Source organism: Gorilla gorilla, chromosome 13 (assembly GCF_029281585.2).
Source record: "Gorilla gorilla gorilla isolate KB3781 chromosome 13, NHGRI_mGorGor1-v2.1_pri, whole genome shotgun sequence".
In the NCBI taxonomy this organism is placed as follows: Eukaryota; Metazoa; Chordata; class Mammalia; order Primates; family Hominidae; genus Gorilla; species Gorilla gorilla.
The window spans coordinates 80,466,272-80,610,450 of NC_073237.2; the positions used below are offsets into that span (position 1 = coordinate 80,466,272).

Sequence of the window (144,179 nt, forward strand, 5' to 3'; positions counted from 1 at the left end):
CGTTGGTGATGCTGGTACTGGAGCTGGTGGTAGACAACACTGATGTGGGTTGATTCTATAACAATTTGGCTTCTTAAGCCACTTTCTTATCCTCCCACCAGTTACCTCTGTAAGTCACTGCCTAGCTAGTGTTTGCAAGGGATGAAGAAAGAAAGAATTCAGTTTAGTGTAGCACATGAACAGCTACATGGGGCAGTTTCAAATCATCTTCACTTTGATTCTCCTGACCTATGCTGAAGAACATCACAAAACACGTTGTTTCTACTATAAGGAAGTAGTTGCAGTTGTTGTTAATTACATTAAATGATAGATGCCCTCTTTATAAAAATTCAGAATAAATTTGTTTGTTTTTAACATCAGGAACAGTAGTATTTCTTTTGAGAAATTTAAAAAATAAGCATATGATCCCAAGAGCTGTGTTCTTAAAAGTTTTAAGCCACGTCAACCACTAGAAGGCTTGAATCTAAATTTGCGACTCATTAATAGCAAATATATATGGTTTTTATGGTATATATTTTTGTGTTATTTCTTACTCTATTATATGTTGCCATTTTCTTTTTTTGTCTCACTTGCATTAGTAGTGAGGATTAAGCTTGGCTGTGGGGAATGGAAAACACAAAATACCAGTAGCTTAAATAAGAGAGAAGCTTCTTTTTCTCTCTGAGTAGGTGGTCCAAGTTTAGAATGGCAGCTCCAGAATTATTAGGAATCCAGACCTCTTATGTGTTGCACTGCCATCCTCAACACCCAGCTTTCAACTCATGGTACAAGATGGGCTGCTGTGGCTCCAGCTATCATGTCCAACATCCAGCCAGCAGGAAGGAGAATGGGAGAGAAGAGGGACACAATTAAACCTTCTTTTAAGGGATGCTATCTAGAAGTTGCGCATGCGACTGACATTTACATCCCATTGACCAGAGCTTAGTCACCTGAGTACACCTAGCTATGAGAACAGCTGGGAAAGGTGGGCAACCATGTATTTTGGCTGAAAATGAGCAGTCTCAATACTGCAGAGGAAATGGAGATGGGCTACTAGGAGACAAGTAGCAGGCTGTGCTACATCACTTTGTAATTCAGATTATTTTATGGATCTTTGCAAATCACTTTAAGTTCTGTCCACACTGGGGAAAGTGTGGTTATAAGTAAATGAATGAATAAATAAGTTTAAATTCCTTACGAGGAGGATGGATCCTGTTACTCCTTCTGTTTAACGTGAGTCTGCAGAATCTCAGAACAGGCTCTCTGATGCAATGGAATTATTTAACAGTTTCTGTAGATCACAATTTGAGATGCCCAGATCACTTGCTCTCCAAAAAGACACTAGCGGTGAGCTTGAGCTACTTTCTTTATCTCTGAAAGTGCCAGTGAGCTTGAGCTACTTTCTTTAGCTCTGAAACTCTAATGAGCAATATACATCCACCTGAGCTGAATCTGCAGGTGAAGATAAACTTTCCTTGGTTTGAAGTACATTTTTGTCAATATAATATTTTAACACTGCCTCTCTCATCTAATCAGGCTGGCAGTTATGTAAGTCTTTGACTTAAAAAGGGGGAAAATGATTTCTTTTTTCTTTTTTTTTTTGAGATGGAGTTTCCCTCTTGTTGCCCAGGCTGGAGTGCAATGGCGCTATCTCGGCTCACTGCAATCTTTGCCTCCTGGGTTCAAGCGATTCTCCTGCCTCAGCCTCCCAAGTACCTGGGATTACAGGCATGCACCACCACACCCGGCTAATTTTGTATTTTTAGTAGAGATGGAGTTTCTCCACGTTGGTCAGGTTGGTCTCGAACTCCCGACCTCAGGTGATCCGCCTGCCCCAGCCTCCCAAAGTGCTGGGATTACAGGCTTGAGCCACCGTGCCCGGCCGATTTCTTCAATACACACATTTTGTTTGGCAGACAAACACCTCTCAAAGAATGGGACTCTTAAGGTGCCTTGGGGATGGAGGGACATGACAAAAGGGATATGGGGCAGTGAAAAGTTTGGGTGCTACTGGCTAGAGTTGTTTTGCTCTGAGATTTTAAAGTTAGATAGCTAGACTAGAGCAGTACTTGTCAAACATCAGTTTGCCTAGGGATGTAGTTAAAACTGCAGATGCCTGGGCTCCACACCCCAGATATTCTGATTTAACAGATGGCTTGGGAACAGCGTTTTGACAAATATTGAACTAGCGGATGCTGATTGCCCAAAGTTGAACAACATTTCAAAATGGAGTAAATTAAACCTTCCTTTGAAAAAGAATATGAACAAGGCATTAAAAAATACAGGGTTTGGTTTAGATACTTTATTTGTCTAGGATGCTGAAATGTCCGGCATTTCTGTTCTTCCCGCACAATCTCTTATGAAGCTGGGCCCACAGACCCACTGCACACAACTGAATGTGAACTTACAGGTTAATGATTTGATGAGGGGCTCTTAGCACTCTCTGGCAGCTCTGGTCACCTGATATGCCAGGCACCAATGGGCATGGAGAAAACATCCTTAGTTTTCTTCTCACCATGGCAACCAGTGCATCCTGATCCCTGTCTGTCAGTTTCCAGGCTAGCGACTCTACGTTCACCTGTGTCATAGCAACAGGAGAAAACTGCAGTTGACTTTTGCTTTCCAAATGTCTTGGAAACAGGGCTTTCAGTTCTAAACCCCAACTTCCACTCTACGATTTCCTGGTACGAAGCTGTTTGGACTCTGGGAGTTGGTGGCTTGAGAGACACAGGAAGGGAGGGGAGATTCTGGGACATTAGTATATTCATGGCAGGTGTGTGTAAATTGGAGCTGTGAGTTTGACCAGCAGGAAATAGAAAGTATGAATCTTAGGGGAAGGGAGTGAATCACATTCACAAAGACAGCTTGAAAAATTGGCCAGGAGGCAAATGACAAGTTCTCCACTCTATATGAAATATCAAGATTAAAGGAAAGTCAATTATCCTTTACCTTTGAGCGTTTTGGGGGTTATGGTGAAATTAGGACTAGAGGGAGTAAGCAATGGTAGCCTTTAATTTTTCCTAATATTTTACTATAACAAATTTCAAACATACGGCAAATTCGAAGGAGTTTTATAGTGTAAATTTAGATTCTATCATTAACATTTTACCTGATTTATCACTTATTGTTTATCGTTGTTGTATATTCCTCTATCCTTCTATCGATACACCTTAGTTTTGGAAGTAGTTTTGATTTTAATATTCTGATTATTCTTTCTTTCTTTCCTGTTTTAGTGTTTATTACCCTCCTTTTGTCTTCATCCACCCAAAACCACCATGTTTAAAGATTACAACAAAGAACATGATAATGATAACAAAAATTTGTTAAAGCTACATTTGCTGAACATATACTATATGACAAGCACAGTACTAGCTACTTTTCTTATATTATTATCTCAATATTTTTCAGAATAGGAGGAGATATAATTATCCCTCTTTTGATAATAAGGAAACAGAATCTCAGAGATGAGTGGCTAAACCAGGATTCAAACCCAGTCTTGTCTGGTAATTTGCTTTGGCAAACAAGTTTCAGGGGATTAATGGCCCTAGGAATTTCATTTCAAAGTAGGTTAGTGAAAAACTCACTAAAACCACCTCAAACCTATTATGGAGATCATTGATAAAATCATTTTCTGCCTTTAGTTTATGTAAAGGAGCCTTTAGTTCAGAGTGGAATGAAAAAGCTAATCTTTGAACCATGAATATCTGTGAACAATCTGGGTATCTGCATTTCTTTGTGTGAGAGTGAAGTAGGCAAAATTTCCCTTCTGTTTGTCTTCATTGCAGAAACTTATTGAACTCTTCTATGGGCCAAACATTACACATTCATTTAATTCTTTTTTTTTTTTTTTTTTGAGACGGAGTTTCACTTTTGTTGGCCAGGCTGGAGTGCAATGGTGCGATCTCAGCTCACCGCAACCTCTGCCTCCTGGGTTTGAGTGATTCTCCTGCCTCAGCCTCCCGAGTAGCTGGGATTACAGGCATGCGCCACCACGGCTGGCTAATTTTTGTATTTTTAGTAGAGACGGGGTTTCTCCATGTTGGTCAGGCTGGTCTCGAACTCCCGACCTCAGGTGATCTGTCCGCCTTGGCCTCCCAAAGTGCTGGGATTACAGGCATGAGCCACCATGCTTGGCCTCATTTAATTCTTAAGGCCAGTTCTCTCAGGTAGATATTATAATCTTCATTTTAAAGATCAAACAGTTAATGTTCACTGGAGCAAACAGACAGACCAATAGAACAGAGCAGAAAGTCCACATAATCCCAATACAGGGGACTTAATGATAAAAGGGATGACAGTCATCCCTTGGTATTCCTGGGGGATTGGTTCCAGGATCCCCTCAGATACCAAAACCCTAGGATGCCATAAAATGGCGTAGTATTTGCATATAATGTAGGCACATCCTCCGGTAAATCATCTCTAGATTACTTACAATACCTAATACAATGTAAATGCTATGTAAATAGTTGTTGTACTGTATCATTTAGGGAACAATGACAAGAAAAAAAGTCTGTACATGTTCAGTACAGACATAACCATTGCAGGCCTAGCTACATTTTCTATTCAAGGTTGGATCCAAGGATGCAGAACCTATGGTTACTGAGGCCAGCTGTACTAGTATTCAATAAGTGATATTGGGACAACCATCTAGAAAAAAATGTAAAAAAAAAAAAAAAAAAAAATCTGAAGCCATATCTCACACCATTTAGGAGGACAAATCCCAAATGGATCAAAGACAAATATGAAAAGTGAAACCACAAAAGTTCTACTAGAAAGGATGAGAAAATTTCTTTATGACTTTAGAGTGGGGATGGCTTTCCTATGACACAAAATCTAGAAGCCATAATAAAAGAGATTGATATATTTAAGTATGGAAATTTTTTTTGTTTGTTTGAGACAGAGTCTTGCTGTGTCTCTCAGGCTAGAGTGCAGTGGCGGGGTCATGTCTCACTGCAACCTCCACCTCTGGGGCTCAAGCCATCCTCCCACCTCAGCCTCCTGAGTAGCTGGCACTACAGGCGCTTGCCACCAAGCCTGGATTTTTTCTTTTTTTTTTTTTTTTTTTTTTTTGTGGAGATGGGGTTTCACCATGCTGGTCTCAAACTTCTGGACTCAAGCAATCCTCCTGCCTCTGCCTCCCAAAGTGCTAGGATTATAGGTGTGAGCCACTGCTTCTGGCCTAAACAGATAAATTTACTTTACATGTGGAAACTTCTACATGGCAAAAAAGAACTACAAAAAAATAAAAGTACAGATGGCAATATGGAGGAAATATTTGCAATTCATGCCACAGATAAAGTGTTATGCTTCCTAACAGATAAATAGCACCTATTAATGTCTGAGGAAAAGACAACCTTACCAATACAGAAATGAATAAGGGTAGGAATAGACTGTTCAAAGAAGAGGACATGCAAGTGGCTCTTAAACATGCAAAAAGATGTCCAACCTCATTAAACAAGAGAAATGTAAATTAAAACACTGAGGTACCATTTCCTTTGCATTTTATAAACTAAAAGTTTAGTTAAATACTGCACTGTGTATGGTTGGTGGAAATATCAATTAGTCAAATCTTCATGGAGGACAAGTTGTCAATTTATTTGACAAAATTACAAATGTACATGCACTAAGTTTCAGCAGTTCCATTTCTAGCAATTTCTCCTTTATAGGAGAAAATTTTGCCTACTTCACTCTTGTGCAATATACTCGTATAGTCACACCTGTGGGAAGCGACATAGGTAGAGGCTATTCACTGCAGCTTTTTTTTTTTTTTTTTCTTTTTGAGACGGAGGATTGCTCTGTTGCCCAGGCTGGAGTGCAGTGGCGCAATCTCAGCTCACTGCAAGCTCCGCCTCCCGGGTTCACTTCTCAGCCTCTCCTGTAGCTGGGCCTACAGGCGCCCGCCATCACGCCCGGCTAATTTTTTGTATTTTTTAGTAGAAACGGGGTTTCACCGTATTAGCCAGGATGGTCTCAATCTCCTGACCTCGTGATCCGCCCGCCTCGGCCTCCCAAAGTGCTGGGATTACAGGCGTGAGCCACCGCGCCTGGCCACTGCAGCTTTTTTTTGTTTTGTTTTTGTTTTTTGTAAAATATGGGACACTAAATATTTGTAAAATATGGGACACTAAATAAATAGAAGACTATGAAATAAATTATAGTAGAGGCATGTGATATATACAAAAGAATGAAGAAAGTTTTTATGTAGTGATTTGGAAAAAGCCCTAGGATACGTTATGCAAAAAAAAAAAAAAAAAGAGCAAGGAACAGAACCATGTATAGAGTATGCTGCTGTCTGTGAACCATGAGTACAGGGAGTTTACCCTCCTCCCCACAAAGGAGAATCTATGGTTGCCCCTGTGGGTAAGCTGATGGTGTAGGACACACAGTTCTGGATTCAGCTTTTGCTGGTGAAATTGCTGGCTATCCCCGATTGGGTAAACAAACCTAATTCCTCAGAGATCTACACAGTGCTCACCCCTCCCCAGCTGTCAGCGTTGTATCCAACTGTACTGGTACCATAATTTTTGATTCTCTGAGGGCTAGGACTTCTCTTTTCTTCCTGGACTCAGGGCAAGGATGGTCGGGCAAACTTGCTTTTGTCTTATTCATACCCAAAGCATCTGTGTTGTCAGTGTAAAAGGCTACTGAAGACATAAACCGTTTATAGTTCCAACACTGCAACTAGAAAATTCATCTTTAATCCAGTGAGGATAACCTGGTATATCATTTGCCAAAGGTTGTTATTAATACAAAGTGGATGCCAGTGGTTAGTGTATGAAATCACACATAAGCCCAGGCTTGCTGACTGGTTTCAACTACCATCTTTTTATTTAAGTGGACAGATATAACTGGATGTCTTTGTTGTGTACAATGTCAGTGACTTTCTTCCTTGCTAGCAGAATCTGAGCTTTTGATTACTGGAAGTAGTCTGACTTTGTATTGGAAATATGTTATCTATTCCATGATTGATCATTTGGTTTTGTCCAGAGGCCTGGCATAAGATAGGAAACATGCTGTTGGCAGACAAATCTCTATGTGTCTCTGCACTTTTTGTATGTCTCGCGAGAAAAAAAATCATCGCTAGTCATGAATTTGTGCAAATATTTGACTACAACATTTATTGCTCATTTGTTAATAGTCATAAAATATAGGAAATATCCATGATGGCCAACCATAGGGGATAAGTTAAATTATGGTTCCTCATATAATGGAATGCCCTTCAGTGATTTTAAAATGATGATGTAAAAGAATATTTAATGTGGGAAAATGTTCTTGACATATTAAAGGGGAGGGGGAAAAGCTTCCCCAAAATAAATCACAATAGTGTGATCTCATTTAAAAAGTGTTACACATACATACGCACACACACACAGACATTGAATGGCGATACATCATGGATTATTAGCACTTGATATATTTTTGTAATGGGACATGGGTAAAGTTCTTATTTTCTTCTTAAGATGATGAATTTTTCTACAACAAATATGATTACGTTTGCAATGAAGCATTTTGCAAAAGCTATTATAAAAAGAGGAAGAGGTAAAATGCCTTCCTGAGTGCCTCTCCTAATCTAGTTAGCGAGACAACACAGGATATTCTGGAGCCACCTCCAGATTCCAAATCTCTGCCTTTGTCCTCTCAGGCCCATACAGATCCCCAGCCAGTTGCTGGGGAGACTATCGGGATCTGTGCGTTTCCTTGCCATTCATTTCTGGTCGCTGTCTGTGCTATACACCTCAGCAGAGGCACAGGTAAAAACCTTTAACCTGATTAAAATTCCCCTCAAGCATATTCCTGGTATTACTGGTAAGAGGAAGGAGAACGCATTTCAGAAATTAATTTCATCCTCATGTCATCGGAAAGGCCAGAAAAGAACAACCCCCCCCCACCACCACCCATTTTAAATGCAATTTTGATTGGATTCTTTCTGAATACTTCAGTAGCTTTTGAGAAACAAAACAAAACAGCGTTCCTGAGCGCCCAGCTGCAGCCTCCTGCAAGCACATCATGTTCCGCACGTCTCGCTGGTTCGAGGACGCCTCGTCTGTTGCTATGGAAACAGAGTAGTCAAATCAGACTGCGACGGAGGACTCTACTGAGTCCCCGAGAACAAATTGTTTCCTTCTGTTTGGTTCCATTTGGTTTAAGTAGCGGGGGAGACCCTCGCTTTCTGGATAAACTATTTTCCCGGGCCGGACACTGATAAATGGATGGTTAAAGACAGCAAATAATCCTCAACTCGAGATGTCCTTGTCAGAACGGGCTGCGGCATTGAGTTTTGATGGGTGAATTCTAATGAGAATTAGGGTCTTTGTTTCGCACAAGTGCTTTCAAGAACCGGCCAGCCTTTCCCATAAATGGGATTACATTTATTGTAGCCACTGAATAACAAAATTTTCAGCCGAATTTTCAGCCAACGGACGCTTCTGTAACTCGCAAGCTGCTTGAGGCAAAATCGGTTTCAGAGCGAGCAGAGCTCAACGCTCACGTACGTCAGGCTTTCTTGCACTACTTTCAAACTTCCAAGTGTTTTTCATATTTCTTGTTTCTTATGTTTTCATTCATGTTCCTGTACTATGAACATATGAAGTCAAATGCGAATGTAACTCTTACTTTTATTGGGGACTAAGAAAAGCCAAGTGATTTTTCTCAAAATGCAGCAACGGGCTGTTATGTGGCACAGGGCCCGGCTAATCAAATCCTATTCAACCATCAGTGACCGCACGGTGCTCTGGTTGCCCTGTTATTCCCTTTTGAGACTCAGTCATCACCGGTCTCCCATTTTGTGGCCTGAAGCCAACAATTTTCTAAATCCCTGTGAAGAACAACAGATAAGTAAAGAGGCTCTGAAGATTAGGAGGGAGAGAAAGGGCCACAGGAAACAAACTACCGTGTGGGTAAATCACACCTGCACATCCCAATTCATATTTCCAGAGTGTAACATATTCTGAAACACCTAAAGAATGTGTGGAAAATAGAAGTTCTTCAAAAACAAATATTCTGTAAAAACTAAAAGCAACCTAAATGTCCTTCAAGAGTAGAATGGATATAAAAGTTGTGGTATACAGTGAACTACTACTCAGCGATAAAGACAGAATAACCTACTGGATAAAACATATACATTATGTTGGGTGAGGAAAACAAGGAACAAAAGGGCATGCATTGTATAATTCCATCTATATGAAATTCTCTCTAATCTATAGGGGAAAGAAAAGTAATCAGGCTTGCCTGGAGGGATAGGGGTGAGATTGGGGTACTAGAGAACTTTCTAAGAAAGTCAGTGAGCTACATTTGACTGGGGTGATTGTCATGTGAGTGTACACATTTGTCAAGATGCATCGAACTGTTTACATAGAATCTGTGCATTTACATACATAAATTATATCTCAATGAAGAAAAAGAAAGTGTTTTATAGCCTTTCTCTGTGGGGTATTCTTTTAAGTGCTTTACATGCGAACGTACTTAATCCTCACAAAAATATGAGGGAGAAGTATGTTTATTTGCATTTTACAGATGGGGAAACTGAGACAGAGTGGTTACATAAATTTCTAAGGTAATGGATCTAGTGACTGGTGGGGCCAAGATTTGAGCCCTGGCAGTCCAGCTCCAGAGCTGGGCTCTTGGCTGCTGGATCACATTTCCATACCTGCTAGAAGCAGCAACCAGCTTGTTCTCTGTTTCCTAGAAGAGCTTTTCCAAATATGATAGCAGAACAATTGCTCATATAGAGAGAATCAAGCTACACTTATTTATGCATTTATTTATGTTGGCTTTTGGGATACTTCTAATAATTCCATTTAGCGTCAACATAGTCAACACTACTAAACTGTAGGCTTGCATTGCACATGATCAAGAAGGCCAATCTCCTGAACTTTGTTTGCTAATCATTGTACAACACAGTTGATATTATAAGACAAGCAAAATTATTTACCTGATTTTGCTAAGAGGAAGGGGGAAATGTGAAAGTGATTCAGGCATTGGGCTAGAGAGAAGACTCATCCACTCTGATATTATAGCTTATTGTATTGTTTATCATATATAGAGAAAAATTCACAGGGACATCAAAATATTAACTGACTGACTATAGGAAATGAGATTAAGAGGAGAGGAAGATTTTCAATTTCTCAATTTGCAACGTTTAAGACAAGTATGCATTTTTAATGAGATTCTGTAAGTTAGCCAGTCAACTGTTCTTGCTTGTGTGAAGGTTAGCTATTTTGCAGTCCTCATTCATTCACTCTTTCATTGGTTAAACAAATATTTACTGAATGTCTACTGAATGCCAGGTACTAGGTACTGAAGATACATAAGAACTAGTATTCTAGAGGTTAGACATATGGACAAATAATCATGGAATGAGATAGGCACCCTGCAGTTGAAAGGATTTTGTTTAGACCAGGGAATACTGCCCCAACTCTGCTCTTGGCCATAGTGATCTGTGGGTTTGCCAGTTCTGCATGACCAGAAGGTGGAAGGAGAGATGAAGCATTTCTGAATGACCTAAGGTTTTCCTATCCTCTTATTTTATGAATATTATTGGAAGGATGGCCAGTACTTGGAAGAGGTAGGCTCTAATTCTTTGTGTTCATATGGCTTGTAAGACTTCGGTTTTTTCCTAATCCTGGTTTCTCATGGCAAAGTGGTTGGTTGTCAGTGGCCAGAGGACTAAATTTCAAGGTTGTCACTTGAGTACTTTTCTCTGTTCTGTGGCTATAGGCTATATCCCTAATACCAGCCACTGTCCTTCCATTTTGCAAAATGCATAATGGTTAAGAAGGGCTGACTTGATGTAGGTTCACTGTTTAATCTCCAAAGTTTCCTGGAATGAAAATGCAAAGTAGCCCACTAATAAACAGGTTGAAAGTACTCATTCTATAACCAAGGAGCAGTCACATTGCCTTTGTGATATAAAGGAAAATATCATTGTTATCACAAGGTTGTGTAGTTTTTAGAGCCAGAAAAAGAAAAGTCTATGGTTTTCTTCCTGCTTGAGCTTAAAACAAAATTAAGAAACAGGCTGTAAAGAGCAGCCTTTCTTAGGACCATATGGTTCATTAGCACAACATGGTGTACCTGTACCAGAGACAGTTATTGAGTCCTGCACTCCTACCTGTTTGTTTAAAATGTGAGTGATTGCCTCCCCTTGCCCCACTCCCGTACAGTCAGGGTAACTTAATCCTTCCTGGCACACTGTGTCCTTGTTGGCTTATAATACCTTCTTTATAAGCATACTTGATTTTTGGAATTGTTCTGTAACTGGAAATCAGTCTTATTGGACAAGTGCACGTCTTAAGCTCTTCACAGTGCCCTACCAGCCTAATTAAACTACAGAAATATGAAAGCAATCAAGTGGGAGCATTTGCAAAATGAATGCCTGTTAGTAATCTGCATAGTTACAGAGACTGTCACTTAGACCTAACTGCTGGGATATGTTGACTTTACCAATGGGGAGAAAAAAAAGTCAGACAATGCTCTGTATCCCATGACTCCAATCTATTTTTGGCTGAGACCCTAAGGCCTCTCCAGGGTCAGAGAATTTGTTTATAACCAGTTTCTGGATTGCGAAGAGAAATATCATTTCTGCCCCTCTCCCCTTTTTTTGCAAGCCAATAGAAAACAACACGGAGAATAAGCAGCAGTAAACTTCCATCTTCATTGAAATGAGGAAACACTCATATCTGGAACCATAATACTGTATACCAAAAGGGGCTTTCAGGCTAGGGAAAACTACCAGTGGGAAGACACAGAGGTGGCTAGGGGCTTTGGATTTCATGGGTGGACTGGACAGAGTATGGAGTTCTCCCAAGGAGATGTTGCAGCCCTGGCTTGAGGCAAGGTCGGGGAGCACAGACCAACAGCAACAATCTGTCAGCAGTGAGCGGGCTCAAACAGCTGAAAAACATAGGCATGCCATCTTTGCCCACTATATGTACGTGGGTGAAGGAGAAACTGGGGAAAACAAGCAGCCTCCAGCTTCTATGTCTGCTGAAGAGGAATAAAAACGTCACCATGCACCAAAAACCTCCATTAGGTTTTTCACTGGGAGAAGGGCCACTTACAACGTTCACAGGGTATTGGTGAGGTTTCTGGAGGTAACAAGCTCAAGAGGCTTAACCAGCTCATTTTCCTGGTCCTTGGCCTTTACTATCCTCTTATAATATAGCTCAGGAATAATACCCCCTTTCTCAGTTCAAGGATGCACAGCACTAATAAGGAATCAGCGTAGGACCTATGTGAACATGTTGCATTTATAAAGGAATGTCACACGTATACACAGAAAGGTCATATCAAAGCAGGTAAAAATTGAGACAACATATTTCTCCAAAAACCAGTCTGACATCTTATAATACCAGAAATATACACACACTTCAAACCTGGGAAATCATCCTATGAAACTGCTCTGACCAATATGGTAGCCATTAATACCTGAAATATGGAGTAACCAAGTAACAAATTTTTAAATTTAAAACTGATACTCATTTCAGTTATTGGAAAACTTTTAAGCACATTTAGACCGACATGGGCATGTAAATTTACTTTGCAAATTTAGATTTTATGAAATCTAAACATGGATTAAGTATTATCAGTAAAACTTTAGTGTCTCAACTGAGATATGCAAACCAGACAGACTTAGTTTCATAAGAATGAAAAATATATCTTACTGAAATAATATCTCCAATGTATTGAGTTAAATATATTAAAATTAATTTTACCTGTTTTTTAGTGTGGCTACTAGATCTTAAATTACATGTGACTTGCGTATGTCTATCAGACACCATTGCTATAGAAAAAAAAGCACCAGCATGCAAAGTAAATGTACATGCACTGTCCAGAGTAGGAAAAAGAGAACCCCCAAACCAAAACCTGTAAACAAAGTAAATGCATGTCCACAGAGGAATGGTATGATACATATACATAACATTCTGTGGGGTATGATGAACCAGGACACCAAACATTGAGAATGGGGGGAAAACATGCAAATATATTTTCCTAAAATAAAGTCTGAAGACTGCAAGGGCACATTGAGCTCCAAGGAAAATTGATACAAATAATGAGAAATATTTTAGTATATCATACTTCAGGGATAAACAGTCCTCTGGACATTAGGCCTCCTCCTTCACCACCACAAAAAAACAAAACACACAAAAAAACCCCAAATATTTTCACATAGATTTTTCTTTTAAATTACTCTTGTACACAAACAGAAGGAAAAATAGAAACAAAATAAATTACTTAAGGTATTTCAAAACCTTTTTCACATTCAGTGTCTGTTTCTTGACTTGGTAATTGATGTTTGTGTTTTCTCACAGCATGTGGTCTTCATGCTATTAAGAGCAGTGGTGATGGGCATTTCGTTAAAGAGCACTCCACCATTGTCTCTGGAATCTTTTTCTTAGACACTGACACCCATTCTTCAAGTTTGATACTGATGCCATCCTGGTCAATGAAATTATCAACGCAAGGTTTTCAGAGCTCAACCAGGACTTTTTTTCCTCAACTGCTTCTTACATGGCTTTTGATTGAAGAGTAGCTGCTTTGTCACCAGGAATACGTTACCAAATGTGCAGATGAATAGGCCTACCGCTATGGCTTACAACAGGATGGCTCCTTGAAGGGAGACATGGATATTATATACCCTTATGGTGTATCGTATTACTTCTGCAAAATATTCACTATCCCTCCCTATGACAGGATAATTTAACTGTGGTGACTGACATCGTGCCTGTCACAGGACTTGTTCTGGCTAATGGAATGTCATGGAAGTAAAGGGTATCATTTCCTAGCGGAAGATGAAAGAGCCATCATGTGGTTCCCACCTTTCTTTTCCCTCTTAAGACCAACATGCCCCCCTTAGAGGCTGCTCCTTTAGACTGGGTCCTGAAGCAATATGGATTACAACCAACATGGATCATTACAAACATATGAGTGAAAAATAAACCTTAAGGCACTGAGGTTTTTGGGTTGTTTGTTTCTGTAGCGTAATTTATGGTTAAATTGACTGATAGAACTCTTAAGCAGAATGGATTTAAACCCTGGTTTTGGTATGGTCCACGTGTTCTCCTCAAGGACTCTTGATTTCTGCAGGACTTCCTGAGGGTAGTCAGTGAGTTGGTGATTGATGACTAGTTTTCCCTTATGTGAGATTCAAGTTCAGGCTATTTCAGGTAAGCCAAGGTATATGCAGAGTGACCTCACCTGAGATGTGCTTAAACTGAGTCACCCTGGACTACTTAGTGGACACTAAGTGGGTGTGGGTGAGTCAGAGCCCAGTTGTTGGGAGCTGCCGTTTATAGCTGTATTCGGGTGAAATGCCTTGCAAACATTAAAGTCAGAAAATCCCATTGAGACTGGAATCAACAACACCTCACTTTGGGACATCATAGCGGTTCTTGGTGGGGAAGGGGCTGGTGGGGAGGGAGGGGAGGAGGAAAATGTTGTAGCTTTGAAGGTCCACTCTTGTTTTTCTTCATTCCTTGCAATTAAAGCTGATTCCATTATGGAAGCATCAATCTGTGGACAATAGCTGTTTTTCTTTTTCTTTCCAAAGCAGAAAATTCAGCATCTGTACTTCAGAGTTCCACTGGAGAAGTGGCTGACCTCAAAATGTATTAGGGATCCCATTGCAGTTAAAAGTTGATGGATTCAACAATGTGCAGCAGCCCTTCAAAGAATACAGACTGTGGTTTCCTCCTGGGATGACTTCACCAGGACCCTTGGCAACAGTGCTGGTGGAAAGTGGAAAGAAACAGTTACATGAGCCATAGATGGCAGAAACAGTAGGTGAGCAGACAATGACATTAAAAATAGTTCAGGGCAGGAAGCTGATTTTCTTGCTCACATTCTGGTTACGGTGGATTAAAGGACAGAGACACTGGGGAATTTGTTTTGGCTTCTAAATTCTGGGTGTCCTCAAGAACTTTCCCTATTTCCTCCATAACAAGCAAAGATAGGATAGAATCAATCCTTATAAAACACTTGCACATTAAGGATGGCACCTTGTGTGGGAACACTGATTTTGCAAATTAAAACTGTACAGGGTGGGGGTGGCTGGCATGGGTCACTGGTAGTTTCTTGTTCACCATAGACGATCATCGTGTTGTCTGGACAGCCTGGATCCCCTTGAAGGGGAGCCAGCAGAGGGTAGCAGTTAAGGGCATAGGCTTAGCAGGAAGATCAACCTGAATTTTGTATCTCACTTGTGCTTGTGCTAATTTTGCTGGAGTAGACATAGCTTCCCTAGGCCTTAATTAATTTTGTGGAATGAAAAAAAAAAAAAAAGATAGTGCCCAACTTATGCAGTGGTTGCAAGGTTTAAGTGAGCTAATTCATACAAAGTGCGTAACACACAGCTGGGTGCATATTAAATGCTTGAGTAGCACTAGCTAGTGTTATAGTTGCTAGCCTTATCTGAGAAAAGTCAGAGTGAAAGGTGGTTAGAATCACTGCATAAGTTCTTACTTTTAAATAGAGTCATAAAGTTATAAAATTAAGTCGATGAGTGAGCGGAGATTGCGCCACTGCACTCCAGCCTGGGTGACAGAGCAAGACTCCGTCTCAAAAAAAAAAAAAAAAAAAAAATTAAATGGATATTTAGGTGTGATTTGATTATTAATGGAGTATAAAGAAATTATAATCAAGAATACAATACCTGCTCAACAGACTTTGGCAACAAGCTATCACCTTGGTTGTGTTTCCAGGGAAAGTGGAGTTGAAGGCATTCTCTAAAACGTGATGGCAGTTGATGTCCACAGGAGTGCTGGAGAGTATGCCTAGAAGTGGAACAGAGTCCCATTTATTTATTATTTATTTTTTAGTTTTACTTATGTATTTATATATTTATTTATTTAGAGACAGAGTCTTGCTCTTTTGCCCAGGCTAGAGTGTAGTGGCATGATCTCGGCTCACTGCAACCTCCACCTCCCGGGTTCAAGCGATTCAAGTGCCTCAGACTCCCAAGTAGCTGGGATTACAGGCACGCACCCAGCTAATTTTTGTATTTTTAGTAGAGATGCGGTTTCACCACGTTGGTCAGGCTGGTCTCAAACTCCTGACAGCTGGTCTCAAACTCCTGACATCAGGTGACCCGCCCGCCTTGGCCTCCCAGTGTGCTGGGATTACAGGCGTAAGCCACTGCTCCCGGCCCCATTTATTTTATTAATTAAGGAAGTCACTGAACCCTCATTCTGTTCTTAGCTCCTCCACCACACTGCACACATTTAACTTTACAATATGCTTAAGAGCAGCTCTAACTCTCAGCTTTCTGTGGCAGCGTGTGCTGCACATGCAAGCTGGAGGCACTGCCTGTCCTGAAAGCTGCCATTCATCCTGTGGGCACTGGGACACAAAGGACAGGGTGCGGTACCTGCGATGCAGGCTGTCATGAAGCAGGCCAATGTCCCAGCAATCAGAGCTCTCACTGCCCCCGAGGCGATATCACGCTTTCTGGAAGGAGCCATGGATGCTGGGAAACATGGAAGGAGGGATGTGAGATCAATGTTGAAGTACTGATTAAAACTCTTAGCCTCTGAAAATTGTTCTGAGGCTGGGCTCAGGTCAGCTGACTTTTTTTTTTTTTTCTTTAACTTAGCTGGGAAATTCAAGATTCAAGAACTTAGTAATAAACTCCACATACAGAGAAATTCTCTGCTGTGGGAAGAAGGGAAGAGGCTTGTTTGCCAAAAGGCTCAAAGGCTCATTCTCCACAGAAGAAAAACCTCCTAAGTTTCATCCAAAGGGCTGTTTATTGAGGTCATGGCAAGGCAAAAGAGTGGCAGGAGGCATAGACTAAGGAGATGATGTGCAACTCAACTGTCACCATCTACTTCTATGCCCATGGCAGACACCACTAAGAAATCACAGCATTCGTCCACTGGACTTCCAATGGCTCTCAGAATCCTTCTCCAGGTGCCCATCATAAACCTATTGGCATTGGCATGTAAGGTGAAGCCTACAGGTCACCCCTGGGCTGGGAAAAGCATCTGTATGTTTGAGAAAATTTTTCCTGAGGTCAGCTTGGGTGTGCAAGGGAAAACTATATTGCAGACTAGAGATTAAAAAAATAGACCCCAGAGGACTCATGACTGTTGCAAAGGGCTTTGTTTTTTCTGACATAACAGTACAGAGCAAAATGGGGATCCAAGCATGTCTATGGCACATCTGTGTTGTTGAAGAATGTTCTTTTCACTTACTGAGTCCGCCGATCACGATTCCTAGGGACCCGATATTGGCAAAACCACAGAGAGCGTAAGTGGCAATTATCTCAGAACGAATCTGTAAGCAAGCATAAACACATATGTATACACAATCTGATCTGGCTTAACAAATCTGACATCCAACTGGGCTTCATTTTGACCATAAATTCAATATTGACAAATAAGTGCACAGTCCATGGTATCAAATACCCATTACTTCCTAGACCTCTTTTACCATCTCCACTTGAATTTTGTGGGAAGATGGAAGGGGGCTGTGTGGACTCAGTGACTCTCTACAAAGGGCTTACAATTGGTAGCCTTGGCTTCTACAAATGCTGCTTCCTGGTCAATAATACCTTCTAATATTCCATATGACCTGGCCATCTGCTACAGTGTGCCAGGGACAGGACTAGTTGCTGGAGATACAAAATTGGTCCCAGAAAATATTCACATTACATTTACTTGAAAAAGGACTTATTCAGACTATATAAAGAACTGTTATAACTCAATAAGATGACCAACAGCCAAGGAAAAATGGATAGAGATTTGGATACTTCACAAAAGCTATGTAAATAACCAAAAAGTACATGAAAAGATGTTCAACATCATTAATCACCAGGGAAATGCAAAATAAAGCCACAATGAGATACTACTATACCTCCACTAAAATTAAAAAATACAAAGTGTTGACAAGGATGTGAAGTGACTAGAACTTTTATACACTGCTGGTGGGAATGTAAAATGACACAGTCTGTTTTTGAAACAGTATGGAAGTTTCTTCTTAAGTTTACTTGCTCTGCCTGAATGACCCAGCAATTTTTCTAGGAGAAACAAAAACACATGCCACAAAAAGATTGTACATAAATATATATGGCAGCTTTATTAAATAGCCTCATGCTGGAAACAACTTGAATGTCATTCAGTAGGCAAATGGATAAACAATTGTGGATACCCATAAAATGAAATGCTGCTTTGCAATAAAAAGGAAATACATGCAAAAACATGAATGCTAAGTGAGCAAATGTATATGAAATTCTAGGGCTGGGTGCGGTGGCTCATGCCTGTAATCCCAGCACTTTGGGAGGCCGAGGCGGGTAGATCACTTGAGGTGAGGAGTTCAAGACCATCCTGGCCAACATGGTGAAACACTGCCTCTACGAAAAATACAAAAAACAAACAAACAAACAAACAAAACATTAGCCAGGCATGATGGTGTGTGCCTGTAATCCCAGCTACTCGGGAGGCTGAGGCAGGAGAATCACTTGAACCCGGGAGGCAGAGGTTGCAGTGAGCTGAGATCGCACCGTTGCCTTACAGCCTGGGCGACAGAGTGAGACTCCATTTCAAAAATAATAATAAAAATAAAAGAAATTCTAGAATATGCAAACATAATTTACAGTGAAAGACTGGCTATTGGTTGCCTGGGACTAGGTCTTTGGATGGGGATGGGAGTGGGGTTGTTGACTACAAATGGCCATGAGGAAAACTTTTTTTTTTTTTTAAAGGTGTGATGGAGATAGTCTATATGTTGATTATAGTTGTGGTTACACAGGTGACATCAAAACTGAGCCCTTAAGTTGGTATGTAAATGATAATTCAGTGAAAAGGATATAATTTAAAAATAATTATGTTAGTAAAAATGAGATTCTCAGCTATCACAGGAGCTTCCTTATAGTCTGGCCATGGTGTGTGTACCACAACTCTGACCACTCCGTGGGAAAGTTAGGATGCCCAGTTGGAAGTAGGAGAAGGAACATCCCTTTCACGGGGCAGTCAGAGGATGGAAGATGAATTCGTGAAAGCAAGGGTGTGGCCCTGTGACTCAAGAGATTCTGCTTAGGCCAGACAATTTTTCCTCAGTTTGAGGACTGACTATAGGAAGCTCAGAAGATTCCGTGTACTCTGTTGTTCACCAGAGGCATACCCAGTCTGACAAAGGTACCCACGTGACTGAAGCAATACTTTTCCAATATTCTCAAAACCCTATGATTTTGTTCAAAGAACAAACCGAGCAATGCTACACTCATTCAAGACTCAAGTGGCCATGGTAAGATTTTTGTTGATTCCAAGGCCCCTCTTCTCTCTCATGGTTTCTGAGAACTCTCCTTTGTTGATATTTTCCATCAGCGCGCATACAGCTGGCAGGAAAAAAAATATTTCAAGTAGGTATGCAGTCTACCCTTCCTGGAAAAGCTGTCCTTGTTCCCCACTTTTATTCTAGTGCTTTTCATTTAGTTCAGCTGGCTTCAAAACCAGGCATGCTTATTAAGAGATTGTGGGGAGAAAGATGACATAAAGAGCTTGAAACTCCTCTTTCCCCTTTCCAGGGATAACTGAGAAGGGGATACACAGATGTGGCCATGATGGGTTTTAGAAGAGAAAAAGGAGTCTGGGATAATTCCAGGTTGACTTTGCCCACAAATGTGCAAGATGATGTGATGAAAAGAGATGCACCGTACTAGGAAAATATTAATAACACACCTCACAGCTCTCCTTGTGTCTGCACAGGCAAAGATGCCATACGTACAGGATGGTCATTTTAACACTATCTCTGATAGTGAAAAAACAGATAACTGCTTATCAGCATGGGACTGGTTAAGATGAATTACGGTGTGCTATACAATAGAATACTATGTCACAGGCACTGATGTGGAAAGGTACCTGAGACACATTATTAAGTGCAAAGGACAAGGTTAAAAACAGTGAGTATACGTTCCAGGGAGAAGAGCTCCAGAGAAATAAGAAGGATGCCTTACTTTTTCCTTTATCTTTTCTTGGACCTTTTGAATTCTATACTATGGTATGTGTTACATGTAAACAAATGAATAAAAACAGGCAAAGTATTATCTTTAGGAAAGAGAAAGTGATGGAATAAAGGGCTCATCCTAGGGGCATGGGGGCTGCATAGTATTCTCCCTCTTATCTCAGATGGAGGTCGGCATGGGCATAATTCAGTGGATATCACTGGGGTTTTGCCTCACGGACCCACATGGTATGTTCTGTTCTGTGGCACCTTTTCCAGGAGACTGTTGGGACGCCCTTCTCCACTTCTAGGTTGTGAACAAAAATTGCTGGGACTCATCTGCATTTTGTTGATTGCAAATTAGAAATTTGGAGAAACAAAATGCGTTTCCCATCATGATTCAACAATAGCAGAGGCCACTGAGCTCCTGTTTCCAAATGTTCTCTCTGTGCCTGCCTTTGGTTGGACTCACCCCTAAACTCAATCAGCTCTACTGTTCTGTCTCTACCCTCGTAATAACCTTTCCACAAAATTGCTTCGTGCTGCCAGAACGCAGAGCCCGGTTTGCTCATTAACAAAACGATTCTCTCCTGGCAACTGGCAATTGGGGATAGAAAACATTTCACTTAATTTAGCCTATTGTTTACTTTTGGCAGGGAAACAAACTGGTTTTGGTGGCATCTAAACAATGAGGATAATTGGCCAAGCTTTACTGGGAGGTTAGTTGAAGAATGAACATGCGAGAACAGGGAAATCTACAGAGTCCCTGCTCATGTCAGATGTGTTGGGTCAAAATGCCCCAGCTGTAAAATGTAAATCAGTGCTCCCCAGGAGTGGGCTGTTACACTGATGTGCTATGTGGGAGTAAATCTGCAGGCTTGTTCTTTGGGAAGCTGGGAAGGATGGTAGTGTTGTTTGTGGGTGAGCAGACTCAGAACCTTAGGCAGGCTGCTTTTCCTCCCCTTTCATTTTTAAACCAAATACATGCCTGGAACATTAACTCCAAATGGATTGTTTCAATGAGTACTAGGGGTGCTCAGGAATGTTCATCATTTCCTTAAGAGTTTCCAGTGTGACAATTCTGTTCTCCAGGGAAGAAAGTTGCAAACTCAACTACAAACATGACCTCACCTGAGTTCCTCATCCCACCAAAGGCCAGGCAGATGTGAATGCCTCCTTGCAAGCTATTGACCTGAAGTCCTGACATAATTATGGGTGCTTGTCTCAAGGCTTTCAGATCACAGACTCTGAGCCTTTTCTCTCCCTCATCCGCGTGGAGAGCAGTGATGATGCTACACTAACTCTCGAGGATGTCCAGGCATGTTACTTTTGGACAGTTTCTCAGAGCTCACAGAATCCATTAAGTTCAAAGGGAGAGTGCTTTAAGATCACTAGACTGTTAGCCACTAGACTATGAGGGCAGGGGCCCCATGACTTGCTATGGCCTCAGTACTCAGCGCATTGCACATAAAAGGCATTCAACAAATTTTGGTTGATTGATTGCAGTCCCAGCTCATGTGACTCTGGGTCTGTGTCCACAGTCCTCAAAAGTAGATGATTACAATGGCAATGATTAGCTGTGTCTACACACACACGCACACTCTAATTCAACATAACTGAAAGTTAGGAAGTGCTATGTACATTATAAACTCCATGAGCAATGGATTTTAGGTTGTTTTGCTCTCTAATCTATCCCAGGTGCCTGGCATAGTGCTTGACACACAGAGGCATAAGTAATAGACGAATGCAGGTATGTGATGAAGAAATGTACTGAGAAATTAAAATATTTACTCACTGATATATATTGCTGCACACCGTTTACAAATTTGGGTCCACCTTCTTTCCTCAAGTGGATCCATTTTGAGAGGTGCTCATAAGCCACAAATTCATTGAAGAAGGTCTTATAACCTATGAGTCTGGCAACCATAAAGCTGTCCTGCCATTCCACTCCCATCATGAAGGAAAAGGGCATGAAGATGTAGGAGCAGATTAGCTACAGAAACCAAAAGTAGACACTTGGTTAGAATAGTGATTTGCTTTCAGTTTTGCCTCCTTGGTGACAACACTGTTCCTGACCCCTCTGTCTCCTTTAGGCACAGAAATTCCTTCTTCCCTTGCCCATCTTTACCCATCAGGAATCAGGGCTAGAAATCGGTCATTTGAAGGAAGCTGGATTCTTGGGGAAGGGGCCAGGAGAGCCTGACTGTCGTTGTGGGGAAGGAGGGGGATAGGAGACAGAGAAAAGGTGGGTGGGAAGTTGGGGGATGCATGAGAAGCTTCTACGGTGTGGAAGAGTCTACTGAGGTTGTTAGGGTGGGCTGTTTACAAATCTATTTTATTTTTAAACAAAGATAGGCAGAAACAAAACAGAGGGCAGGGGCGTGATGTGATTATACCTCAAAACTCAGCTGTGGGTAGTCAAACATGTTTCCAAACCAGGACAGGGCTGAATTCATAAAAGACAGCAGGGCCAGGAAGGCAATCAGATTCACAGCGATGTTGGCCACCAGGGAGATGGAGGAGGATGCTCCCTGTGTTGCAGCTTCTAGAAGATTCCCTGAATCACTTTATCAAGAAATAGCAATTCCAGAATTACCAAGGAGTTGTCAGGGGATGGACACCATTGGTGCAGAAGTAGCATAATCAGAGCTTAGATAAGAGACAAACTCTAAGGCCCCTGCCTTGCTCAAAATACTCACCTGAATCCCACGACATCATGAAGTGGGCATATGAGTATTTAACCATGTTTGTTCTTGTTTTTAAAGAGATAGGGTCTTGTTCTGTGTCTCAGGCTGGAGTAAAGTGGTGCGATCATAGCTCATTGGAGCCTCCAACTCCTGGGCTCAAGTGATCCTCCTTCCTCAGCCTCCTGAATAGCTGGGACTACAGGTGTGTGCCACCATGCTTGGCTAATTTTTTTTTTTTTTTTAAGAGACGAGGTCATGCTACATGGCGCAGGCTGGTCTTGAACTTCTGGGCTTAAGCGATCCTCTTGTCTTAGCCTCCAGAGTCTCTGGGTAACTTACATTACTTTTTAAATTTGGGGACATTTATAATAAAAAATTGGAAAATGATAAAAAATTACAAGTTTAAAAATGATTTTTATTACAAGTAGCTGCCAGAGAATAGTTATAAAATACAAATGGTATAAAAACTAATGATTCAAAACCAACAACAAACCAATGATCCAAGGAAGCCTGTAAATCCATCACCTCGTTTAAAAATGGAGTGCCACCATCACTTTGAATCCCCCTGTGTACTCTTCTTTGATCTCATCCTCCCCTCTAATCTCAGAGGTATCTGTCTTCCTGAAATTCACTCATCATCCCCTTTCTATACAGTTTTCCTACATGTCTGTATTCCCTAAAAAATACATTGTGTGTCCGGGTGCAGTGGCTCACACCCTATAATCCCAGCACTTTGGGAAGCCGAGGCAGGTAGATTGCTTGAGCCCAGGAGTTTGAGACCAGTCTGGACAACATGGTGAAATACTGTCGCTACAAAAAGTACAAAAATTAGCTGGGTGTGGTGGTGCGTGCCCGTAGTCCTAGCTACTCAAGGGGCTGAGGTGGGAGGATCACTTGAGCTCAGCCTGGGTGACAGAGTGAGACCCTGTCAAAACAAACAAACAAACAAAAAAAAACATTGTGCAAGTCTGCACACTGAGTAACTTTATAAGTGGAATTACGCTGTATTCTTCGGTAACTTGCTTTTTCGCTCACGGTTGACTTTATCTACATACAAGTATGGGTGAATTTCAGACACATGTTGGTTGCTGATGAATTCTGTTATTCAATGAAATACTCTTGAACATCCTAAATCCCTTAGTCTTTTCCACTCTGTTTTTCTTTCTTTTTCACAGAGCAAAAGAAAAGGAACCAGCTTTCTTATAGGAGGAACCTCCAGAAGTGGTCATCCTATGGCTTTCTGTCTAAACCAAGGCTCCATAAACACTCTGCTATATTTATAAAGAAATATCTTTACAACAAACAGCTATGGAAATGTATTGACATTAGGTATTTAGAGAGGTTTATGTCAAGTATTAAACAAGATTTTGGCCAGGTCCCAGCACTTTGGGAGGCTGAGGCAGGAGGATCCCTTGAGCCCAGGAGCTGGAGATCGGCCTGGGCAACGTAGTGAGACCCTGTTTCTAAAAAACTTAAAAATTAGCTGAAAGTGGTGGTGCATGCCTGTAGTATCAGCTACTTAAGAGGCTGAGGTGGGAGGATAACTTGAGCCTGGGATGTTGAGGCTGCAGTGAGCTGTGTTCATACCACTGCACTCCAGTTTGAGTGACAGAGCAACTTTAAAAAAGTCTTTTTTGAGCAAGACTCAAAAAAAGGAAATAAAATAAGACTTCTTTTTGTGAAGTCTAAATAGTCTTTGGACTGACTTTAATATTGTAATTCACTGTGCTTTCCAGTTATCAAATTTTTGCTGTACATTGAATCTGGAGTCCCCCGCCCCGGCTTGGGTAGTCATTAATTAGGTGAATGTGTCACACTTACCCACTTTCCATTTTCATGGCATTCTTGAGGGTTATTTTAGGTTTTTCTGTCTCAGGCCAAAAGAGTTTAGCAGCAGCCAATGACGCAGGTGCTGACATAACTGATGCTGTTAACAAGTGGGAGGATGGAACCTGCAATTTCAGAAGAAAGAAGGCAAACCTGGGATTAGCTTTTTTCTTATGTTCAGAGGAAGGGTCCAAGAGCTCCGCAAGGGAAGAAACAGGGCAGGGGTTGTTTCTATGCCAGAAGACAATGTTTCTTTGGAGGTCTGGAAGAGCCACTCTAGCTCATTGAGCCAAGTCGCGGGCATCACCTTGAGAGGCTGAGGGATAAGGGAGACATTTGTGCTAATTGACCACATCCCTGGGGAGAAGCATAAAACCAAAATCCGATCGTTTCAGAAAAGAATTAATCCTGTGTTGTGGAAACTTTCAAGGAAGAGTCCTCAACCTCTCTGTTGCCCTTTTGAATGTTCAGAGAGCCCCTAAAGCATGTATGTCATTACAACTTTTTTTTTTTTTTTGAGATGGAGTCTTGCTCCGTCACCCAGGGGTGCAGTGGTGCGATCTTGGCTCCCTGCAACCTCCGCCTCCCTGGTCAAGCGATTCTCCTGCTTCAGCTTCTTGAGTAGCTGGGATTACAGGAGCCCACCACCACACCTAGCTAATTTTTGTATCTTTTAGTAGAGATGGGGTTTCAACCATGTTAGCCAGGCTGGTCTTGAACTCCCAACCTCAGGTGATCTGCCTGCCTTGGTCCCTCAAAGTGCTGGGATTACAGGCATGTGCCACCACGCCCAGCCTCATTACATCATTTTAGATAGGGGATGGGGAGGGGATGGGGAGTGGAGAAGGGACTCATGATTCACGTGCAGATGTGTATATTCTCCTCTCTCCATCTTCCTTTTGCTCTCCTGAGGTCCTTGGTGCCTTTACACAATCTTCATTGATCTGGTGGCCCTTTAATCTGTACACGACTTCTGTTTTCTTTATTGCAGGTCCACTCGTTCCCCTTCCTACCTGCCCTCACATGGTTTCTGGATTCTCTTCCACATATTTTCAGAATTCCAGGATCAACACCTCCCTCCCTGTTCCTGTTCCCCCCAGAACATTTTTGAGGCAGCATTTCTACAGTGGGGATGGCATTCCCCAGATGATCCACTCAAGCTGCTCATTCCACAGGTGTCCTTTGCTCCTTTCTTCTTGCCTCTTCCTACTAATTGGCACTCCAAGGCCTGGATGAAGACCCACAATGAAGCCCACTTATTTTGTAAGAAATCCTAGTCTCCTGAGTCACACAGTGACTGGGCTGTGTTACTCAGTTTCAATATTGGGGACTGTGTCTATGTGTGGCTTGTAAGCTCTATGGGTTGGGGTGCACGCACCAGTTATAACATTCTCTAGCCTTATACTACAGACTGCCAACTCTCAAACTTGGTTGTACATTAGAATCTGAGGAGTTTTAAAAAATATTGATGGCTGGGTCTCATCCCAAGGAACTGTAGTTTAATTACTCTGAGATATGGACCTGGGCATTAGAGAATTTAAAAGCTCCCAGGTGATTCTAACGTGCAGAAAGGTTTGAGAATCACTGCTCTAGACCAGGGGTCAGAAAAGTTTTTCTGTAAAGGGCCAGAGAATAAATATTGTTGTCTTTGTGGATCACAATGACTCAACTCTGTAGCATGAAAGCTGCCATAGACAAATGAATAGAAGTAGTTGCTTTCCAATAATTCATTTCCAAAAACAGGAGCAATTGGGATTTGGCCCATGGGCCATAGTTTACTGACTCCCAGTCCAGATCACCTTGACTGATGTAATAATTTTTTTTTTTTAACAGATTTAAATTTTCAACCAAAGCAACTTTATCATATGATTGCATTTTTCTGTTTTTATTCTGCAGATAGAACTCACATTTAGGCAGCAGGTATATGAAGCCCCGAAACTCCTTGGGATCCCTATGTTCAAATGCCAAAGCAACTGTGACCAACTTTTGCCATATGGCAAAAAAAGACACTCTCTTGGCCTCCTTTTTCCACCAGCAATGGAAAAGAAAAGAAATAACAATAGTAAAGAAAGAAGAGGTTGGTGTTTTCATAATTCCAAAACATTCTTACCCCAAAAGAAATGTATGCACCTAGGACGCTTCCAGCAATGGTAGAGAACCCGGCGGTCATGATGGCGTGGAGTTCAGACTTGGTGATGTAAGGTAAATATGGTCGGACCAGCAGTGGAGACTCCGTCTGGAGACAAAGAAGGGTGACCAGATTCCTTTTTAAATCTGTGTGGGGGCGGGGAAGGCATGTCAATCTACTCATAATTTTATTCTTTAAAGCAGACAGTTTCTAAGAGTGAACCTCAGACCAGCTCCATCAGCGTCACCTGGAAACTCATTAGAAATGCAAATTATTTCGATTTACTAAATTAGAAACTCCAAGGGTGGGGGCCAGCAATCTGTATTTTCACAAGCTTTCCGGGTGATTCCAATGCATGCTCAAATTTGAGAACCCACACCATCGACGTCTGGGTTATTCGAACTCTAGATCAGTTTCCATATGTGGTCATGTATAAATTTTGTAAAATTCGTGAGGCTAGACATAGAAGGCCTCCACCCAGCCTAGGACTGGACTCTGTGATGACTTGGTGCACTTTTCTAAGGGCCAACTGACTCTATCCAGTGGCCTGACCTTCTGGATGGGTGATTTCTAAGCCACTGTGGCTTCCTGTCTTCCAACTTCACCTTGACAGACCCTAAACCTGTTTCCTGACCTCAGAGAAATAGACACAAGCATTAAAAACAAACAAACAAACAACCTCAGCAATAACAAGAACAGGTGCCCGCAGGCCCTTCTGTAATTGAGAATCAGAGACCCCTCTCTGATGGGTGGAAAGGAAGAAGCAGACAGAGTGTAGTTGTAAAGGCTTGAATCCCATTAAGGAGGACAGGCAGCCTGCGGCATGGGGCTCTCCATAGATAATAGCTGTACTTTTAGCATATTAAGTATCAAATTGAACATCACAGAAGCTTGTGTGCAGTTTTACAATTTTCTCCTTATTATCTCTAATTGTTCTGTAAGATTGAATGTGTGGAGCCTCGATTTACCGACTAAATAGGAACCCTGTGCGGGAGCCCTCTTACCCCGCAGGTAGGAGCAGTCAACTCAAGATGGTGCCCTAATTAGTCCTGAGAGATTTTATGACTGTAATTATAATAATTTCAACTCCTAGGGAAGGAAGCATGGGATGGGCCCCCACTCTAAAGACTATGCTCCAGGCTAGTAAGCATAGGTTTTTTTCTTTTTTGAGACAGAGTTTTGCTCTTGTTGCCCAGGCTGGAGTGCAATGGCATGATCTTGGCTCACTGCAACCTCCACCTCCTGGGTTCAAGCAATTCTCCTGCCTCAGCCTCCTGAGTAGCTGGGATTCCAGGCATACGCCACCATGCCCAGCTAATTTTGTGTTTTTAGTAGAGACGGGGTTTCTCCGTGTTGGTCAGGCTGGTCTCAAACTCCTGATCTCAGGTGATCTGCCTGCCTTGGCCTCCCAAAGTGCTGGGATTACAGGCGTGAGCCACTGCGCCCAGCCATAAGCATAGTCTTTAGAGTAGAGGCCCGTGCTTCTTGTTGGCTTACCAACAAGAAGTTTCAGCCTGCCCGGAGCAGTTGTAAGCCTGGGATTTGGGGCTATGTGTTTTTCTGAGTGACTTGATTTTTGCTTCAAATTCAGTTTCCTTGGGCAGTGGTGCTGGCAAGAATTCATACCTGGTTTTTGTGGCATGTGACTCCATTCTGCCTGAAGCTGCATATCTGGAGTGATGAGGGGCTTATTACAATTTATTACTGATCCACCCCTTAGCCATGCTGCTATTTTGAGGGACACTCCTTGGCATGATATTTATTTGCTTAAATGGGCTTCAGGCCAAAGAGCATTTCTCCATGTGATGGAACAGGGAGGTGAAAATTGAAGCCTAAAAGCTTATTTTTGATGAGAAGAGAAAAACCTAAAAGCATTTTTCTTCAGGCTCAGCAAAGACAGAATATTGGCCAGTTCAGACAAGTTGAGAATAAGCTCAAGTGTTTACACAGTTGAATGGTTGTTGGTGGAAAGGCTTTCTTGGTCTCCTGCATTGCCACAGGCATTATAGTTTAGAATGGGAGGCTGACTGTTCCACGTTTGTAGCTTGGAGATTTCGAGATAGTGAAATCCATTCAAGTGGAAGAGCTACCAGCCTCTGAAGAGTTGACCAGAAACCTCACAATCACTAAATTCAGATTTATTGAGAATCTATATGAGAAGCTCTATGTCTATGCTTTAATAAAATGACAACCTTCCATCCTCTTCATAAACATTCTCAAGAACCCAATTCTACATACCATACCCAGACTGTTAAAAGGAATTTCTTTCTGTGTCTCTCTGTCTCTCTGTCTCTCTCTCTCTCTCTGTCTCTCTGTCTCTCTGTCTCTCTCTGTCTCTCTGTCTCTCTCTCTTCTCCCTCTGGAATCTGGACATTGCCAATACTGGGGGTTTCTTATTTTGACACCATTTTCTCTACACTAAAAGAACATTGTGTTATTTTCTTATTTGGCTTTTTGGAAAGAGACGATCCATTTCAACAGATGTTTTGTTTTGTTGACATTACAACTTACTTGTCCAACAAATATATTGCCAGAAGCAACTACAGATTCAATAGGAGATGATCCCATAGTAACTAGCATGATCCATCCAACCTAAAAGGAAGAAAGGGACAAAGTCAGCAAAGAACTTTTTGTATACCCAAAACTTCAAAGTAGGGATTAAAATCCTTAAACTGGAGTAAAATATTGAGGGCTTCAACATTTGTCAGCAAGCTAATGATGGAGCTAAAGGTAAGTTTAACTTATTGAGCCCCTAGAGCAGGCCAAGCAAATCCTCTTATTGGAGTAGTAAGTCTGAGTCATTGCGTATACTTTGAACATTATACAAATCAATTTCTATAGGTCTATTGTATACAAGTAATAAATGACAATTGCTAACATGCTTATAGAAGGCTTTACTGCATTCCAGGCACTGTGTTAAGCCCTTGACAGTCCAGAAAATGCAATTAATTCTTACAATAACTCTTTGAGAGAGGTCCTATATAATTATACTCATTTTATTAAAGAGGAAACCAAAGCACAGAACAGTTTAGTTGTTTTGTCAAAGGTCACCCATATGTAGCAGGATGTATTTGAGGTTTGGTCTTTTTTACTTAATTGAAATGAACGTGGTTTTTGGTTCCACTTTTGTACTGGCCTTTCAACTAGAGATGGTGGATGAGGACTTCCTGTTGTATTCTCTCTCCTTGCTTTTTAGTTTAGACGAGAGCATAACAATTCTGAGTGTTTTGGGGTTTAAACAGGAAATTATGGGCCGTGGAGTTCTTGCTGTCATTCTGAACTCTGCTACTACCTGTATTCTGGTTCCCTCTCTCTCTTCTCTTTCTTTTTGTACATTTTGATTGATTTATTTATTGGGATCAAGGAGGGCTGTGGCTGTGCCCCAAGCACTGCCTGCACTGCTCTGTGCTCGTGTGTGGTGCATCCAAATTAGCTGACGGAGCTCCTTGTCCTCTGATCTAACGCATGAACATAGGACTCATTGAGGCTAGGGTAGCAGGAAGGACATGAACTCTTCAGCTGTGTGTGTGTATGTGTGTGTGTATGCATGCACGCTCATGCTTATGAAACTCCCTCAGGAGTGAAAAGCTGTTTCTCCTTTTTGCTTCAATTTCTCTAGCACCTCCAAAACCAGAAGTGTCTACTTTTGTAACCTCCTTAAGCAAGGTAGCATATAATTAAGGAGTAGCTTAAAAAAGAAAAAAAGATAAGCACAGGGTGGATAACCAAGATGAAGGAATAACATCATTTCCCCCAGCAGTATCTAACCTCAATTCCTCGGCCAAAGAAGTAACTGCTATAGTTTCATGAAGATATCCAGTGCTTTGCAAATCAAAACCCTATTAGAAGCTCCTGAGATGAAATTCCCTCCATGGACACATTTAGGATTGGGGGTTTTGAATCTAATCACTTAGGTGGTGATGGTGGATAATGGTAGGAAGAGAAAGGCACTTCGTAAATACCTGCATAAAAGGCCTTGAGGACTTCGTGCCTGAGATAATCAGCTCTACACCTATAACCCAGTCCCTCCCAGCCCCAGTACCTTTCTAATAATCCACTGCATCAGTCCCAGGTAGTACAGCATGGACATCACAGTGCTGAAGAAAACCACGATCGGCAGGACCTGTGGGGACAGAAACAAACATGGATTAATGATGGGTCCAGCTGCACCAGCAGGTTTTATATCAGGCCTCCTCTCTGTCTCCTTTTCTCCCTCTGAAACATCATAAAAATATGGGAAACTCCTCTTGAACTTTAATCAGGCAGCTTCCCTATCTACAGTCTTTTATTCTAATTTGTCACAGGACTTTGACTTTTTTCCCCTCTCTTCTATGGTGAGCTTTTTTTGCTCAAAGAAGGAATGAAGTTTGGGGGGATTTGTAATACCTAGATCAATACACTGAAGGCTGTCAGAAAATATTCTTGTCTTGATGCTAAAAAGACATGGGCTTCACCACTAGTTAGCAGAGTAACCTAAGTTGAGATAAATTGTGAGCAACCTCAGAGCCTTATTCTGAGTAGCTGTAGAGATCAGGTAAGGCATGGTAGGTGCTGACACATAGTGCCTCCTACTGGATGGCAGACACACCTGACAGCAATAACTTCAGCATGTCCTGAGAATGACCCTGTGGTCTAAGTGTGTGTGTTTGGAGTTCCAAACTAAGGAACCTGGGAGCGGCCAATCCAAAGATTCATTCCTTATCTATAAGGAACATCTGAACCCTTGGCCCATTCCGTGGAAAGCAGGCCATATGGGGGATCCAGGCCCTTTGTTTTGGGTTAAATGAAGGTTGGGAGGTGGAGGTTGCTGGGGGAGGTTACTAAGTGAGAATGCTGTATAAACTGCCTGCCTTTTACAAACAGTAGCGGTTCTCCTCTCTAGCCTGCTGCCACTGGACTGCCCTGCATGTGAGTCCCCTCAATAAACCCTATGTCTCATTTGCTGGCTCCAGGTCTTTTCTTTGGCCGCTCAAACATGGTGCCCCCCCTACTGAAGTCAATAGGGATCTGTCATGACCTTATGCAGTAAACATTCATTCTTCTAGCTTTTAAAATAATAGTGATTTTACCTATAGATTTTCAAATTACTAAAAAGTGACTGCATTTTGGAAGCTACTTTAGTTCTGTGTTAAAGGCCATTGTATTTTCCAGCCGGGCTCGGTGGCTCACACCTGTAATCCCAGCACTTTGGGATGCCAAGGCGGGCGGATCACCTGAGGTCAGGAGTTTGAGACCAGCCTGGCCAACATGGCGAAACCCTGTCTCTACTAAAAATACAAAAATTAGCCAGGCGTGGTGGCACACGCATGTAATCCCAACTACTGGGGAGACTGAGGCAGGAGGATTGCTTGAACCTGGGAGGCGGAAGTTGCAGAGCCGAGATTGTGCCATTGCACTCCAGCCTGGATGGCAGGGCAAGAGTCCATCTCACAAAAACAAACAAACAAACAAACAAAACAAACAAACAAAAAACCATTGCATTTTCCTAGATCCTATTTTCCTGATGCTCTTTGGGTGCCTTCAGTGTAGCCAATGTTTCCACAGAGAGCAGTTTCTACCCTGCATAGACCACAAAGAGCTGTGGGCTGGGTCCCTCCTCAGCCTCATCCTACTGTACCCCCTCCCTACTGTTCCCCGGCTAACTGGCCAGAGAAAGCTGCTACCAGAGGCACAGAATGACCGAGGACAATTTGTACAGGATCTAATTTAGAAAAAAATCCATTAATAATATATATTAAAAGACATTTTGTGCCAGTATTCAGAGCTCACTCACGATGAGCCTTTTATTGGCTTTAATGGGTAGGCAGTGCCTTCCTGAAAGCTTGAGGGAGTTAAAGAGGCTCATCTCTGGAATGTTAGCAGAGGATTCTGCATTGGCAGGAAAGAATAGGGGCCACTGCCCTGGAAGAGGGGAGGGGGAAGGCCTGAAAACACCTGTATAGTCTGGGTAGCAAGTTATTCCTTCTTTATGACTTTATTTTTTCCAATTCTGAATTCGTTTCATGATATGAGTATATTTCTATCTCACTCTATAAACATTTGGCCTTTCAGAGATGGCTGAGTTATCTCAGCCCTAAAACATCAAACCAGCTAAACTGCCAGGTAGAGGTTGCTGGGGGAGGGTGCTAAGTGAAATGCTGTATAAACTGCAGGCTTCTTACAAACAGCAGAGGTTCTCCTCTCCAGCCTGCCCCTAAACTGCTGGTTTAACGTTTTAGGCTGAATCTTTTTTCAGCCTAAAAGTTGGCCTAACTGAAGCTGGGGTAATTTGGAGGTAAATTTGGAGTCTCTAAGTGAGAAAACAATTTAGAAGTGTATGAATAACAACACACCACAAAAAAAGAAAGCTGAAGGAAAACCCGAATGCATGTTTCTGACTCATTGACAAGTGTTTGTAGGGACTTCCCAGAGGAGGATGGGCTTCCTGGGGCATGTGGGAGCCTCAAGAAGGAACTGACTGTGGCCAGCCATGGGGCCAAGCTGCCTTTCCCCTGTAAAATAATGTTCCTTCTTTAGTTAGGAGAAGGCCTATCCTCTAGTCCTGCCTAGGCAAAGGCTATGCTGAAGGAGAGATGAGAAACGTTTAGCACGGGGATGGCTCTAAAACAGAGGTTGATGTGGTTGACCGGCTGCCCCAAGGACTGGGACTGAGGGGCTTTCGAATACAGAGCTGTCACTGATCCTGGACCCATCAGCCATTCACTGCCACATGCCTACTTGTTGCTGGGAACATAATATTCTTTTCCCTGAAGGCCCAAGGTGCTATTACCCTTTTGATTTTTCCTAAGTATCTCAGATAAAGCTACAAGCCCCATTCCCTAGTATTTGAATAGTTCTGACTTCCTCTAGATGTTTCCCTTAACTCCATAGTAACAAGGTAAAATGCATGCAGTCCACTAACTTCAGATAACATTGTCAATGGAAAAGAGCAGTGATGTATTGCACACCTCTGACCAGCCCAGTAGGTATATACCTGGTTTTTGGTCAGTTAAGTTCTATCTGAACATCTACAAAGACAGAAGCCACTGAAATAGCAGCGACTACACAGAAAAAAGGTTTGACTTTACCTTAAATGCAAAGAAGTGGTCTTTGTATTTCTCACCAAAGACAAATGAAGCACCAGCATCTGTGTACTCCAGAAAAGTCTGAGTTAAAGAAAGAAAAAGAGATTTCATTCCAACCACATGACTGGAAATTAGACAGTGCACAGGAATGCTAGGCTCTCAGAGGATGGACCCAGCAAATGTGTTGGATAGACTTGGAAAGTTAATGTTCTCAGCTTTGCCCCCTCCAATGAATGGTGTAGAAGCATAGTTTTGAAATATTCCTGGATACAAATTTCCTGACATTTCTGACATTCAGTCTGACTCCAGAATGCTACAGAATGAGCCAACTGTGGCAATGTGTTGGGAGCCATACATGGCTTGTAGGTGGCATTAGTTAGCACTGGATGCAAAGGAAGCCTGTTTCTCTGTCTGTGGAAACATCTAAGAAGTATGATAGTTCCTGGGGAGGAGGATGTGGGCAATGGATTAGGGAACGATGACATAGGTACAGAACAGCAGTAGTGTTAACAAACCAGACAGACTAACATATTCAACATAAGCAAAACTATTTGTCTAACCCATGATGCAGAATTAAAATTTGAGACAACTCATGCAGACAGATAAACCCATTTCTGACACGTCTTGAGGATTACCTCCAATGTTAAAAGCACCATAAAAGCAAGGTGTTCTTTTGAACCAAACTTACCTGAACTTGTCTGCCCAACCAATCAAAAGCTATAAATCCAGGGTCAGTCCTTAGAATCAAGAGCCCAAGAAGAAACTGTAGCCCGATTCCCCATAAGACAGGTCTCCAGTAAACCTATACAGAAAGATCAAGTGATATATCTTAGTAGGAAAATTAATGCAGGCCGTGGCATGAATGTCTAACGGATCACTATTTCCTTGAACACACTATCAGATGTGGCCTGTCACCCACCTTCTTTGGGAGGCTACAGCTGTCATAAGCAGAGAACCCTTTGATAGAACCATAACTTAAAAAACTCAGGCCAGGCGCAGTGGCTCATGCCTGTAATCCTAGCACTTTGGGAGGCCAAAATGGGCAGATCACCTGAGCTCAGGAGTTTGAGACCAGCCTGGCCACCATGGCAAAACCCCATCTCTACTAAAAATACAAAAAGAAGCCAGGCGTGGTGGTGCATGCCTGTAATCCCAGCTACTCGGGAGGCTGAGGCAGGAGAGTCGCTTGAACATAGGAGGCAAGGATTGCAGTGAGCTGAGATCGTACCACTTCACTCCAGCCTGGGCAACAGAGCGAGACTCCATCTCAAGTAAAAAACAAAAACAAACTCAGCATTGCATTCCTTCTCCCTAAAACTGAGTTTCAAGTCTTCAGTCCAGGAAAGTATTTAAGTAACCATTATGTCCTGATAAATTACTTGGATAGAAACAGTAGTCTAAGAAGGGCCATTAAAGAAGGCAGAATCTGGCCATCCTAGTCAAGCTGTAAGTACTGGATACATGTAATTATTTCCCCTATCTGGAAAATGGGAAGGCAGAACATGATTTCTCTGTGCGTCCAAGGTTTGTTGATCTGACAACCTGTAAGTGAATTAAGTAAAATATTGCCCTGTCAAGAGGCTCTCATTTCACTGTAAAAGAGACCAATAAACTCTAATGCAGACCCAGGATGTGCAGCAGGAATGGACGATCATTTGCTTTCATCTGTGGTGCAGGGCTGAGTGGCTTCAAAAGAACTATGGCATCGGAGGCATAGACAATGGAGATGTTCCCCTCAGCAGGGCAAAGAACTTGGATCATATTAGCTGAACTTGGTCTCTGATTTGTGTTTTTTTCCTTGGGTCAAGCTTTTAATGGTAAAGTCTTCCAGAGTTTGCCATCTTGAGTTACATATGAGAGATTTGATGTCTCAGAATTCTTGCCCATTTCACGGGTTACCAGTGGACAGAACTAGGATAAGAGTTGAGTTCAATATTAAAAAGAAAATTGTATAAGGACGAATTTTTGGAGTATAAATGCCCATACTGCATGGGACTTCGATGAACTGCAGGATCCAATGGAGGAATATTAGATTTTTTACTGGTCTGGGGAAATCTGGATCAAAATGGATGAGTTTTCTCTGTGTGTTTGATGGAGGGTATGCGAGAAGAAATTAGACTTGACAGGGAGAGGACGTCTCACTGGTTATGTAACTGGAAAATTACTGAGAATGGAGCATGAAATAGTAACAAACAGTACCATGAAAGTTCAGGAAGATAGGGCACCCTGGTCACGTTAAATAATCCCATCAAGGTAAGAAAAGTACTGAACAATAGTTAAATTCTCTCACAATCACTATTTTGAGCAATTTACACATGGGGAGAAAAAGAAAAAAGAACCTAAAAGATCAACTGGATACTTACTCTGGTTGGGTACTTGGAAAAGAGAAATAACAGGACAATGTACATTATGAGCCCACCAAAGGACACCAGCTGCTGTTGACCCAATTTGGCAGTGTCAAAGGCCAACCAGAAAATAACTGCTAGGACCAGGGAGCTCCAGATCACCCTAAGAGAAGGGGAAAGGAGGCATTGGCATCATTTGTTGTGCTAACTTGAGAATCATAATCAGGCTTAATTTTTTTTTTTTTTTTTTGAGAGATGGAGTCTTGCTCTGTTGCCCAGGCTGGAGTAGAACGGAGCGATCTCGGCTCACTGCAACCTCCACTTCCCGGGTTCAAGCAATTCTCCTGCCTCAGCCTCCCCAGTAGCTGGGATTATAGGCATCTGCCACCACCCCCGGCTAATTTTTGTATTTTTAGTAGAGATGGGGTTTCACTATGTTGGCCAGGCTGGTCTTGAACTCCTGAGCTCAGGTGATCTGCCCGCCTCAGCCTCCCAAAGTGCTGGGATTACAGGTGTGAGCCACCACTCCCAGCCATCAGGCTTAAATTAACAAAGAAACATAGAAACAAGATGAACATACTCTGGCACCAGTAGGTTGTGCTTTTAGAAACTGCAACAGATCTTTTTGGTTGTGGCTATCAAGGCAAATAGCTAAAAAATTAAGTACTGGGTGTCCTTACTCTACAACTCTTGGGCCCTTCACCTGTTCAAGGATGCATAAAGGGGCCAGAGAGGAGAAAGCATGTTTGGAGAGGAATGTCTGGTGATTTCTTTAAGAGAGCTACTGGGATTCTTCACCTTTGTTTTGGGGGATGGGTGAGGTGTTACCTGCTTCCATTTAAGGAAGAACTTGGAATATGTTATCTGCCCTTGGGTGACCTCACCAGCTGCCGAGAGGGAGATCAGACGTTAGAGCAAGTTCTGGCTCCTCTGGGGAGCCCAGCAAGCATGACAAGTCTGACTCAGGACTCACGGCTTGCACAGCAGAGCCAGAAAGCCTGCGGTGTTGGGATTGCACAAGCCCAGTTTAATAGGCCAAGGATGTGTGAATTTTCCTGGTAGATCCCACGTTAGTCTTGAGGGAGAGAACTGGTCTTGGGTCCTGCTCAGGGGGTCACCTGAAGGGAGAGGAGGTCCCTCAGAGAGAGGCTGAAGGAAAAGCTCTGAGCAGTTGCTGCAGGACACAGGGTCCTATGGGAAAGGGTCTCTCTAACACTTCACAGGCCCTTCCTCCCAAGAAGGCCAGCTTCATATCCATAGCAGGTAGCCAGGCTGATCCTGGCTTTGAGGCTGGCAGGGGAGCAAGTAACAAGGAGAAAGGGGACACTCAGGCCCAGGCTAGGGAGGAAAACTAGGGCACTGGGTCATGTTCACAGTTCTCATTACTGTAGGGGACAGCATATTCTGATGTTAAAAAATGTCCATGATGCCTGTATCAAAATATCTCATATACCCCGTAAATATATATACACCTACGACGTACCCACAACAATTAAAAATTTAAAAAATAGGCTGGGCACAGTGACTGACACCTATAATCCCAGCACTTTGGGAGGCTGAGGCAGGAGGATCACTGGAGGCCAGGAGTTCAAGACCAGCCTGAGCAATATGGTGAAACACCCATCTCTACTAAAAACACAAAAAAATTAGCTGGGTATGGCGGCACATGGGAGGCTGAGCTATTTGGGAGGCTGAGGCACGAGAATCATTTGAACCCAGGAGGCGGAGGTTGCAGTGAGCCAAGATGGTGCCACTGCACTCCAGTCTGGGTGACAGAGCAAGACTCTGTCTCAAAAAAAAAAAAAAAAAAAAGAAAAAGAAAAAGAAGAGGCTGTGAACATTGGACTATTACTAAGAGTGTTCAGAAGGGTCATGGGCTTTTGGCAGTTTTATAAAATATAGGGTAGATATCTCCCATTGAATAAAATTGGAAGAAGGATGAATGAAAAAAATTAAGTTTTATTTTGACCATAGCCCCATGGGTCATGAAAAAAAGTGCTCAGCCTCCCATGTTCTATGATCCTCATTTTGTAAATAAATTGTAAAGAGAATGGGTACAACTTGTATAAGAAAAAAAGTTGGTAAAAATAAAAGCTCTTTACAGACACATCATCAGCAATCTCCATCAGTTTGTACTTATAACCCAATTCTTTATTTACAGGTACTGAGATTAGATGGCATTTGTGTTGTTCCCTATCTTGTGCCAGGACAGACATTACTGATTGATCATGGTGCCCTCCCACTGACAGGTCAGAGGGAGAGTGAAAGCCATCCTGCTATGACAAAACTTTCACTCTATCCTATATTTCTAACTACTTCCTAATACGTAGGCATGGAGGTGTCTCTTCCTAATACAGCACATGGAACGTAATATGCTCAACATCTTTTGGACAATATTTTATCATTTAATACACTTGACATTAAGGCAGTTTGTGAGGACATTTGGATACATTTCAAATGAGTCATTGCCTCATCTAGGCTTTGATTTCCTGTTTGTAAAATGAAGACATTGTAACAGATTACTTCCTAGGGTGTTTCTAGCTTCCATATCCCATAAATGAGGAAGCAATTTCAGAACAAATTTTTGAAACGGTGTTGGAAAAGACTACTATCTCTCTTAACTGAAATAAGAGAACCAATTGCATTTACCACTTCAGCCAGAACCAATGGCTGTTTAGAAGCCTTCTGCCAGGAGACAGCATCTCATCAATTCGATGTTCGTATTTGGCCATCAGGTGATCCCAGACAACAAAGAAGATGGCAGCCACAGTGATCACAAAAAGAGGAAGGGCTCTGTGAAAATTCAGCACACAGGCCGAAATCACCATAACCAGATAACCTGTCCAGGAAGCAAAAACAGACACTGAACATCACTAACCACTGGGACACGCCTCCAGGCTCCAGCCTTGTTCTGGCGCAGGTGAGGGGAGGTTTGATATCATTAAATATCACTGAATGCAGAAGTGCTCTTGATATGGCTACTGGCCTCTTTGATGGGGTCTTTTGATATTTTTCAAAGCAAGTCTCAAAAATTACCACCATGAATGCTAGGAGGACAGGGTGCTAGGTATTTTTATTCTTACAGGACCTTCTGAGTTCTTGAATCTTGATGCTCAATCATTGGGCCTCTAAGTACTGGCCATTTTTACCACTGGCATTCAGTCTCGGCAGGTGAGCTACTATCAGAGAAAGGCCGAGTGTTGAAGTGACGACTGGCAAAGAGGTACTGATTCTTGGGGCTTGCAGTTCAGATTTGGCCTAAATTTGAGTGAAGGAATAGACCTACCAACAACAGACTACTTCTCTAAGTGACACAGAGTCTCTAAGGAAAAGAGGTAGGGGCAATTACCAAGGTGGCTGCTTTTGAAGAGCAGATTCTAGGATAAGAATAAGGTTTCCTATTCTTAAAGGTCTGCAAAGATGTTCTGCAGGTTAAATCTGGCCTGCCACTTGTTTTTGCAGGTGGCAAGAACATTTATATTTGTGTGTTTTGAGAAATAAAAATAAAGTCCTAAGTCACCCAACCAACTGAACCGAGCCTGTCTTGGCCAAGGGGATCCCAGAAAACCTTAAAAACTGAGTTCCCAACCATGACAGGATGGGAGGTCAGACGTGCCTCAGTATGCCCCTTCCTTATTAACCTTTAACCAGAATTCCTTCCTAAGGAGTCAGCAGAAACTAGCTCTGGAAAACAAGAAATGGAAGACTCATTTCTCTATCGCCTTTAGCCAATCATCTGAGGTGGTGACCAAACTCCCTCTCCCTCTTTAGAGTTTTTGTTTGTTTGATACGGAGTTTTGCTCTTGTTGCCCAGGATAGAGTGCAATGGTGCGATCTCGGCTCACTGCAACCTCCACCTCCCAGGTTCAAGTGATTCTCCTGCCTCAGCCTCCTGAGTACCTGGGATTACAGGCATGTGCCACCACGCCCGGTTAATTTTGTATTTTTAGTAGAGATGGGGTTTCACCATGTTGGTTAGGCTGGTTTTGAACTCTTGACCTCAGGTGATCCACCCACCTCGGCCTCCAAAAGTGCTGGGATTATAGGCGTTAGCCACCGTGCCCGGCCTCTTTAGAATTTTGACATGACAGCTCACCAGTTTTACAAGGCATTTCCTCTTGATATGAGACCGCTGACTATGGAGTGGTTCTGGCCAGTCTTGGAGGATGCACAGTGAGGGTTTTTGTGTTCTTTGCTTTACCTTTTGACTTCACAGGGCTGAAAACTCCACCCTCAGGTCATGGTAACACTGCTATTTTTTAATACACATGCTCCATAAAGAGGCACAAATCTCAATTGTGCATGTGCATGTGTCTCCTTTCATAAATATTCATGACTCCCCCTATAACTTATTGAATATTTATGCTTAGCCAATCCTTTCAGCATAAATTCCTGTCTTATTCTTCCCTCCCTCAAAGTACTTGTTTCTGGCTTCTGTTGGAGACTATGCTTCCCAGCTTGTCAGAATGGCCACCTTGCAGGCTGCAACCCTTTATGACTTTCCTTTCCAAATGTTTGAACCTCGTGATTGATTCTTCAGTTGACAGTTTGTATGTGTGTTCTAGAAATAAAGTTGTTTTGGAATACAGCCATGTCTGTCTACTTATGTATTGTTTATGGTTGCTTTGTTACTACAGTGGCAGAATGGCATGGTTTTGACCTTATGTCTGAAATACTGAAAAGCCTAAAATACTATCTGGCCCAGTACTCAGAAAGCTCACCAACCCTACTGTTCCCTATTCCAACTGTCTGAGCACCAGCAAAACTGCTGACCTTGGCTGTGCAGCAGCCTGGGATTAATGTCTGTGGGTTTGGATCAGGGTGCTTACGTTTTATAGACAGGAGTGTTCTTTAAAATGGGCCAAGTTCAGTGTGCTCAGCTTCAAGAAAAACAAAAAATAAAAGTACAACAAAACAAAAACAAAAACAAACCAAAACAAAAAACAAATAAAGTGAGCCAAGGAGCTCTTTGTTTTGGAGGGAGTAAAAACAGGAGACATTCTTGTCCTGCCTTCAGGCAAGTGAGTGGGCTAGATGGCCCTAGGCTACTCATGTTGTATTCATATAAAGCATTAATCACTTGTGTTTTCTGGATTTGTGTAAACCAACACACCTCCTCAAATCCACCTGACAATAACAAAGGCTATAAGAATGAGGAGAGTAAGTGAGTCCAAAAATTAGCTGCTGGGCCCGGCACAGTGGCTCACGCTTGTAATCCCAGTACTTTGGGAGGCCAAGGCGGGCAAATCACCTGAGGTCAGGAGTTCGAAACCAGCCCGGCCAACACAGTGAAACCCTGTCTCTACTAAAAATACAAAAATTAGCCGGGTGTGGTGGTGGGTGCCTGTAATCCCAGCTACTCAGGAGGCTGAGGCAGGAGAATCACTTGAACCTGGGAGGCGGAGGTTGCAGTGAGCTGAGATGGCGCCATTGCACTCCAGCCTGGAAGACAGAGCTAGACTCCATCTCAAAGAAAAAGAAAATTAGCTTCTGGCCTCATAAATGGGGTAGGGAAACAATTTGCATAGGCTTCCCCTATAAAGGGCTTCTTGATTTACTTCTCTACCACCCCCGATGATTCAGTGAGGTCCCAGGGAAAATAAAGGTTTAATCTTTTTCCACATAAAGTTAATATTTGGGGGAATCCCTGAAAAAAAAAAAGACAGTGGTATCCCTAACCATCTTTGTTATTTACCTGCTAATAAAATGCCCCAGATGATGTGCCGAAGAGTGGTTTTGTGTTTCCTACAGAAACCACATACCGTGTCATACCTCCTTTCCAAACACCTGCAACATAAAAGCAAAAAGGCAGGGAGAAGTAAACACCAAAAACATGAAATAAACTGCATGGTGAGGCTAGATTAAGCTTTGTAAACTAAGAAGGCAAACAAACACATGTGTGAGGCGTATGTCTTACAAAATAGAAATGGGAAACTCATTTCATTTTAGACTAGAGTCAGCCATGATCATGACCATTCAGTGATCACCATCATTGAATAAGTGTGCCAAGCCCTGAGGGATTAGAGAGGTGCAGACAACATGCTCCTGGGAACAGAGCAGGGGAGATGGATATCTAACCAAAGCTGAAATAGTCACAGGAAGAGAGTGTTTCTGGCACACTATGAGATCCTCTGTTAGCTTTTAACCAATGGTTATTACGTGTTTATTGTTAGAAAATAAAAAGCCGAGGAACTCTGTCATCCCTCTTGGTTTGGCAAAGTTTGAGCAAGTTGGTGGCACTCTGTCCCCCATCACCATCCCCATTAGTCCAAAACTGATTGACTTCATGGGGTGTGCTTAAAATGCAAAGTCGGATTTCCTGGATGTTAGGGCTATTAACCAATGGGTTGTCACAGCTTTCTCAGAAAACTCTGGAGTTGTTGGAATGTCTTTATTTCCATCCAGGGCTTTGTTATGGGCTGGGTGGGTAGTGTGTGAGTAATGTGTAGGTTGGGTCATGTCTTCGGAGGAGGATCGTGTCCAGCAGTTCCCCAGGAGTGAGCTGGGAGGCCAGGGTCATAGCCACATGGCTCTCCTCTCCTTCTTTGGGGATCTTCTCATTCCTGTGTGATGCCTCTTTCTTTGGAGGCCTCTCCTTCTCCCACTTGAGTCTGGGTGGAAGGAACTTCTTGCACATTTCCCCATTGTCCCCTCCAGGCCACGGGATAGCACTTCTAAAAATGACCATTTCTCCTCCCGTATAGATGATTCCCAAACTCCAGGACCTCAAAGGATGTGGCCCCAAGCTGGGAGACCTGCACTCCCCTTGGCCAGTGCCTCCACTACCCCGCCTTCCAACAGTCTCGCCTGCACCTCCAAGTCAGCTTCCTCTCAAGCTTTGGGGCACAGCTCAAGCTTTTGACTTCTAAAAAGTCTTCTTGCATTTCCTCAGACAGATACATGCCTCTGAACTTTATTCTTACTGTCTTCTTTGATTGTGTTTTGTTATGAACCCATTACTGACCCATTCCAGTAGCAGGAAATATTGGTTATTTGGTTAATAACCAGTCTTTTGGTTATCTAGGCTGAATAATTCCCAACCCATTAACCTTAGTGAAACCTGAGTGCCTCTGACCACACAAGAGAATTTCTCAGTCCCCCAGGGCCGGAGACCCTGGAGAACAGATGTCTATGAGCCATACAGCGCTATGAGTAGAACGTTGGATATTAAGGATGTTCAACAGACATGTATTGATTGATAGATGAATGAAATGGGAGTAAATATTGCTTATCTGAAACAGTATTTTACAGCTCTGAGTTGGGGATCCATTAGCGGGTTATGAAGCCCACATAGTAACCACTATTAAAATAGAAGGGGGCCAGGTGTGGTGGCTCATGCCTGTAATCCTAGCACTTTGAGAGGCCAAAGTAGGAGGATTATTTGAGCCCAGGAGTTTCAGACCAGCCTGGGAAACACAGTGAGACCTTGTCTCTACAAAAAAAAAAAAAGCTTGGTGTGATGGCACAAACCTGTGGTCCCAGCTGCATGGGAAAATCACTTGAGCCCGAGAGGTCAAGGCTGCAGTGAGCTGTGATTGTGTCACTGCACCCCGTCTCAACCAAAAAAAAAAAAAAAAAAAGGCCAGGCGCGGTGGTTCAAGCCTGTAATCTCAGCACTTTGGGAGGCCAAGGCGGGTGGATCAACTGAGGTCAGGAATTTGAGACCAGCCTGGCCAACATGGTGAAACCCTGTCTCTACTAAAAATACAAAAATTAGCTGGGTGTGGTGGCACAGGCCTGTAATCCCAGCTATTCGGGAGGCTGAGGCAGGAGAATCGCTTGAATCTAGGAGGTGGAGGTTGCAGTGAGCCAAAATTGTGCCACTGGATTCCAGCCTGGGAGGCAGAGTGAGACTCCATCTCAAAAAAAAAAAAAAAAAAAAAAAAAAAAAAATTAAATTTAATTTAATTTAAATTAAAACCAAAAGAAAGAATAAAAGTATCAAAAGTATCATAGTGTATCATTCATACATAAGAACAATAGGTATCACTTCATGAAATGTTCATCGTTATGTATGTGTGTGAATATGTATACTGAGAGTTAGAAACAGTGCTCTAGAAAATATTGGGTGAATAAAAGTGTAGTGAAGACATTTTTTCATGGTCTGATTTAGGAAAGGCTAATGATGTATTATTCTCAGTTGAAGATATATTAAGAAGCAGCAGCAGCAGAGGGTGATATTTAATAGGGTACATTCACATACTGTAGGTTGACTCTATCAGGTTCTTTAATTGCAGGGAATGTGTGTAGTCCATTGTGGCAATCTGACTTCTGCATAAAGCAGAGTAGCTAAAAGTAGACACTTTGGTCATTTGGTTATCTAGGCTGAATAATTCCCAACCTCCTGATGGCTGTTTCAGTCTCATTAACATTAGTGAAACCTGAGTACCTCTGACCACCCAAGAGAATTTCTCAGTACCTCCGGGTCAGAGACTCATAAAGTAAAATGGAGGATAAAACTTTGCTATGTTTCTGATATGGTAAATATTTGGGATGATGTATATGTGACAAGAGCTGCCAACCCTAATTCTGGCCAACTCCAGAGATATCTTCTGATACATATAACAAAGTTCCTCCTGTAGTCCCAGCTACTTGCGAGGCTGAGGTGGGAGGATCACCTAAGCCCAGGAGGTCGAGGCTGCAGTGAGCTTGACAGATCTCATGACAGGGTCTTGCTCTGTTGCCCAGGCTGGACAGAATAGATTTAAATTAAAATATATTTCTGGCCGGGCATAGTGGCTCACACCTGTAATCCCGGCACTTTGGGAGGCTGAGGCAAGCAGACCACCTGAGGTCAGGAGTTCAAGACCAGCCTGGCCAACATGGTGAAACCCTGTCTCTACTAAAAATGCAAAAATTAGCCAGGCACGATGGTGCATGCCTGTAATCCCAGCTACTCGGGAGGCTGAGGCAGGATAATTGCTTGAACCTGGGAGATGGAGGTTTCAGTGAGCTGAGATTGTGCCACTGCACTCCAGCCTGGGCAACAGAGCAAGACTCCGTCTCAAAAAAAAAAAAATTAAAATCTATTTCTAGATTTAAAATTAGCACGACTGAACTCCAGCCTATGCAACAGAGTAAGCCCCTGCCTCTAAAAAAAAAAAAAAGAAAAATTTCCTCAGAGACATAGGAATGCAAGTCAAATTTAAGTAGGACTATAGAAGATGGACAAATACTGTAGTGTTATGATAAGGCAGACAATCCTGGACTAGGAATCAGAAGCTGAGATCGTGACCTAGTTCTCTTCCTCTCCTAGTTGACTTGGGGAAGCCACTTCTCTGAGGTTCATTTTTCTGGTGCAAAAAATAAAGATACTAATCTTGCGTCTCCTACCTTACGGAGTTGTAAGAACTTGGAGTACTTTGAGGCTGTTACAAGGTAAGAGAAATCGTTTGTTGGGATTTAAAGTGGATTGGGTTTTGAGCGATCAGTTGCTATTGATTGACATTGAGAAGATGAATTAACTGCATTCATATGGACCGGAGCAATTATTTGGTAATTTACACTTTTAATTAGAAGACTGTCCTGGCTGAATTTAAATCTGCATATTGGGTTCCCAGAACATCAGCAGTTTGAATTGGCCACATTGATCATCTTAAAGCTTCATTAATTTTTCTGGAAAGGGTGTTGGGTAGGGAGGGTAGATGGATGGGTGGTGACAATCTCTAATAAATTATAATAAGTGTTAAAAATCAAATGGGAGGCCTGGCGCCATGGCTCACGCTTGTAATCCCAACACTTTGGGAGGTCGAGGTGGGTGGATCATTTGAGGTCAGGAGTTCGAGACCAGCCTGGCCAACATGGTGAAACCCAGCCTCTACTAAAAATACAAAAATTAGCCAGGCGTGGTGGCATGCGCCTGTAGTCCCAGCTACTCGGGAGGCTGAAATGGGAGAATCGCTTGAACTTGGGAGGCGGAGGTTGCAATGAGCCGAGATCGCATCACTGCACTCCAGCCTGGGTGACAAAGTGAGACTCTATCTCAAAAAAAAAAAAAAAAAAAAAAAAAAAAATCAAATGGGGATAAAACAAAGTAATAAAACCAAATGGGAGGTAGGCTTGGTTATTTCCCTGTTTTAAAGACTGTACCCTTTTTGTTGCATCTCCTCATCATCATCCTCCATGTCTTCTTTGTTTCTTGGAGAATCCTGCTCAACTGTGACCTGTTCTTCATCCTGGAAATCAAACATTGGAGCAGAGATGGAATAATGAGCATCCTGGGCATAATGGACCCTGGTTTCATTGCTCAGAACTCGGGCAAAGAACTTTCAATAGGTCCTTTTAAATTATTATGCAAGAAGACGGCTCCTATTATCTACTGCACAGACATTTTTTTTCCCGGCTTATAATCTCACACAAAAAATGCCAGGTTCATATTGAACTCTTCCTTTCCTTCCAAAGGAGCTGTTGGTATTTTCTCCTTTTCTTAAGGGAACAGGCTCATATTTGTGCTTTTTGCTCCTGTCTCTCTTGTAATCAATCAACCCCATCTCTGTTTTCAGCCAAGTACTAAATGAAGTTAATACCAGGAGCTGCATAAATCTCCCCTAGTACTCTGCCAGCCCCGGTTTCCAAATGACAGAGACCAAAGCTGGATTTATTTCCCCGGCAGCCCAAGGCTTGGTCTGCGAATATGAACACTAGCTTGGCACCTTCAAGAGCCAATAAGCCTCCCCTTGGGAACTAGGATCCTTTTATCAGTTGGGCTAAAGGGGACTATTTCCCTTACTCAGCTAGTCCTTGCTCTAATTAATTGAGTGTAGGATATCTCTGGCCCATTTTTTCATGGACAATCTTTCTAGGTACAGTCTGAGCTCTCAAATGTCCATGACCCATCCTATTTCCAGGATGGCAGAGGATTTCCTACCTGTCTCCAGTCTCCAATAATGTCTCAAATAATAAGCCTGGCTCTTGTAACCAATGGTACAGAAGCTGGTGGGGGAGGAAATAGATGGAGGTGGAGCAGTTTGAGTGTGCTCAAAGAAGTATAATGTCAAATCTCAGCACTTGTCTTCTGTCATATCCAATGTGGCCTTTGATTCTCTTTAACAGAAATCATAGAAATAAATCATTAGTGTGTGTCTGAGATGAAAGAATTCTGAAAAATCCTATAATTCCACGAGGCCAAACTCCATTGTTCTTCTGATTCAGATTACCTTCATTTTCTGGGCTGGACCCTAGGAACAAGGAAGGTGCGAGGATAATTGTAAGAGAGACCAGCTGAGTCCAAGCTGCAGCTTCTGAGGAGGGGCTGGAGTTGAGTCTTATTTATTTATTTATTTCTATCTAATTCCCAGCTTAGCCAATAGTCAATGTTTGGTAAATATTTGATTTAAATGGTCATCATTATTATTTTCTTGCAGTGAAAGTACACCAAGTTACCTGCTATCTATGGTATATCTAACATTACTATTGTTGTCTCTTATTTTTCCATCTTTTCTCATGTTTTAAAAACAACAGCTACAAATCTCCCTTGACTCCCACAATCATGGGACATCTGCACCGCTCTTTCCTTTCACAGCCAGGCCGTTGGAGAGAGTTGTGTTTACTCTTTGGAGGTCACTTCCTCACACCCTGCCCACTTCTCTACCCACTGTGATTGTGCTTCTGCTGAATGCATCCTGCCAATGTCACCCAAGGCCCATTGCTATCAAATCCAGTAGCTACTCCTCAGCCTTCATATCCCCATTTATAATTGAAAAATATCTAAATTTTTGTTTTTATGAAAAAAATATTTTAAAAATATTTTTAAAAGAGCAGTTTTAAGTTCACAGCAAAATGGAGCTGAAAGTATAGAGATTTTTCATGTATTGTCTACCCACCCTCACCTTCCCCACTATCAAATGAACCCAGAGAAGTACATTTGTTACAACTGAGGAGCCTACATGGACACATCACCATCACCCAAAGTCTACAGTGAGACTCTCTTGGTCTTGTACATTCTATGGGTTTGGACGCATGTATGATGGCATGTATCCACCATTGTAGTATCAGGCATACTAGTTTCATGGCCCTAAAAATCTTCTTATAGCCAGGCGTGGTCACTCATGCCTGTAATCCCAGCACTTTGGGAGGCCAAGGTGGGCAGATCACAAGGTCAGGAGATCAAGACCATCCTGGCCAACATGGTGAAACCCCATCTCTACTAAAAATACAAAAAAAAAATTAGCTGGGCACAGTGGCGGGCGCCGGTAATCCCAGCTACACGGGAGGCTGAGGCAGGAGAATCACCTGAACCCGGGAGGTGGAGACTGCAGTGAGCTGAGATTGTGCCACTGCACTCCAGCCTGCTGACAGAGCGAGATTCCATCTCAAAAAAACAAAAAAAACCACACTTCTTATTTGTCCCTACCACCCCCTGATGCCTTGAAAGCACTATTTACTGTCTCCATAGTTTTGCATTTTCCAGAATGTCGTATAGTTGGGATCGCACAATAGGTAGCCATTTTAGATTGGCTTCTTTTACCCAGTAATGTACATTTAAGGCTCCTTCATGTCTTTTCATGGCTTGATAGTTCATTTCTTTTTAGTGCTGAAAGACACTGCATGTCTGGATGTACCACAGTTTATTTATTCATTCACCTACTGAAGGACATTTTGGTTTCTTCCAAGTGTTGGCAATTACAAATAAAGCTGCTCTAAACATCCATGTGTAGGTTTTTATGTGGACATAAGTATTGTTTTCTTTTTTGTTTGTTGAAGAATACTTAGTGGAGTGAACATTTTTTTACAATCAATTAAGCAAAATAGACAGTTACCAAACACTGTACTATGCATGGTATGATTCCAATACAGATGACATATGCATGTGGGTGTATGTTTGCATTAAAAAAGGCTGTGTTCCAAAATGTTAGGCACTGACTTTTTTTTCTTGAATTACAAGCCTTTTTTGGTTTTCCAAATTTTGCTACAATAAATTTTCCAAATTGTCTACTTTAAAAAAAGTGATTCTTTTACCACGAGAAAACTCCTCACAAAATGACACACTAGTGGGCACCCCAAATTCCTTTTTTTTTTTTTTTTTGAGAGTCTCGCTCTGTCGCCCAGGCTAGAGTACAGTGGTGCCATCTCGGCTCACTGCAACCTCTACCTCCTGGGTTCAAGTGATTCTCCTGCCTCAGCCTCCCGAGTAGCTGGGATTACAGGCACATGCCACCACGCCCAGCTAATTTTTGTATTTTTGGTAGAGATGGGGTTTCACCATGTTGGCCAGGCTGGTCTTGAACTCCTGACCTCAAGTGATCCGCCCGCCTCAGCCTCCCAAAGTGCTGGGATTACAGGCATAAGCCACCGTGCCCAGCCCTGAATTACCTTTTAAGGGGTGACCTACATGGGTAATTTGTTCACCTTTTTTGCAACAGGAAGCCATGTTTAAACTCCTGTCCAGAATTCAACATGTAAGTGAAATTAAGCAAGAGTCCCAAGGACTGGTATAAAGCTACTAAGGAATGCGAGAGCATGATGGACCCAGATTTAGGACCATAGTAGAGGGTTCCTCTTGTTTCTGTCATTTACGTTAAAGCTCAGATGCTTTTGTCTAAGCCAATGCCTTTTTCCTTGAGATGGAGCTTGGAACTCCTAATAGTGAAGTGATGCTTCCCATCAGGGAACTCTGAGGACAGGTGGATAAAAACAAAATCTCTTTGTTTGGGCGTGTGTGTTTTCTTTACGACTATGCCCCCACACGCTTTAATTACCACTTAATCTGTTCCTCTGCGTGCCAGTGGGGCGCCATGCTTTCTGTGCCCACTGTTCTCAGGTGCCTGTTGCGCAGCGGTTGCCATGGTACTAGAGTCACGCACCACAGTCTTGCTGTACCTGTTTGGTGTTTGTGTGCTCCCTGCTTTGCACAGCTCTGCTTCTTATTGAGTTGTTTCCTGATGTGTTCTCGTTCTCAAGAAAGTTTTCTTCATTCTAAGAAAAAAGTGCAGATTGAAAAAATAAAAAGTTACAGCCAAAAGACAGATGTTCTTTCATGAAAAGTACCTAGAGGAATTTGGAGGATGAGACAAACAAAGATTAGGTGTTCAGGTGAAGCATCTGATTCAACAAACAGCTGACAAATCCTGGGCTTGTAAAGAAACAGATGATGGGCTGGGCACAGTGGTTCGTGCCTGTAATCCCAGCATGATGGGAGGCCGAAGTGGGAGGGGAGAACAGCCTGGGCAAAATCCTGTGTCTACTAAAAATATAAAAATTAGCTGGGCGTGGTGTTGTGCACCTATAATCCAAGCTACTTGGGAGGCTGAGGTGGGAGAACTGCTTGAGCCCCAGAGGCAGAGGTTGCAGTGAGCTGAGATCATGCCACTGCACTCCAGCCTGGGCGACAGAGCAAGACTCTACCTGAAAAAAAAAAAAAAGAAAAGAAAGTAAAGAAAAGAAACATATGACTTTTGCTTTGTTTTGTTCTGATACAAAAGTGGTCCAGGGAAAGAGAGGAATGAGGACAATTGCCCTCATCTAGGCCTGATAACTTTCCAATAGGCAGAGCTGGGACCAGGGGCAGGTTTCCACTCTCCTTTCTATCACATCACACTGATTTTCAACTTATAAAATGAACTAAAACGTGGTAAACCATAGGCTGAATAGCCTTATTCTTAGATGTTAGATTTACGAAATGTTGAAATGGGTTTTTTTTGGTTTAAAGCAATCTCTGGTAGTAATGATCATAAGAAAAATGCCCTTTTTTGTGTGTGTGTGAGGCTGTCTTGATTTTACTTTAAGGAACTGAACGAGATTTGCTCTTATAGGGCTGTCCGGACCCCTCAGCTGCTGTTTCCAGAAGTGACAAACACTGGACCTGTCTCCTGTCTCTTTTATCTTTTTTGAGGTATCTAATATTTCTCCCATCTCATTTCAACTTGCCCTTTTCTAGAGTGAGGTAATGGATAAATGGTGTCAGGAAATGCCTTCTGTTAGCCCAAGGACTATGACTGCGTCTTCAAAGACCAAGTGTATGACTCTAATTTTAACTTAGATCTCTGACTGGCCCCAGGAATCCAGCAAATATTGCAATTCCAAGTTGTATTGCATTTTCTACTTACTGAAACACAAGAATGAATAAACATGAAAAAAAAGTTACAGTACAAGATTCATGCATCAAAGTATTGTGCCATACTTCCTTTTTTGTTACAGTTGCTTATATCCTACAGTTCTTTGCATATAGCAGACACTAACAATGTTCTGAATTAATGACCCACAGTAATTTTAATGTTGCATTAGCACAGCAATGTAGTACCTTTGGGTTCTTGGTATAAAAATACAGCATGGGCTGGGTGTGGTGGCTCACGCCTGTAATCCCAGCACTTTGGGAGGCCAAGGCGGGCGGATCACGAGGTCAGGAGATTGAGACCATCCTGGCTAACATGGTGAAACCCCCCGTCTCTACTAAAAATACAAACATTAGCTGGGTGTAGTGGCAGGTGCTTGTAATCCCAACTACTTGGGAGGCTGAGGCAGGAGAATTGCTTGAACCTGGGAGGCAGAGGTTGCAGTGAGCTGAGATCACACCACTCTGCACTCCAGCCTGGGTGATAGAGCGAGACTCAGTCTCAAAAAACAAACAAACAGCATGAAAAGAAAAAAATATACATAGTGTGGGAAGATGACAGAATGTTGCTAATTGCTGAAGTTGGCTGACAGGTACCCGGAGAATCATTTTATTATTCTCCTACTTTGGTGGATGCTAAAATGTTCCTTAATACTAAGTTAAAAATAAAACCAAGCATGAGTTGGTGGAGTAAAAGGACACAGGTCACTGAGGGGCTAGTCCTTAGGGTCCCTACTGAGCAGGCCACATTGTCTCAAGTCTTAACTCCCTCATTCATACAACACAGTTTGGATTTGGGGTTCTTGCGGATCCTTCCGGAATCCTGACATTTTCTAATTCTATTAGGAGATTCAGCTTCTTGACGTTGATTCCTCCTGCCACCTGGTGGCAGGATCTGAAAACTACTGGTGGAACACGGGTGGATCCTACGTTTTTAAAGTTAATGAAAGTGGAAGGTGTGTGTATTGAGGGATAGAGTGGGCACTCCTTTAAGTGGCAACAAGAGCACGTGTGGTTTTGTTCTCCACTGTGTAATAGTCTTATTTTGCCCCCAACAGAGTCTACGCCTTGGCCTTTTAGTATTTTCTGGAAGAACGATATCTCCCACTTGAGGATTTCCAACAGAATTAGTGGGGTTATTGTGGATATTGACTGGTACCTGGAAAATGACCATTAAGACAACTGTCTTTCTTCTTCTTTTTAAATTAGAGTCGTGGGGCTGTGATATGGGGCCCCAGATAATGTCTTAGCTCAATGTTTCTTTCCATTTATTTAGCAACACACATTACTAAATACCTTTGCACACTTAACGCCCTACAACCACGACTGCGTTCTCATGGTAAAATCTATCCCTCTGTTGAATGTGTAAGAAAGGTGAGGGAATTGCATTGTGAGTATGTCTAGGCCGTTTACAGCTCACACATTTAATTTCTCTAGTTAGTTTTAGTTGTTAGGTGTGCTAAAAGATGAGGGTCCTGATTGAGCCCCCTTTGAAAGGACAGCCTATTAACCAGGAGTACATTGTGCCTGGGGTTTGTTTCCCACCATCTCTTTGATCTTGCACTTTCTATGTGGCTATTACAGGGAGGCAGAGATGGACAGAGGCATTTTTATTTTCTTCCTTTCATTCACTTTCTAAACCATATAATAACTTCTAGAACACTGGAAATTTCTAAAATGACTCCCCTATTTGTGGTATCCCTTTTCAAAGAATGTTAGCTGACACGTGGTCACCTAGGAAAAAGATTACATATCCAAGCTTCCCTTGCAACTAGGTTCTGGCAACGAAATGAAAGTAGAACCGGTGCCCTGTTGGGGGCAGCTTGGGGAATGTTCCGCCAGGGATGGCTGGCAGGTGCACTTGTTCCTTTTTGTCATTTCCTCTGTGTTGCTGCCCAGTGTGAGGATGGTTCCAACTGGACCATGGATACAAGGCCCACATCCTTGTGATGTCAGGGTGCTGAGTTGGGAGGAACTTGGGTCCCTGGAAGCCTTGAGCAGGAGGCTCACCCCGGCTCTGTACCATCCACCTCAACTTTATTGGGATGAAACTAACTTTTCTCTTGTTACTTTTGGTTTTTGCTTTTATTTTGCACCAAATGATACAGTATTTAGTAGACAGGAGACACTGTATAAAACTCTTGTCTGGGCGTGGTGGCTTACGCCTGTAATCCCAGCACATTGGGAGGCCAAGGCGGGCGGATGATGAGGTCAGGTGTTCGAGACCAGCCTGGCCAATATGGTAACACCTCGTCTCTACTAAAAATACAAAAGTTAGCTGGGCATGGTGGCGGGCACCTGTAGTCCCAGCTACTTGGGAGGCTGAGGCAGAAGAATCGCTTGAACCAGGGAGGCGGAGGTTGCAGTGAGCCAAGATCGTACCACTGCACTCCAGCCTGGGCAACAGAGCAAGACTCCATCTCAAAACAACAACAACAACAACAACAACAACTCCAAGAGGCCTATGAGGTGGGTACCATGATCCATATTTTCACAGATGAGGAAACTGAGGCAAAGATAAGTAAATCACTTGATTGGGTTGTGTAGCCAGAAATGGCTGGGGTAGAATCTCAGCCCAGACTGTCCCTCCCCAGACCATCTTGTGCCTGTAGAGGAGTGATTCTTTGGGCCTGGTGAAGATCAAAAGACACAGTAGTCTGCCTAGGAATTAAATTCCGTTTGGAAATTAGAATTTAGAAAGCCTGATTTGAACTCCAGATATTAAAAGACAAAGGTATAAATTATAGAAGTGTTGAAAGTTCCAGAGAAGCTTGTGGCCACTTTTAGCTACACCTAGGCTCTGTGGTCATTTCTCAAGCCACAGTAGTGGTCTTCCTGCCCTGTACGCTGGTTTTAAGTGGAATATATCCTTTGAGTAACATGGGTGGAGACTCCTGCCTCTGTGGACGTGTCTTGTCATCATGGCTGGTTTGACATTCTTCAGCCTCTCCCTGGCACTGTGCTGTAATCACACAGCCTGGCTTCCATTTCTCAGTTCTTGTGGTGGGGGTTTTTCTGCTGCAGAGGCACCACCACTGTGCTAGGAGAGCCTTTCTTCACTACAGAATTTGCTCTGGCCTGGTTGCCAGAGCAAACTGCATGAGTGGTCTTGCACTCATTCAGTGGTCTTGCTTCTTGTGGGAATGGAGGCAGTACCTACCTAACAAAGTTGAGTGGCTCCATCCAGTGGCACACATAGTAAGTGCTCATTGACTATTAAGTTAATTTCATGGTTTAGTTTGCTTCTCGCTTGTTCTGGGGCATTTACAGTCGTGTTGTCCTCTGTATTTGAAATTAGACTTATCAAAATCAACATCTGTTTGGTGAATCTGATCTCTCAAAATTGTTTGGGATCATCCCCCACTTCAACTCTTTTTTTACTCTTACCATCTACCAATGTTAAATGTTTTAAGGCCCTTTCTCTGAATGTTATTCTTCGACTGCATGGATTTTGCCTAGGAATGATTGCATTTTCAAAGACTGTATTTTAGAAGTCTTTGATCTTTATCTATTGGTCTTGACTCACTTGGTTCATGTAACTTTCTGGCTCAAGTCTCGGGTGTGCATAATCCTTAGTGTGAGTTAACGGGCACTAGCTAGACCATTCCCCAGAGATGTTCTTGTTTCACCTGCCTGCCTGTGTGGGTTTAGAGGCCAGGTAAGGAGCAGCAGTACCTGTGGCAAGAGACCCAGTGGGCAGCCTGGGGCTCACTGTTACCTCTCAATGCTGAGGGATCTTTGGATTGGGTGCAAGAAGTCAAGTCTCTGTATGCTGCTGTGAGTGGCTGTAACACTAGCAATGTCTATGGCTTCAGAACACTGTTAATATTCTTCCCTTGGGAACTTTGTGAGCCAGGAGGCAGAGGAAACCCGTATGTATGGGAATGTCAGGGAAAGGGGAAAGAGAGAGAGTGCTGTACCCGAAGGAGAAAACTTAAAGGAAGGTTTATAATAAGAGTTTTAAGAAAGTTTAAACATGTGAGTCCTCATAGAGTATGGTTTCCAGGCCGGGCGTGGTGACTCACCCCTGTAATCCCAGCACTTTAGAAGGCTGAGGAGGGTGGATCGCCTGAGGTCAGGAGTTTGAGATCAGCCTGACCAATATGATGAAACCCCATCTCTACTAAAAATACAAAAATTAGCCGGGCGTGGTGGCATGTGCCTGTAATCCCAGCTACTTGGGAGGGTGAGACAGGAGAATCTCTTGAATCTGGGAGGCAGAGGTTGCAGTGAGCTGAGATTGTGCCATTGCACTCCAGCCTGGGCAACAAAAGTGAAACCCTGTCTCAGAAAAAGAAAAAGAAAAAAGAATATGGTTTCCATGAGCTTTCTTGAAGAAACTGCTAGAGGAAGAAGCCATACAAATGATAAATGGAGAAATTATGACAAAAAGAGAGTTAGTACATTTTGAATCTATTTGATAATAAAATCTAAGACGATTCCAGGGATTATGATTCTAGAACAAATTATAAACATTATATCCTCTGCCAATGTAGAAAAAATCATTAGAAGGCTACTTGAAGGGGAAGGAAAAGAAAACGTAGGAGGTAGGATAAGTAGGCCAATTTCCTACTTCAGGTCACGCTGGGCCCTCTTCCCTACTGCAATAGTTTATTACTCACTGAAATCCATCTTCATCACTTTAATGAGTGTTCAGCTTTATTTATCTATGACATTAACCATATCAAGAATAAGACCAAAAGGGCTGAGTTAAATTGTTCCAAATGCATTGATGTATATTTTTATTTCTTCCTTAAATACAGGGTTTCCAGAGCTGGGGGCTAGTTAAAAGTCATCATGGACTGGGTGCAGTGGCTCACACCTGTAATCCCAGAACTTTGGGGGGCTGAGGCAGACGGGTCACTTGGACTCAGGAGTTTGAGACCAGGTTGGGCAACATGGTGAACCGTTGTCTATTTTTTTAAATAAAAACATAAAAATTATTTTGTAAAAAGTCACAAATGCAGAATTGTCTACTCCAAGACACCATTACCCTTGCGGATGTTGGGTTATCTTTCACTCTTATTGTTGCTTTTGATACTTGTGTTGATCATTTGTGTTTATTAACGTGTGACTATTTCAAACTGGCTCTAGTTTCCCATTACTGTTCCTTGCCTTTTTCTGACTTAGGCTGATTTGTTTGAGTAGAGAAAGACACTGCCATAAGAACTTCCTATGCATTTGGGAAGGAGACCAGAGAAGTCTAAAGTCACTCACAGAGAAGCTGGTCCTGAGAGCAATGTGACCACGCCTTCACTCATGACTCTGCCAGCCATGGTGCTGTGCTTTCCCATACACGATATTACTTAACCCCTGACCCCCTTGAACGCTAATATTTGCACCTTTATTAATTTTTTATTGCCCTGCAGCCAAAAATTCATAGATAAGTATCCTTCCTCCATCTTCTAGCTGTACTTTTTACTTATGTTTACTCATTCCAGCCTGGCTTGCACTTTTTTTTTTTTTTTTTTTTGAGACAGATTCTCGCTCTGATGCCTAGGCTGGAGTGCAGTGGCATGATCTTGGCTCACTGCAACCTCAACCTCCCGGGTTCAAGTGATTCTCATGCCTCAGTCTCCTGAGTAGCTGGGACTACAGGCACACGCCACCACACGCTGCTCTTTTTTTTTTGTATTTTTAGTAGAGACAGGATTTTGCCATGATGGCCAGGCTGGTCTTGAACCCCTGGCCTCAAATAATCCACCTGCCTAGGCCTCCCAAAGTGCTGGGATTACAAGCGTGAGCCACCGTGCCTGGCCTGGCCTGCACATTTACTACTCCATGGAAATCACCCTTGCCAAAGACAATGATTTCCATGTCCCTAAATTCAGTTTTCATCATGCACCACAGACTACTTCCTCTTTAAAATGATCTGTCCCTGACTTTTGTGATATCACACTTTATTATTTTCCTCCTTCCACTTAAACCGTTCCTCCTTCCTTTCCTGTGCTGTATCAGCCTTTTATGCTTAACTCTGAATGTTGTATGTGCTTCCCTGGGGCTCTGTCCAACAAATATTTATTGCACACCTACTATGGGACGGACACTGCTTTGGGTGTGGGGGATTGCATATGTGGTCCCTATTCTCAGGGAGTTTCGAAGAAAAGTTGTCGGCTGGGCGCTGTGGCTCACACCTGTAATCCTAGCACTTTCGGAGGCCGAGGAGGGTGGAACACTTGAGGTCAGGAGTTTGAGACCAGCCTGGCCAACATGGCGAAACCCTGTCTCTACTTAAAATACAAAAATTAGCCGAGGGTGGTGGTGGGAGGCTGAGGCAGGAGAATCGCTTGAACCGGGGAGGCAGAGGTTGCAGTGAGCTGAGATTGTGCCACTGAACTCCAGCCTGGGCGACAAGAACAAGACTCCATCTCAAAAGAAAAAAAAAAAAGAAAGAAAGAAAAGCTTTCAACCATGAATTATACAATTGATTACTTAATTATAGTTGTGCTAAAGACTACTAAAAAGTTCAAGGTGCTACTTCTAGGAGTTAATTGGAACAAAGTCCACTGTGTTTGAAGTTGTAAAGATGTGACCTGTTTAGCCACGGTGAACTGGAAATCCTCTCACCAGCACAACACCTTCCAGTAGATGAGAAAGAAGATAAACAAGGATGTAATCTCATTGAATCTATCAGTGGAAACCAAGATTATTCTTACTCTCATTTGCTTCTTAGATTTGTTTTTAATAGGCAAACTCCTAGTCTATCTGAAGGCATCAACTTTCAGACTGTAAGGTGATTATAGATTGTTTTTTGTTTATAAAAATGCTTTCACAATGGGCACGCTAGACCAACAGTGGGAAGTCTTTTTCCTTCAGGGTTCCTGATCCTCAAAATTTGTGAGATTAAGAAACATTATAGGCCGGGCGCAGTGGCTCACGCCTGTAATCCCAGCACTTTGGGAGGCCGAGGAGGGCGGATCACGAGGTCAGGAGATCGAGACCATCCTGGCTAACATGGTGAAACCCCGTCTCTACTAAAAATACAAAAAAATTAGCCAGGCGTGGTGGTGGGCGCCTGTAGTCCCAGATACTCAGGAGGCTGAGGCAGGAGAATCACTTGGACTCGGGAGGCAGAGCTTGCAGTGAGCCGAGATTGTGCCACTGCACTCTAGCCTGGGCAATAGAGTGAGACTCTGTCTCAAAAAAAAAAAAAAAAAAAGAAACATTATACACTGCTGGGCGTGGTGGCTCATGCCTATAATCCCAGCACTTTGGGAGGCTGAGGTGGGTGGATCATGAAGTCAGGAGTTTGAGACCAGCCTGGCCAACATGGTAAAACCCGGTCTCTACTAAAAACACAAAAATTAATCGGGTGTGGTGGTGAGCGCCTGTTATCACAGCTACTCAGGAGGCTGAGGCAGGAGAACTGCTTGAACTCAGGGGGCAGAGGTTGCAGTGAGTTGAGATCATGCCATTGCACTCCAGCCTGGAAGACAGAGCGAGACTCCGTCTCAACAACAACAACAACAACAAGAAACATTATATACTACATATTATTTACAGCACAGTAAAAGGTATTAAGAGGGTAACAACACCTGTCTGTGAAGCAATTTGGTCAGAGTGGTCATGAAATGATTGACTTCTAAATTCAAGAACAGGAAATATGGCTTCAGCTCTTTATTAAATTCTATTGTTGGAATAAGATAGAAGAAGAAGAAAAAGAGAGGGAGAGATAAAGGTAGTGTAAAGAGACATTGGACATCATTAATGACACCTTCATCTTGGAACATCTTGAATAGCCCCTAAGCTAATTCAAAGTCATGTTTTGCTTCTGCTATCATTGGTTTATGCAGCAGGTATCACAACGTGGGATCTTCCTTCCTGTTCTATGAAATCAAACTCAGGTCTACATTTGGAAAAAAGTTGTTTTTGGTGATTTCTAAAATCACCTTGACCATCAAGCTCTTCTTTCCAAAGAGTGCTAAGTAAATAAATGTAAATTACTCAAATTAGAAACACAGAGAATGAGGCCCAGTGTGGTGGCTGATGCCCATAATCCCAGCACTTTGGGAGGCTGAGGTGGGAGGATCATTTGAGGTCAGGAGTTCCAGACCAGCCTGGCCAACATGGAAAAACCCTGTTTTTATTAAAAATACAAAAATTAGCCCAGCATGGTGTTGCATGCCTGTAATCCCAGCTACTTGGGAGACATGAGAATCGCTTGAGCCCAGGAGGTGGAGGTTGCAGTGAGCCAAGATTGTCCACTGCACTCCAGCCTGGGCAACAGAGTAGAAAAGAAAAAAGAAAAAAAAGAAAGAGTGAATTTACAGTATATAAAACATTTAAGAAATGCATTTGACTAAATAGGAAATAGATCAGAATGACTCAAGATGTTAGAAAAATAACTTTGGAAAGTCCTTTGATGAGGCAAGACAAGGACAGCCAAGCTCTCCTGGGCTGGCAGGGACCTAAGGGATTTGAGGTTTTATTTATTTATTTTTTTATATTTTGCTGACATGATGACTACTCAGAGTGGCATGCTGGCAACTTCCATAGTCCTCACATAAATGGATTGCAGTATTTGCTATAGGAAGAGGCAGATTTTACATCTAGGTTTCAAGATTTGGTTTGGCCTGTACCAGCATCCCCAACTAAATGGTTGATTAATAGCTGATATTTGAGCATTTGCTAGGCACCAGTACATTACCTGAATTTCCCAGCAAGTATATGATGTGGAGTATTAGTATACCTATTTTTAGATGAGCAAACAGGTATAGAGAAATAGATGAGTTGCCTAAATGGTGGGCCTGGAAAATCCAGGCAGACTGACTAAAGCCTCAACTCTTCACCTGAAGAACCTATGTTTTGTCATTTTTATGATTCAGTACATGAATTTTTTTTTTTTTTTTGAGACGGAGTCTTGCTCTGTCACCCAGGCTGGAGTGCAGTGGCATGATCTCGGCTCACTGCAACTTCCACCTCCTGGGTTCAAGCAATTCTCCTGCCTCAGCCTCTAGAGTAGCTGGGACTACAGGCGTGTGCCACTGTGCCCGGCTAATTTTTGTATTTTTAGTAAAGACGGGGTTTCATCATGTTGGCCAGGCTGGTCTCGAATTCCTAACCTCGTGATCCGACCCCCTTAGCCTCCCAAAGTGCTGGGATTACAGGCATGAGAAAGAAGATAAACAAGGATATAATTGGGCCACTGTGCCCCACCCCAGTACTTGATTTTTAACACCCCACATCTATCACCCTCCCTTGACCTTCCCCAATGACATCCCCCTCCCCTCCAAATCTGGCTTTCTTCAGAAGCTCATCACTTTCCTCCCTCTCCCATGTCCTCCTTAATGAGAGGCCACTGATCTCTCGCTAAGTTCTAGGCCTTGTACAGTACAGTCACTACTAGAAGCATTACAAGCTACCTCTCCTACTCACTGCTGTGCTTTCTAAATCCTCCCTCTCCTACTTCTTTCTTCCTCTTCTCTGACCTAAAGACCTCATGCTTTGTAGGGGAACAAGGAAGTGATTATGTGGGCCAACAGGAAGCCTAACATTTGCTGGCTCCTAAACATGTCACTGTGGGCACCTTTGTCTCTCTATCCTCTCCTTGCTGGACCCAGCACACCATGTAAATAGACCGGTGCTCCCAACTTGTTTTATCTGTATGGGTCAGATCCTTGATTAAGCAATTTTTCTTTCAAACCTCCCTGGCTGCACAAATTAGGCCAGTACTCTCTAACCAACTTCCTCCTTGCAAATGTTTCTGAACAATGGAGTTTGGTAGATGTGAAAATCAGGGCTCAGTAAATTAAATTAGAAAAATAAAACAGTTTTTTGCTGGATGCCGTGACTCATACCTGTAATCCCAGCACTTTGGGAGGCTAAGGTAGGTGGATTGCTTGAGCTTAGGAGTTCAAGACCAGCCTGGGTAACATGGTGAGACCCTGTCTCTACTAAAAATACAAAAATTAGCCAGGCATGGTGGCATGCACCCATAGTCCCAGCTACTTGGGAGGCTGAGGTGGGAGGATTGCTTGAGCTTCAGAGGCGGAGGTTGCAGTGAGCTGAGATCACACCACTGCACTCCACATCCAGCCTAGGTGACACAGTGAGACCCTGTCTTAAAAAAAAAAAAGTCTTAAAAGCTAGTGAAACTGTAAAGTAATGTGATTGAAAGGCAGGGAAACTGACAGGGGAATAGGACCCGTCAGTGAATGACCGTACATCTTCATAGGTTGTGCTGTTTGGAACCTTTGGTATTCTGTCAAAGTTGAGCAGGTCAGGAGAGTAAGGCAACTGGATCATTAAATAAGCAGATTTGCCTGTCTTGGCCCCTTTTGGACTACAGCTGACCCTCTCCCATGGTATAAAGCAACCTTACCTCACATGAATGGCTTACTTTAGGGCCACGTTTTATGGAGGAATGTTTACCATTACTTTAATTACAACCCCTTATGAGGTTGTTGGCTAGTTTATTCTGGAATGTTCCTGAGTCCACAGAATTTACAAATGTAGTTTTAAGCTTAACTTATCATTGGTTTTGGATTTGAGAAACCAAGATTTTGCAATCAGTGAGGATCCCTGAGGTAAATCAAGAGAACTGGTGTCTATTCCTGTTTGCCTTTCTTTACTACTCTTTTTATCTCCCAGCTAATGCCTCTCCTACCTTTTATTTTTTTTTTTAATGGAGTCCTGTCTTGGAATCCTACCTTCCCATTCTAGGCCTTGATTTTTCCACATAATGTAACATGAAAAAAAAATAGCGCTTGACATGCTAGCTTGGGGATTTATATCTTTTTGTGCCCTACCTAGTATTTTCCTTCCATCTAGCACAGAGCAGTTGCTCAATATACTTTGTTGAATAAATGAATGAAATCATAAAAGTATATAAAATTTTAAATGTTCATTTGAAATGTTCGGAAGATGGAGTGACTCCCTGACCCTGAAAGTAGGTGAGGTCACGTTTTGCCATGAATGAGACTTTCCACAGACTGTGCTGTGTTGGTTTGCCATTGTTTAATTAATTTTAACCAAACGAGCTTTCTGTTTCCAGCTCCTAGCATAATGCCTGGCACAATGTCAATAAATTTTTGTTGAATCAATAATGCCATACTTTATGTCAAAGAGTTTTTGGCCCTCAGAGAAAATGAAAACAAAAAGTTTTGAACCAGGATATTAGAAGGAAGATTGAGAAGTCTTCAGGTGCATTTCCTGGCTTCCTGACTCACCCATTCCCGGTAATCATCCCCTTCCTTACTGAACACTGACTGGTGACTCCTTAGCCAGGTGACTCACAGCATTTTCCTAAGAAATCTCTATCTCCATTTTACTTTCAAACAACACAAGACATGCATACCATTTTATTTTATTTTTTAAATGTCCTTTTAAAGGAAAAAGAAGAGAACTAATCATGCCAAGGCTGTAAGTGGCTTCTTATAAGGACTAGGCTAAATACCTAGTCCTTGTGTGAGGTAGAAGTAGCAGCTATCAAAGATCCAGAATCGTGGCTTTGAGTGGAAATCGTGTTGTGCTTTTGTCTGCCTGTATCTGCAATCATAAGAGAGTTCCAAACTTCTGTGGAATAATACAGATTTGGAATTCATGCTTAATCATTTCTATTCTATATAAAATTCCAGATACACTCACCTTTGATTTTTTTTTTTTTTAATCTGACTAATAAGAGCTCAGGAAGCATCCATGGCCCAGCTTCTCCATTCAACATCAACAATGTCTGAACAAGATGGTTCAGCAGGGACCACCACTATCGTTTTAAAGTAATTAAACGATTTTATTATTTAATTAACGATTAACGATAAACGACTTTATCGTTTAATTAACGATAAACGACTTTATCGTTTAATTAACGATAAACGACTTTATCGTTTAATTAACGATAAACGACTTTATCGTTTAATTAACGATAAACGACTTTATCGTTTAATTAACGATAAACGACTTTATCGTTTAATTAACGATAAACGACTTTATCGTTTAATTAACGATAAACGACTTTATCGTTTAATTAACGATAAACGACTTTATCGTTTAATTAACGATAAACGACTTTATCGTTTAATTAACGATAAACGACTTTATCGTTTAATTAACGATAAACGACTTTATCGTTTAATTAACGATAAACGACTTTATCGTTTAATTAACGATAAACGACTTTATCGTTTAATTAACGATAAACGACTTTATCGTTTAATTAACGATAAACGACTTTATCGTTTAATTAACGATAAACGACTTTATCGTTTAATTAACGATAAACGACTTTATCGTTTAATTAACGATAAACGACTTTATCGTTTAATTAACGATAAACGACTTTATCGTTTAATTAACGATAAACGACTTTATCGTTTAATTAACGATAAACGACTTTATCGTTTAATTAACGATAAACGACTTTATCGTTTAATTAACGATAAACGACTTTATCGTTTAATTAACGATAAACGACTTTATCGTTTAATTAACGATAAACGACTTTATCGTTTAATTAACGATAAACGACTTTATCGTTTAATTAACGATAAACGATATGGAGATTTCGTTTTTCTTTCTTTTTTTTTTTTTTTTGAAATGGAGTCTTGCTCTGTTGCCCAGGCTAGAGTGCGGTGGCACGATGTTGGCTGACTGCAACCTCTGCCTCCTGGGTTCAAGCAATTCTCCTGACTTCCTGACTCAGCCTCCGTAGTAGCTGGGATTACAGGTGGGATATCAGATATCGATATCTCCATATCGATAAACGATATGGAGATAAACGAGTGGAGATTTTATCATCAGTAATAAAAAATAAAACTGGAGCCTACTGGTACCAAGGTTATCAAAAGAAAAAAACAAAACAAAAAACAAAACAAAACCTAGAGCTTGAGAACCAGTCTTGATTCTATCCTAACTGAAGTAACAGCATTTTTCTGAAACCTCCCTGCAGCCTACTCTCTGAAGGTTGGGGATATGCTTGCAGAACATGTTGCCTTGTGAGCCAATTAAAGCCTGTGGCTTCATGGCTGAATTGGGGATTTTCCAATCATTCCTGACATGACATCCTTGTGGCAATCTGTCTAGGCCTACAGATGGATTAAAAACAACAACAACAACAACAACAACAACAAACAAGTCTTACTCTCTGTTCAATCAAAACATAACACCTCAGGCCAAGTGTGGTGGCTCATGCCTGTAATCCCAGCTCTTTGGCAGCCAATGTGGGGAGATCACTTGAGGTCAGGAGTTTGAGACCAGCCTGGCCAACACGGTGAAATCCCATCTCAACTAAAAATACCAAAAAATTTAGCCAGACATGGTGGCGCCTGTAATCCCAGCTACTCGGGAGGCTGAGGCAGGAGAATCGCTAGAACCCAGGAGCAGAGGTTGCAGTGAGCCAAGATAGATCATGCCGCTGCACTCCAGCTTGGGTGACAGAGCAAGATTCTGTCTCAAAAAACAAAAAAAAACCCCAAAAAACATAGCACCTCAAAAGAACTCTCTTAAAATCAAGAGGGGAAAAATAAAATAAGATAAAATAAAATTAGGAGGGCATCTCTCTTGGGACCCTTATGGTAGAAATAACAGAATTCAATCTCTTTCTCCTTTCCTTTTTCTGTGACCATTAGGGGCCTCAATTTTTTTCCCCAGTTTTGGTAAAAGGCAGTAGTGATGGCTGTAATCTTGAAAACCTCGGCTCTTGTCCTACTCCTGACTGATCATCCAAAGCATTCTAGTCTAGAAATGTGGCTGGTACCATTCACCACACTGACAAAACTGTCAAAACTACTTTTTCAGAACACCGAAAGAGAAAAAAAAAAAGACTTGCAGCAATCCAGAGAATGCTTTTCAGATAAAATGACTCAGAATCTCAGAACATCATGCTTTGTGGTGTCTTAAATTATCCTAGTTCTGTTTCCTTCTACACAGACTCATGATGGCCTCAACAACCCTGCAATCATGAAAACTAGGAGTCTAGCCATTTTGAAGGGGGTAAAATGAGATTGGAGTTACCCCAAAGTCCAACTCTCAGATAACTGCCATTATTTGATCTATTTTGCAGTTCCTTAGAAAATCCTCCCTGTCTTGGCTGGGTGCGGTGGCTAATGCCTGTAATCCCAGCACTTTGGGAGGCCGAGGCAGGTGGATCACCTGAGGTCAGAAGTTTGAGACCAGCCTGGTGAAACCCCACCTCTACAAAAAATACAAAAATTAGCCGGGCATGGTGGCTTGCACCTGTAATCCTAGCTACTAGGGAGGCTGAGTCAGGAAGTCAGGAGAATTGCTTGAACCCAGGAGGCAGAGGTTGCAGTCAGCCAACATCGTGCCACCGCACTCCAGCCTGGGCAACAGAGCAAGACTCCATTTCAAAAAAAAAAAAAGAAAGAAAAATAAAATAAAATCCCCCATCTTTAGTTGATCGGACTCAGAGTTCACCCAGTACTGTTTCTCTGGTGGCAATTGTTTAACATAGGTAGCTGCCTGAGGTGGTGGTAACTGTTGGGAAAAACAACAAGCCAATCTAAGAATTAAACTAGTACACTAGAAAATATCTATTTAACACAAAAGAAGGAAGTAACAGAGGGGGAAAAGACTACACACACACACACACACACACACACACACATATTCACACAAAATAAAAATGTAAATCCTATCTTATCAGTAACTACATTAATTATAAATGGATTATGCCCTTTAATTAAAAGGCAGAGATTTGAAGAACGGATTTTAAAAACCCATGATCTGAAAATAAAATTAAAAAGGAAAAAAAAAAAAAAACATGATCTGGCCAGGTTTGGTAGCTCATGCCTGTAATCCCAGCACTTTGGGAGACCATGGTGGGCAAATTGCTTGATCCCAGCCTGGGCAACATGGCGAAACCCTATCTCTATAAGAAATAGAAAAGTTAGGCAGGGTGTGGTGGCTCACACCTGTAATCCCAGCACTTTGGGAGGCTGAGGCGGGTGGATCACCTGAGGTCAGGAGTTTGAGACCAGCCTGACCAATATGGTGAAACCCCATCTCTACTAAAAATACAAAAATTAGCTGGGCATGGTGGTGGGCACCTGTAACCCCAGCTTCTCGCGAGGCTGAGACAGGAGAATTGCTTAAACCTGGGAGGCGGAGGTTGCAGTGAACCAAAATCACACCACTGCACTTCAGCCTGGGTGACAGAGTGAGACTCTAAAAACAAAAAACAAAAAACAGCCAGGCACAGTGACAGGTGCCTGTAGTCCCAGCTACTCAGGAGGCTGAGGTGAGAGGATTGCTTGAGCTCCAGAGGTTGAGGGTTCAGTGAGCCATGACTGCCCTACTACACTCCAGCCTGGGTGACAGAATGAGACCCTATCTCCAACAAACAAACAAACAAACCAAAATAAAACAAAATCCCATGATCCAAATATATGCTGTCTACAAGAGACATACTTTACATTCAAAGACCTAAATAGGTTGAAAGAAAAGGATGGGAAATATATAGCATGCAAATAGTAACCAAAGAGAGCTTGAGTGGCAATAATATCAGATGAAATAGGTTTTAAGACAACAATTGTTACTAGAGACAAAAGACATTTGAAATGGCAAAAGGGTCAATTTATCAAAGAGCTATTGTTAACATATATGTATATAATAAAAGAGCTCTAAAACACATGAAGCAAAAACTGACAGAATTCATGGGAAAAGTAGGCAGTTCATCAATAGCTGGATATTTCATTACCCCATCTTCAGTAATGACTAGAACTAGAGAGATGGTCAGTAAGAAAATACAAGAATTGAACAGTGGTATATAAACCGACTAGACCTTATAGACATATACAGAACACTCCACCAACAAAAGTAGAATACACATTCTTCTCAAGTGCATGTAGAACATTCTCCAGGCTAGATCACATGTTAGGCCCAAACAAATCTCAATAAATTTAAAAATATTGAAAGATAATGTGTCTTCCCCAAACACAATTTGGGGGAAACTTATAAATTATGAGGAAATTAAGCACACTTCTAAATAACCAATGGATTAAAGAAGAAATCATTAGGGAAGTTAGAAAATAGTTTGATAATAATTAAAATGCAGCCTGGGTGACAGAGTGAGACTCTGTCTGATAAAAAAAAGAGAATTAATAAAAATAAAGCTTAGAGTGAGACTCTGTCTCATAAAAAAAAGAAGAAAGAAAAATAAAGCTGAGCACAGTGATGCATGCCTGTAGTCCCAGCTACTTGGAAGGCTGGGGTGGGTGGATTGCTTGCACCCAGGAGTTTGAGGCCAGCCTAGGCAACATAGCATGGCCCTCATCACAAATAAATAAATAAATAACAAAAATGAAAATATATGAAAATTTATGAATATCGCTAAAGCAGTGCTTACAGGGAATTTTATAATTGTAATTGCTTATATTATCAAGAAGTAAGATCTCAAATCAATAATCCAATCTTTTACTGTAATGAACTAGAAAAAGAACAACAAACTAAATCCAAAGTTAGCAGAAAGAAAGAAATAATGAAGATTATCGTGGAGACAAATGAAATATAGACTAGAAAAACAAAAGAGAGAATCAATGAAACCAAAAGTTGGTTCTTAACTTACTTAAAGGAAAAAAAAAAAGCTCAAAAAAAACTAATAACAAGTGAAGAGATTGAATTACTAACCATAAACCTCCCAACAAGGAAATGTCAAGGAAAAAAGAAACCAAGGAAAAAAAAGAGAGAAGACAAATAACTAAATTCATGAATGAAAGAGGAGATATTACTACTGATATTACAGAAATAAATGTAAAGTTGTTACTTTAATTTTTTGGCATAAATCTGGTGGTCAGGTCCTTAAAGAGGAAGGATAACCAGATTTGTGTGTGTGTATGAACTCTAAAACCAAAAACACATGCTTACGTGGGTGATCCAATAGAATAACCATCAGTGGCAAGTGGTTACTGAGTGCTTGAAATGTGACTAATATGACTAAGGACCTGAATTTAATTTTAACTAATTTAAATTTAAATTAAAAACTGAACATTAGATCCACGTATTGAAAAACAGGCATGTTTAGAACAACTTGATTATGAATCTACTTTTTACAAATATAGATTTTATGAAATCTAAAAACAGATCAAGTATTTCTGATAAAAATGTAGCATTAGAGTTGACATGTACTATATGTTTAAAATATGCACCGGATGTTCAAAGACTTGGTATGAAACAAATATAAATTATTTCATTAATTTCAATATATGAGGTTCCATAAAATATAGTTAAAATAGGGTGAAGAGTTATACCTACTTTATTTTGCATTTTTAGTGGGCTTGCAGAAAAGTTTTAAATTACATATCTGGCTAGTGTTATATATTAGAAAGTTCTGCTTTAGCCCTCAGCAAAAATGTATCTTTATCTACATTATTAATTATTTTCTATTTTCTTTCCAGTGCCTCAACACTGATGAGTAAGTGGCTCCTCAATTTCAAGCGGAATCACTTCAGGAGTGTTTGAATGAGGAAAAACTAAATCCTTATACCCTCTCTCTCTGAGATGCCATGGAAGTGACTTGGTTTACAATCCCCTACACTGTTTTCCCCTAAAAATAAGTCTAGGTGTGATCATGCAAACTTGAGGAAAGAGTAGAGAATATACTTTTCTTTTTTAACCTCCTTCCCAAAAGTGAATTATTGTCATGTGTTTTTGTGTGTGTGTGTTTTAATTGAATATAGGAAGCTCCAGCCGAGCGCCTCTTGAGCAATGTGAAAGAGTACTCAATGTGATTCATGTTGGCTTCCCAGGCTAGTGGGTTAAGGAGAAACAATATTCTTCCTCCCTACATAACATAGTTACTTCCTACCTTAGAACTTTTGTATTCAAAGTACCTGCTTGACAAGAAGTCTACACCTGTACTCCAGCAGGTTTGGATCCCTAATGGGACTTACACTTACATGATCTCCCAAATTGTGACCTCCATTTAACAAACTCTCCAAACCTGCTTGACTGGCTTACTCATGGAGTAACTCAGCCTTTCCTGTGTGTTTGTGCAGAGTGAGGCCCATTTCCCCAGCCTAGTCCTCTCCCAAGACTTTCGTAAGTGGGTTCCACCCAACTAACTTCAGAGCAAGCTTGGGTTCTGTGCCTCTGAGAGCACCTGTGGCAAGATTGATTGCTTATTCACAGGGAGGAGGAAACTTGAGTTGGGATTCCAAGAGATGCCCTTTAATAAATGTGTTAAAAAAATTCCTGCATTTTCCTCTTAGAAATTCTGAACTGTTTTGACCTCTGTTGCTGTTAACTTCCATCTCTTTGGATTCTTCCCCATTTCCTCTTGAGTTTGAAAAAATCTTTCAGTTGCCCTGTTCCAAAAAGCCTCTCCCAAATATGGACACGTGGCAAAATATCTGTGGAGTGGGGAAAAGGTTCTTTTTTAAAGCAATGTTGATCACTGAGTGGTGTTAAAAGTAAATTTAAAAAATAATAATGCCAAAATAAGTGGATGTTCATGTGGAAAGCAAACTTGACTCCTACCTTACACTATACATTAAACTCAATTTCAGGGGGAATAGAGATCCTCAATGTGAATGAAAGTATAAGCTTTTAGAAAATATCCTAATGATTTTAGAGCATAATACCCTGTTGTTCTCAACAATGAGCAATATGGACATTGTCATAATGAAGTGATGACTGCTTAGCCTCTAAATCTGGTAACTACTTTGGGACAATATGGGAGGAAAAGTGAAGACAGTGATGGTGTAAGAGCTAAATCCTCATCTGTCATATCAAGAAATCACTATATAATGTATAAAACAATCAAGAAATGCCTAAGTAGTTATGTGAGAAAAAAATAGAGGACATTGCTAAAAGAGTTAAAAGTCATTGCTCTGGGGAATTAGGAGGGATGGGGCAGGGGACTGTTAGGATGCATTATAAACTGAAGAGGCTTTTAAAAATTTCATGTATTAATATATGCATTCACTTGAAAAACTAAAAAAATAATAATTGGAAAAACCCATGAAGGTAAGTACCAGAAGGAAAAACTGAGAGAATGAGAAGTGCTTGCCTCTGGAAAGAACAACTGGCAGGACTGTTGCTTTCATTGTAAGGCTTTTGGAGCCATTTGATTGTACTTAATCATTTTTATCTATTTCTTTAATAAAAATTTTATCTTAATAAAGAGTTACACTTGTTCGAAAAAAAAATCTTCATGATTTTGCAGGTTGGAAAAGGTATTTTAGACAAGATACAGGAAAGAGAAGCAACGTTTCCTAAATGGGACCATATATAATTAACTTTTGTCCCAATGTTTCCTAAATGGGACCAATATAATTAACCTTTGTTCATCAGAATATTCCATTAGAGTAAAAGATGGCTTCACAGTGGTAGAAGGTATTTACAAATCATAACTGACAAAGGGCTTGTCAATCGAGGAAAATGATGAGACAAGTCTCAATCATTTTAGCAGATTTATTTGCCAAAGTTAAGGAACTGCCTGGGAGACAGGTCTATCCCTTTCTCCAGAGATGATTTTGAGGGCTCCAAATTTAAAGGAGAAAGGGCGGGATAGTGAGAAGCACACAGTTTTCACGTAAACAAAGGGGGCAAAGGAAAAATGTGGAGAATCTGCATTTTACATAAGATAATACAGATGAAATGGGGTAGGGGAACAATCAGATATGCATTTGTATCTGGGGTGACTGCACCTGTAAAGATAAGTTATCAATTAAATTGCCATGGTGAAGTTTTTATAGCTCACCAGGAATTTCCTTGTGGGCAAAACATGGGGGAAGCGTGTAGCTTTTCATCTTGTAGCATCTTGTTTAGGAACCAAAAGGGGGAGACAGGTGTGCGTGACCCAGTTCCCAGCTTGACTTTTCCCTTTGGTTAAATGAGTTTGGGGGTCCCAAAATTTAATTTCCTTTCATAGGCTTGTAACCAGAACATCTAAGGAACTCTTTCAAATGAAAATGGAAAAAAATCCAGTAGAGAAAATGGGCAAGAAAGTTGAGCAAATATTTAAAAAGTTGGCATCTAACAACCAATAACAGGAAAATTTTAATTAAACTCAATGACATACTGCTACACACCCACCAGAATGGTTGACATTAAAAGGTCAGCTGAATAATGATGAGAAATGGGAATACTCACTCTGCTGATAGGCATGTAAATTGGTAAAATCACTTAGGAAACCAATCTGACACTATCGGCAAAGTTGAAAGTATATGTTTATTCCAGTGGCCTAGCAATTCCACTCCTAAGTACAACCCCAGAGTAAATTTATTACAGATACTCCCCCTGGCATGGATAACAGTGTCCCTAGCTGCAATGTTTGTAGAAGCTCCAAAAACCCCAAACTTAATAACGCAAATGTCCACTAGCAGCAAAATGTATAAGTTGTGGAATATTTACATGGCAGAATCCTATGCATTATGAAATGGGATGAGCTGCAGTTACATGCAACACCATGTGAATCTTAGAGAGCTGATGGCCAGGCATGGTGGCTCACGCCTGTAATCCCAACACTTTGGGAGGCCAAGGCGGGTGGATCACATGAGGTCAAGAGTTTGAGACCAGCCTGGCCAACAGGGTGAAACCCTGTCTCTACTAAAAATATAAGCCGGGCCTGGTGGCTCATGCCTGTATTCCCAGCTACTCAGGAGGCTGAAGCAGGAGAATCGCTTGAACTGGGGAGGCAGAGGTTGCAGTGAGCCAAGATCCCGCCACTGCACTCCAGCCTGGGCAACAGAGCGAGACTCTGTCTCAAAAAAACAAAAAAAAAAAGTTTCAATATAAGCAAAGAATACATTTTGTGTTTCTATTATATAAAGTTCAAAACCAGGCAAAAGTACTGCTTGGGGATTCATAATTAGAAGTTAAGGTATAAAGAAAAGCAAGGAAGTAATTGCCCCACATTTGGGTCAGTAGTCACCCCTGGTTGGGTTTACCCCAGGGAAGGGAGGCAGCAGTGATGAAATGTGTAGGGCTGGACCCTGAGGGATGGCAATATCCTGTTTCTTGACCTGAGTGACAGTTCGCCTTATAAGTTGTATATTTGTTTTTATGTATTTTTCTGTATGTTGTATTTCACAATGAATTTTTTTTTTTTTAACATAAAAACACCTCCCCACAACTGCCTTTGCCTGCCCTAGGTCTTCCCCTTCCCCGCCCCTCCCTAGCACCACCACTGCACCAGAAGAGCGTTCATTCTGCTACCATTTTTCCTAGCCCAACTCCCACTCATAACACAAACTTCTCCTCCTTCCCCAACCCTAGCGTCACCAGTAACCTCCTAGCTGGCAAGTCAAGTGAACCCGTGGCCTCACTCTATAGACTCCTCTGTCCTTTCGGAGTCTTTTCTGTTGACTTGTGGTTCTACTTTCCCTTGACTTCTCCAGATCGCCCCTCTCCTGGTTCTGCTGCTCCTTCTCTCCCTGCGGCCCTCTGCTTCATTCTCTGACATCTCTAACTTCCCCACTCCTTAAGCGCTACTGTTTCCCAGGCTTCCCTCACAGTGGTCTTATCCACGCTCATATCTATGCTAACAGCTCCCAAATGTGTGTCCTCTTCTGAGGTCCAGGTGAACGTATGCTACAAGCTTCCTACTTCATCTCCCCCTTCATGAAGATGCCTGGAGTCAACTTAATTTCAACCAACAGGCCTCAAAGAGAACTCACTCTCTTTTTTGCTCTAACTTTATTCCTAGATTTTCTACCTAAATAAAGCCTTGCCCGAGGCTGAGTGAGGTGGCTCACACCTGTAATCTCAGCACTTCGGGAAACCCAGGAAGAGATGGGAGGATCACTAGAGGCCAGCCTGGGCAACATAGCAAGATCCTGTCTCTACAAATATAAAAAATAAAAAAACTTAGCCAGTTGTGGTAGCACGTGCCTGTAGTCCCAGCTACTCAGGAGGCTGAGGTCAAAGGATTGCCTGGGCTCAGGAGTTTGAGGCTGCAATAAGCTATGATTGTGCCACTGCACTTCAGCGTGGGTGACAGAGTGAAGCCCTGTCTCTATTTAAAACAACAGCAATAAATAAACAAAGGGAATCACTTCCAAGTTGACATCCCAAGCTGGAAACATTGACTCCACACTTTCCTTAAGCTGCTCAGCATCAAAAGCTGCTATTGTTATGTTCATACTATGTGTCAGGCACTGTTTTCACAAGTATGTATATACGTGTGTGTGTGCGTGTGTGTGTATATGTATGTGTGTATATATATATATATAAAATGTCCATTATACATATACAATATTAGCTTATTTAATTATTTCAACAATCCCAAGATAAGTACCATTATTATGCTATTTTACAGAGGAGAAAACAGAAATCTTCAGAGCCAGAGCAGCATTTAGGCCCTCATCTTTACTCCTGAATTTCATTGTGGAGGGGTCACCTCATCAGTATTAGTACCTCCGTCCCAGTGTCTGCATCCACTGCCTTTAGCCTGGTTTGGATTATGACAGTAACTTCCCAACGGATGTCCCAGCCACACACAAATCTCTCTCCTTTTCCAAGCACTTTCAATGGGGCCACCAAAGTAATATTTAAAAAAAAAAAAGTCAGCCTGGTGCAGTGGCTCACACCTGTAATCCCAGCACTTTGGAAGGCTGAAGCAGGCAGATCACTTGAGCTCAGGAGTTTGAGATCAGCCTGGGCAACATGGTGAAACCCGATTTCTACAAAAAAATACAAGAATTAGGTCGGGCACGGTGGCTCACGCCTGTAATCCCAGCACTTTGGGAGGCTGAGGCGGGCGGATCATTTGAGGTCAGGAGTTTGAGACCAGCCTGACCAACGTTGTGAAACCCTGTCTCTACTAAAAATACAAAAAAGTAGCCAGGTGTGGTGGCATATGCCTGTAAACTCAGCTACTCAGGAGGCTGAGACAGGAGAATTGGTTGAACCCAGGAGGTGGAGGTTGCAGTGAGCCAAGATCATGCCACTGCACTCCAGTCTGGGTGACAGGGTGAGACTTCATCTCTAAAACACAAAACAAAACAAAGACTAGCCAAGTGTGGTGGCGCATGTCTGTAGTCCTAGCTACTCAGGAGGCTGAGGTGGGAGGTTTGCTTGAGCCTGGGAGGTTGAGGCTGCAGTGAGCTGAGATCATACCATAGCACTCCAGCATGGGTGACAGAGTGAGACCCTGTCTCAAAAAAAAAATCACAATTTGACTGCGTAAATTCTGAGCGATTCCTTCTAAAATGCCTTAGCACACGCAGAGGCCACCTGACCTGATGCCAGCCTGCCCCCTTTCCCTATACCGTGTTCCCTTCCTCCATCCCAGGCTCATGTGCTCGTCTCCTTTAGGGTTCTGAGTCTGTACAGATAGTTCTCTCTGCTTGCAGTGCTCTGCCCACCCCACCTCCTACTGTGACCTGACCATCCTTAAAGCCCTAATCAAATTCTCCCTCCTTTGGTGATGCTGTCACAGACTCCTCAGTCAGCTCAGCTCCAACTATATATTATTTACAATGCACTTGGTGCTGGCTGGGTGTTGTGGCTCATGACTGTAATCCCAGCACTTTGGAAGGCCAAGGCAGGAGGATTGCTTGAGGCCAGGGTTTCAGACCAGCCCTGGTAAGACAGCAAGACAAAATATAAAAAATAATAAATATAAGAATACAATGCAGTTGGTGCAAACCTCCGCCATTTTCCTTAACATCAATTATATTGTAATTGCATGCTTATTTCTGCCTGTCCTTCTCCTTGAGGGCAAGAAGAGCATATTATTCTTTCTTGAGTTGGTATCCCTTCTTAGAGGCGGCCATATCTAGGGGGCAGTTGATGATTCTACTGAATAAATAGAAATAACCCAGTCACTGTTTTTAGGTGTGGGTGTTGTTGGTATGATACTCTGCTGGGTTTGAGATGCCCTGCTTAGAACCTTGAGGCCTGGGGATGCTAGCCTGTGTGTGTGTGTGTGTGTGTGTGTATGCGTATGTGGGTGTGAGTGTTTGCACACGTGTGTGTGTGTATTTTGTCCTTTCAGGCAGTTATTTTTCCTGAACTGATGGGAACATCTTGCACAAAATCAAGAGCCAGTTTGCTGACTGTTTTAAGGTTTAAAAAATATTTTAAAATAAAATAAGAAGTCCTTAGATATTCCACATACACGCAATACTTTAAATGCCAATCTGAACTTCCTTCATAAATAGCAAACGTCTTATTTGCAACTACTGTTGAATGAAGTCATTTCCATCCTCAGCCATATGAGAAATAAGTTACTTATTCATAGAAAACGTTTAGAGGTACAATAAAATGAGATTTGAAAAAAAAAAACCCTAACATTCATTTCTATTGTTGGTTACAAAATCCACTCTCAGGTATGAAATGTGCTCTAGCTGTGAAATCCTTTCTTGGAGGTGAGATCATTTCTCTCTTATAACCCATATCACTGACTTTGTGCTCCTGTTTAACCTTTCCCACTGGAGTACTAGCTCCATGAAAACAGCAATTGGTGCTCCCTTCTTTGAGGAACAGTCCAGATGAGAGCCTGTCCAGGTAATCCATAGACATGCATAACCATTGCACCTGCACCAGGTCTTACAGGCACAGGCCTTTTGGGAACCCATATCAGCATTTCAAGCTGTGAAAGTAGTTCTTCTTAGTAAAATTAGAACTTTGGTCTACCAAGGGCACTCTTAATATTTGAAGAAGAAAAATGAATTTCTAGCACAATTCACAGACTAGGACAAGGTGAATAAGTAAGCATCCTAACTTATTTGGAAGTCCTGGTGGCATGTTAATGCATATTTAATAATGCGAGTGAAGTAGCACATATTTTACAATCAATTAATTTTCCTTAAAGAAGATAATGTAGCAGGAGAGCTGAATGTCAAACGAGGTAAGACTCATACTTATTAACTTGGTAGGAGTTATGAGGCCTCTGATTCTCTTGAAAGACAAATTGTCTTCACTATTTTGATTTTGAAATGTAGAAATTCAAATTTCAATCAATCCAATGAGTAAGGATGACAGGAAATTTTACAGAACTAGGAGGAAGCTTCCTTTCATTTTTCCTTCTTTTTATTGGGGCAGGTGTAGGGGGATGTTTCCCCCACAAAACAGCAGTTTTGCTAGAAGACAGTGAGGGATCACCACCGTTGTGTGCCCTCCTCCCTGGGAGCAGCCAGTTGCTGTGACATGGACCTTCTCTATTGCAGATATATTTTCTTGCTGCCATACTTCCTCTGACTCTATCCCATTCCATCCCTTCCATTCTCTGGAATCAGAATGGGCCCATGCTTTATGCTTTTCCCCCTCACTTAGCCCTTAGAGAAGAGATCAGGATGTGCCACCCTCCAAATGCCCACATTTTGGCAGAAGAATATTTTGAACTGAAGGCTACGAAAAAGAAAGCAGACACAGAAAGAGCTCTCTGCCCTCCCCCATCCCCCATCTTCCTAAAAGCAGCACATTTATTGATATTTCCCTTGCACAGGTGTCCCGCTTGCTCATACAAGGAAGAGAGCAACCCTTATCACCAAAGACAGAGATGCCGCTGAGATAAATCTGCATGAACAAACCTCGATAAATTAACCCTTATCTTCCATTATTTCCACCTCCCACCCCCAGTTTATTGTCTCTAAAAGCATAACCCTCTTTTCCTTTGTCTAGTCATTTCACTATTTGCCGTGCTTTGTTTTAATGGTATATAAGCTCCTGAGTCTATTAGGTTTTTCTGTTTCTTTTCTGTGAGGCTCTCATACATGTGAGATTTTATTTTATTATTATTATTATTTTTTGAGACTGAGTCTCCCTCTGTCAACCAGGCTGGAGTACAGTGGCACGATCTTGGCTCACTGCAGCCTCTGCCTCCCAGGTTCAAGTGATTCTCCTGCCTCGGCCTCCAGAGTAGCTGGGACTACAGGCGTGCACCACCACGCCCGGCTGATTTTTGTATTTTTAGTAGAGATGGGGTTTCACTATGTTGGCCAGGCTGGTCTCAAATTCCTGACCTCAAATGATCAGCCTGCCTCAGCCTCCCAAAGTGCTAGGATTATAGGCATGAGGCACCACTGCCAGCCACATGTGAGATTTTAAATACGAATAAAATTTGTGTGCCTTTTCTCCTGCTAATCTGTTTTATGTTGGTTTAATTTGCAGGCCTCAGGCACTCAACCTAAGAGCGTAGATGAAGTTGTTTCCTCTCCTACACTTGTGACCTATAAGTGGTAACCCGATGCCTACTCATGGAGATGGGCATCACTGTGACCATGGGACAGACGATCAAACTTGGGCTCTGGGAAGTTATAGGAATTTGTGGGTGCTGGAGTCTGGACTCCTGTCAAAGCCCTTTTACCTCCCTCTTTCCTTTCTTGGCTGGCACCTCAAAGTTTTGTCTTGCCCATCTAGCAGACCATAAAGTCCAAGGGATTGTTGACACTTGCTGGTGCAGGCTTCCCATCTTCTCCAGAGCACCCATGCTGAGTGTCAGCTAAGGAAAGGAAGCACACCTAAAAACATCCCTGGAAATCCCCATCCCAGACCCAGTCAAAATAGCCTGGTGTTTCTGACAGGTCTCCTATGTCTCTGTGGGCACCCCGCCTTGGGGTGAGCAGCATTAATCACTCAGTGAGTTTTGGTTGATGAAGTGAGACTGATTTGCGTAATCCAGCTGCTCTGGGGCAGGTACCGGGGCCATCTGACAGGGGCTCCAGGACTTGGCTTGAGTAAAAGGAACCCTGAGACACTACCCCAGCCAGGATCTAAATTCCCCCATTCTTCCCTTCTCACCAGTTCTTTGGAAAGGTGCCTGAAGATAAATAATGGACCCCTGCTGTGAGCCAGAAGGGAAAAAAGGCAAGAGAAGAAGACTGTCTTGTTTCTAAGTGACCATAGGGATCACAACACATCGATTAAAAGAGACTTTTCAGGTTTGTCAACCCAGAAGAGCCCAAGAAGAAAAAATAATGGGCTTAAAGTGTGCCGTTAAAAATCGTATTGTCCTGATAATCTCCCTGCTTAGGTAAGAAACTTGCCAAGGGGCTAAGGAAAGGGCAGCTTTTCCACTGAAGGCCTTTAACATAAGAGGAAAGCTCTGCTCACCTGGAAGCCCACGTTGCTGTAGCCCTCAGCTCTGGGGGCTGCTGTACTCCTCAGCTCCATGCTCTTTTTGCTGCTGGCTGGCTCTGGTCTGGAGGTCCTTTGTACCTGGGAAAAAGCACCAGTCTCTGCTGATGTCAGAAAGCCACCTGCTGTTATAGGGACCTGGGCACGGCTTGCTTCAGTTTGGAAACTTCTGCAATAATCTCCTGAATGACTAGGGCCGACACCTGGTTGGGGTGGGGCAGAGAGGCGGGCGGGTTGGCGGGGTGGAGGCATCTAGTGCTGGCCCGCCCACCTTATTAATCTTTTCCTTTATCCCCATTTTTGGCATCCTATTTGCACTCCTGGGGAGAAAACTCTTGTGGTGCACAAAACAGAAAAGGACACTTTCTTTTTCTTTCTTTCTTTTCTTTTTGAGATGGAGTCTCAAAAAAAAAAAAAAGGCTGGAGTGCAGTGACGCAATCTCGGTCCACTGCAACCTCTGCCTCCCAGGTTCAAGCAATTCTCCTGCCTCAGCCTCTCAAGTAGCTGGGATTACAGGTGCATGCCACCACACCTGGCTGACTTTATTTTTAGTAGAGACAGGGTTTCACCATGTTGGCCAGGCTGTTCTTGAACTCCTGACCTCAAGTGATCCACCTGCCTTGGCCTCCTAAATTGCTGGGATTACAGGCAGGAGCCGCTGTGCCCAGCCAGAAAAGGACACGTTCTCTATAGTGCTTAGTGAAATCCTCTGTTTTCCTGTGGGTGGTGTTAAAGACTAGGAGTGGTGGTGGGGTGGAGGGTGAGTGAACACAGGACATAAGGTCATGCTGCCCTCAGTGATCACCTACTGTATACCAGGGATGGATGGATGGATAGATACATAGACAGATAGGTAGGTAGGTAAGGGTCTTGGCTCTTCCTCCGAACAACTCCAAATTCTATACTGAAGTACAGAAAAGTTAACAATTTGTTTAGTGTTATTTAGCTAATAAAGGGATGATGAGAATTCAAATTCAAGTTTGGTTAATTCCAAAACCTTTTATTACATCCCTGCTTCAGACTGGGCTGCTTTCAAAAATCCAGCTTACAGAAATGCCGATATGTGACAAGTAAATGAAAGGTGACCAGCTATTCAATTATCAAAAGTGAATAGAAGTGCTTTGTTTTCATAAAGCAATTCACTTTGCTTTATGAAAATATTAGCTGTAGAATTCTTTTAAAATAGGGATTTTCCCCCCAGTACAATTTAAAATACTGCAAAACTGTGGACAAAAGAATGGAAAAGGCCTGGCGCGGTGGCTCACGCCTGTAATCCCAGCACTTTGGGAGCCCGAGGCGGTTGGATCACTTTAGGCCAGGAGTTCAAGACCAGCCTGGCCAACATGGCGAAACTCCATCTCTACTAAAAATACAAAAATTAGCCAGGAGTGATAACGTGCGCCTGTAGTCCCAGCTACTCGGGAGGCTGAGGCGGGAGAATTGCTTGAACCCAGGAGACAGATTGCAGTGAGCCGAAAACGCACCGCTGCCTCCCATCTGGGTGACAGAGTGAGACCCTGTCTCAAAAAAAAAAAAAAAAGAAAAAGAAAAAGTAAGAAAATATCAAGTATTATGAGTGGTTATTTCTCGGTTTTTAATTTTATGGGCAGTTGGTGTTTTTTTTTCTCCTTCAAATGCTGCTGAGTTTTCTATAAAGAGAATGATTTACTTTTATTATTGTTAACCTAAAGGAAAAAACTGAGACAAACTTAATGTAAGTATAGAGTTTATTTGGTCTAAGTTTGAGATTGCAACTTGGGAGCACATATTCAAGTTGCTCTGAATATACACTTAGTAGCAGTTACAAGTAGATTCTTGTGTGTGTGTGTGTGTGTTCTGTTGCCCAGGCTGGAGTACATGATCATGGCTTGCTGTAACCTTGACCTCCTGGGCTGAAGCTATCCTCCTGTCTCAGCCTCCTGAGTAGCTGGGACTACAGACATGTGCCATCACCCATGGCTAAATTCTTTTTTTTTTTGGTAGAGATGGGGGTCTCACTATGTTGCCCAGACTTGTCTTGAACTCCTGGGCTCAAGCAATCTTCCCACCTGCCTTGGTTTCCAAAAGTGCTGGGATTACAGGCACTGTGCCTGGCCACAAGTGAATTTTAAAGGAAAAGAAGGAGTTTCTGAGTTGTTTACCAATTATTTACATTAAAATAACATAAGCTATTGATAGGCTATACATTGCTATTTGTATCACACATTCTAGGAACAGAAAGGCAGCCAGTCAGGAACAAAATGCCTTTAAAACAATTGCCCCTGGCCAGGCACGGTGGCTCACGCCTATAATCCCAGCACTTTTGGGAGGCTGAGGCAGGTGGATCATGGAGTCAGGAATTCGAGACCAGCTTGGCCAACATAGTGAAACCGTGTCTTTTCTAAAAACTACAAAAATTAGCCAGGCATGGTGGCACACGCCTGTAGTCCCAGCTACTTGGGAGGCTGTTGCAGGAGAATTGCTTGAACCCAGGAGGTGGAGGTTGTGGTGAGTCGAGATCACGCCACCGCACTCCAGACTGGGTGACAGAGCGAGACTCCATCTCAAAAAAAAAACAAAAGACAAAAAACAAAAACAAAAAAAAAATTGCCCCCGGGCACAGGGTTGAGTGGTGACTGAAGTCCAACCCTCCGTTTCTCTGGGCCTGATAGATTTTGCATTGCTCACATAGCTGGGACTGTGTGAGTTATTTTTGTTTTGTCTTTATCAGTGACTGAGGCCCAGTCTCTCTGGGCCTGATAGATTTTGCATATCTCACATAGCTCAGACTGTGGGAGTTATTTTTCTTTTCTTGTTATCATGATACAGACTGTACAGTGTATACATAATGATTAAAGGCTTGCAGGAACCTGTGGTCTGGGTTCAAATCCTGGACTCTACCTCATAACTACAGCCAACCACAGCTTGAGGGTCACACCTAGCCTTCTGCTGCTTTTATATGGCCCAAGAGCTAAGAATGGGTTTTAGATTTTTAAATGGTTGAAAAAAATTAGAAGGAAGAATATTTCATGACACATTAAAGTTATATGAAATTCAAACTTCAGTGTCTATAAATAAAGTTTTGTCAAAACAGAAACATGGCCATTGATTTATGTATTGTCTAAGGCTGCTATCATCCCATAAGGCCAGAATTGAGTAGCTGTGATGAATACCACACGGCTCAAAGACAAAATATCCACTACCTGGCTGATGCCTGTAATCCCAACACTTTGGGAAGCCAAGATGGGAGAATCGCTTGAGCCCAGGAGTTTGAGATCAGTCTGGGCAATGTAGGAAGACCCCGTCTCTACAAAAAATACAACAATTAGCCAGGTGTGGTGGTATGTGCCTGTAGTCCCAGCTACTTGGGAGGCTGAGGTGGGAAGACTTACTGGCCATGGGAATTTGGGCAAGTAGCTGAGTTCTCTGTATCTCAGATTCTTCCTTCATAAAATGGAGATAACAGTACCTGAGGACTAAGCTCTGATTTTTTTTTTTTATCTTGCCCAAATTATGATCTAAGAGGTCTGGGGAGTCATGCCCTACAAATCATAAATTCTCATCATATGGGTTTTTTTTTTTTTTGGTCAGACGGAGTCTTGCTCTGTTGCCCAGGCTGGAGTGCAGTGGCAGATCTCAGCTCACTGCAACCTCCGACTTCCGGGTTCAAGTGATTCTCCTGCCTCAGCCTCCCGAGTAGCTGAGACTACAGGCGTGTGCCACCATGCCTGGCTAATTTTTACATTTTTAGTAGAAACAGAGTTTCACCATGTTGGCCAGGCTGGTCTTGAACTCCTGATCTTAAGTGATCTACCTGCCTTGCCCTCCCAAAGTGCTGGGATTACAGGTGTGAGCCACCGCACCCGGCCCAGATGGGTTTTATTTAACCCTATATATCATGACTTACTTTCAAACCTGACTGGTGTAACATTATGAGACAAGGAAGAAAATAAAAATATTTTACCCCAAAACATGTTTCTTTGACATATTTTGAAAAGGAAACATTGTCATCCTTTGTCTCTAAGGGCAGCCACTATAAAACTTCAGAAGAACTTTGGTTTCCACAATCTTTATCTTAGCTTGAATATTCCCTTTCTGTGAATCCCAGGTCTTGAGACAAACTCAACCAATTGTCAACCAGAAAATGTTTAAATTCACCTATAGCCTGGAAGCCCAACCCCCTCCTCCCCTTGCTTTGAGTTGTCCTGCCTTTCTGGACCAAACCAGTGTATTTCTTAAATGTATTTGATTGATGTCTCATGCCTTTTTAAAATGTATAAAACCAAGCTGTGCCCTGACCACCTTGCGCAAATGTTCTTAGGGCCTCCCAAGGGTTGTGTCATGGGCCATGATCACTCATATTTGGCTCAGAATAAATATCTTCAAATATTTAACAGAGTTCAACTCTTTTCATCGACATACCCATTTAGAAACAGTGCTGAAATGATAAAATGAGTTAATATACGCAGGGAATAGTGCCTGACACATAATTCAACATCACCCAAATTTTATGGTTTAGCTCTTTAGTGCTTCTTATTGATGAGACTTGGGGATTTTCATTAGTTCTTCCCCATCATTGCAATGTGCCATAAGTAGTAGTCATTGTGTTACCAAAGGAAAAAAAAAATCCAAGTGGAAGTGAGCAAGAGAAGTACAGATAAATAGACAGCAAATATTTGGGAAACTTTCCTTGAGAAATCGTTAGTTGGAAGAAACCAGTTGGTGCAACCTGATATTAAAACCTTCACCAACTCAAGACTCAATCTAGTTGAAGGTTATGGATGATCCTTACTTTCTGGAGCAAAAGACAGACATCTTCATTCTATCATTTAAAGCCTCTAATTGCAGAAACGTGACTCCAATGCCTGACATTCTTGCAGATACTGCTTTAGGAACTTTTAGAAATGTAACGATGTGTTTTCTTCTCCTTGGCTGCAGACAAAATTTGAAAAGAATGCAACAACATCTGGGGGGAGCATATCATTGTGCAAGCCACAACACTAGACAGTGTTGATTAAAAGATACAGTGAGCTCCCTTATCCATTCTTCAACTGTACCTGCCAGCAGGAAAAATTGACACCTAATTAGAGTAAATTGTATATACAACCATGATACTAAAATGCCAAAACAATGGTCATATCCAGAGAACTTGTAATTTAAAATTGTATGTTTCTGAAGCCTATCTTTAAGGAGCTTTCAGAACCAGTAAAAATTCTGACTCCTTGCAGCACCAGAATTAGTTTGATTTACAGGGCTATCACTTAAAGTGGTAACACCTTGGTAGAAGCTATGGCTCATTTTGTCCAATTAGGAAATAGAAATTGTGATCAGAAAATGAGATGAAAGGCCTTTTCAGTTTTACAAGACTACATTTTAAACAATTCCCCAGTCATGCAGAGTCATTATTTGTGAGAAATAGCTTGTGCCAAGAACTAAAAAACTGTCTCTTAACTCCTCAGAATTATTTTCATTGCGTTGTCACTCAAACTCAATTTTAAACTTTGAAACCATTGTGTAGCAACCAAATCACTAGACTTTTCAGTCAAATAATTCCTATACCCCGTTCTGTTCTCTAAAACTCAGCTTATAAAAATTTGCAAACTCATGGACTGTCTACGCACAAGCTCATTAAAGAAAACCAAAACACAAAAGTCCTCCATTTTTATTAAAATATGAAAGGAAAAATAAGTAATTACATGGCAATAGATTGTTTTTCCTGCCTTATGCATGCAGTTCTATAGTGAAGTCACTCTTGGTGACGGTATTTCCAAAAGGAGTAAAGAGAAAATTTGTAAAAATTGTGTATAATGCTTGTCCTATGCTGAGCATGATGTGTTATATGTTCCAGACTCCTGTCTTCCTCCCTGAAGAACGTTTCATGTAGTGCAGATTAACCTTTGTCTATACAACTTGAAGTAGTTAAATAAATAAATCAAATAATATTAATGTTAATAATAAAAATGTAATCCTGGGAGGTTTATAAGGCTTAGTCTAATTAACTGTCAATTGTTCAGATCATCCAAGAGGGGAAAAAGGAAAGCAATGAAAATGTGTATTTGACATAGGAAATGCTTCAGGATTTGTTTTTCAACAAAATTCTCCTTGCAGTTAGGTTTTTTCCCTGACATTTACACTATATACCAGGAAAGGCCAGCCAGAGCGCTTAACACAGCCAAAGACTGGCCATAGAATCTGCCACATAGGTAATACCTGTCTGCAATTAAAGGATGATTTGGCTGCCTGTATCACTTTTGTGAGAATCTTGGGAAGGGCAGGGCACAGTGGTTCATGCCTGTAATCCCAGCATTTTGGGAGGTCAAGGTGGGTGGATTACTTGAGGTAAGGAGTTCAAGACCAGCCTGGCCAACATGGTAAAATGCTGTCTCTACTAAAAATACAAAAAACTAGCCGGACGTGGTAGTGGGCACCAGTAATCCCATTTACTCAGGAGGCTGAGGCAGGAGAATAGCTTGAACCCAGGAGCACAGTTGCAGAATATCTTGAGCCCAGGAGGCAGAGGTTGCAGTGAGCTGAGATCACACCACTGCACTCTAGCCTGGGCAACAGAGCAAGACTCTGTCTGAAAAAAAAAAAAAAAAAAAAAAAAAAAAAAAAAGGGAAGAGAACTAGTGACTGTTGAATGCTGCAACATACCTTTAAGATACTTATATTGTTTCCATTTTATCCTCATAACAAGTCTTCACATGAGGTATTAATATCCCCATTTCACAGATGAAACACATGAAGCTCAGGGAGATAAAGTGGCTTTTCTAGCAACACAACTCATAAGTGGCAAAGCCATAATTTGAGCCCATGCCTGTGAAACCTAGTCTTGTCAAGAGCCCAGTTCTGGAAAGAAATGAAATCCAGGGGAAGCACAACTGAATTAATACCTCAACATGCTCACTCTATTAGTGAGGAAAACAAACCACAAGCAAAGTATATGCAAAAAAGGCTAATAAAATGGTGAAAGGCTAATAATATGGGGTTGTCAGGAAAACAGAGTTTAATCCATCTGTGCACTTTGAAATCCTCAAAAAGTGCGCCAGTGCTAAGGTGAGGGGAATTACTGAGAAGGCACAGGTGTCGGGCTGCCATATTGATTCCACCGGAAATGAATGCGTAGAACTGAAAGCTATAGAAGGGCAGGAATTTTACCTATCTTAGTCTCTGCTCTTTCCTGGTGCTTAGCGTAGTGCTTGGAACAGCGTCAGCTCAAGGCTGAATAGATTGTTCATTGACCAAAGGTACACAAAGGAAGAAAACTGAAATTCCTACATTCCCATGTGTCCCAGGGAATATGTGTGAGTTCAAAAATGAGTTTCTAGGGAGCACAAGTTTGCACTGGTCAGCTCTCCCCAAGAGCCAACACTAGGACCAGAGGAAGGTAAGTAAAGAGCCCAGGGTGCAAAATTTAAGGGGGCACTCTCTGGACCAAGTGCAGGGTTGGCACTTGAAAATAAATTCCTCCTTAAAGTTTGCATTATAAGCACCTTGCCTAGCTCACCCTACTCCTGGCCTGGCCAAGAATAATCTATGGGCTTGTCTTAGATGAATATAACATAACTGTTAAGAATGCAGGTTCAGGCCGGACATGGTGGCTCATACCTGTAGTCGCAGCTACTTGGGAAGCTGAAGCAGGAAAATCACTTGAACCTGGGAGGTGGGGGCTGCAGTGAGCCGAGATCACAGCACTGCACTCCAGCCTGAGTGACAGAGCAATACTCCGTCTCAAAAAAAAAAAAAAAAAATGCAGGCTCTGAACTTAGATTAGCTTCCAATTCAGGCTTTACTTCTACACTCACTAGCTGCAAGCTTGGGCTAGTTACTAGTAACCCCTGTAATCATCTACTGCTGCCTGCAAAATGAGGTTTATGTTTACAGCTATCTCATGGGTCTGTCATGAGGATAAACTGAGGTGCCACAAGGAGAGTGTCTAGCATCATGTAGTAAGCATCTGCTGTGGATTGAATATGCCCCCCAAAGTCCGTATGCTAGAATCTTTATCACTGATGTGACAGTATAAAGAGGTAGGATCTTTAAGAGGTGATTAGGTCATGACAGCTCTGCCCTCATAAATGGATTAATGTGGTTATCTGAGGAGTGGGTTAGTTATCCCAAGAGTGGGTTCCTGATAAAAAGGATGAGTTTCTCCTGAATTTCTGTCTCTCTCCTGTGCTCACTTGCCTTTCCACCATGTTATGATGCAGCACAAAGGCCCTCTCCAGTGGCTAGTGCCATGCTCTTGGACTTCCCAGTCTCCAGAACTGTGAGCTAAATAAACTTGTATTTTTTTTTTTTTTTTTTTGAGATGGAGTTTCACTCTTTTGCCCAGGCTGGAGTACAGTGGGGCGATCTCGGCTCACTGCAACCTCTGCCTCTCGGGTGTCTCACGTGTCAGTGTGAAGAGACCACCAAACAGGCTTTGTGTGAGCAACGAGGCTGTTTATTTCACCTGGGTGCAGGCGGGCTGAGTCCAAAAAAGGAGTCAGCAAAGGGTGGTGGGATTATCATTGGTTCTTACAGGTTTTGGGATAGGTGGTGGAGTTAAGAGCAATGTTTTGGGGGCAGAAACAAATCACAATGGTGGAATGTCATCAGTTAAGGCTATTTTCACTTCTGTGGATCTTCAGTTGCTTCAGGCCATCTGGATGTATAAGCGCAGGTCCCTGGGGATATGATGGCTTAGCTTGGGCTCAGAGGCCTGACATCGGGTTCAAGGGATTCTTCTGCTTCAGCCTCCTGAGTAGCTGGGATTACAGATGCCTGCTACCACGCCTGGCTAATTTTTGTATTTTTGGTAGAGACAGGGTTTCACCATGTTGGCCAAGCTGGTCTTGAACTCCTGACTTCAAGTGATCTGTCCGCCTTGGCCTCCCAAAATGTTGGGATTACAGGCATCAGCCACCACGTCCAGCTTACTTGTTTTTTATAAATTACCCATTATGTAGAATTCTGTTACGACAGCAGAAAACAGACTAAGACAGCATCCATACACTCACGGGTCCATGGGAAACCTGTCAGTAGCCAGTTTTTTGAAAACCTTGAGTTGAGCCTCTAGGGCTCTGTCAGTGTTCAGTAGGATAAGTATGTTACCATTACATGTGGTTGAATGAGGTTCACGAAGGAAGCAAAGAACAAACATTGATATGGGTTATAGGAATGGCAGAATGGCAACATGCAACTTATGGATAAACAAGAATCTTCCAGGAAGTGCATTCTTGAGTCTGGAAGATTTCCAGAGATGACAATCTTTTTTCATAACACAGCCATGTGTTACTTAACAATGGGGATACATTCTGAGAAATGAGTCCTTAGGCAGTTTTTTCATCATGCAAACATCACAGAGTGTATTTACACAAATCCAGATGGTATAGCCTAAAACACACCTAGGTTATATGGTATAGCCTGTGGCTCCTAGACTACAAACCTGTACAGCATGTTACTGTGCTGAATACTGTAGGCAATTATAACAAAATGGTAAGTATTTGTGCATTTAAATATATCTAAACATAGAAAAGGTATAGTAAAAAACATGGTAGCCCTGGCACAGTGGCTCATGCCTGTAATCCCAGCAACTTTGGGAGGCCAAGGCAGGTGGATCACCTGAGGTCTGGAGTTCAAGACCAGCCTGACTAATGTGGTGAAACCCCGTCTCTACTAAAAATACAAAAATTAGCCGGGTGTGGTGGTGCATGCCTGTAATCCCAGCTACTCGGGAGGCTGAGGCAGGGGAATCGCTTGAACCAGGAGGCAGAGTTTGCAGTGAGCCAAGATTGCGTCATTGCACTCCAGCCTGGGCAACGAGAGTGAAACCAGGTCTCAAAAATAAATAAATAAATAAATAAATAAATAGGTATAAAAATAAAAAATGAAAAATAATAAATAAATAAATAATGGTACACCTCTATAGGGCACTTACCATGGATGGAACTTACAGGACTAGGTTCTAGGTGAGTCAGTGAGTTAGTGGTGAGTTAATGTTAAGGCCTAGGGCATTACTGTTCAATAATGTAGGCTTTATATAAACATTATACACTTAGGTTACACCAAATTTATTTAAAAATTTTCTTTATTCAATAAGAAATTAATCTTAGCTCACCATAACTTTTTTCTGAGACAGAGTGTCGCTCTGTCACCCAGGCTGGAGCACAGTGGTGCGATCTTGGCTCACTGCAACCTCCACCTCCCTGGGTTCAAGCAATTCTTGTGCCTCAGCCTCCCAGGTAGCTGTGACTACAGGCATGCACCACCACGTCTGGCTGATTTTTGTATTTTTAGTAGAGGTGGTTTCACCCTCTTGGCCAGGCTGGTATATCCTGACCTCAAGTGATCCTCCCACCTGAGCCTCCCAAAGTGCTGGGATTACAGGCATGAGCAACGGTGCCCAGTCAACTTTTTTACCTTATAAATGTTCTCATTTTTAAAATTTCTTGACTCTTGTAATAAAACCTAGCTTAAAATGCAAATGCAAATACATTGTATGGCTATACAAAAATATTTTCTTTATAGTCTTATTCTATCAGCATATATATAACTTTTTAAACTTCTTTGCTAAAAACTACAGCATAAACACCCACATATTAGTCTAGGCCTACACAGGGTCAGGATCATCAAGATGTCACTACGTGATAAAATTTTTTCAGCTCCATTATAATCTTATGAGACTGCCATTGTATATGAGGTCTCTTGTTGACTAAAATGATGTTTCAAGGTACATGACTGTATTAGAATCTGCCTGCAATGTTCAGAGAAAATGCAGAGGCTGGGTGCAGTGGCTCATGCCTGTAATCCCAGCACTTTGTGAGGCAGAGATGGGCTGATTGCTTGAGCCCAGGAGTCTGAGACCAACCTGGGCAACATGGTAAAACCCCAAATCTTAAAAAATGGAAAAAATTAGTTGGGCATGGTGGCATGCGCCTGTAGTACCAGCTACTCAGGAGGCTGAAGTGAGAAGATCACCTGAGCCCCAGGAGGTCAAGGCTGCAGTGAGTTGTGATTGCACCACTGCACTCCAGCCTGGATGACAGAGTGAGACTCCATCTCAAAAAAAAAAATTAAATTAAATTAAATAAAAAAAAAAAAGACACCGTAGGGACAATTGGCGAAAGTTGAATTTGGTAAAAGTAATGTATCAATATTAAATTTCCTGATCTTGATAATTGTATTGTGGTTATGTAAGAGAATGTCCTTAGGAAATACACGTTGGAGTATTTAGGAATAAAGGGATATAATGTCTGTGATTTTACTCCCAAAGGGTTCAGGAAAAAAAAAACATGTAAATGTATATGAGTATGAGAGAGAATAAATAAAACAAATGAGGCAAGACGCTAATGGTGAAACTGTAATGAGAGTTTTTTGCATTATTCTTGGATCTTTTCTATAAATTTAACATTATATGAAAACAAAAAGTTACAATAAGAGATGCTTTTTGAATTATTCATATATGTAAACATATACATTTAGCATTTTTTTAATAAGTTATGTATGTGGATAGTGAAATGGTCTCAAACTATATATTATCCTGCAGATTTCCCTCTGTGTGGTTAAGTACAGATTCCAAAAAATTTTGCTTTTTTTTTAAGACAGAGTCTCGCACTGTTGCCTGGGCTGGAGTGCAATGACGCGATCTTGGCTCACTGTAACCTCCGCCTCCTGGGTTCAAGTGATTCTCCTGCCTCAGCCTCCCAAGTAGTTGGGATTACAGGCACCCGCCATCACGCCTGGCTAATTTTTTGTATTTTTAGTAGAGACGGGGTTTCACTATGTTGGCCAGGCTGGTCTTGAACTCCTGACCTCATGATCCGCCTGCCTCTGCCTCCCAAAGTGCTGGGATTACAGGCGTGAGCCACTGCACCCAGCCAAAATGTTGCTATTTCAGCTCAGAGTTGAGATGGATTTATATAACACACACACACACAATTCTGCTATTGATAAGGATTAAAAATTTTGGTATATTAAGATTATTAAATTTATTAAGATTATGGCCAGGTGTGGTGGCTGACACCTGTAATCCCAGCACTTTGGGAGGCCAAGGAGGGCAGATCACTTGTGGCCAGGAGTTTGAGACCAGTCTGGCCAACACGGTGAAACCCTGTCTCTACTAAAAATCAAAAAAAAGAAAAAATTAGTGGGGCATGGTGGCAGTCTCCTGTAATCCCAGCTACCCTGGTGGCTTAGGTACAAGGATTGCTTGAACCTGGGAAGTGGAGGTTGCAGTGAGCCAAGATCGCATGACTGAACTGCAGCCTGGGTGACAGAGTGAGATTCTGTCTCAAAAAAAAAAAAAAACCTTATTAAGATGATGAGTTTATTAAGATTTTTAGTATGAAGATTAAGATTTAACTATTGATGAGGATTATTAGGATTAAGATTTTTTAGTATTTAGGGGTTTCTTCTTATTTATTGACACAACAATGAGATTTGTCATTATCAGGTCAAGCCATTGGGTCAGAATTATAAAAATGCTGAATAATTATTAGTGACATTAAATTTAAAGATTATCAATGTCTGACATTATAAAAAAAGAACTTAGGTATGTACCCCAAATATGTATCTCAAATGTAAGTTGTCCTTAACATTTGCTGTAAATCCAAAAGTAAATATTTCAAATCACATCTTGAGTTTACATATTTTAAGCCTCACTCACGTCTACTCAGTTATTTCATATACTGGTGGAAGCTTGAGGTGTCTTGGCTCTTAAACAACACGGTAAAACATCTGTAAGTTGAAGTATAACTTGGGAACACAGGGAAATAATGATATTGAATTCTATTCCATCTACAGCACTAAAAACAATTTACAGGCTGGGCACACTGGCTCACTTCTGTAATCCCAGCACTTTAGGAGGCTGAGGTGGGCTGATCACTTGACGTCAGGAGTTCGAGGCCAGCATGGCCAACATGGTGAAACCCCATCTCTACTAAAAATACAAAAATTAGCCAGGCGTGTTGATGCACGCCTGTAATCCCAACTACTTGGGAGGCTGAGGCAGGAGAATCGCTTGAACTCAAGAGGTGGAGCTTGCAGTGAGCTGAGATTGAGCCACTCTACTCCAGCCTGGGTGACAGAGCAAGACTCTGTCTCCAAAAACAAAAATTATAAACAGAAAAGAACTATGTCCTACACATGTAATGTAACAATCACAATCACAAATACACCAAACTACGTAAACCTATGTAGGTTTATATGCTTTCAGTTTATATGCTTTCCTGTTAATTTTAGTTTTACTTATTTGCCTTGTTAGCATTCATTAGCATGATTCAAAACTTATCAAAACCAATCATTCCAGGTAAATCCCATTCATTCACTCAAAATATAAATTGTAATTACTGAAAGAAAAAATCCTACTTATCGGCTTCCTCTTATGATAGCTGTACATACTGAGATATTGGTGTCACTGTTCTTTGTTAGTATAGGAATGTGGCTCAATGCCTGGCTCTCACCTCATCTTGTTCTCTTTCTTCTTTGCTCACAAATCTTCCAAGTCCTCCAGATCTGTTCTGGCCACAGGGCATTTTCACTTGAATTTGGACTGGCCCCTGGACTGGCTCTTTCTCTTTGCTCAGATCTTAGCTCCTCAGCGAGGCTGTCCCAGGCCACACTCTCCTGTTGCCAGGCCAACCCTCATAGAGGACACTGTTTTGTGAACCATGGGCTCTCCTGCATGGGGCATAGGTGCTGGGCATGGAGGCAATGCAGAGGGAAGGTATCTAAGAGCTCTGAAAGCCTGGCTGGTAAATACCATCCCCCCTAAAAGGAAACCCACAGGTTACACCTAGGACTTCTTGTGCTAGAAACAAGGAAGTTTTTAAACCTACCTAAGTTTATAGCCAAAGGATATAGGAGTGGCCTGGGAAAGAACAATGTTTATAATCGATTGAAACACATAAAACCTTCAAAAATTCATGAGTCTATAATGATATTTAAAAACGGAAACTCTAGGCCGGGCACATTGGCTCACGCCAGTAATCCCAGCACTTTAGGAGGCTGCGGCAGGCAGATGGCTTGAGCTCAGCAGTTAGAAACCAGCCTGGGCAACATGGTGAAACCCCGTCTCTACTAAAAATACAAAAATTAGCTGGTATGGTGGCGTGTGCCTGTAATCCCAGCTACTCGAAAGGCTGAGGTGGGAGGATCGCTTGAGCCCAGGAGGCAGAGGTTGCAGTGAGTCTAGATCGTGCCACTGCACACCAGCCTGAGCAATAGAGTGAAACCCTGTCTCAAAAAGAGAAAAAAAGAAAAAAAAAGAAAGAAAGGAAAAAGGGAACTCTGAAAAAAACCTAAAAAGGGAGAAAATAAGCATTTATACTGTTCATAAGGAATTGCATTCAGGGTAACTAAATAGCCCCAGTTGTTAAGAAGCTATACCTTATATATCAATGCCAGCAACAAATATAAAAATGATAGAATTTGAAAAGCATGATTTTGTGATCCTTTGAGCAGGGATAATCAATTGGAATTAAATCACTGGTTGGGTAGCTTATGGGGTGCTGGACATCGTATGGAGCCAAATTCACAGTGTGCAGATGACATATTGCCACAGGGGAAACAGTAAAACAGCATAATAAAGATGTCAGGGCTGAGGCAGGAGGATCTCCTGAGGCCAGGAGTTGGAGATCAGCCTGGGCAACATAGTGATACTCCTGCCTCTGAAAAAAGAAATAGCCAGGCACAGTGGTGCATGCCTGTAGTCCCAGCTAACTGGGAGGCTGGGGTGGGAAGTCTGCTTGAGCCCAGGGGTTCAAGATTACAATGAGCTATGATCATGCTACTATAGTACAGCCTGGGTGATGGGGCGAGACCATGTCTGGGGGGAAAAAGACATGTCAGGCCAATACTAATCCAAATCAACAATTTACTATACATGGGTCCACCAGATATCATGAACTTCTGATGTGGGGTGATAAAAAGTACATATTGTCATTTCCGGTTTGGTCTATATATATTTTGATTTCTTTTTTTTTGTAAGAGCTCTGAAGTCAAACTGCCTGGTTCTAATCTTAATTCCCCTATTTCTAGATTGGGATCTTGAGCAGTTTATGCAAACTTTCAGAGCCTCTTAGGGTTTTGTGAGGATCTAACGAGAATACTTGTGCAATTGTTGGAATGGGGCTGGGTACTTAAAACACTCAATACTCAATACATTAGCTATTAACATTGTAAGTGCCCTATTCTTCCTTTTCTTATTTTATTTTATTTTAGAAAGGTTCTTACTCTGTCACCCAGGCTGGATTGCAGTGGTACAAACATGGCTCACTGCAGCCTTGACCTCCCTGGTCTTAGGTGATCCTTCCACCTCAGCCTCCCAAGTAGCTGGGACTACAGGTGCACCCCACCACACCCAGCTAATTAAAAAAAAAAATTGCAGAGATGGGGGTTTCACCATATTGCCCAGGCTGGTCTCGAACTCTTGGGCTCAAGCAATCCGCCTGCCTCAGCCTCCCAAAGTGCTAGGATTATAGGCGTGAGCCACTGCACCCAGCACCTATTATTTGTTGAATAAATGCATACTATTGTCATAATAGCCATAGATAGCTATACAGCTCACCTCCCCCTTCCACCCAGTTCAGCCCATGGGATTCTAGACTTTCAGCATGGGATAATTTGAGACCCATCAAGGCATCAGGACCAAAGTTTCAGGCCCTTCTCCCATCATTAACCCATCCTCAAGGTCTGAGGAGGTCAGTTAAGGGCTCCGAAACTGGGCTTCCTCATGAACCTGGAAGAAAAGTGGGCAGGGCCTCAAATCTGTGGCCTATGGGGAGAAAGGAGATGCACACCTGGGCAGGAAGGTATTGTTCAGTGTGACTATCTGCTAAATCCCTGGGGCTCCATCCAGCTAAGATAAAATGTGATGGTTCCCATTCTCAGTAGACAATACACCAATCCTATTTTTCTTAAATTTACCTAAATGAGGCCGGGCAAGGTGGCTCACGCTCGTAATCCCAGCACTTTGGGAGGCCAAGGCAGGCGGATCACAAGGTTAGGAATTCGAGACCAGCCAGGCCAATATGGTGAAACCCCGTCTTTACTAAAAATACAAAAAATTAGCTGGGCCTAGTGGTGTGCACCTGTAATCCCAGCTACTCGGGAGGCTGAGGCAGGAGAATCACTTGAACCCGGGAAGCAGAGGTTGCAGTGAGCTGAGATCATGCCACTGCACTCCAGCCTGGGCAACAAAGTGAGACTCTGTCTCAAAAAAATAAATAAATAAAATAAAATAAAATAAAATAAATTTATCAAAATGAAACTGAGACCCGCCCTGATTCTAGTTCCCAGAATTAGTGAACAAATGTTTGTTTACTGAATCCTATAAAGGATAAATACAATTTTTTCATTTTTTATTATTGTAATTCTTCCAGAATAGATTCCATAGCACACATCCCCTTGTAAAACACTATAGTGCATTCATTTATGCCATTGGTTTCCTGTCTTCCCTGCTAGACTGTCAGCTTCATGAAGGCCAGGAACTTTGTTTTATTCATTGACACAGCTCAAGCATGTACAGCAGTCCTGGTGCATGGGTAGGGGTTTAATAGATATCAGTTTAATTGTTCAAAAATCAAGCTTGGGTTTTGATTTGTCCACTGAATGAAAATTTGCTCTAAGCTTGATTTCACAATCTTCATTCACGAGAAGTAAAAATATGGGGTTTAGGTGCACAGCCTGTGAAATGAATACTATTTTTCTCCTTCCAAGACTGTTTTGAGTCAGGAAAGCGTAACGGCTGTCAAAAGCTTGGGAGAGAGGACTGATGTAATAATGTGTGATGTGTCACTTGACACAGCAAGGTCAGGGTTTTTCCTATAACTCTTCTGCTTGTATTAATTACAGGAAGTAAGGAGGAATCTGGATTCCCAGGCCTGCCTCTCTTGTTGGTCTAAATGGGCATGGCTGATCACAAAGGAGCCGACCAAGTCTGAGAGCCTCAATCCTTGGGAGTGGACTGGGGAAGTGGGCAGGAAGTGGAGACTATGCTTAGCACAGTCTCAGCAAGAGATGGGGTGAGCCCCAGGCAGCACTGCCTCCTCAAAAGGGTTGTCCTACTCAGTGGGAGTCAAATTCAGTGAACAGTGATGTGACACCTACTCTGTAAGGGCCTAAAATAGCCCATGAGGCTCAGAAGTTGAACACCGAGCTGTGGGTCACACAGCTAGAAACTATGGCAGTGAGATAACCCAATCCAGGGCTTTCTGCCTTGAAGATGTGGACTTTTCCCACTGCCCTGTCTGCCTTTGGCATCACCAGAAGGAACAAAAGGCAGGTCTAGATGCAGAGGTCTGAGTATCCAAATCTTTCCAAGCTAAAGAGGAATGAGGCAGATGTACAGAGAATCCTAAAACTCACATGAGGGCTCACTCCATTTCATCCCCTCATTGATTCCCCTATTACGTGCTGAGATATAGTTGTGGCTTTGAAGATTAAACCAGATAGCAAGATGGAATTGTTCCTAGATCTAAATGCACTTCACAGCAATTATCTACTTTCTGTTGTGCTGAACCCCGATTAGCTTCAGTAGGGAAGGCACCAGGTTCAGAGGCCAGGGGAGATTCAGAGCCAGCAAACGAGGCGTGGGGTTCTATTAGGGGCTTCCATACAGGGGAGAGAGTCCAGTGGCCGTGGGCTGCACAGCCTTACATACAGTCCAGTGGAAGTAGCTGGACAAGATAGCCAAAACTGCTTGCAAACAGCATGCAGTTTATACAGCATTTTCACTTAACACCCTCCCCCAACAACCCCCACCTGGCAGCCTTCATGTAACCCGAAACTCAGGACCTCAATCCCCTGTATGACCTGTGTTCCATGGTGCAGGCTGAAGGCTCAGCTGTTCCTCATAGATAAGGAATGAATCTTCAGGTTGGCCACTCTGAGATTCCCTAGCTCAGAACGCACTCAGGTGCATCTGCCATACAGGGTCCTTCTAAGGGTATGTCTAAGCTATTGCTATCACGTGCATTTACTACAGACTTAATTTCCTCTGATGGTCTATGAAATTCTTGAAAGCAAATACTTTTCGAATTTTTCTCCTCAGGGCCTAGCACTATGCAGAAAACTATACAAGTTCACCCTCACTGTGAGGGAGAACAACCTTTTGTTGTTAAGAATAAATTTTTTGAATGATTCAGCAAAATACTGAACTGGAAAGAAGACATTTTCTAAGAATTATTTTTGTTGTTGTTATTTTTGAGACAGGGTCTTACTCTGTCACCCAGGTTGGAGTGTAGTGGTGCAATCTCAGCTCACTGCAACCTCTGCCGCCCAGGCTCAAGTGATCCTCCCAGCTCAGCCTCCCAAGTAGCTGGGACCACAAGCGAGCACCACCACACCTGGCTAATTTTTTGTATTTTTGGTAGAGATGGAGTTTTGCCATGTTGGCCAGGCTGGTCTCGAACTCCTGACTTCAAGTGATCCGCCTGCCTCAGCCTCCTAAAGTGCTGGAATGACAGCACCTTCTGTTTCCAAGTCAGCATCTCCAGCCCCGTCCTCTCCTTCTTGCTCTGTTTTGATCTCCGGTTGCCACCTAGGCATTGTTGCTCCAAGCTTTCCTCTTCTGTTATGGAGCACATTGGTTCATGAACCCTCTAATACCTCTCCCAAATCTAGGATTTGGTTTAGGGCAACTGTACCTGACAAACTGATGATCTTATAAAAATGCATGACTTGTGCGATCTAAGATTTCACTTCTAGAAATCTGTCTTACAGAAATACACAAATCCTAAACACACAGCTACAAAGATGCTCATTGTAGTATTAATAAAAGAAAAACATTAGAATAGCTTATAGAGAAATTGTTGAATTGTGGTATATTCATACCACGAGGGAGTAAGGAACAGAATAAGGCACATCTGTAAGAACTGACGCAAAAGTATTTTGGAAAATATTGAGGCAATAAAAGGTACAGAACAGTATTTATACTACTATCCCATTTGTGGGCATATTAGGGAGAAAGCATGCATAAATATAAATCAAAGTTTAAAAAAGGATTACCAAATGTAAACATCTTTGGGACTAAACTGAAAGCTACAAGACAGGTAGGAGCCTAAGAAAAGATAAAGTATTAAATATCAAGAAAGTTTTAAGACTAGACTGGGTGGTGGCTCACGGCTGTAATCCTAGCACTTTGGGAGGCTGAGGCTGGCAGGTTGCTTTGAGCCCAGGAGTTCGAGACCAGCCTGGGCAATGTGGTGAAACCATGTTTCTACAAAAAATACAAAAATTAGCTGGGCATGGTGGCACGTGCCTGTATTCCCAGCTACCTGGGAGGCTGAAGCCGGAGAATTGCTTGAGCCGGGATAGTGGAGGTTTGCAATGAGCCGATATGGCACCACTGCACTCCAGCCTGGACAACAAGAGCAAAACTCTGTCTCAAAAAAAAAAAAAAAAAAAAAAAAAAAAAGAAGTCTTAAGACTAATGTTGTTAAATCTCTGTGAGTGTGGAGAAGACCCTGACACGGGAAGGAACCTGGAACCTGTAAGGCTTTGTGGCCAGACCAGCAGAAAATAAAGTTAAAGTGCCAGGGGTGACCCTTAAGGCATTTGTGTTCCTGGAACCATGGGAAGCCGCTGGGAGGTTTTGAATAGGGGAGAACGGATGTGTTCAAGGGCCCAGATTGGAAGTTGGGATGCCAGTTAGAAGGATTTTGCAGGAGTCCAGACCAGTGATTTTAATAACTAGGCCACGGGTTGTGGCAACATGGAAAGGAAGACAGGGACAGATGGAGAGACAGAGCCACTGAAGATAACCTGGCTGTCACTTACTGAGATAACCAACCATATAGATTGGCTGTTGGGTGTCCATGGGGAGCCCTGGAGATGTTTGAGGTTCTCATGGGGTCGTTAAAGTGTTGAGAAGATAATTGGAATTAGAAGCCAAGCAGGAGATAAAAATGTGAGTTGGCAGGAAGTTAGATATGTAGAGTGAACGAGAGAAAAACGTCCAGGATTAATAAGAGCTCCAACATTTCATTACAAGGATTTAATGAGATAAGACATTTAAAATACCGACACAGGCTGGGTGCCGTAGCTTATAATTGTAATCCCAGCACTTTGGGAGGCTGAGGCAGGAGGATTGTTTGAACTCAGGAGTTTGAGACCAGTCTGGGCAACATAGTGAGACCTTGTGTCTACTAAAAATAAAAAATTAGCCAGGCATGGTGGTGCGCACCTGTAGTCTTGCTAATCAGGAGGCTGAGGTGGAAGGATCGCTTGAGCCTAGGAGGTCAGGGCTGCAGTGAGCTGTGATGGTGAGCTTTGGTGACAGAGCAAGACCTTGTCTCAAAATAAATAAATAATAATAATAATAAACCAACACAGTGCCTGGAATATAGTAGGTACTTCATAAATGCTAGTTTTCTTCCCCTCAAGAAACACTTGCTAAATGAGCTGATTGTCAACAATTAATCCCAAACCAGAACGATTTTTAGGGTTAAACGTGCAGGCCGGGTGCGGTGGCTCAGGCCTTTAATCCCAGCACTTTGGGAGGCCGAGGTGGGCAGATCACAAGGTCAGGAGATAGAGACCATCCTGGCCAACATGGTGAAACCCCGTCTCTACTAAAATGCAAAAAAATTAGCCGGGTGTGGTGGTGGGCGCTTGTAATCCCAGTTACTCGGGAGGCTGAGGCAGGACAATTGCTTGAACCTGGGAGGCAAAGGTTGCAGTGAGCCGAGATCGCGCCATTGCACTCCGGCCTGGTGACAGAGCGAGACTCCGTCTCAAAAAAAGGTTAAACATGCAAATAGGGTTACAGGCTATTTCAGAATATGAGCCATCACATGCTTATTGAGTTACACAAAGAAGTCAGGAAACAGGATTGCCAACTTAAGATGTCTTTCCTGTTTTCAGAAAAAGAAATGCTGTTCTCTGTACCTACCGTTGAAGCCATAGATGATCTCTGTGCTTCCTCGTGCCTCCTCTCTGATTTGTCAGGTGAAAGGCTCTCGGGATGACAGATTCAGGCCCAGCTCTCCAGCGAGTGTTTTGTCCCCTGTGAGGATGCGTACTGCCTGGGCGTGATAAACCTATCTTAGAGGATCTGCCTATCCCACCCTGATCTGTACGCCCCTAGGGTAGATTCCCCCCTAAAGAGGCAATATGAACTTCTGAGTTTTCAGCTGTGGAAAAAAAAAAAATAAAAAAAAATAAGCTGGGCACAATGGCTGACATCTGTAGTCTCAGCTACTCAGAAAGCTGAGGCGGAAGGTTCGTTTGAGCCAGGAATTTGAGGTTACAGTGAGCAATTGCGCCATTGCACTGTAGCCTGGGCGACAGAGCAAGAGTCTGTCTCTAAAAATAAATAAATAAATAAATAAATAAAAATTAATTTTTAGTAACAACTAAGGGAAAGGGTTTGGAGGTTTGCTAAGGAAATGCATCTTAGCGATTCCAGTACTTTGTGTCCCTTATTTTAATTAAAAGAACCAAATTGACTTTTCCCAGGACAACCTGACTTATTAGTGTTTTTTGTGTTACTAAAGCTTGTTGACTAGAGAATTTCAGATGCTGTTCTGAAGGTGAGTGAAAGTGGAATGCAGTAACTTGGATCTAGAGTTCGAACTTTAACAGTTGGGAGGCTGATAATGAGGCAGAGACTGGGAAAGGGGCAAGTCTGGGGGAGAGCCCCAGGGCTTCATCTGTTAGTATTGAGATGCTACTGGACACACAAGTGGAGATGCCAAGGAGGCTGGAGCTAGAATAAAGTCAGAGCTAAAGATAGAAATTTAGGACTTGGCCAGGCGTTGTGGCTCACACCTGTAATCCCAGCACTTTGGGAAGCTGAGGTGGGCAGATTGCCCGAGGTAAGGGGTTCAAGACCAGCCTGGCCAACATGGTGAAACCCTGTCTCTACTAAAAATACAAAAATTAGCCAGGTGTGGTGGTGCATGCCTGTAGTCCCAGCTACTTGGGAGGCTGAGGCAAGAGAATTGCTTGAACCCGGGAGGCAGAGATTGCAGTGAGCCGAGATCGGGCCACTGACCTTATAGCCTGGGTGACAGAGCAAGACTCTGTTTAAAAAAAAAAAAAAATTAAAATAAATAAATAAATAAATTTAGGACTGATTGTCATTTAAATCAAAGGTGATGAACTTTTTAAATGCCATGGACTGCTTTGGCAGTCTGGTGAAGCCTACAGCCCCCTTCTCAGAATGATGCTTTTAAATGCATAAAATAAAATACATAAGATTGCAAAGGAAAACTGTATTAAAATATAAGTAGGTATTAAAAAATTGTGATAAAGTAATATAATAACTCTTGTATTAATACATTAAATAACAGATTTATAAATCTAATAACTAACATATTTGCAAGTAGTAAAAAAGATGAAAATATTTTTGGATGTCTGGAATAACTGTAATGTAATATGAACATGTTCATGAATGGTGACAGAGCTCCAGATATGACAGTACCATTGCTTTATTTACGAATGAAAGAAATATTAACTTTCAGATAGAGATTAGTGAAGATAGAATATTTTTTCCCATTCAAGTTCATAAACCCTTAAATGATATTTAAAGCTATGGAACATGATGAAATCTACTAGTATGTAAATAAAGAAGAACAAGGGTCCCTAGGACTAATCTGGGATGTTCTTATATTAGGAGATTGAAAGAAGGTAGAGGAGCTTAAAAGAGACTGAGAAGGCACAGGCAGTGATGTAGGAGAGGAACCAAGAGGGGAGAAATCAATAAGTCAAGGCAGGAAAATGTCTATGGGAAGGAATCAAGGATCTGTATTCTTCATAACCTTGAAGTATTTATTATGTACACTGATGACTAAGATTCCTCTTTACTGGACTATTCCCATTGTTCATTCAGCTACTATTTTTCAACCAAAACGGTATAGCAAGCAAGGTGCTCTAGGGCTGGGAATACAGAAATAATGATCACTTCCTCTGTGCCAGGCACTCAATATTCACGAATTGAATCCTGTCACATCCATATTATTATTACTTTCACTAGTAGATGGGATTAGGGCATTTATCAGAATCATCTAAGTGTTTTGCTAACAGAGGAAAAGATAAAAGATGGCTGTGCCCCACCCCAGACATTCTGAGTCAGAATGGGAAGTTGGGATACCCATGTCCCACTGTGTTTCCAATAAATTGCACAGGTGATTAACATTTGTTTATTTTTGTAGAGATGGGGGTCTCACTATGTTGCCCAGGCTGGTCTTGAACCCTTGGGCTCAAATGATCCTCCTGCTTTGGTTTCTCAAAGCGATGGGATTACAGGCGTAATCCACCAAGACTGGCCTGATTTCCATACTGACCAAAGTTTGTCTTTGATTTTTAAAATTATCTTTTTTCATAGATTTAAAAAAATTTATCTTTAATTTCTGTGGGTACATAGTAGGTGTATATATTTATGGGGTACATGAGATGTTTTGATACAGGCATGCAATATGTAATAATCACATCATGGAAAATAGGCTATTCATCTCCTCAAGCATTTATCCTTTGTGTTACAAAAAATCCAGTTACACTCTTTTTTTTTTTTTTTTTTTTTGAGATGGAGTCTCGCTCTGTTACCAAAGCTGGAGTGCAATGGCACGATCTCGGCTCACTTCAACCTCTGCTTGCCAGGTTCAAGCAATTCTCCTGCCTCAGCCTCCCGAGTGGCTGGGATTATAGGCATGCACCCTTGATGCCCGGCTAATTTTTGTATTTTTTCAGTAGAAATGGGGTTTCGCCGTGTTGGCAGGTGATCCACTCACCTCAGCCTCCCAAATGCTGGGATTACAGGCGTGAGTCACCACGCCTGACCTTTGTTTTGTAAAGACGAGGTCTTGCTATGTTGCCCAGCCTGGTCTTGAACTCTTGGCCTCAAGTGATCCTCCTGCCTTCACCTCCCAAAGTGTTGGGATTACAGGTGTGAGGCACTGTGCCTGGCCAATTACGCTTTTTTAAGTTATTTTGAAAGGTACAGTTAAGTAATTATTGACTATAGTCAATCTGTTGTGTGATCAAATAGTAGGTCTTATTAATTCTTTTTGTTTTTTTTGTACCCATTAACCATCCCTACCTCCCCTGCAGACCCCCACTACCCTCCCCAGCCTCTGGTCACCATGCTCTACTCTCCATGCCTATGAATTCCATCGTTTCAATTTTTAGATTCCACAAATAAGTGATAACATGCGATGTTTGTCTTTCTGTGCCTAGCTTATTTCACTTAACATAATGATCTCCAGTTCCATCTATACTGTTGCAAATGACTGAATCTCATTGTTTTTTAAGGCTGAATAGTATTCCATTGTGTATATGAACCACATTTTCTTTATCCATTCATCTGTCGATGGACACTTAGGTTGCTTCCAAATCTTAGCTATTGTGAACAGTGCTGCAACAAACATGTGAGTGCCGGTATCTCTTCAATATACTGACTTCCTTTCTTTTGGGTATATACCCAGCAGTGGGATTGCTGGATCATATAGTAGCTCTATTTTTAGATTTTTGAGGAACCTCCAAACTATTCTCCAGAGTCTCTGTACTAATTTACATTCCTACCAACAGTGTACAAGAGTTCCCTTTTCTCTTCATTCTCACCAGCATTTGTTATTGCCTGTCTTTGGATATATCCCATTATAACTGGGGTGAGATGCTATCTCACTGTAATTTTGGTTTGCATTTCTCTGATGATCAGTGATGTTGAGCACCTTTTCATATGCCTGTTTGCCATTTAAATGTCTTCTTTTGAGAAATGTCTATTCAAATCTTTTTGCCTAGTTTTAAATTGGATTATTAGATTTTTTTCCTATAGAGTTGTTTGAGCTCCTTATATATGCTGATTATAATCCTTTGTCAAATGAGTAGTTTGCAAAACTTCACTTTGTTACTATTTTTCCTTTGCTGTGCAGAAGTTTTTTTTTAACTTGATATAACCCCATTTGTTCACTTTTGCTTTGGTTGCCTGTGCTTGTGGGGTATTGCTCAAGAAATTTTCGCCCATAACAATGTCCTGGAGATTTTTCCCAAAGTTTTCTTGTAGTAGTTTCATGGATTTAAGTCTAATCCATTTTGATTTATTTTTGTATATGGGGAAAGATAGGGTTCTAGTTTCATTCTTCTGCATATGGATATCCAGTTTTTTATTCTTTTACTGTCTCTGCATATTTTCAGACAAGATTGGGTGTGCTTGAAGGCTGGGCATGGTGGCTTACACCTGTAATCCCAGTACTATGGGAGGCTGAGGTGGGAGGATCACCTGAGGTTGGGAGTTCGAGACCAGCCTGACCAACATGGAGAAACCCTGTCTCTACTAAAAATACAAAATTAGCCAGGCGTGGTGGCACATGCCTGTAATCCCAGCTACTTGGGAGGCTGAGGTGAGAGAATTGCTTGAACCCAGGAGGCAGGGGTTGTGGTGAGCCAAGATCGTGCCATTGCACTCCAGCCTGGGCAACACGAGTGGAACTCCATTTCAAAACAAAAAAACGAAAAAAAGATTGGGTGCATTCGGGGTGGTATGGCTGTAAACTGACTGTATTTTCAAACAGCCTGGCTTCAAGCTCACTAATTCTTTCTTCTGCTTGATCAATTCTGCTATTAAGATTCTGATGCATTCTTCAATATGCCAGTTGCATTTTTCAGCTCCAGAATTTCTGCTTATTTTAAACTATTTCAATCTCTGTGTTAAATTTGTCTGATAGAGTTCTGACCCTTCTGTGTTATCTTGAATCTCTTTTAGTTTCCTCAACACAGCTATTATGATTTTTCTGTCTGAAAGGCCACATATCTCTGTTTCTCCAGGATTGGTCCATGTCGGCTTATTTAGTTCATTTGGTGAAGTCTTGTTTTCCTGGATGGTGTTGATGCTAGTAGATGTTCTTTGGTGTCTGGGCATTGAAGAGTTAAGTGTTTATTGTAGTCTTCACTGTCTGGGCTTGTTAGTACCTGTCCTTCTTGGGAAGGGTTTCCAGATATTTGAAAGGTCTCAAGTGTTGTAATCTAAGCTATATCTGCTTTGGGGGACACCCCAAGCTCAGCAACACTGTGGTTCTTGCAGACTTGTAGAGGTACTTCCTTGATGGTCTTGGACAAGATCTAGGAGAATTCTTTGAATTACCAAGCAGAGACTCTTGTTCTCTTCCCTTACTTTCTCCCAAACAAACAGAATCTCTCTCTCTGTTCTGAGCCACCTAAAGCTGGGGGTGGAGTGACACAAGCACCTCTGTGGCCACCACCACTGTGACTGTGCTGAGTCAGCCCTGAAGCCAGCACAGCCCTGAGTCTCACCCAAGACCTTCTGTAACCACTTCCTGGCTACTGCCTGTGTTCTGTCAAGGCCCTGGGGCTCTACAATCAACAGGTGACAAGGCTAGTCAGGCCTGTGTCCTTCCCTTCAGGTCAGCAAGCTCCCCCAGGCCTTTGGCGGGTCCAGAGGTGCTGTCTGGGCCTCAGGGAGTAGAAGGAAAACCTTAGAAGTCTACCTGCACTGTGGCTGAGCTGGCACTCAAACCATAAGATACAGTGCTTCCCACTCTTCCCTCCCTTTTCCAAAGGCAGAGGAGCCTCACTTCATAGCCACCATCACCGCAGGCCACGGGGAGTACTCCACAGGAAGTACTGCCATACTACCGCCAATATTCTCTTAAGGCCCAAAGTCTCTTAAGTCAGCTGGTGGTGAATGCTGCCTGGCCTGTGACTCACCCTTCAGGGCAATGGGCTCCCCTCTGGCCCAGGGCAGGTCCAGAGATATCCACAAGCCAGGTCCTGAAATATGTGACCCCAAAAGCCTGCCTGGTGCTTTGCCCATTTGTGGCTGTGCTGGTATCTGAAGCTAGCAAGTTTCAGAGGCTCACCCTAGGCCCTCGATTGAAGGGGTCCTGCCCCTCCACACCTGTGGGTGTTTCTCGTCAGGTGGAGACGAGAGTCTGAGAAAAGAAATAAGACACAGAGACAAAGCATAGAGAAAGAACAGTGGGCCCAGGGGACCGGCACACTCAGCATGCAAGGACCTGCACCGGCGCTGGTCTCTGAGTTCCCTCAGTATTTATTGATTACTATTTTTTACTATCTCGGCAAGGGGAGTGTGGCAGGAGAACAGAGTGATGATGGGGAGAAGGTCAGCAGGAAAACATATGAGCAAGTAATCTGCATCATAAATAAGTTCAAGGGAAGGTACTGTGCCTGGATGTGCACGTAGGCTAGATTTATGTTTCTCTTTACCCAAACATCTCAGTGTAGCAAAGAGTAACAGAGCAGTATCACTGTCAGCATATCTCGCCTCCAGCCATAGGGCGGTTTTCTCCATCTCAGAATAGAATGAATGGTCGGCTTTACACGGAGACATTCCATTCTCAGGGACAAGCGGGAAACAGAGGCCTTCCTCTTATCTCAACCACAAAGAGGCCTTCCTCTTTTACTAATCCGCCTTAGCACAGACCCTTTATGGGTGTCGGGCTGGGGGATGGTAAGGTCTTTCTCTTCCCATGAGGCCATATCTCAGGCTGTCTCAGTGGGGGGAAACCTTGGACAATACCCAGGCTTTCTTGGGCAGAGGTCCCTGTGGCTTTCCGCAGTGCATCGTGTCCCTGGTTAATAAAGGATGGAGAATGGAGATGACTTTTACCAAGCACACTGCCTGCAAACATATTGTTAACAAAGCACATCCTGCACAGCCCTAAATCCCTTAAACCTTGATTCAATACAGCACATGTTTCTATGAGCACAGGGTTGGGGCTAAAGTTACAGGTTAACAGCATCTCAAAGCAGAACAGTTTTTCTTAATACAGATCAAAATGGAGTTTCTTATGTCTTTCTTTTACTACATAGACACAGTAACAGTCTGATCTCTCTTCTTTTCCCCCACACTGATACAGTACCTGGGTATCGCTGCTGGTTGTCCAGGTCCCAAGCGCTCTTCATTTAGCAGATGCTGAATGCTGGCCAGACTGGGTCCTTTCCTTCAAGGTGGCAGGTTCACTTCTGACTCAGGGTGTGTCTAGAAATGTCATCTGGGAGCTGGGGCCCGGAATGGGGGCCTCACAACTCTGCACAGTGCCCTATCCTGCTGTGGCTGAGTTGGCATCCAAGATGCAAGACAAAGTCCTCCCCACTCTTCCTTCTCCTCTCCTCAAGAGGAAGTCAGGAGTGTCTTATGCAGCGGAGGGCTGTGCAGCCTGGAGTTAGAGAAGGAGCACCCCAGCTGGTGTCTCAGTATGTCACATGCCACCCCCCCCCACCGCCCACCAAGTCCACTGTCTCTGGGCCCAGTTCAGCCCTAGGACATGAAGTCATGTCAGAAGAACTGCAGGCTGGTCAGGGTGGAGGAGCTGGGGAGAGGGGGTAGGAGATGAAGTCATGCCAGGCGTGGTGGCTCACATGTGTTATCCTAGCATTTTGAGAGGCCGAGGCAGGTGGATCACTTGAGGTCAGGAGTTTGAGACCAGCCTGGCCAACATGATGAAACCCTGTCTCTACTAAAAATACAAAAATTAGCTGGGCATGGTGGCGGGCGCCTATAATCCCAGCTACTCAAGAGGCTGAGGAAGGAGAATTGCTTGAACCCGGAGTGGGGCGGAGGTTGCAGTGAGCAAAGCTCATGCCACTGCACTCCATCCTGGGCGACAGAGCAAAACTCTGTCTCAAAAAAAAAAAAAAGAAGATGCAGTCAGATGAAGATGGACTCTGTAGGGCATGGCATGATCACATTTACTTTTTTTTTTTTTTTTGCCTAAGATTTGCAGCCCTTATGGCCTAGACTGCCTTTAAGGTTTTTTAGAGTCCCAGAGCACTGTAGCCCTCAGTGGTGAGGTTTGTGGGAACTCAAGTTCAGATAGCTGGAATAGGCGATTCCCCTCTGGCTAGGGCTGGTTTAAATGCTCCCCCAATAGGTGGGTGTTAGCTGAGTTTGGTTTAGTTTTCCTTTCTGCTCTAACAGAACAGCACTGAGTTCAATGCCTTACAACTGCTGTTTACTCCCTCCCTCAGTGCCCAGAGACGCGCTCCACACCATGCTACTGCTGGGGTCAAGCGTGGAATGGAGGGGTGGGGGTACTATGAGGGCTCATGTGATTTTTTGGTTCTTTTTTTTTTAACTTTTAAGTTCAGGGGTAATGTGCAGGTTTGTTATATAGGTAAACTTGTGTCACAGCAGTTTGTTGTACAGATTATTTCATCACCCAAGTATTAAACCTATTATCCGTTTGTTATTTTTCCTGATCCTCTCCTTTCTCCAGCCCTCCACCCTCCGGTAAGCCCCGGTGTCTGTTGTTCCCCTCTTTATGTCCATGTGTTCTCATCATTTAGTCCCCACTTATAAGTGAGAACATGTAGTATTTGGTTTTCTGTTCCTGCATTAGTTTGCTAAGGATAATGGCCTCCAGCTCCATCCATGTTCCTGCAAAGGATATGATGTCATTCTTTTTTATGGATGCATAGTATGCTATGGTGTATAGATATTGTATTTTTTTAATCCGATCTACTATTCATGAGCATTTAGGTTGAGTCCATGTCTTTGCTGTTGTTAACAGTGCTGCAATGAACATACGTGTGCATGTGTCTTTATGATAGAAGGATTATATTTCTTTGGGTATATACCCAGAAATGGGATTGCTGCATCAAATGGTAGTTCTGTTTTTAGATCTTTGAGGAATTGCCACGCTGTTTTCCACAGTGGCTGAACTAATTTACACACCCACCAACAGTGTATAAGCATTCCTTTTTCTCTACAACTTCACCAACCTCTGTTACTTTTTGAGTTTTTAATAATAGCCACTCTGATTGGTGTGAGATGGTATCTCATTGTGGTTTTGATTTGCATTTCTCTAATGGTCAGTGATGTTGAGCTTTTTTTCACATGCATGTTGGCCACACATACGTTTCTTTTGAAAAGTGTCTGTTCATGTCCTTTGCCCACTGTTTAATGGGGTTGTTTGTCTTCTTGTAAAATTTAAGTGCCTTATAGATGCTGGATAATAGACCTTTGTCAGATGCATAGTTTGCGAAATGTTTCTCCCATTCTGTGGGTTGTCTGTTTACTCTGTTGATAGTTTATTTTGCTGTGGAGAAGCTCTTTAGTTTAATTAGATCTCGTTTGTCAACTTTTGCTTTTGTTGCAATTGCTTTGGGCATTTTCATCATGTAATTTTTGCCTGTTCCTATGTCCATAATGGTATTGTCTAGGTTGTCTTCCAGGGTTTTTATAGTTCTTAGTTTCACATTTAAGCCTTTAATTCATCTTGAGTTAATTTTTGTTTGCAGTGTAAGGAAGAGGTCCAGTTTCAATAGTCCGCACATGGCTAGCCAGTTATTCTAGCACCATTTACTGAATAGGGAGTCCTTTCCCCAATGCTTGTTTTTGTTGACTTTGTCGAAAATTAGATGGTTGTAGATGTGTTGCCTTATTTCTGGGCTCTATATTCTGTTCCATTGGTCTATCTGTCTGTTTTTGTACAAGTACCATGCTATTTGGTTACTGTAGCCCTGACGTATAGTTTGTAGTAGTATAGTTTGAAGTTGGGTAGCGTGATGCCTCCAGCTTTATTCTTTTTGCTTAGAATTGCCTTGGTTATTTGAGGTCTTTTTTTGGTTCCCTTTGATTTTTTTTTTTTTTTTTCCAAAATGGAGTTTTACTCTTGTCACCCAGGCTGGGGCACAACGGCGTGATCTTGGCTCACTGCAACCTCTGCCTCCTGGGTTAAAGCGATTCTCCTGCCTCAGCCTCCTGAGTAGCTGGGATTACAGGAGTGGGCCACCACTCCCAGCTAATTTTTGTATTTTTAGTAGAGACGGGGTTTCACTATGTTGGCCAGGCTGGTCTTGAACTCCTGACCTCAGATTATCACCTGTCTTGGCCTCCAAAAGCGCTGGGATTACAGTTGTGACCCACAGCACCCAGCCCATATGAATTTTAAAATAGTTTTTTCTAGTTCTGTAAAGAATATCACTGGTCATTTGACAGGAATAGCACTAAATCTATAAATTCAATGAGCAGTATGGCCATTGTAGCAATATTGATTCTTCCTATGAATAAGCATGGAATGTTTTCCCACTTAAGGAGTTTTTTTTTTTGGGACGGGATGCTTGGTGGAGCCTTTTATTCTGCCATCTTGCTCTGCTTCCCTCATAGATTTTTTAAAAATTAAAATTTAAAAAAGAAACTAAAAAAATATTTTTAAGAGAGAAAAGAAACAGCAAATATAACAAATGGGTTCACCATATTATGCTAAAAGTGGTAAGTGCTGTGGAAAAAAAGGAAAAAGTTGGGTAGAGGAAGGGATTTTGAAATGCCAGGGGGCAGGAGGGCTCATATTTCTGAGTATTCATAGGGTGAACTCACTGAGGTTGTGCAAGAAGATATCTGTGGTCAAAGTACTGGCAAGAACTATTAAAAACGCCCTAACGTGGGAGCATGAAGTTGTGTCAGAAGTACTGCAGCCTGGTCAGGGTGGAGGAGCTGGGGAGAGGGAGTAGAAGATGAAGTCAGATGAAGATGGACTCTGTAGGGCATGGCATGATCAAATTTACTTTTTTTTTTTTTTTTGAGACAGAGTCCCACTCTGCTGCCGGGACTGGAGTGCAGTGGCTGTGATCTCGGCTCACTGCAACCTCTGCCTCCTGGGTTCAGGAAATTCTCCTGCCTCAGCCTTCCAAGTAGCTGGGATTACAGTCACGCTCTATCACGCCTGGCTAATTTTCGTAGTTTTGGTAGAGACGGAGTTTTGCCATATTGGCCAGGCCGTTCTCAAATCCCTGACCTCAAGTGATCCACCCGCCTTGGCCTCCCAAAGTGCTGGGATTACAGGTATGAGCCACTGCTCCCGGCCTCCAAATTTACATTTTAAAATCAGCACTCAGCTGCTGTACTGAGAGTAAACTAACTGAACCCATGTCTTCTTGGCCTATGTGCTTCTAGGGCCACCTTCTGCTTTGGATTAGCTTAAGCAAAACTAATGAGTTCTAAATACAAGCCCTGTCTGGCCTGGTTATAGCCGATGTCAGATCTTTAGTTTCCCCTAGTAGCCCTAATTTATCTTTATTTTTGCCCATGACACTCTCAGCTTTCAACTTAGCATTGCTGGTGGGTTATAGTTAGGGTTTGTCGTTTTCATAAAACTCTTCGTTCTATTTAGTTACGGTACATCTGTTTCTTATGAAAGATTAATTTTATGCATCTTTAAATCTTTGAAAACATAGCCTTGCCTCATGCTGGTTCTCTTCCACCCCTGTAGGCCTGATAAATGTTGGAGAAAAACTGCACTTTGACAGCATAATTAAGGCATAGTTTTATTCTATTTTTTTAACCTCTGTAACTCAAAAAAAAAAAGTGCAAAATAGAATTTATGTGGCTGGAAGAACAAGGTGGCAGTGATTTATTTATGCCAGACTGGAGGAGGATATTGATATTTATTAAAATAAAATACTAAGATGGTAAATGGTCTACTAATCAGAACCTGGTTAACATCATGTGCCTGAGCAGGTGGGGTAGAGACAGGCAGAGCCCTGGAGATTGCTCTTATTTCAAATACAAGGGATACAGGGTCAGAGGGAAAGGATTACGTTAGAAAAAGAGAATGCTCGCATTTACTCAGAGCGGACTGTTTGCTGAGCTCTCTGGCTGGACCTAGGAGCTAATGCCTTGTCTATGGAATCGTGGCTGAATTCCTACCCACAGCCTTCTTGGTCCTCTCTGGCCTTCTACTGCCTTTACAGATTGATCGTGGGGTGCAGTGGACCCTTTAGCACTTTGGAATTCTCTTAACCCACCCTGTACTGTCTCCAAATGGTTGCCTTAACTCAAGTCTACAGTGTTGTAAAATCTTTTGTCCTCAAAGGCACAAGATGTTCTGAATTGGCCCCTTCAGTGTATTTCCAGGGTACTTTGTAATGACAGGAATGGTTCATCATTGAGTGGTAAGGTCCTGTAGCATATTCCTTATATGCATGTTTCATTCATTCCTCTCATTAATGATATGAGACAAGTCCCTTCCCTTCCCTTCCCTTCCCTTCCCTACTCTTCCCTTCCCTACTCTTCCCATCCCTTCCCTACTCTCCCCATCCCTTCCCTTCCCTTCCCTTCCCTTCTCTTCCCTTCCCTTCCCTTCCCTTCCCTTCCCTTCCCTTCCCTTCCCTTCCCTTCCTTCCTGTCTCCTCTTTCCTCTCTCTCTCTCTTTCTCTCTATTTTTTTGTTGAGACGGAGTTTCACCATTGGTGTTGCCCAGGCTAATCTCTAACTTGGGCTCACGTGGTCCACCTGCCTAGGTCTTCCAAAGCGCTGGGATTACAGGCGTGAGCCACGGCACTTGGCCTATTCCATTTTCTAGATAACAAAAGTGAAGCCCAGGCTGGGTGTGGTGGCTCACGCCTGTAATCCCAGCACTTTGGGAGGCTGAGGCAGGTGGATCACTTGAGGTCAGGAGTTTGAGGCCAGCCTGGCCAACTTGGTGAAACCCTGTCTGTACTAAAAATACAAAAATTAGCCAGGTGTGGTGGTGGGTGTCTGTAATCCCAGCTACTTGGGAGGCTGAGGCAAGAGAATTGCTTGAACCCAGGAGGCAGAGGTTGCAGTAAGCCAAGATTGTACTACTGCACTCCAGTCTGGGCAACAGAGTGAGACTCCAGCTCAAAAAAAAAGGGAAGCCTGGAAACATTAGGTCACGTGCCCAAGTTTACACAGAATGACTATGAGCCAAGTTCCTAGCCCCTGTGTGAATGGTTACATTATGCCTTGTACTATTGCAATTTATTAATATTTACACGTCTGTTCCTTCTATTGGGTTAAAAACTCTTTGAAAAATCGGACAATGTCACGTTTGTCTTTGTGTTCTCCGTAGTTCCCCACACAGCTCCTTACACATCATAGGGGGGCAATAACACTGTGATGAGTCAATGAATTGCACTCAGATGCCTAACACTAGCACTTTGAATTTTCAAGCTTATTCACATCTCCCATCTCCCAACAAAGAAGGATATTTTAATAAGAGTTGTGGGAGAAATTAACAGAAAGCAAACATTGCCAAGAAAAAATCCTTTTTGAGATTGGTTCTGACAGTCACACAGCAAGGGAAGAAGAAAATGGTTCTGAAGGGGAGGAACCTCAGGAAGGGGTTCTCTAACATCTGATTCAAAGCAGAGTTCTTTGTTTGTGAAGCCTTGTTCTCATGCGGTTGAGATCTAAATCTCTATTTATAGATTAAAATGCTGCTAATGCTGGCAAGTTGCAGCAAATTGGTTGCCTGGAGATGATAATACTTTGTTAATCCAGTATCAAGCTGTGCTGGGCATTACTGAAACCCAATCTAGGAAGGACTTTCTGATCATCGAGAATTAGAAGAAGGCTGGTGCAATTCCAAGTGGCATTTGCATCATGCATTTAGGAACAGTTGAAAGTAACCAACTTAAGGTGCTTGGGGTACCATTCCTTAAGGTGACCTCCTAAACTTGTCAGAAAGTTATCTCTGCTTTCCTTTATAGATTTGATGCCCATATATGTACCCTTAGAAAATATATTTTTTGTTTTGCTTATTTTTGAACTTTATAAAAAATAGTATCATACTATGTGTATTCTGAAACTTGTTAATTCACTTTTTTCCTCAACATTATTTCCTAAGATTCAGTTCATCCATGTTGAAGCTTGTAGCTATGATTCACTTATTTTTATTTTTTTATTTTTTTCTGAGATGGAGCTTCGCACTTCAGGCTGGAGTGCAGTGGTGCGATCTCGGCTCACTGCAACCTCCGTCTCCTGGGTTCAAGCAATTCTTCTGCCTCAGTCTCCAGAATAGCTGGGATTACAGATGTGTGTCACCATGCCCAGCTAATTTTTGTATTTTTAGTAGAGATAGGGTTTCACCATGTTGGCCAGGCTGGTTTCGAATTCCTGACCTCAGGCGATCCTCCCGCCTCGGCCTCCCAAAGTGCTGGGATTACAGGTGTGAGCCACTGTGCCCTGCCAGTTTATTTATTTTTATTGCTGTATAGTATTCCATTGTATCAATGCTACTATTTACTTATCCAAACTTCCACTGATGAACATTTGAATTGTTCCAGTTCTTTTTATCATGAACAATGCTAAGAACATTCTTGAATATGTTTTTTGTGCACATGTGCAATAATTCTTGGGGTATACAATTAAGCCTGATATTGACATGAGTGTTCAATTTCTTAAGATAATGGACAACTATTTTGCACTGATGTTGAACCACTGTTGCTGGCAATTATGGGGGGAGCACTATATTTGGGACATGGGGAAGGGATGATGCCAGGGAGGGGCTTGGTAGATGGGAGGGCAGGGAAAGAATTCTCAGCATAGAAAAGTGGTAGTTCCAGGCATTCTCGGGTGGGCCTGAGCTTAGCTGGTGAAAAACAGAAAGGCTGGAGCACAGAAGTGGGGGAACATTGGCAATGAGGTGGGAGAGGAAATCAGAGCCAAGTCCTGAAAGCCAGATTAAAGAATTTGATTTTATTCAATGTGAAGATTTTAAGATGGGGAGTGGATGTGATTTTATTTACATTTCTAAATAACATTTTGGCTGCTCTGTAGAGAATGGATTAGGGTTGAAAGCAAGAAGAACATTAGATGCTAATCATAACAGTCTGAGAGCCCGGGGCTGAGCAGTGCAGAACTGGTTGTGTTGTGGTAGGGGAGATAAGACCTGCCATCAGAGCAGATGTGGGCTGTGAAGGAGAGACAAGAATCAAGGCTGACTCTGAGTCACCAAACTTGTCCCATCTACCTCTTAAGTTTTTCTCAAATGTATGTGTCCCTTCTTTTTCCATTCCACTACCTCAAGTCTTACTATCTCTCATTTGACTACTGCAAGAAGCTGTCAACGAACTCTTCCCAGGGCCTCAAGCTGGCCCTCTTGTCCTCCCTCCATCGATCTCCATATAGCTGATGAAATTACTTTTCTAATCAACGATTTTTCTAGATAAAGCAAGTCACATCATTTTCTTCATTAAAAATCTTAGGTGAGTCCCTAAATGCCCTTAGACCAAAACCTTATTCCTTAGGGATAGGAAAAGGAATTACAATGTTGAGTACTTTACATACCTTGAATCCTCATTTAATCCCTCCTAGAATTCCATGAAGAAGCGATTACCCTTGTTTTGTGGGTAATACAACTGAGGCCAGAGTGAAGGAATTTTCCCAACATCATAGGGCCACAGAGATAATAAATGACAGGGGTCTGTTCACATAAGCCAGTGGTTCCCAAACATGGGTGCAAGAGGGTCCTTGTTGGGGGCGAGAAGGCCCCCCAGGGCAATGATATCTCAATATCCTGGGGAGGCACCTGAGTTAATTTTCTCTCTCCCTCCCTCCCTTCTTTCTTTTTTTTTTAATTTCTTGACTTTACTTACTTATTTTTTGAGTCAGAGTCTCACTCTGTCACCCAGGCTGGAGTACACTAGCGCCATCTTAACTCACTGCAACCTCCAACTCCTGGGCTCAAGCAGTCCTCCCACCTCAGCCTCCAGAGTAGCTGGAACTACAGGAGTGTGACACCATGCCCGGCTAATTTTTGTATTTTTTGGAGAGACGAAGTTTCACCATGCTGCCCAGGCTGGTTTCAAACTCCTGAGCTCAAGTGATACACCCACCTTGGCCTCCCAAAATGTTGAGATTATAGGCATGACCCACAATACCCAGCCTGACTTTATTTTTTAAGGCAGTTTTAGGTTCTCAGAAAAATTGAGTGGAAAGTACAGATTACCCATATACTTTCTGCCCCAGTACATGCTCAGCCTCCCTCATTATCAACATCCCCCACCAGGGTGGTACACTTGTTACAATCTATGGACTGTAATATCTCCACAGTGTTGCCTTGTCCAGAATGTCATATAATTGGAATCAAATAGCATGTAGGCTTTTCAGATTGGTTTCTTTCACTTAGTAATGTGCAATTAAGAAGCCAAAATGCACATTAAGAAGGTTAATGTCTTTTCATGGCTTGATAGCTAATTTCTTCTTAGTGCTAAATAATATTTCATTGTCTGAATGTACCACATTTTATCCATCACCTACTGAAAGACATCTTGGTTGCTTCTAAGTTTGGGCAATTATTGATAGAGCTGCTATAAACATCTGTGTGCAGGTTTTGGTGTAGATATACATTTTTAGCTCTTCTGGGTAAATACAAAGGAGCTCAATTGCTGGGCTGAAGTGATCCTCCTGCCTCAGCCTCCCAAAGAACTGGGATTATAGGAATGAACCACTGTACCTGGCTGAACATGAGATTTGGAAGGGAAAAAACTTCCAAACTGTATCACTGGTATACAGAAGTGATTAACTTTTGTATATTAACCTTGTATCCTATAACTTTGCTATGATTGCTTATTAGTTCTAGGATTTTTTTTGGTTGATCCTTTCAGATTTTCTACATAGACAATCATCCATGAACAAAGAATGATGGATTTCTTCCTTACCAAATCTGCATACATTTTATTTCCTTTTCTTGTCTTATTGCATTAGGTAGGACTTACAATACAATGCTGAAAAGCAGTGGTGAGAGGGGAAATCCTTGCCTTGTTTTTAATTTTAGTGGGAAAGCTTCAAGTTTGTCACCACTAAGTGGGTTTTTTATAGATATTCTTCATCAAGTTGAGGAAGTTCCCTTCTATTATTAGTTTACTAATAGTTTTTATTATGAATAGATATTGGATTTTATCAAATGATTTTCTGCATCTATTGATATGATCATATGATTTTTCTCTTTTATCTTGTTGATGTGATTAATTACATTAATTTATTTTTGCATGTTGAACCAGCTTTGCATACATGGGATAAATCCCATGTGGTTGTGATATATTTTGTTGAAGATTTTTGCATCTATATTCATGACATATATTGTTCTGTAGTTTTCTTTGTCATGTCTTTGGTTTTGATATTAGGGTAAATGTGGCTTCATAGAATGAGGTAGAAAGCATTCCCTCTGCTTCTAATTCTGAAAGACATTATAGAGAATCAGTAAACTTTCTTCCTTAAATGTTTGGTAGAATTCACCAGTGAACCATTAGGGCCTGGTACTTTCTGTTTTGGAAGGTTATTAATTATTGAGTAAATTTCTTTGATAGTTATAGGCCTATTCTGATAGTCTATTTCTTCTTGTGTGAGTGTTGGCAGATTGTGTCTTTCAAGAAATTGGTTCATCTAGGTTACCAAATACGTGGGTGCTATGGTTTGAATGTATTACCCAAATTTTATGTATGGAAACTTAATCTACATTGTAATAAGATTAAGAGGTGGGGCTTTTTAAAGGTAATTAGGTAATGAGTAAATTAATGCCATTATTGTGAAAGTAGGTTAGTTATCTTGGGAATGGGGCTCCTGAAAAAAAGATGAGTATGGCCCAATTTTTTCTCTCTGTCTTTTGTGCTCATTTGCCCTTCTGCATATGGCCCTTGTAGTCTTTTAATGAGTCTGTGTCTCTGGACTGTGAACTTCATGTGTGTTTCTCAGTGCCCTCTAGTACCCCACCCCCTTAAGTGGGACAGGGTGACTAGGCTGGGTGTTTCCCTTCCCCTAGGTAGATTAGGCTCTGATAAAACCCCAGCAGGTTAGGCACTGGTAAAATAGTTTAGCAAGGTATTCTTGTTAAGAAGAGAATGCTCTGATGTATTTCAAAATGTTTTCATTTTTCTTAGCTTTGCTGGAAGCATGAGGGAATTTTTCTTCTATATTCACTAAGACAGCCTGGTAGAGCTCCAGGAGGTGAAACTCACAAAAGTTCCCTACTTCCCCAGACTGGGTCTCCCTGGAGTTTTTATCTCTCAGACTTGTCCATATTGATCTTCCAGCAATTCATCAGTTTCAGTTTAGGTATCCTGACCCGGGACCTGGAGATTTCTTTTCTGCTCTAGTAAGTTGTGATCCTCTGTATTCACCTGTCTCATTAATTTTGGGGGTAGCCATTTGCCTTGTGACCTCATTTCTCTTAAGGGTCTAAAAAGAGTTGTTAATTTTTCAGTTTGTTCAGCTTTTTACCAGCTGGGGTGGAGTGGCAACTTACAAGCATCTTTCTCTTCTCTTTTCTCCTTTCTCTCATTCTTTCTTTTCTTTCCCTCTCTCTCTCTCTTTTTCATTCTCTCTCTTTTTCTCCATCTCTCTTTCTTTTCTTTTTCTCTCTTTTTTGTCTCTTTTTTTCTCTCTCTCTTTTCCTCCTTCTCTCTCTTTCCTTCCTTCTTCTTTTTTCTTTCCTGTATTTTTGACATGTACCTCAGGTGATTCTGAGGACTTGTTCATGTGGAAAACTGACAAGAACTATGGATCAGGAGCTTCCCTCTGACCATTCCTGAATTCCTGAGCCCATTCCAACTCTTGCTGCCTTTGTCACCAAAAGAACATTTGGAAGCCAGTACTGAGGGCTTGGGAGGGCTGCTTGTTGTAGCTTCCAGATTCTTTCAAACAGATTGCTAAATTTTTAGGAATCTCATGAATTGATTGTTAAGCTGCCATTTGCCAAATCAGAGTCATATTACAACCACAGGTTGCCTATGGAGAGGAGTTTGGCAAAAATAAATGACAGCCTTCTGTGGGAATCAATTGACTACATAGCAATTGCAATAAAGAGTATGTATATTTTAATGCCTGGGCGCGGTGGCTCATGCCTGTAATCCCAGCACTTTGGGATGCCAAGGCTGGTGGATCACCTGAGGTCAGGAGTTTGAGACCAGCCTGGGCAACATGGTGAAAGCCTGTCTCTACTAAAAATACAAAAATTAGCCCGGTGTGGTGGCAGGTGCCTGTAATCTCAGCTACTCAGGAGACTGAGGCAGGAGAATCACTTGAACCCTTGAACCCAGAAGACAGAGGTTGCAGTGAGCCGAGATCGCGCCATTGCCCTCCAGCCTGGGTGACCGGAGCAAGACTCTGTCTCAAAAACAAACAAAAAAACAAACAAATAAACAAAAAAGAGTATGCATATTTTAAGAAGAAAATTAAAAAATAAAGAGTATGTATATTTTATTATTTTATGTAAATTGTGTGCTATATATCTTTCATATTAGTGAGTTTATAATAATCTTAGGTATATACATATGTTTATGTGTGCATACACATAGGGACTTATTTTGGGAGAATCAATTGTTAAACATTTAACAGCACTAGTTTTTTTTTTTTTTTTTTTTGAGACAGAGTTTCTCTCTTGTCACCCAGGCTGGAGTGCAGTGGCGCGATCTTGGCTCACTGCAACCTCTGCCTCCCAGGTTCAGGCGATTCTCCTGCCTCAGCCTCCCGAGTAGCTGGGACTGCAGGCATGCACCAACATGCCCAGCTAATTTTGTACTTTTAGTAGAGATGGGGTTTCGCCATGTTGGCCAGGCTGGTCTCAAACTACTGACCTAGGTGATCCACCTGCCTCAGCCTTCCAAAGTGCTGGGATTACAGGCGTGAACCACCATGCCCGGCCTACCAGCACTAGTTTTATAGGAAAAACAATATGGTGGCAAATGCCAGCATCAAGATGGATGACACTTTCCTGGATGTGGTTATAAGAAATTCTTCCCAATAAACAATCCTGGAGAGTAAACTCTTTCTTTGATCTTTGTTTATAGAACAGTCTCTTTCTATAAATAAGACCTGAGATTGTGGGTCACATATGTAACTTGTGTCTACTCAGGCCACCTCACACCAGGGCACAGGTGACATTTTGCTCAGTGACATTTTGCTGACCTTGTTCCTACTTGCTGTTTCAGGTCTTCCAGTCCCCCCCTTGACATTTCTGTGACTTCCCAGGGATGTGTCACCAATCCCATCCTCTTGTGAAGGAAATTCTATAACTTTTCCTTGCTTTTAGGGATGCTCAGGCCCTCATGAGCTCCTTTTAGGGCCTGTGTGATTTGGTGCATGCCTCCTCCCCTCAGGGCCTTTGCACATTCCACTTCTTCTGGCCAAGGGACCCCAGTCCTGCTCCTGGTCAATGCCAACCATGGGCCTTTCCGGCCTCAGCAAGGCCATTCCTGACCTCCCCAAATTTCTTTCAGACTAGCCTGTGCTCTGCCACACTGCTCACCGCTGTTGTGCACATACACTTTGGTGTGGTTGTTTAATATCAGCTCATCTTTGAACTCTCAGTGACTTTAGAACAGGGACCAACTTGACTTTGTCATCACTGCTTGCCTAGCACCTAACGCAATGCCTGGCATTGATAAATAAGTGTGTGTTATCTTGACAACAGCCAGGCACAACCTTAGCTGTTGCCAAGAGGCCAGGCTGAGGCTTCCCTGCAGAGGTTCCTTGAGTGTGTGTGTGTTTTTTTTTTTTTGGTGAGACATTCTCACTCCGAGCCTAGGCTGGAGTGCAGTGGCACAATCTTGGCTCACTGCAACCTCTGTATCCTGGGCTCAAGAGATTCTTGTGCCTCAGCTTCCCGAGTAGCTGGGACTACAGGCTCATGCCAACATGCCTGGCTAATTTTTGTATTTTTAGTAGAGACGGGGTTTCACCATGTTGGCTGGGCTGGTCTTGAACTCTTGGCCTCAAGCAATCCACCTGCCTTGGCCTCCCAAAGTGCTGGGATTATAGGCGTGGGCCACCGTGCCTAGCTGAGCATGTGGTTTTAAAGCCCATTTTAACTGGTGCCTGCTCGAGCACCTTGCAGTCTGCTGAAGGATGAGAAAGAACACAATGGTATCCGGAGGCAGGAGGGTGGCTGTCCTGGAAGGAAGCCCACAGGGGGGTTCTAGGGCTATGGAAATGTTCTGTCCCTGGATTTGGGTGATAGTGACATGTAAACATGTGTACATTATGTGGATGTTATGTCTCAATTACAAAAATAATAGAAGGAGGTAGTAGAGTGTACAGATTGCCTGGGCTCTGGACTCAGCCAGGTCTGAGTCTGAATCCACAGCTAAATTACATGTCCAGGTCCCTTCTCCAGACCTCAGTTTTCTCATTTACAAAATGGGTATTATATCTTTTTTTTTTTTATTATACTTTAAGTTTTAGGGTACATGTGCACATTGTGCAGGTTAGTTACATATGTATACATGTGCCATGCTGGTGTGCTGCACCCACCAACTCGTCATCTAGCATTAGGTATATCTCCCAATGCTATCCCTCCCCCCTCCCCCCCAAAATGGGTATTATATCTTTACCGTTATGGTTATGTGTAAGGCTTAGCAAATTTTAGGATTAGAAATTCAGTAACTTGTAAAGGCAATTCTTCTTTGCCTACTTTATTACCGTGGAAGTTGTTAAAAAAAAACAAAACAAAACAAAAAACAAAAACCCTGACAGACAGCCGGGGAAGGCCATGAAAAGAGAGTTCTCATGCTTGTATACCTGATGGCAAAAATGATCACAAAAGACTTTGCAAAACCACAGCATTGCACAAAGGCCATCTCAACTTTACACAAAAAATACTTCTGCGAGGACATCTGCCCAGCAACTGCTTGTCCAGCCTGGGACTGGTGCCACCCTTGTTATTGATCTTTACAGCCAAGGATAATTATTTCAAAACGATTATGTAATCCTTCTCACGTTTTTTCTTTAAAAACCTTTGTCTTTTCTTACCTCCCTAAATATGCACACAATTTGCTATGACACATGTATCTCCATTGTAACGCTCTATTCCAAGTAAACATCTTTTCTTTTAGAGAGTGTTTCTCTACTTGTTATTTAGGTGGATGCTGCTGAAGACAGGGTAAGGAAATGCATTTTAGCAGGAACATTTCAGGTAGATATTGCCAAAATGTTTCTTAGGAAGTACAATTCTTTCTTGGAAGTCTGTGAGAGTATCTACCTAGCCAGCCAGGAGAAAGGAGACTTTTCTACTGGCCACATTCACTAATCACATGACTGCTGGGACAAGGCACTTAACCTATTTTTAGCTCAGTCTTCCTTATCTGTAAGATGGGAGGGAATAACCTTTGCAGCTGCTACTGATGAGATGTTCAATGCAAAATGAAAAAAATCTAACTGATGATTCAAAGTTGTGATACTGGGATTGCTATCTGCAGGCCCTTGCTTGACACGGGAGGGAATTGTGGAATCGTGGTAGTGCCTTCCAGCAGGTGTCTGTTGTAACACCCTCCAGGGAAGGCGATGGAATTCGACAATGTGGAGGGACACAATGGACGCTCTCTCTTCTAATTACATGGGGTTCACTCAGACTGGATCTGAAGAGCTCAATTACATGGGGTTCACTCAGACTGGATCTGAAGAGCTCATCTGAAAGCAAGACTATTTCATACAACTCTGGGGTCATATCTGTCCCTCTGAAGGGCTTAAGCACATTATTGAAGCAGTGAGTGAAGTCTGAGAGCAAATCATGCCTTATTATTTTCATTTGGTGCAGAGTGTTAAGGGACTGTGTTCACTGTAAATTGGTCAAAAACAGTCCAGGAAATAATTTTCGAGCACGTCCTGATTTTGATTAGGTTCCGAGAGGTAGCAGTATTAGGGTGCAGACAAAAGGCAATCAGCTGAAAATTTTGGACTTTAAAAGCATCATTAGGTGATACATTGTGCCAGAAATAACAAACGCAATAGTGGCTCTTTAAGGAATGAGAATCTGTCACTCACAGACTAAAGCTCCTCTTGGTACCCACATTCCCAACCCCGACAGCTGCTAATTCTTTATCAGGAGAAAGTAACCCCATTCGATTATTTCCACTGAGGTTGAAGGACTGTAACTTAACCAAATACACAATTATTTTTCCTAGTTTTTAGTTACAGTTAGTTTATAGTTGGTTATAGTTAAGATTTAAAAATAACTTAGGGCCGGGCGTGGTGGCTCACGCCTGTAATCCCAGCACTTTGGAAGGCTGAGGCGCACGGATCACTTGAGGCCAAGAGTTCGAGACCAGCCTGGCCATCATGGCGAAACCCCGTCTCTACTAAAAATACAAAAATTATCTGGGCATGGTGGCACATGCCTGTAATCCCAGCTACTCAGGAGGCTGTGGCAGGAGAATCACTTGAACCCAGCAGGCAGAGAATGCAGTGAGCTGAGATTGCGGCACTGCACTCTAATCTGGGCAATAATAGAGTGATACTCTGTCTCAAAACAAAAACAAAACAGCAACAACAAAAAACTTAATTGAAATCTTACTTTAGGAAAAAATCAGGAGATTGGAACACTGGTTTAGGTCAGGATTAAGCTTTGTGGTAGGTTCCAGTAGACAAAAATGCTACAAATCACATACTTTTAGAGTTGCCAGGAATCCATACATCTGACCTGTATTATGTTTGAAAGCAGGTCCCACATGTACTCCTTTGTTCCTGGATGTCAAAGCCTTGGAAAATCAAGCTATCCATGTGAACTGCACTTTTAGGAGAAACCAGGCTTTCTCAACTTTGGCACCAGGGACACTAGATAATCATTGATCCCAGATAGTAGCTGTACTTTTTCACTCATTATATATTTCCCTTTGCTTGTCCTTAGAAGGGACATTATCCTGATTGCAGAAAATCCGATTTCAATTTCCACTTTGTCCTGGAAATGCATGTAGATTACTGTTGGGCTTAGTAGCCACTCAAGAAGATCCCCCATATTAAAGTGATCTGATTTATTTATTTTTATTTTTTAGAGATGGAGTCTTGCTCTGACGTCCAGGCTGGAGGGCAGTGGCATGATCTTGGCTGACTGCAACCTCCACCTCCCAGGTTCAAGCAATTCTCCTGCCTCAGGCCTCAGCCTCTTGAGTAGCTGGGACTACAGGTGGGTGCCACCATGCCTGGCTAATTTTTTTTTGTATTTTTAGTAGAGACAGGGTTTTGTCATGTTGGCTAGGCTGGTCTCGAACTCCTGACCTCAAGTGATCTGCCCGCCTCGGCCTCCCAAAGTTCTAGGATCACAGGTGTGAGCCACCATGCCCGGCCTAAAGTGATCTGTTTTAGAATGAACACTGTAGAAGACACAAATGGATTAGAAAGCCTTTTGGGAGACACCTGAGTGTACAGGACTGAAGAAATGAGAAGAAAACCAAACATGTCTGGTCTGAGAAAGTCAGGACTGGATTGACTTCTTTTTCTTTTATTCCTTGGTTTAATTTGTAACTTCAAGAAAACATACTTTCCCCAAGTGCTTTCAGATCATTTAAACCGTTCAGATAACTGGACTGGTCACATTCTCATGACTTTTTGTTTGAATAATTCATTGATTCACAGAGTGTTTGAAATTTTGCCTAGCTTTTTTTTTTTTTTTTTTTTAAACCAGCTTTTCAGGTTTAATCTCTAGTAAGGGAAAGAACATCTCTTTGATAACCAGGGGGATAAGGAAGGATAAGAAGAGCCTTTCCCACATTCTTTTCTTCCTACTGCAGACACCACCATGAGCTCATTTGCCTCTGCAGAGAAAATCTGCATGGAGGCAGCCAGGTTTTCTCTGAGGCCAGATCTAGGCCTTTTCCCCTTGTCCAGATCTAGGCAAGATCAACTGAGAGTTTAACACCTTTAAATGTCTGAATGGAATATTTACCACCTATTATCTCTGAGGGCTGCTACCTGTGAGGTTTCATCTGTATAACAAGACCTCCTTTGGTAGCCAGGCCTCTTCTTTTCCCCCTCTCATAATCTGATTTGGCACCACGATCTCTTCAGCCAAGCGCCAAGCCCCCATTATTTCTGTAAGCTCAAGATGGTATAAAAGTGGCCGGGCACAGTGGCTCACACCTGTAATCCCAGCATTTTGGGAGGCCAAGGCAGGCAGATCACCTGAGGTCAGGAGTTCGAGACCAGCCTGGCCAACATGGTGAAACCCTGTCTCTACTAAAGATAACAAAAATTAGCTGGGTGTGGTGGCGAGTGCCTGTAATCCCAGCTACTCAGGAGGCTGAGGCAGGAGAATCACTTGAACCCAGGAAATAGAGGCTGCGTTGAGCTGAGATCGCACCATTGCATTCCAGCCTGGGCAACAAAGGGAGACTTGGTCTTAAAAAATAATAATAATAAAATAAAAAAATAAATAAAAGCATCAACCACCTGATTATTTCTCTGAGTTTTTAAATTTTGTAATATTCCTGTGCACACTTATACATTTGTATGCCTTTTTCTCTTACTAATCTGCTGTCAGTTGATTTTTTTTTAGTGAACTACCAGAGGTCGAAGGTGAGGTTTTCCCCTCACATGCAATGGTATCTATCTGTTAGATAAAAATCACAGGAGGCCATTGTTTTGGGCTAAGTTCCTACACTAGGCCCCAGCTGACCAAATTAAAAATAAAAATGGAAGAGGCGTGGTGGCTCATGCCTGTAATCCCAGCACTTTGGGAGGGTTAGGTGGGACGATTGCTGGAGCACAGGAGTTCAAGACCAGTCTGGGCAACATAGCAAGACCCCATCTCTTAAAAAAAAAACAACAACAACTAAAAATAAAAACAGAGTAATTCATGCTAAAGTTGCATATCACCCAACCTAAATTAATTTATCTGAGCTTTCATAAAATCAGTACAGATAACAATTTCCCAAATGGGCCAGTTTAAAACTTCAGTTGCATAACAATGAAGCTCCTTCTGCCTAACCCTTACATGGAAAAGGTTGTTTAGAGTGACCTGATGTAAGCTAATTAGTTCTTTTTCTATTGTTCTGTTTCTCTCTCCTGCCTTATAAGAAAAGTAGCTTTGAAACAACAAATACACTCTCTGTTTTTTGCTTCTGCTTTTTTCAGCCCTTCTCTGTCTTTAAAGCAAATCTCTTCCACTCAGGTCATCTGAACACTTACTCTATTTTATGGAATGAAGTGTTGCCTGATTCTAGGATCACAATAAAGCCGTTAGCCAGGCTTGGTGGCGTACACCGGTAGCCCCAGCTACTGGGGGAGCTGAGGCAGGAGAATAAATAAATAAAATAAAACACAAGCCAGTTGAGATCTTTAAAAGTAAATTGGTTGTAATGTTGTCCTTTGACACACCTTTAAGTCTTATCCTTAATAAGGGTAAATCTATAAATTTAAGGCTCTGTAAATCTGGAATGAGAAAACATTTCACATTTCCAGGACAAAATCACATAACTTGTAAGTAATTTTGACTAAGTCTTTTTTTTTTTTTTTTTTTTTTGAGATGGAGTCTCACTCTGTCATCCAGGCTGGAGTGTAGTGGTACGATCTCGGCTCACTGCAACCTCTGCCTCCTGGGTTCAAGCAATTCTTCTGCCGCAGCCTCCAAAGAAGCTGGGATTACAGGCATGCGCCACAACGCCTGGCTAATTTTTGTATTTTTAATAGAGACGGGGTTTTGCATGTTGTCCAGGCTGGTCTTGAACTCCTGACCTCAAGTGATCTGCCCACCTCAGCCTCCAAAGTGCTGGGATTACAGGCATGAGCCACTGTGACTGGCCTAAGTTTTATGAGGGTTATTATTATTATTATGTTTTCAGACAAGGTCTCACTCTGTTGCACAGGCTGGAGTGCAGTGGTGTGATCTCAGCTTACTGAGGCCTCCACATCTGAGGTTCAAACAATCCTCCCGCTTCAGCCTCCTGAGTAGCTGGGAGTACTGGCATGCATCACCACGTCTGGCTAATTTTTTTGTATTTTTAATAGAGATGTGGTTTTGCCACATTGCCCAGCTAGTCTTGAACTCCTGGGCTTGAGCAATCAGCCCGCTGCAAACTCCCAAATGCTGAGATTAATGCCCAGCTGAGGATTAGCTTTCAAGCTGTTTGTTTTGTTTTGTTTTTTTTTTCATATAATCTTGCTCCTTCTAAATCTTTCAAGAGGTTGACTTAATCACTACAAGGCCACTATTATTTTAGTAGAATTATTTGGTAGAAGTGTTATCTTAGTAGGAGGTCTTCTTGTTCTCTACAGAGCACTATTTTATTTTATTTACTTTTAGAGACAAGTTCTCACTCTGTGCTCAGGCTGGAGTGTAGTGGTGAGATTATAGCTCACTGTAACCTCAACCTCCGGAGCCCAAGTGATCCTCCTGCCTTAGCCTCAGGAGTTGCTGGAACTACAGGTGTGCACCACCATGCCCAGCTAATTTTTAAAATTTTTGTAGAGACAGAGTATTGCTATGTTGCCCAGGCTGGTCTAGAACTCCTGACCTCAAGCAATTCTCCAGCCTTGGCCCCCCAGAGTGCTGGGATTACAGGTGTGAGCCCCTGCACCCAGCCTCTACGTATGTTTTGTTATGGAACTGGAATTATCTCCCATAGAGAAGTTGTCACTTACAGAGAGAGTCCAAGGGAGCACGTGTATAGAAGCTGGCACTTGGAGAGGATAGATGCCCCTTTATCAACTAAGATGAACCCTAAGCTTATGGAAACAAAGTTACCTATTGCTCAAGGGCACGGGGCCTGGCTGGCATGGCAAATTTCTAAATTCCTACAGCTCTAAACTCCCTAACAATAGGAGCTTTCAGATCCCTCCTAACTCTGATTTACAATCCAGACCACTACAGCTCTGATTGGATGAAGAACAGCCCTTACAAATATTTTCTGATAAGCTACTGCAGACCTTAAGCCAGTTTCAGCCAGTGTCTAGAGGCCATGCACAAATAGTCTTTGTGTCCTATAGTTCTTTTGATATAAACAGTCAAACCCCACCTCATTTTAAAGCTAAAGCCCTGGCCCGAAGTGAACATGGGATGTATGTTACATATATGTTTACCCATCGTGCTTGTGCTCAGCCTCCCTCATAAATATGTATAGCGTCCCCCACCTCACCCCCAGCAAACCTGCTGAATACGTATGACTGTGTTGTGTGACATGGACCCTGTGAGGCATAAAACGCAAGATGTCCTTCCCTTCTTTGAAGAGAGAGCACCTTTGTCCATGCTGGAGACATCCCCTTCCTAGTTTTCAAACTGGCATTGCCAATAAACCTCTCCTTTTTACTATTTAGTCGTCCTGGTGGTCTTTTAGATGACAGTAAGGAGCATAGCATTACATTGAAATGAACAATCTATAGTTAGCAAAATGCATTATTTAGAAAAGATTGTCAAGGTATTCTGACCTGAAATGCCAAAAGAAAAAAAAGAGAAAAAATCTAAGTCAGGATGAGTGGGAGTGAGAGTGGTGCGTTGGTGGAGTTACAGTCCAATTACTGTCAGCCCTTAGCATCAGTGCGTTCCACATCCATGGGTCTAACCAACCTCAGACAGAAAATACTTTAAAAACAAAACAAAAATACTAATACAACAATAAAGATAGTACAAATAAACAATACAGTATAACAACTATTTATATAGCATTTGCAGGATATCAGGTATCATAAATAATCTAGAGATGATTGAAAGTATACAGGAGGATGTTCTTAGGTTATATGCAAATACTAGGCCATTTTATATCAGGGAACTGAGCATTCTTGGATTTTGGTTTTGAGGGGATCCTGGAACCAATCCTCCACAGATATTGAGGGACAACTGTACTGTATGAGAAAGCGTGACCTTCACACCTAAACACCTAAACACCCTTCTCCCACTTTTTGCATCCCACAACAGCCTTATGAGAAAAAATGTAACTTCCTTAAAGTGAAATGGGTAGTAGAGTAGAACTTAAAATCCCCCCTCGGGCCTTGGAGAACACATAGATCTTGAATGAGGTGTGAAAAAATATTAGCTATGACAATGGGTTGTGGTCCTTCAAGGGGCCACAGGAGATAAGTGGTTATGATAGTACATCTGTTGTATTAAAATTTCAGGGGAAGGAGGGTGGTTGGGGAAGAAGTCTAAAAGGGCTCTTTAAAGGGTGCAATAATACTAAAAATGGTTGAAAAACACTGCCAATCACATTTCTTGGGCAGCGCTTTTTCATCCATGGACACATAATCTCAAACATCTACTTGAAAGGGTAACCCCGCAAGGCATTGACCTTGCCTGCTGCCTAGATGGAGCCGATTCATCAAGACAGGGGAATTGCAATAGAGAAGGAGTAATTCATGCGGTGCTGGCTGTGCGGGAGACCAGAGTTTTATTATTACACAAATCAGTCTCCCAGACTGATTCGGGGAGCAGAGTTTTTAAGAACAACTTGGTAGGTGGGGGGAAGCCAGTGAGCTGGGAGTGCTGATTAGTCAGGGATGAAATCGCAGGGAGTCAGAGCTGTCTTCTGGCATTGAGTCAGTTCCTGGGTGAGGGCCACAAGATCAGATGAGCCAGTTTATCCATCTGGGTGGTGCCAGCTGATCCATTAAGTGCAGAGTCTGCAAAATATCTCAAGCACTGATCTTAGGAGCAGTTTAGGGAGGGTCAGAATCTTGTTGCCTCCAGGTGCGTGACTCCTAAACCATAAGTTCTTTTCTTTCTTTTTTTTTTTTCTTTTTAAGGAGTTTTCACACTTGTTGCGCAGGCTGGAGGGCAGTGGTGTTATCTTGGCTCACTGCAACCTCTGCCTCCTGGGTTCAAGCGATTTTCCTGCCTCAGCCTTCCCAGTAACTGGGATTACGGGTCCATGGGACCACGCCTGGCAATTTTTTTTTTTGTATTTTTAGTAGAGACAGGGTTTCACCATGTTGGCTAGGCTCGTCTAGAACTCCTGACCTCAGGTCATCCATCTGCCTTGGTCTCCCAAAGTGCTGGGATTACAGGCATGAGCCATTGCGCCTGGTCATAAACCGTAATTTCTAATCTTGTATCTAATCTTAGTCCTACAAAGACAATCTAGTCCCTGGGCAAGAAGGAGGTCTGCTTTGGGAAAGGACTGTTATCGTCTTTGTTTTAAACTATAAACTGTAAACTAAGTTTCTCCCAAAGTTAGTTCAGCCTACCCCCAGGAATAAACAAGGACAGCTTGGAGGTTAGAAGAAAGATGGAGTTGATTAAGTTAGATCCTCTTTTACTGTCTCAGTCATAAATTTGCAAAGGTGGTTTCAAAATCACAAACCTCCTGGTGCACATTTAGCTATTAGCATTCGAAGTTCTTGACAGGGCTCCCTCTGGAGTGTTGGAAACATAGTTCTCCCACAGACAGATAGTAACCAGGCATCAAGGTTTGATTTAATTCTTTAATGAGGGAACCAGCAGGGAAACAAAAGCACTGGTTCAGAGAGCATTGGAAGGAGAGGGATTTGTGTAGTCCATGGGAAATAGGTGTTCCATCCGATCGTCAGGTTAGATGTACAACTTTAAGTTGCTAAGGTGCAGGGAAGCCACCATGGCTTTGAGGTTTGCTTTTCTACCATGTCACAAAGTCAAAACAATGTGTCAGTTTCTGCAGGTTAACTTCTAACCTTACAGGGCTAAAAACTACTACTGGCAATTTTCTCCTGAATTGTTAGTGACAGCCTTTGGGGGAGCCCTATGAGGATAGGGGGGCTTCTCGGGAGTGCTCCAGCACACCACAGAACAAGGGGAGATCACCACTCTAACTTCCTCAAGCCTGATGCACAGGAATTCTTTAAGAGAAATACGGATTTATGATGACCATTCTTCTGATTATTGCTGAGCAAACACCCCTGGAGTGTGGATTCTTAATTAGGGGACTTCAAATGATGAGCACCCTTCCAAATGGAGAATATTCTTTTTTAAAAAAAATTATTTGAGATGGAGTTTTGCTCTTTCACCCAGGCTGGAGTGCAGTGGCACGGTCTTGGCTCACTGCAAACTACGCTTCCCAGGTTCAAGCGATTCTTGTGCCTCAGCCTCCTGAATAGCTGGGATTACAGGCATCCACTACCATGCTTAGCTAATTTTTGTATTTTTAGTAGAGATAGGGTTTCACCATGTTGGCCAGGCTGGTCTCAAACTCCTGACCTCAGGTGATCCACCCACCTCGGCCTCCCAAAGTGCTGGGATTACAGGGGTGAGCCGCCACACCTGGCCTCTTTCCTTTTTATTTATGTAATTTATTTATTTGTAGATATGGGAGGCTCACTGTGACGCCCAGGCTAGTCTCGAACTCTTGGCCTCAAGCAATCCTCCTGCCTCGGCCTCCCCAAGTGCTGGGTTTACAGGCATGAGCCACTTCCCCCAGCCTTTTCTTTTATTTGTATTGCCTTTATTAATATCACAACTTAATTAATCCTTGGCATTATCTTTCTTTTATAGTAAAAGGACGTCTGTTGAGCATCTACAATGTGCTAGATATTGGGCTAGGTATTTTCACACATACCTATTTCATGTAACTTCACAATGACTCTGAGAGGTAAAGAGCACTTGTATTTGTTTATATATATGTTTGCATCTGAAGAGGACGCTACATCCTTCCAAGCAAGAGTTGTTGGTAGCTTGGACCGTGGTGGTGGTGGAGGTAGCAAAAGAACAGGAAGAGGTGGACTAGCGGGGAGGTAGGACCAACATAACCTGCGATGGGGTGGGGACAGGGAGGGAGGCGGAAACCTGTGACTCACTCCCGTTTTCAGCCTACCTCCTGTTACCTGCAAGGCGGATTTCACAGCCCTTATTGGAGTATCACACTGCACCAGGAAAGGCAGGTGTGTAGGTGGAGTACTTGAGTCCGGGTCCCACTGAGGCCACCAACTGCCTTTGCAGCCTGGCGACGTCTCAGTTCCTGGTCTTTATTTTTTATTTTATTTTATTTATTATTATTTTTTTTCGAGACAGAGTCTCGCTCTGTTGCCCAGGCTGGAGTGCAATGGGGCAATCTCAGCTCACTGCAACCTCCGCCTCCCGGGTTCAAGCGATTCTCCCACCTCAGCCGCCCGAGTAGCTGGGATTACAGGCATGCGCCACCATGCCCAGCTAATTTTTGTATTTTTAGTAGAGACTGGGTTTCACCTTGTTGGACAGGCTGGTCTCGAACTCCTGACCGCGTGATCTGCCCACCTTGGCCTCCCAAAGTACTGGGATTACAGGCGTGAGCCACTGCGCCTGGCCAGTCCCGGGTCTTTAAGCTCTGGGAAGGGGCTCACCTCTCAGAGCCCTGGGCTCACCCCAGGGCGATGCCCTGGTTGTCAATCGGGGTAGGGGTGGGGGCTCTGTGTGCTGTGGGACACCTCCCAGGGTCGGGGCTGTGTGGTCACTGCTTGGCACCTCCCTGCGCCTGGTCCTGTGCCTGCGAGAAGGGCAGGAGCGACCTCACCTCCGCAAGGTCTGCAAGGGGCACAGGCGCTGGGAGCACGGCGCCCACAGGGAGGCTGCAGGGGGGGCGGGCGGGGCCCCAGGTAGCCAGCGCCCTGCTGGCTTTCACGTGTGCATTTGGGAGAAAGCGTCCCTTTGGATAGACACATTTCAAAAGGGCGACTGCAGCCCTGGGTCATGCGGCTTTGGAGTCGAGCTCTCTTTGGAGCAGAAGAGAAGTTGCTTCCTTCCGGGAAGGGCTCCCTCTCCTGGCAGGGCACAGGGCTTGGACTCAGTGGGGCTGGGGCGGACTTCCGCTCCCCCATGCTGTGTGCTCATACTCTGTGGGACACTTTTCTTCCCTTTTCCCACCTCCTAACCGTCCATTATGGCGAAAGTCTACAGGCAGCTGGGACCTGCTCCCTGCTTTGGGTGGGGTCGCAGATGTGCTGGGCCCATTCAGACCTTGGGGAGAGGACTCAGCACTTCCAAGTCCCAGTTCCCCAGGGAAGGCTTGGCTCTGGTGACAGAGAGTGGGCTCCTTCTGAAGCATTCTTTTTCAGTTGCTTTCCTAACCCATGTCATGCAGACTCTTGATTAATAAAAGCTGGCACTTAAGGATATCAACTATCCATAGGCAATTTAAGCAAAAATCCCAGGAGGTGGGATGAGTGGGTCAAACCTGGGAGAAAGGTGTGGGTGGTAGAATCTGGAGAGAAGGGACAAAGACTCTCCTTTGACCAAAACTTTGTTTAGCCTTTTGAGTCCTTTCTGACTAGGCGGACCTCAAGCTTCCCTTTTTGTCTTCGTAGAATCCAGTTTGAGCAAGAACCTGCCAAGTGAATTAAGCAACAACCCCCTACCATTGGTATCTGTCCTTATCCCTTACCCTTTATATCTTATCACCCTGGACTGTCTTCAGCAATAATCCTATCAAGACAATTTAGCCAGAAATCCCCTTTCCTCGGCGTTTCTTCTTACTAACTTTTCATCCATTTGCTTTTTGGCTATAAATCCCCACTTGTCCTTGTTAGAGTCAGGTTCAAGCTCAGTCTCTTTTCTCCACTGCAAGACCTCATTGCAGTGGTCCCTATATAACATCCTAGACAAGTGTTAAAGACACTTATCTAGGATATTATATATTAAACTTTTTTTTTTGAGATGGAGTCTCGCTCTGTCACCCAGGCTAGAGTGCAGTGGCACAATCTTGGTTCACTGCAACCTCCGCCTCCCAGGTTCAAGTGATTCTCCTGCCTCAGCCTCATGAGTAGCTGGGACTACAGGCACCTGCCACCATTCCTGGCTAATTTTTGTACTTTTAGTAGAGATGGGGTTTCACCGTGTTGGCCAGGCTGGTCTCGAACTCCTGACCTCAAGTGATGATCTCACCTCGGCCTCCCAAAGTGCTGGGATTACAGGTGTGAGCTGAGGTGCCCTTTCTTTCTCTCTCTCTTTCTTTCTTTCTCTTTCTTTCTTTCTTTCTTTCTTTCTCTTTCTTTCTTTCTCTCTTTCTTTCTTCTTTTCTCTTTCTTTCTCTCTCTCTCTCTCTTTCTTTCCTTTCCTTCCTTCCTTATTATTTTTTTTTTTTTTCAGACGAAGTCTCGCTCTGTTGCCCGGGCTGGAGTGCAATGGTGCGATCTTGGCTCACTGCAACCTCTGCCTCCCATGTTCAAGTGATTCTCCTGCCTCAGCCTCCCAAGTAGCTGGGATTACAGGCACCCGCCATCATGCCTGGCTAATTTTTTAGTATTTTTGTAGAAATGGGATTTCACCATGTTGGTCAGGCTGGTCTTGAACTCCTGACCTCAGGTGATCCACCTGCCTCAGCCTCCCAAAGTGCCAGGATTACAGGCGTGAGCCACCACACCTGGCCCAAACTTTTTCTTTCACAGTGGAAGCTGGGAGGAAGGTGAGGAGAGGTGGAGTGAAGCTGAGTGGAATTGTAGGGTAGGTTGATCTTCACCAGTGGAGCTACGACTGCTGAGTGATACCGCTTGGAGTTTTTTTGTGAACCTAGGTTCTGCCTGGCTCTCCTGTCCACTCTGATGGAGGCACCTGTGGTTCCCAGGATAGGTTATTCTTTCCAGTGGACCGTATTAGCTGTGAATGTGTTTGCACAGATCTCCAGAAGCAAATACTTGGGAAAGAAGCCTCAGTCAGCTGCAGAGAATTTTGCTTCTTACCACCAACCTGGACTTGCAGGTAGGAAGTTGGCCTGGGGTCAAGCCCAGCTGTGGAGGAAATTGCATTACAGCTGCAGCCCGATTGGACTGATGAAAGTGCAGACCATGGTGGATGACAGGGTCTCGCTGAAAACCAGTGTTGACAGGGTGTGGCTAGTTTCTGTTTAACAGATAGTGTTGCAAATCTATGTGCATCGATTGATTCATGCATATTTAATGTTGAATGTTACGAGTATGGAAGGGTTCCTTTTGGAAAATGGTGCACCACGGATGTTGTATCGTCCAGTCTCCTCATTTTGCTGGTGAGGAAATTGAGGCTTGGAGAGAGTAGGATGATGTCTTGGAGTTTCACAGCCAGGTAGCTGCTGTGTTACTCAGAGACCTGGAACTCTCGGCCAGTACCCCTAGGAGGGAGCATGTGGCAGATTTGAGACATGAGTGAAGGGCCATAGGTGAGCCTCTTCAGCTTCCTGTGCCTCAGGTTCCCATCTTATAAAATAAAGGAGTTGTGCTAGGGTTTCATCTCTTAGACATCAGCTCTAACATTCTACGATCCTCCCTGTACACATGCTGGCTTTTCCATTTTCAATTATTCTAAACCACGATTGTTTGACTGATTCCTTAAAATCAAATACTGCTGAGTGCCATTACTTTCCTTTGCCCATCATTAAAAAACTAAAGGACAATTTCTTAGTTGATTTCAAAATGATCCATTATGTAACAAGGACAAAAGTTAAAACTTGCCATAGGTCCAGTTAATTATGTAAACTATCAGTTGACAAAACAGCAGCTAATGGAAATATTTTGCCTAATAATCTCCAAGTTACCATTATGTTAAGAGCAGTAGCAAGTGTGGCACATGTGGCTCACCTAAGTAGGTGTAAAATATACACACCTTATATGAATGAATTAAATAGTCATAGCAAAACACAAACAACGTACATTGGAAAGTGAGTTTCAAATGCAAGGCAGTCCTCAGGCTCCCATATTAATTAATTTTGCTTTGTCTTTTATGGCATTAGAGATTCACTGTTATACATGGCATACTTCTGTAACTTAATCCAATTGCAAAGATCTTGAAAGGAGATTCTATTAGCTCCCTTGACCACCCATTTCAGGATTGTAACAGTTTTGCTTATCTGGGCTCTCAGGATAACTGAGGCTCATTTGATTATCACTCTACCCATGGGTGGTTACTCAGGGTTGTTCAGAACCAGGAAGGCTGGTAGGAGTTGCAGAATTTATTTAGCCTCAGGTCTTTGGTGTTGCTGAATCAACCCAGATTTGTAGTAAACGCTAAGAGGCAGGTTAGCACTGGGCACTTGGGAACAGAACCCCTATGGACAAGGAGCAACAGACGATACTGGTGAGATGGCAGGCATAACAGGGTTAAAGACCTAATGGAGACCCCTAACGAGGCATTCAGCTGGATCTACATTAGCTCTGGAGGCAACCACCAGGACCACTTTGGACCTTATGCGTTTTATACCATGTGAATGTATTTCTATTAATATAAGTAAAATAATTTTAAGAAAAAGAAGGGAAGGGCATGCCCACCTGCTCTGTCATGCTGTTTGTCTCTGGCAGAGAGGCAGGTGCTCTGGAAGGAGCTGGCAGCCTGTGATGACCTAGAATGGCCACTTGGTGGCAGTGTTTCACTTTAATTGGCCCAAGGCAACCCGACCCGGTTTTATGAATTTCTCGCTGCGGATTTCTGGGACCCGCCCTCAAGGTTCAATTTATAGGCCTCGAGTGAAGATGCAAAATAGGATCCTGAGTGGAAAGTAATGGCTGTAACAGATATCCTCTGGCTCCTCCCTGTCTTCTTTCCCATTAGAACATCTCCCATCTAAGAGCTGCTTAGCAGGAGACAGGGGGTCAATATCACAGAGGCCGGATCAGAGGCAGAAGCTGGGCTGCTTTGGGCCTGACACCGTGTGAGGGACCTGAAGGCAAGGAGCGTGGCTGCATCCGCCAGGCACGGGTGCTCAGGGGTGCTGCGAGTCCCCCAGGCCAAGGACGGGGCGTGCATTCATGGAGAGTGTTTGGGTCTTCTTTCCCGTGCTGGCGCGTTTCCAGGGGCCCACTCTTTCTGAGGGGTCTCTCAGGGAGGGCATGGCTGTGAAAAGTGACAGAGGAAGCCGCAGGGATGTCACCTTCGGCCGGTTACAAAGCCCTTCTGGGCCACGTTCTCCTTTGTGGGATTGGGACGTTGATCCACTTCAGAGGCTCCCAGGCCCTCAGTTCAGGGCTGTCCCAGAATCACCAGAGAAATAAATTAACACAGATTCCGGGGCCCCGCCACTGCTCAGTCTATTCTATGGGTCTAGTTGGGAGCCCCGGAATCTGTGGGTTTAATAAACCCCAGAAGAACCCAATGAAGTTTGGAATCCAATGGTTAGGGGTGCTTTTTTGGATTCCTTCTAAGTGAGAAATTGTGACTGTGGAAGTGATGACTCACTGTGAAGCACACGGGCCCTGAAATCCACCCCTTCAAGCTGTTGATCTTTGTATGCATTTATTTCCTCAAGATGTTGCTGGCTTTTCCCGGGCCAGGAAGCAGATGCTGTGCCCGGTAAGGCCCGTCCTTCCAGTCCAGCCTTTACCACCCATGCGGAGTGAGGGTGAGGGCTCCGAAGGTGCTTTTGACCCTAATGTCATAACCATGGGGGGTGGACACAGATGTAAACTCGAAACTCTTCTTATTATTGAAAAATGTAAATATATGCAAAAGTAAAGAGAACAGTATAATGAATCCTTATTTATCCACTACTTAGATTCAACAATTATCAAGATTTTGCCACATAGCTCTTATTCACATGCCAAGGGGGAGAAAAGAAGATTTTGCTATAGAAAAATTATCATACTTTCATTTTTTGTCTTTGTCTTTGCTGAAGTTTTTGCTTGAAAAAGGCAAATATCCAGGTTTCTAGTCATTTCCGCCTACATGGGGCATTTCTTCTGTGCCTTTATTACATGTTAATAATAACTTCTCAGGCCGGGCATGGTGGCTCATACCTGCAATCCCAGGATTTTGGGAGGCTGAGGCTGGAGGATTTCTTAAGCCCAGGAGTTCAAGACCAGCCTGGGCAACATAGTAAAACCCCATCTCAATAAAGATATTTTTAAAAATATTAAAAAAATATTAAAATTGTTTTTTTTTTTTTTTTTTTTTTTTTTTGAGACGGAGTCTTGCTTTGTCGCCCAGGCTGGAGTGCAGTGGCGCGATCTCGGCTCACTGCAAGTTCCACCTCCCGGGTTCACGCCATTCTCCTGCCTCAGCCTCCCGAGTAGCTGGGACTACAGGCGCCCGCCACCACGCCCAGCTAATTTTTTTTTTGTATTTTTAGTAGAGACGGGGTTTCACCGTGTTAGCCAGGATGGTAAAATTGTTTTTTAAAAAAGAAAATAAATAACTTCTCAATATCATATAATTCTGACCCATACTCAAATTCCTCCAGAATTAGCTCAAAAATGTCTTTTGACATTTGATTTGAGGTCTAGGCTTCTGAGGTTATCTCCTAATGTCTCCCAATCCATGCATTTGCAAAGATGCATTGAAGGGGTTGGACATTTAAAACATAGCACAACTTTTTAGCCTCAAACACACACAGAGCCCTGCAGAAAAGTGAAGTTGAGATCCTCACAGGTTCTGAGTTAGAGGGGCCTTGGAGATCATTCAGCTCACCCTTTCCTCAGTACTGGAGTCCTTTGACAGGATCAGGACTACTGTACATTTGGTATTGAAATTGCTCTTGCAAAATTATGACGGTAAGAAATCTAAGGCCAGGCGCGATGGCTCACACCTGTAATCCCAGCACTTTGGGAGGCTGAGGTGGGTGGATCACCTGAGGTTGGGAGTTTGAGACCAGCCTGACCAACATGGAGAAACCCCATCTCTACTAAAAATACAAAATTTGCCGGGTGTGGTGGTGCATGCCTGGAATCCCAGCTACTCAGGAGGCTGAGGCAGGAGAATTGCTTGAACCTGGGAGGCGGATGTTGCAGTGAGCTGAGATCATGCCATTGCACTCCAGCCTGGGCAACAAGAGCGAGACTCTGTTTCAAAAGGAAAAAAAAAAGAAATCTGATACAGTTGACTCCATCTTACTTCTGACCTCCAAGCTGTCCTTGGTCATTCATGAGCGTACGCCAAGCTAACTTTGGGAAGAATTTAGTTTATAGTTTAACCTTAAAGCAGAGATGATAATATCCCTTCTACAAACTAAATCGCCTTTGTAAAACTAACAAAAGTCCACAATGTTAGGATTATGAGAGGCCTGAGTTCTGATAAGAAGGGCATAATTTCTATAATACCTTGCTGCTCAAGGGTCATGTGGCCAGAGGTCACAAGATTTATGACTTTCCCAATTGTTCCTGTAGATAACATCACCACTGTAGAACCTAAGATTGGTTTTTTTTTTTTTTTTTTTTTGAGGCGGAGTCGCCCAGGCTGGAGTGCAATGGCTCAATCTCAGCTCACTGCAACTTCTGCCTCCTGAGTTCAAGTGATTCTCCTGCCTCAGCCTCCCGAGTAGCTGGGATTACAGGCACCTGCCACCACGCCCAGCTAATTTTTGTATTTTTAGTAGATACAGGGTTTCACCATGTTGGCTAGGCTCTTCTTTAACTCTGGACCTCAGGTGATCTGCCCACTTTGGCCTCCCAAAGGGCTGAGATTACAGGTGTAAGCCACTGAACCCGGCCTGATCTTTCAAGATATCTTTCAGACTGACCCCACCTGGACTCATGACTCATGACTCAGCTGATCCTGTGGCCCCACCCAGAGGCAGATTCAGCACACAAGGACCATTTTCCACACCCCCATGATTGCATCCCCACCAATCAGCAGCACCCATTCCCAAGCCCCTGCCCATCAAATTGTTCATAAAGCTCCTAACTTCCAAGCCTTCAGGGAGACTGATTTGAGTGATAACTCCAGTTCTCCTGCGTGAGCTGGCCTTGTGTCAATTAAACTCTCTCTACTGCAATGCTGTTGTCTCAGTGGGTTGATTTTTTTCTGTGCAGCAGGTAGGAAGAACCCATCGAGTGGTTACAGCATTTACTCAGACTCTCCAGTGGCCCAGTGGAGAAAGAGTAGGTTTGGAGTAGAGAGGATCGTTAGCCACCTGACCCTTGGTGAATCACTTAACTTCTCCAAGGTCAGAACACTCTAGCATTGACAGGTAGAGCGGAGGCTCTCAACAGATTTCCATGGAACCATCCCTGCAGCTTGACTCGCTTGCCATCCACCCTGTGAGCTGATGGGTGCCTGTGGCTTGCAGCACAGGGTTGGTAGGAGGCACTGTGGGAACTACGCAAGGGCTTGTCCAGCAGCTGAGAGGGAGCCAAGCCACAGTCATGTTCTCTCCCAGGCCTGCCCAGGCCAGCTCTACCAAATAATAGAATCATATAATTTAATCAAACATTATGTAAATTGAGGAAATATGAATGCCATAAGAATGGAGTTGTCTCTACTTTCTCTGAAATGATTAAATGCAATGTAAAGGCTTGAAGTTTGTGAGCTGATAAGAAACTGGCTTTTAAATTAAGAGATGATTGTAGAGGCCTGCGAAAAACAATAAAAGCCAGGTAAAAGTCTCCTCTCAGATTGCTGCATAACAGAGTTTAAGTTCTTGCTCCACTTTAAAGAAATGGAAATAGCTGGGTGTGGCGGCTCATGCCTGTAATCCCAGCACTTTGGGAGGCCACAGTGGGTGGATCACCTGAGGTCAGGAGCTCAAGACCAGCCTGGCCAACATGAGGAAACCCTGTCTCTGCTAAAAATACAAAAATTAGCCAGGTATGGTAACTCTCACCTGTAGTCCCAGCTACTCAGAAGGTTGAGGCACGAGAATCGCTTGAACCCAGGAGGCAGAGGTTGCAGTGAGCTGAGATCCTGCCACTGCACTCCAGCCTGGGGACAGAGTGAGAATCTGTCTCAAAAACAAACAAACAAAAAACAAAAAACAAAACAAACAAAAAATGGAAACTGGAAATCATGGTTGGAGTTTATGAAAGGAGACCACGCAGACTCCAATTAGTAGGGCAATTCTGAAAGACAGGACTTGGTTCTATGTCAAGGTTGAAAAAAACGCATTCCGGCGGGTTATGTTAAATATTTAAGGTATGTATGTATAATCTTTTATGATTCCTTGCCTTAACTTTTTTTTCTAATTAACCACCCATCTATGGATATGGATACAGATAGTTTTGGATGTAAGAATTCTGTATTAATAATATGTGCAGGAAGAAAGAAGAAAGGAGATGATATGCATTTTCTGGTCTGGCACTGTATACAGCAGGCACTTAATAAATAGAAATTCTCATTCTCCTCTCTCTTTTTTTTTTTTTTTGAAAGAGAAGGAACCATAATTTTCTAACACAGCTAATACTATTTCTGAACAGTTCTAGGTAATTGGAAAGTTCTCTTTTTTTTTTTTTTTTTTTTTTTTTTTGAGATGGAGTCTCACTTTGTCTCCCAGGCTGGAGTGCAGTGGTGTAATCTTGGCTCACTGCAACCTCCACCTCCCAGGTTCAAGTAATTCTCCTGCCTCAGCCTCCCAAGTAGCTGGGATTATAGGCATGCGCCACCACTCCTGGCTAATTTTTGTATTTTTAGTAGAGACGGGATTTGGCCATGTTGGCCAGGCTGGTCTCCAACTCCTGACCTCAAGTGATCTGCCCGCCTCAGCCTCCCAAAGTGCTGGGATTACAGGTGTAAGCCACCACACCCGGCCTGGAAAGCTCTTTTAAAGCTTCCTCATAATTTCCGTATAGTACAGTTCTAGACTTGTATTTTGGGTGTGCCCAGAACCAAGGGCAGTTACATACACACCACACACACACACACACACACACACACACACACACACGTTTTTTGAGACAGGGTCTTCTCACTCTGTTGCCCAGACTGGAGTGCAGTGGCACAAATGCAGCTCACTGCAGCCTTGACCTTTGAGACTCAAGTGATCTTCTTGCCTCAGCCTCCCTAGTAGCTGGGACTACAGGCAAGTGCTACCATGCTGGGCTAATTATTTTATTTTTAGGAGAGATGGGGTCTCACTATGTTTCCCAGGCTGGTGTCAAACTCTGGGGCTCAAGTGATCCTCTCACCTTGGCCTCCCAAAGTGCTGGAATTATTGTTGTAAGCCATCGTGCCCAGCCCTATACATAGCTGAAGACAACATTAAGTCATGTCCCTCCATTAATCTCTTCTCCACAGCAATTTTTAGTGTCCCTCCCTTCATTTCTGGGCCCGAGCCCTGTGACACCCCAGATGAATGTGACATTCTACAGGCAGCACTGGAGAGCTGTCCTGCCACTTTGTCCCTATTCTGGACACCCTCTTCCAAAGAAGGTATCTGCCACCGTGTAAGGATTTTTCACAGCTGTGTCAAGTGTTGTTAATACAGGCCTGGCTGCCGGCCTTCCAGGCCTTTCATCAGGGACTGCTACAAAGCAGGCCTTCTCCATCCTGAAATTGCACATTTGATATTCTTTCATTGTGTATGTGGGAATTTGTATGAATTACATTTTATCTTGTTGGTTTCAGCCCAGTTTTCTAGTTTGAGTTCTTTTTGTTTGGATCCTGATAGAAGTTGTATTAGTCCATTCTCACACTACTGTGAAGAAATACCCAAGACTGGGTAATTTATAAAGGAAAGAGGTTTAATTGACTCACAGTTCGGCATGGCTGGGGAGGCCTCAGGAAACTTACAATCATGACAGAAGGGGAAGCAAACACGTCCTTCTTCTCATTGTGGCAGGAGAGAGAGAAGTGCTGGGCAAAGGGGGAAAAGCCCCTTATAAAACCATCAGATCTCATGAGAACTCACTGACTATGAGAAAAACAGTGTGGGGGTAACCATGCTATTACCTCCCACTGGTCCCTCCCATGACAGGTGGGGATTATGGGAACTACAATTCAAGATGAGATTTGGGTGGGGACACAGCCAAACCATATTACAAGTCATCCAGCATAGTGACTATTTCTCCCTGCTTGGTGTTTTGGCCGGTTTGGCAAACAAGCCTTCCCAGTCTTTCTTCATGCTGGTGGTAAATACATTGGACAGTAAAGGGCCTGAGACACAGCTGTGTGGCATGGTACAAGAGGCCTGGACTTCGTCCTCCACCCCGTTCATTTAACATTCAATTAAACAAATATTCATCAAGTTGAGCATGCCAGGCACCGTTCTAAATGCTGGCAGTATAGCAGTGGACAAAACAAACAAAAATTCTACCTTTTATTTATTTATTTTTTTGAGACTGAGTCTCACTCTGTAGCCCAGGCTGGAGTACAGTGATGCGATTTTGGCTCACTGCAACCTCTGCCTCCTGGGATCAAGTGATTCTCCTGCCTCAGCCTCCTGAGTAGCTGGGATTACAGGCACCCACCACCACACCCGGCTAATTTTTGTATTTTTAGTAGAGACGGGGTTTCACCATGTGGCTGGTCTTGAACTCCTGACCTCAAGTGATCCATTGGCCTTGGCCTCCCAAAGTGCTGGGATTACAGGCCTGAGTCACTGCGCCTGGTCCAATTCTACCCTTTTGGAGCTTGCATTTTAGTCGACAGCATTTTAACTAAGAAGTCATGTCCCCATCATATATACCTTAATCTTTATTTGATTAAGCTCTCATTTATTCATAATGATGATTAATTAAGTATTTACCATGTGTTGAGCCCTGGTCTTCATGCATGTAGTAAGTATGAACTTATCTACAACACGCCATCCACTAGATTGGCAAAAAGCTCATTATCACACTTTTGGGGTCGGTCCTCTCTCCTTTAAGGATCATCTGTGAACCTTTTGAATCTTTTGCAGTCTAAAAGGAAATTTCTCCAAAGTTCAATTTTCAAGTAGGGAAAAAAAAACTAAGTGTTGGTCCGCAGCTCTGCAGCTGCTCATCACCGCCACTTGAGGGCGCCGATGAACACAAATTGTCCTCCATCCATTGGACCCCGTGGTCTTTGCCCTATGACCCAGTCCAGAAAGTTGGGGCCTTCAAAGAAAGGCAATTCTCCACACACTCACTCAGTCCAGGGTGCTCCTCAGTGCGTTTTCTGGAGTTCTGAGTCATTCTCCTCTGGGGCCAGTCCTCATAAGTGGCTCAGGGGACCTCCCCCTGGGATCCAAAGCCCTGGATCTCTTTAGTTCTGAGAATACACTGGGTGGGTAGGCAGACAGATTGAAGAGACCAGGATTGAGATGTTTTCTTTTGCATTCCTCAATATCTTTATTTTATTTTATTCCTTTTTAAAGAGGCTCACTGTGACGTCCAGGTTGGTGTTGAACTCCTGGGCTCAGAAGATCCTCCTGCCCCAACCTCCTGAGTAGCTGAGACTACAGGTGCATGCCCCTGACCCCAGCTGTGTTCCTCAAAATCCAATAGACTTATTCCGCTTCCTTCTTGACATAGTGTTAATTGATCCAACTCTTCTCTTCTTTTTGGTCTCACATGACAATCTGGTTACTTCTTAAGGAAGGGGATAGGTGACAAGGTGCCACCTTGGGGGTTTCTGCTGAACACCGACTGCTCCCCATCCCTGTAGCAGAGATGGTGGAGATTAGGTGGTGAGGAAGACTTTTGAAACCTTAATGTATGAGTCGCCATGTCTCAGAGGCCACTAAGGGACTTCCTATGCATCTTTAAATATCAGTGAAAAAAAGTCTTTCAGGTTTACCCCAAACTCATGCATTATCTCATTTGACCCCCAGAATACCCCTGCAAGGCAGGATCATTTTAGCCATTTCACAGATGAGGCAACAGATTCAGAAGTGATAGGAACTCACTGTGAGTTTGGAAGCTGGGTGAGTTGGGCTTTGAAGTCTTACTTGGTCCACCACCCATGCTCCTCTATCTTGCTCACAGGCTCTCACCCTCTGTACCAACCTGTACCTCCATGCACCATTGTTCAAGCATCAGAGAGGACTTCCAGAGAGCTTGGAGGCTCAACAGTTTCTCAATAGGCTGTTGGAACTGAGAACTTTAGAAACCACTTGCCTGGCCAGGCATGATGGCTCAGGCTTTGAATCCCAGCACTTTGGGAGGCTGAGGCGGTTGGGTCACTTGAGGCCAGAGTTCGAGAGTTCGAGAGTTCTCAAGAGTTCGAGACCAGTCTGGATAACATGGTGAAACCCCATCTCTACTAAAAATACAAAAATTACCTGGGTGTGGCAGTGCACACCTGTAGTCCCATCTACTTGGGAGAAGCATAGAATTGCTTGAGCCTGGGAGGTGGAGGTTGCATTGAATTGAGATCATGCCACTGCACACCAGCCTGGGCGACAGAGTGAGACTGTCTCTAAAAAAAAAACAAAACAAACAAACAAAAACAAACAAACAAAAAAAAACATTTGCCTTAATGAGGAACCGCTGATTTGATTCCTGAAGTAGTACAACCCATTAATCTAATGTACGTAATGGGAATAGAAGAATTGTATTACACTAGAGCTAAAAGAGACATCAGTGATCGTGTAGCTCAGCTTGTTGTTTTTACAGAGTTGAATACTGAGGATCAGGGAGCTTAAATGACAACTAGGCAGTAAAAGAACTCATGGAGTAACCTGGTCTTCTCATTCCCAATTTAGAACTTATTTTAAACTGGTGTTTGATGACTTTTGCGTTAGAGGTCTTTGTTATTCTAGAAAAGTGAAAATTACTGAAGTGTTAAAATACAAAGCTCTTTCTTTTCTTTGTTTGTTTCTTTCTTTCTTTCTTTTTTTTTTGGCAGAGTTTCACTCTGTTGCCCAGGCTGGAGTGCAATGGTGCGATCTTGGCTGACCGCAACCTCTGCCTCCTGGGTTCAAGCGATTCTCCTGCCTCAGCCTCCTGAGTAGCTGGGATTACAGGTGTGTGCCACCATGCCTGGCTAATTTTGTATTTTTAGTAGAGATGGGGTTTCTCCATGTTGGTCAGGCTGGTCTCGAACTCCCAATGTCAGGCGATCCGCCCTCCTCGTCCTCCCAAAGTGCTGGGATTACAGGCGTGAGCCAATGGGCCTGGCCCTATAAAGTACTTTCAATCTTTGTCAAGACAGAGCAACAGGTTTATTTTTATGCTATTAGCATTATAAAGCTGGGCAAAATATATGAACATGTATTGTTAGGCATTGGACAGTAGACATCACAGGACTGCAATTCTTGAAGGAAAGCACACAAAGTGAGGTCCATTTTCATGCTGC

The 144,179-nt window shown here is 42.7% G+C and overlaps 1 protein-coding gene across 1 annotated transcript; it reads right to left on the reverse strand.

Annotated features, from left to right (window-relative positions):
- Positions 1 to 12,202: 12,202 nt before the first annotated feature.
- Positions 12,203 to 78,132, reverse strand: SLC28A3 (solute carrier family 28 member 3). Its single transcript, XM_055350883.2, has 18 exons — positions 77,967 to 78,132; positions 49,784 to 49,879; positions 46,055 to 46,140; positions 41,661 to 41,752; positions 38,615 to 38,804; positions 35,984 to 36,128; positions 34,309 to 34,422; positions 33,624 to 33,701; positions 30,599 to 30,679; positions 29,068 to 29,148; positions 26,539 to 26,664; positions 24,423 to 24,553; positions 22,311 to 22,479; positions 21,710 to 21,907; positions 17,169 to 17,250; positions 16,343 to 16,441; positions 15,629 to 15,749; positions 12,203 to 14,705 (listed from the first exon to the last, which is right to left on the reverse strand). Exons 1-18 carry the CDS (start codon positions 78,024 to 78,026, stop codon positions 14,579 to 14,581), a joined length of 2,076 nt encoding a protein of 691 aa, XP_055206858.2. The 5' UTR covers positions 78,027 to 78,132; the 3' UTR covers positions 12,203 to 14,578.
- Positions 78,133 to 144,179: the final 66,047 nt, after the last annotated feature.

Excerpts from the sequence above, each read along its gene's own strand:
- SLC28A3 (XM_055350883.2), bottom strand. The coding sequence starts at position 78,026 with ATGGAGCTGAGGAGTACAGCAGCCCCCAGAGCTGAGGGCTACAGCAAC. Across the intron at positions 36,129-38,614 it reads CATTGGTTCTGGCTGAAGTG|GGTGATCTGGAGCTCCCTGG; the intron begins GTAAATGCAATT and ends CCCTTCTCTTAG. Across the intron at positions 14,706-15,628 it reads TGCCAAAGTCTGTTGAGCAG|CACTGTTGCCAAGGGTCCTG; the intron begins GTATTGTATTCT and ends ACTTTCCACCAG.